Here is a 120,687-nt window from a genome sequence, read left to right on the forward strand (position 1 = left end):
GAGGTGGTCAAAGTGAGTGGCTTTGATGTTTGCTGCTTTAACACATAGTAATGCTCCCCTTGTGTTTTTGTAATGCAGCCCTATTATTGGTCTGATCACCTGATGTTGTCTATGGTATTGTTGTTATAAAAAGAATCCAACTTGTCAAGAGTGTTACCAGTCAAACTTGATCCCATTGTTTAATGTAATTACACCATTAAGTGTAATAGATAATAACAGTGGTATGTTTTGGTTTCAGCCCTCAGTTGGCCTGCTTCACCTGAGTTGACTGATGACATTTACACTCCGGAGTTGTAAACATGGGGATCTTGCCATCCCATATGCCATGAGTTTGCACTAGTCTCAATTTAGTTGCTGACTTTTTGTGCTGTTGGTCCATTTTCTTGAAGGTTCTCTCAATCATAAAAGACTGACATCCTTTTTTTCACTTTGATGACGTGAATAGATCCCAACCAGTCCACTCTATGTCTGCATTGGCCTCGCAGGTTCACAGCTGATTTTAAAAAGTAGAGGTTGTCTATAATATGCCATTTTTCATACACTTAATAAGGAATTTCAATATTTACACCAGGGTTCATGTGTTTCATGACAATACAGAAATATAATTTAGTTTACAGCTCAGAAAACATGGTGAAATGTGCAGTACCACTGGTGGTTCAGTATTAAGGGTCTGAGCCGATTTCGATCAGCTGTGTAGGACGGGTACAAGTAGCATATCTGGTGCAGTGGATTGAAAAAGAAGAAGATAACAATTCACTGTTTAATTTCTGAACTGTTATTGCTGATGCATTCATACAAGTCTTGGTTTTCAGAGACTTCTGTTGCATCTCTAGTGGGTGGAGTTTACAATGGCTCCTGTGTTCGCAAAAGGCCAAGCATTGTACAATGTGCAAGGAGGCGGTTGCATCACTACCCTGTTTCATAGCTGGACTGAGGGTCCTGTGGCGCAGCCTGGATCTATTGTCCTGGGGAAGGGACCCATGACATGAGAGGGAAAGCCGTGCTAAGCTGACATAACACTGACGCATCAGTGAGGCCACTGTGACTCGGCTAGAATGTGGACAACTCATACACATGAACACACTGACACACACACACACACACTGACACACACACACGCACACACACACACATAGACACTTTCTTGTGTCCTTCATACTGTATTTGTAATCTTTGTGGGATGCAGAGTCAAGGTTTGTCCTTAGAATCAATGTTTCAGTTTCAGTATTTGTAGCACTATAATAGATGGAGTTTAAATATGCCTTTTCTGGGGTGAAATTGAAATTTTACAATGAGATCACTGGGTTTCTTTGTATCTACCTGAGGATCCTTGGTGTTACAAAGTTTAGAGCACACACAGAAACTTATGTATTCATCCCCGACCCCAGCGTTGAGGCCTATTCTAGACCCTTTGCTGTCACACAAGTAAATTCTTCACACGGTAACCCAACACGGCCACGGTTTTCTTTCCTGAAAAATGGACTGGCGTGATTAAGTCAGTATTGTTCTGTTGATCCTGGGATCAGAGTGGCCGGGAAACCCAGAGTGCACCTCTTAACACACACACACACACACACACACACACACACACACACACACGTTGCTATATACACACACACTCTTTTTTGCTGTTATCCACATTTTCACATCAGACCACCAGGGAGTCCCTACCTGTGAGACTAGTGGAAAGAGAAGAGTGGGTGCCCTGTTAGAGTGCATTTAATCCTCTCCCTGACTGGGTCTGGGATCCTTTCTTCCCATTTGTAATCCCAGTGCAGAACTGGAACATCAGAGATTAGTGCGTGATTAGGCTGTAGCCTTCCAGTGACCTGAGCATGCCTACAGTCCCTCAGCTTTGTCTGGGTTAGCAAACTACAGTCCAACTATTAGGTCGACTGCCACTCACAAAGACGGTTCCAGGTTGGTCAGTGCATCTTAAGCTTTACTTTAAAGCTCCATGCACCAGTGTAGCTTTCACAGTTGTCCTACGTACTAAAGTACAGTTTAAAACCTTATTATTGAAACAGTGTTTTTGCCCAAAGGACTGCTTGATAATGGCAAAAATCATAATCATGATTATTTTGGTCAATACTTACATCACGTTTTTTTTAAACAAACAATTTAAATATAATTTAGCTGAAAAACAAAAAAAAGGAAAGAAAAAATTAAACAAATAAATAAAATCACATTCTATATTGATATAAATCATGTATATATATTTAAATAAATAAGATATAAGTACAACTAGCTTGTAACGTAACTATTACAAATATTTTCAATATGTGAAAATAATAAATAAGAATGAATTAGACCAAAATAAATTACATGAAATATGTATATATAGGGCTGGGACTCGATTAAAAAAAAAAATCTAATTAATTAGAGGCTTTGTAATTAATTAATTGAAATTAATCGCATTTTAATCGCATATAAATATTTGACCTGAGAACAGTGAGAAGTATTTTTTTTTCACATGGATTTTTAGTATACCATTGAATAATGACTGAAAACATAAGCTTAAGCAACAAAAATATTGTTTCTTTTGCAGTGCAGTTTTTGCCATTAAGTGTAGCAATAGCATATTTAGAAATATAGTACATTTCAGAAATTCAGGTAGCCTATAGGTAGGTAGACCTTCTGGAAACTATAATACTTTATTTTTTTTTTAAAGTAAAACACAATACTTTCAAGTACATTCAGAACACTGGAAACCCTGACTATTAGAAAACATCTCTCTGTTGCTTCAGAGGCCATAACAGACTTTGTTGATTTACCAACAGCTGGTTTAAAAGAATCAAATTAATTTCAGTCCACACTAGCTACCACACTAGCTACCACACTAGCGCTAGCTGCTATATGTTTTGCATTGAGGTGATACTTGAGGCTCGATGTGCTGCGGTGATATGTGAATTCCTTGTTGCATAACTTGCACACAACCTTGCTCTTATCGACGCTTCTATCCATTCATTTTTTGTAACAAAATGTCCCATCATCCACGGGGCCAACCAAAGCGTCTCATCAGCTTCTTCGTTCATGTTCACTGTGGTTTGTTGTTGTCTGAACTCATGAACGCTAGTTGGTGCTCCAGTATAATCGGTCCGCCTGAAACTCATCCAGTGAGAAACGTTCCGCGGTGCAAAAATATGTGCAATTAAAATGCATCAATTTTTTAAACGCGTTCATTTTTGTGTAATTAATTCATCTTAAAGTATATATAACATATTCCAGTCTGTAACACATTAAAAAATGGGCAAAAGCACAACACAACAACACTGATATATGGATATGGATGATACACTGCCAAAACAGGAAAAATATTTAAACAGTGCTTCGCTTTGTTTGTGTTTAGTTTTGCATACTTTAATCGAATGTCTTCAAAAAGTAAAGCAATATGTATCAAGTAACATCACAACCAAAAGAACACTGATCATTGGCAATGACATGTTTTCATCGGTGCAAATTCCAGTTCAACCCTGTACTTAAACGGTCTTCTGATAGGCTACCTATCTATCGTTAACTTGTATATATTGAAGAGGGGAACATCTGCTGCCATGACAACTTTCCAGAGATGTAAATTCCTGCCTCACAGTAGAACAAACTCACGTGCATACACACATGTTTCTTGACATCTGATATGTCTTCAAACCCTAGATGAATAGAGAACTGGATACGGTACAGAAACCAGGAATCCCCTGCAGGTCAAAACGCATTGTCCCAACAGACAGAAAAAAAAGTCTATAAAACTATTGACAAGATACCTGACACTGTAAACAGGGGATGTTACTTTTTCTATAGAATGTGTGCTATATGTGTGTCATGCCAGTTCAACTGTATCATCTACGGGTGGGATCAGGGATAGACAGTGTGCTGAATGACATTCAGAGGCGTTTTTGGCATTTACTTTGCAGTTTCACTTGAATTGTCTTGGAGTAATGCTGAAGTAGGCCTCAAACTTGTGGATGTATTATTCCAAATGCACCAGTATGCATCATGATCACACTAATGCAACCTTATCACTGGTCTGAACACAACCTTATGTTGTGTATTTCCCAAATGATACGTTCTTAGTCTGCAGAGAGTGTTACCAGTCAAACCAGATTCCGATGTTCAATGAAATTACCCCAATCATTTAATAAATAATAATAGTGCAGTGTTTTGGTTTCAGCCTTCACATGGCCTACTTTGCCTTGACTGAGTTGACTGAGATGACATTTACACTCCCAAGTCGGAAACACAGGGATCTTGTCATCCCAGATGATGTGCCCATGGCATTTGTCTGTAAGTTCCTGACATTTTGCGCCGCTGGTGTCAAAACAAAGGCTTTTTCTTAAAGTCCCTCTCAACCATTCAAGATATTTATTCAACACTTACTGTCTGTTTTGATCTACACAGAGCCCCCCCCTCCCCACCGCTGAGGTATGAAAACATAAGAAGAAATAGTGAAAAAGTAAAGCCTTGTGTGCAGTTTCTTGCCCTTTTAAATTCCTTGCAGCAGTTTAGTTATATGAAGAAAAGCTAAAATTCATCCTGCTGCCTGTTTTCAGAGTAACAAGAACGATGTAAGTCGCAAATACATTGAAACAAAATGCCCTCAGTGTAGTGTTTTTGTGTCTAGTATTTTTCCTGTTCTCCCCTCCCCCCTGTTTTCTCCCCTTCCTCTTTGTTTGCTCGATCTGCTTGATCCTCTCCTAGGTGCCTTGTCTCCTCCCAGCGACAGCAGCGGCTCTGTGATTGGCTGCTTTCCGAAGAGAGGCGGGACCTGTTGGTTGCTTCTGCCTGTTTTTCTCGCTGGAGGATCAGCTCTGCCCTCAGTTTCGGTAACAGCCAGAAGACGAAGACGACGGAAACGCATGTCGCTTGTGAACGTTTTAAGTAGCTTTAAAGCTACACAAATAACCTTTTATGACACATACAAACACGGAGATTAACCAGCCAAGCGGAGGAGTTTTATAATTTGTCCTTCGTAAAGGAAAAAAAAGGGGAATAAGGGATTTTGTCGTTGCCTCTGTCCTTCCTGTTCAGCCCTTTGTTTTTCACTGCTGTGCTCGAGCAGGCGACCAGTAGCGCCCCCGCGCGAGCCGACAGAAAAGAGCTCGAGGATAGGGAGCCAAACGAGCGGCCGAGCCTCTTGCCTCCCGAGCGACGTGGGTCCCCCCAGCGCACTTGTCCGATGCGGAGTGAGGATGAGTCCCGCTCTGGAAGCCCTCATGCAGGCGGACGGGACTCCATATCCCGGAAAAGGGGTAATGCTTGAGCCCTTCGTGCACCAGGTGGGAGGTCACTCCTGTGTGCTACGATTTGGGGAACAAACAATATGCAAGCCCCTCATCCCCAGGGAGCACCAGTTCTACAAGAGCCTCCCTCCAGAGATGAGGAAATTCACCCCTCAGTATAAAGGTAAGACCCCCAACCCCAAATCTGCAGAAAGTGTCAAGCTGTGTGATGCTGTATTGGAACTTAAACTCCCCCCTTATTTCTTCTTCCTTATCTTTTTTCCTTTGTGCAATATTGCACTCTTTGCTGCATTTAATGTTAGCCTTAATTGCAAAATATGTATATTTTTAGATCATGAGAATCTGTTATTTTGAATGATTGCAATGGATGGCTGCAAAGGTTCAAAGAACATGGCGTCCAAAACAACACTACAAAATGTATTTTGATATATATATAGATATGCTCCCATTTAAATGGCCACATACTATGACTCGTGTACAGTCTCACAATGGAGCAATTGGCAGGCACAGCAGTCCCTTTACTGGATGTCACACAAATGTTCAGCTGGAGGGGATGAGTTGGAGGTTTCAAGTAGCATCCAGGCTGAGGGCCTGGCAAGGAGGAGCAGCCAGAGGTCTTTCATATGCCATGCCTTGCTTTAAAGGCGGCTTAGGTTTCGAGGTGAGGTAGATTTCCACATGGATAAAAAATAAGTGGGACACCTCTCCAGTGGTGTAATTCACAAGTCACTTGAGGAGATTTCCAGGTCCGTCACAGGCACATGGACACAAATACATTTTCACTTTGGAATATGAAGATTATGTTTCTCTAGTTGGTCCACAGTTTCTCAGTGTTCCACCAACTGACAATGACACCAAGCACATGCTGATACAGACGCCTTAAGGCAGCAGTAAGGCAAATAGACGCGGCTCCTGACTCCTCAGTAATGCAGCGTGGGACTATAAAAAGACCCAGGATGAGGAGTGAGGTTGTGGAGAGTAGATAATAGAGGACATTGGGCCTGTCCGATCATCTGCCTCTTACATCACACAAGTCTTATTATTTTTTTTCTCAGTTTTTTAAAAAGGGCATAGTATTTCCTAGGATCCAATTATTTTTCTTGGATATATAGACATACAATTTTAGAGACTACTTGCAATGGCCTGTAGCCAGAATGAAGGAGAAATTCATACACAAGTGAGGAAAATGCTTTAAAGCTTTGAGACATCAGATAAGTGATTGTTACACTGTCTGTAGTTATTGTAAAGCATTAAGCCTGCATCGACGACCTCAATTCCAAGATACAGATATGAAAGTCAGATTTCACCGCCAGAACTATTGAACCTAATAAATCAATAGTCATTGATAATTATCTGCAACTCTGTAAACCCATGCTGTTATATCATGGCCGATTTATGTTATCGGGTTATAAAGATCTTAATTGATGCACATATTTCATTTAAACCAGAGTGACTCATAAGTTCCCACACTCATTGAGGTGGTGTGATGACACTGCAGCTCTGGGTGGATGGCACAGTCCATAAGGACAGACTGAGGAGGCAGGGCCTCCTGCAGGATGGTGATGTCAGTGCGCATGACATCAGCCAGGCCTCAGGCTGCGGAAGAAAGGTGGATGCTGGGTCCTCAGGCCTGCCATTTAACATGTATAAAACACTCAATTTTAAACATTGGCTCTGTTTGGTCAGGTAAACGGCTATTTATTCTGTTATTCAGTGGCTGTTTTGTAATGTGACTACTTTTATTTGTGCTTATGGATGCAAATTGTATCATATACAACTCAGATGCTGCGTCCATTGTCTCTGCCGCTTTATTTCCTGATTAGTTGGACCGCATCTCGCTCTCGATCAGTTTCAGCCACATCCGGCCTTCCTCTCTGTGGTTTGTCCGTATCAGCAGCTGCAGCTGTGGTGTTTATTCTCAGTGTGACACCTCCCCCACCTCACACAGAGACCTGCGACACACAGGCCTTTTTAGGGACTTCACTAGGGGCAGGGGTGCCTTTCTATTGATCATGTTATAAATTATTATTATTATTGGCATTAAGATACACTGTGTTTTTTGTTTTTGACTTTGTTAAACTGTGGTTGAGCCCATGTAATGAACTGTGATGGCAGACTGAATCATGGTGTAGCACTGATCATCTGTAATGTGGTTGAGCCACCGATCTCTGTTGATTATTTAGCTGTTGCTCATGTATGTTTTTGTATGTGGAAAGAGAGAACTGTACTTCCTTTTCTCATGTCATTGCAGACTGCTTGAATCTCTGTATCATGAGTTACTGTGTGTGTTTCATGTGGATGTTTAGCATTTGCTTAATAAATTCCATGCTCAGTTTGACACATTCAGCCTTGTGTGGTATTTTGTCTCTTGTTTCCTGAATATTGAGTCATATATAAACCGTGTTTGTGGTCTGACATGTTGCTCTTCATATAAAATGCTCTATTTGTTATTTTGCTTTCCACTTCCATCTTTCTCTCACATCTATGGTTTCAACTTCCATGTAAAATATTTGCATGAGGAGATGTGAACATGCAAATGGCGGTATGAATGTGTCAGAATCATTGTGTATTTCAATGTGAATAAAGAGGATTTGGTAAGACATGTTCTCTGTAATTGGGTAAATAATTATCATCATATGATTCAGTTTAGAGTTCAGTACTCATAACCACTCTCTCATGCTCCTTCTCACTTTCCTTCAGGTGTAGTGTCAGTCAGTTTTGAAGAGGATGAGGAAGGGAACCTGTGCCTCATCGCCTACCCCCTCCACAGCGAATCAGGGGATCTGGAAAACAAAGATCCCTCAGCAGACTGTGAGCCCAAGAGCAAGATGCTAAAGTGGAGCAACAAGAAGCAGTCCTCTTTGCTTCTGGAGAATGACAACTACAGCAAAGACAGAGCTCGACACAGCCGTAAAGAAGACAAGATCATCAGGTGAGGATTTCTGTCATAATACTCTCATAAATGACAAGATATTTTACGATTGAGTTCTGTAACACCAAAGCTGACGTTCTTACCATGTTGTCACTTTTACAGTTATAATCGTGACGAGATGCAGCAGCAGCAGCAGGCAGAGGTCCTCTACTTCAGCCTGGAAAAAGGCAACGTGGTGCCACAGATCAAACACAACCCCTGGAGTCTCAAATGCCACCAGCAGCACTTACAGAGGATGAAGGAGAACGCCAAGCACCGAAACCAATACAGTATCCTTTCATGAATGAACAGCCGGTGCTGAGTGTCTCGGTGTGCAGTGAAGTAGACCAATGGGTCCTTGATGTTAATATGAGCACAGATACACTGTCAGTTTATCGGTCTTTTGTCGTAGTGTGATCCTTGACCGCCTTTTACAGAATTTATTCTTTTGGAGAACCTGACATGGCGCTACAAAGTACCATGTGTCTTAGACTTGAAAATGGGAACTCGCCAACATGGGGACGATGCAACTGAGGAGAAGAAAGCCCATCAGATTCGCAAGTGTCAACAGAGCACATCTGCCTCTATTGGAGTTCGACTTTGTGGCATGCAGGTATAGTAAAGATGCAACACAACTCCACTGTATTCATTTTTTTTATTATTTGTTAAAGTGGAGCTGCAGTGCTGATGTTTCTGTTTGATCTGCAGGTGTACCAGTCAGACTCAGGCCAGTTGATGTTCATGAATAAGTACCACGGCCGTAAGCTGACCCTTGCAGGCTTCAAGGAGGCACTCTACCAGTTTTTCCACAACGGGCGTCGCTTGCGGCGAGAGCTGCTGTCCCCAGTGCTGCGCAGACTCCGGGAAATGCAAGCTGCCCTGGAGGCCTGCGAGTCCTACCGCTTTTACTCCAGCTCCCTGCTCATCATCTACGACGGAGACCCTCCCAGGACTCCTTCTAGACCTAGACACCGCGGAGGGGAGGAAGGTGATGAGGATGAGCCATCTGATGAAGACGAGGAGGAGGAGGAAGACGAGGAGGAGGAGGAAGAGGAAGGCGCCTTCGGTTTCCCTCGTTCCTCCTCAGCAGGTGGCAGCGCGAGTGGGGCCGGAGGGAGCAGCAACAGTGGCAGCAGTCGCTCCTCCCACAGCACAGGAGACGTCAGCAGCCCCACGGCCGACGTGCGCATGATTGACTTTGCTCACACCACCTGTCGGCACTTTGGAGAGGACAGCGTGGTGCATGAAGGCCAGGACAGTGGTTTCATTTTTGGCCTCCAGAACCTGATCACCATCATCTCCGAGCTGGAGGATCACAGTACTGACTGAACATGGGCTGGAGCCAATGTGGTCTAAATTTCAAGCATGGGAAGAGCTCACTGAGCTGAAACCCTGCTACTCCATGGTGCGTTACCCTCACGCCTACATGGGGGTCTGCCCCTCCTGTGCTTGGAGGGGACGTCAGACACCTCGGGGTCAGGGGAGAGTCTGCGTGGTCGTTCCTGCGCTCTCCCCAGAGGACAGGGCTGCCTGTGCCCTTACTTGCACTTTTCTCTTTCTGGGACTGCTCCTTTTCTTTGTAATACATGGTAGGAGAAATGTTGTATGAGACGGCGGTCTCACAGCAAACACAGGGACTCCTGTAGCATCCTAGGACCCTCCCTCCCCCTCTCCTCCTCTGGTACAGACGAGTTTCTTTATTGTTAAGTTCTCTCTGAGAGAGAAAGAGCGAGGCAGAAATAATTGAAGCTCAAGTGTAGTTCTAGGAGCCTGACGTGGTGCTTTACCTGTGATATGAAATACATTTTTGTTTTGTTTTTTGGATGAAGTTTGTCCCCCACAGCACAGCACATTATTAGTGGGGATGTTGACTGTACAAGCTGACCTTGGCTGGCTGGGTCAGCAGTCTTGTAGCAATTGACAAATTAAGCTTCTAAGAAGGACATTTTGTGGTTATTTTTCGGTGTCTCTCAAGACCCTCGCAACAAACCTGTTTCGTGTGTCCACCGGGCACTCGGATTTACACTTTTTGGTGGAAGAACAAGATTATTTAGGTTTATTTAGAAGAAGGGATTTGCCTTTTTTCAACAGTTGCTCTCCCCTGTACTTTTTGCCTATAAACAAAAGACTTTTTAAAAGGGTAATATCCTTGTTTTGTCACTGTCTCTGTTTTCGTCTGATTTTTTTCCTCTTCATTCCTGAAACTTTGACTAAACAAAGAGAATATATTGATTAAAAACACTAGCTACAAAGACTATATAGAGACTATTTATTTGAAAGGATTGTTTAAAAACTAAAAAAAAAAAAATGGAAACAGCTACATTCCATATTACCACTTTATCTGTTCTGATACCGACTTTGATTTATTTTATTATTGCAAGAGCTGATGCTTCTCTTGTGTACCTGTGTGTTAACAGTGTCTTGAAAAATAAAGGCATTCATTTGTGGTAAAAATCTACTGTCTATAATGTTTTCTTTTACACTGTGTAGTGTCTGTAAATAATGTGCATTCACTGGACAGGAAGTAGTGAAGTGGGAAAAGAGAAATGAAATGCGAGCAGGATGCTGACACCCGATCAACGAAAGCAGCTGGAGAGTTGCTGAAACAAAAGGAAGCAAAGCTGTGGGTGACTCATGTTTTCCACAGCCTTTGTGCTGAATTCTATAGAAACGTTGACATTTACCATGACCTTGTCATTATTCACCTTACACAGTACAACTAGGAAGAACACTGTATTGCAAGCCAAAATGTTCCATCTCTCCCATAACACCTTCCATTCAGTCTGCAAAGGACAATTTTAGTGCTGACATTTATTAAGGACTCTCTAGAGCTAAAATCATGTTCTCTGCTCAATTTATACATATCTAACAAAGTCGGTGTATGAAAGTGTTCGGATTGTTTATTTTCAGACAGGAACACAATCGTCATAGATGGGCGGCTGTGGCTCAGTTGGTAGAGCGGCTTGTCCCCCAACTGAAGGTTCTCTGACCATGGCAGCCTACATGTCGAAGTATCCTTGTGCAAGAAGCTGAACCCCAAATTTCTCCTGATGCTGCGTTCATCGGTGTGTGAATGAATTCCCAATGGTGGCAGGTGGCACCGTTTAGGGTAGCGTCTGCCACCAGTATGAATGTGTGTGTGAAAGGATGAATGAGCACAGTCTGTAAAGTCTAAAGCGATTTGAGTGGTCACAAAGCGACTAGAAAAGCGATATGTAAGTGCAGGTCCATTTACCATTTAACCATTTATTGTGGCAAATGGAAATACAATCAGACTTGGTGCTGATGGTCCATTACAGATTGCTCCTGGATTTACCAAGCAGCAATGCTAAGCCAAAACAGGGAGCACAATGCAGAAAACCCTCTAGTGGGGCCTTTAACAAGACAATGAACCCATTTTTAAGTTTTATTTTGAGCCATTAGGACTAGAAAGGTGGAAGCAGCAATGGTGTTGTTGCAAGTACTAGTACACTGTCACAATACTCCACTATAAGAAAAAGTCCATCCAACGTTACGAAATGTTGAGAATAAAGTTAACTTTTTGAGTAGACTGCGAGCTACGACCTGATTTTCCTCAGTATGTCTAATATATGTCTAAAATATTCACATGAATCACATAAAAGCAGATTTTCCCAAAACAATAGTTGTAATCTCTTTTCTAGCTGATTCAAAAGGGTTTTTAGTTTATTTGGCATAAGAAGTAGTCTCTCATAAAGAGACATTTCAACTATCAGTATAACAAACATAAAAGGTATCATATACATTGTTTTCACTGGACAGAAAGGAGATGAAAAACTAATCTGAAAAGTGGCTAAAGCTGTCAGTGGAGCAAAAAGTACAATATGTGAGATGTAGTGGTGTAGAAGTACAAAGTAGCAATGGAAAATGGAAAATTCAAGCACCTCAAATGTGTACAGTGCTTGATGAAATGTACTTAGTTACATTGCTGAAAATAATGTTTGGAAAAAGTGATTCAAGCATCTGATCTCTATCATAGATGACTGCTAATTGTGTATTTAGTTTTGATCAACTAGAGTGTGAACGGCTCATGATCAGGCCACCTGTGAATCATCTTTAGACCAGTGTTTGTAATACAAAAGGATGACTATATGCACAATGGGGAGAGGAAAAGGTTCGTGTTGCTTTTAGATCAGATTAGAACACGTTTTTTTTATGTAATAAGATGCAATCTGAAACTCAAGCACCAAAATGAAGACAAAACCACTGTGTGGGCTGAGGTTGGTGGACGAGATCCAAAGTCTTATGTCAGTGACATTTGACACAGTTATGGTTGAATGTTTCTAAAGCAACCTAAAAAAAAATCTGTTCTGAGACCTAGTAATAAAGGGACAGTTCACCCCAAAATTAAGAAATGCTCAAATCTTTAGTGCTATTACCAATCTAGATTGTTCTGGTTTAAGTTGCTGACTGTTGGAGATATCAGCCATAGAGATATTGTACCTTCTCTTTAATAGAATGGAACCAGATTGTACTTCACTTGTGGTGCACAAACACAAAGCCCCAAATAATACAGTTGATAAACTCAAAAGCAATGTCTCTTTCCAGACCTTGACACAGATCGTGGTGTGAGCAGTTTGATGTAGAAACTATTTTGTTTCTAGTATAGAATGAAAACATTTATAATACTTTTAATATTTACAGGCTCATTTACTGTAACATTACTTAACACTGACCGGAGTTTCTATGTGGTAACAGGGAGTTCAAATGAGTTTAGTAGGCAAAACATCAGGTGTGTTATGTTGTTTGCTTCCTCTGTTTGTATTTTACATAATTTAGACTAAATCCAACCACAGGAAGGTCTCTGACAGGAGAACAGGCTTTGCTCATTCAGGACTTTTCCTTTGTTTGCACAAAAATGCCCAAGACAGCGTAAATACAGAGATTGAAAACCTCACTTTGCATGCGTCATCATAGCTACAGAGTTCATTATTAAGCAGTTTAGTTGAGGTTTTTGGCCTTGTTGCCATTTAGCGGCGACATCGGTGACTGATCTGCACTAAAGATTATAAACTTTGAACATGAAAAACTTCCAGATGTAACCCTAAGCAGGAAGCATTGCAATGTGTTAGCCTGCAGCCACATGCACAAACAGCTCCAAAGCCATGACCTCAGTTGACCCTTATTTGTTTAACCTCTTACAGTTCTGACATCCAGCCGGGACGGCTTTTTTTTTTCAGAGGCTGTAGCTAACTACACTATAATGCCATGTCATGATATCTGGTCATAGAAGGGATTAAGTAATGCTCCAAAATTAGGGTAAATTTGAATGGGGTAACAATTACATGGCCATTTCCCTTCAGGGAAGCTTCAGGTTCTTAGCTTTCAAATGTATACTTTTCTGTGGCAACTACTGTTGACCTGCTATCTCCCCCTAAAGATCCTTTGTCCTCCAGCTCTACCCCTCTTAATAAAATGGTAAGTTAGCATACTGTATTAACCCCCTTTAGGGAAAATTATTCAAACTAATGAGCTTGCCAACAGCGGAAAACACCCTGAGCTAAGGAGGGAAACACGGAAATACTGGCTGTGTGGATAGTATGCTTAGAATGCTGCGTCACTTTTCAGCAACCTGGTGCACCTGGTTGACATGAAGGGTGGAGACAGTGGTGACAGAAGAGTATGTTTATAAAGGCAAGGTGATGTTGTAGATACAGAAGCAGATTCCTGTTCTGAACCCTGAATAATTGCATTATGTGTGAAACGGGTGGAGTAATGTATGCTTGTGCACGCACATTGAGACTTATTTGTCCAAACAGGATACACTGGTCTGAGTAATGATGCCCAGTAAATAAACTGCAGACCCTCAGGTGCATCACGCAGAACTCTGCTGCCACAACCACGAACCATCTTCATCACATCCACTGTTCACTTAGCTGGAACAGACTGATTCAGAGCCTTCAGATGACCTACATACCCATGCTTTGTCTGCAAGATTCAGTCAAAGGATTATTCATGCGTATATCTCCCCACAAACAAAATGCATGACCAAACAGCTAGACATGTGTGCATCCTATCTGGTTTTTCAGCCTAAATGGATTAAGCCATATCACATCCAGTACTGCTGCACAAGTTTCTTCTTTTGACACATGTGAAGCTATATGTCTCTCATTCGCCGATCTGTCGGTCTGTTCAGGAAGTCAGGGGGTCCGGTGCAGTGACCGTGATCAAAGGAAAGCAGACGGGCAGTTCAGCAGATGATAGCACGAAATGAGAGGGATTATCATTTCCCCTTTTTAGATCTAAAAATAGCGGGACCCTCTCTGCAACTGCTGCATGCATCAAAATAGATTTAACTGTTTTCCTCCTACATGGCATAGCTCTTGTGGTTTTATTAATGATGAAACCCCAAAATATATTTGATTTAGGAAAGAAAACTCTGTCTTGTGTATGTTGAGACAGTTCATCACTTGATTTGCTTATTTTTGTTGTTTTTGGCTCATTTGTCTGCATTGTGTCTGTGTTGTGTGCATGTGAGTCTGCTGGTGTGGGACATAGACAGTTGCCTTGGTGACTGAACTGACTTTTGTAACAGTGATACATTGCCATGGCAATAGCACCGGTATTTTTAGCATTTCTGCACCACAAAATGCAGGGGTGGCTTGGCCTCATTGCTCATATAAAATAACCTAAATAAATCACACCCACATAGTCGCACATTGAACAGAATTTAAATTGCTGCAAAATAATTGAAATAAGAATGTTTCCTTTTGTTATTGTTGGATTAGAAGGGCTTGCTTGATTTCAAAATCTTGCAAGAAGACGTCAGTTAGCAGAGTGTTCTCACAGGTTTACTAGAAGTGTTAACAAACTGAATGTTATTGGATCAAAGCAGTGGTTTTGCAATGTACTAAAAGAACTAGTAAAACCTGATTGACCCCGATAACACACTGGAAAGTGTGAGATATGATGTAAGAGCTGGTGCGATTAATCCTACTCTAATGATAAGGCATGAATGCAACGTGGAAGCACACACACAGCTGTTTGTGTGCGTGCGTGCGTGCGTGCGTGCGTGCATTTGTGCGTGCGTGCATTTGTGCGTGCGTGTGTGCGCGCACGCATTTGCTGCACAGAGGCCTGTAGTGAAACATGGTATGACAGACGTCACAGATCAAAGTTTATGGAATGTCTTATCTTCAGTCTGGCAGCCGGGTCGTCTCGGCCTGATGGCTTTAAAAGGTAGCGGACATGTAGCAGACATGATGTTGTGCTGCAAAAGGGAAGCTGCTTCTCTGTGAAGAAAACCCCACTGAAACAGGATGTAAAAAAAACAAACACAAAAAACACATTTGAATCTGCAGTACAGCACGTGCACTCTCACTTACCCTGCAGCAACAACAGAGAAGTGAATGTGGTCTTTAAATAACCCAGACAGGAACAAAGACACACAAGGAGGTATGAGTTATCACTGCTCTATGTACCAAACTCATAGTTTGAAAATATATGAGCTTTCAAGAAGTAAAGCTGAAATATGGTCAGGAAAAAGAAGATTTTTCAGGTATTTACAAGACTATTTTATGTAATTGCTCAAGACTGATCCCAACGTACAGTCATAAAAAAAAATTATTAGACCACTTTTTTTTACATGGTTTTCTTGATAATAACCAAAATCATTATCAAGAAAAGTATGGAAAATGGCTAGATATCAGCTCTTAAATTAAACTCTTATGAGCTATTTTTGTTGTTATCATTATATTTGTCCAAACAAATGTACCTTTAGTTGTACCAGGCCTTAAAATGAAGAAGAAATTGAAGAAAACAAGGGTGGTCTAATAATGTTTTCCATGAGTGTAGATACGAATGGTTTAATTTTAGTTCAAATGAGTAGTTTACAAAATGTGTATAACACAGTGTAGTGGAGTAACCTAAAGTCTTTCTGGAACTAATTACAGCCACAAAAGTCACTATGGGATATGTCATTCCAAGCAACTGTGTTGTGATATAACTAGGGAACATTACAGTAAAGAGGTCAGCAAAGACGAGACAGATACTACTTGCAAAAAGTGTCTCAAGACGTTTATTCAGTGAGAAACTTACCTACTCAGTGACAGGAAATGTGGACAAGAAGCCAAACAACAACAACAATTTAAATGTGCAATAACTGTAAAAGTGAACGTGTGCATGTATATATAGGTAACGACCACACATCACATGTCATATGTTCAAAGACTATGGTGTCACAGCGTATTATGCAACTGGCCTTGAACTCTGGTCAACAGAACGATCAGATAACGATGCATGGCCACCAGGAGGAATAAGATCACGAACTGTTGATCAGAGCAGAATTTATGATACTGTAGACCTGAACACACAGTGCTATGATACTGTGCCCTGTGCTAGATAGATAGATAGATAGATAGATAGATAGATAGATAGATAGATAGATAGATAGATAGATAGATAGATAGATAGATAGATAGATAGATAGATAGATAGATAGATAGATAGATAGATAGATAGATAGATAGATAGTAGACATACAGACAGACAGTATATCTCACTCTGAGCCCCATGTGAATGACATCAAGGAGTCATGAATGTTTAAGTTACACAGAGATGCCAGTTTTCTTTGGAACAGGACCAAATGTGAGCTGGGATTACATAACTTTTCATTGGTGTCATTTTTTTGTCTCATTTCTCAACAGCTGCCATCAGGGGTTGTCTCAGGTCAAAACGTATTTATATCACCAAATCCACAAAAGTCTGTTGTCACGGAGTCATTTTCACATATTTGGACAGGTTGACCCAAATCATGCCAAGGAAATGTCCAACACAGGAAATAAGAGCCCTCTCACTGTTGAGGCCAAGCATTGAGGCCTATACAGACACACATACACTATCTAAAGTGATGAATGTTAAATAAATGCTTTTTCGAAATAAAATATAAGAAAGAGTATTTCCATTTTATGTAACTTTATACTTCTACCTCACTATATTTTGGAGTCAAATATTGTACTTTTTATTAGCCAAGAGCTTTAGTTTCACGTCAAGATTTAACATAAAAACATAATAAATTTAAAGTGATTAGACTTTTTTTTTTTTTATTAAACAACATAACAGTATATAAAGTAGTTTATATGAGCCCTATCTTGTGAAATTAAAGTGCTGCTAACATAAATGCATCAATAATGATAATCCAATAATATATTTGGAATATATAAAACAGTCTGAGTGGGTCCATTCTGCATAACAAGTACTTTTACTTTTTTATACTTTAAGTACATTTTGATGCTGATACTTTTGTACTTTTACTTAAGTAAGTTTTAGATGCAGGACTTTTATTTTAAGTAGAGTAATTTCACAGTGTAGTAAAATAAATAGTACTTTAACTTAAGTAAGGGATCTGAATACTTCTTCCACCACTCGTATCATGCATGGATGGAAGCACCTTTGTTTGTTGTTTCTCCACTAAATTATACCTGTCTTCCCCCCTTAATTAGTCACCTGTTTGCTTGTTCTAATTGGTAGTGAAATAGGCAGTTAGATGCAATAAATAGTAAATATTTAAGTTAGTCAACATTAGGACAGAGAGGCTGTGAGAAGTACCTCGAGGAAAAGGAATGTGATGTGTGTGAAGTTGACATCTCACGCTAGCTTTGAGCCTGACTTTGGCAGCTGTCTAAGTCATACAAGGAAACATACACAGTCGAGACAATATTTTTATGAGCCCTTAATATGCGTGAGCATGTGAGCTCCCTCTCGGCTAGTCAAACCACCCAACAAGATGTGGAAAGATATTTGTACCCACATTACGGCACGCACACACATTCATTCTCCCTGCAGCAACCACAGCAAAGTGTATGAGTACACGTGCTTAAAATAACCCAGACAGGACAAGACAGCCAGAGAGCACTATGAGTGTACGCTTCGTAGTCCAGAATAATCTGGATTAAGCCTGGTGACTGCAGTCCAGTTTAGGCCGGTTAACTCTTGCAGGGTTATGTTGTGGCTTCTCATCATGTTCTGTGGGATTGTTTCAGTTCTCTGCTTTTTACAGTAAAACACGGCTGTGTTAATCCTCCTCACATACATTTTCCACTTTATACATGTCGTGACACCCACTAGACTCTTTGGTGAGTTAATTGCAGTGCCCGTAGATGGATTATAATGAGTGAGTGTGTCTGCATGTGGGTGGAGGAGGTGTAGGCAGGATGTGCCAATGAAAAGACCTCTCTCTGTCGCTGGATAGCTTTTAATTACTGTAATAAAGATTGTAGCCGAGAACACTGACAATTGTTTCATGTCATGTTGGCTCGTTTGTTTCACTTAAAGGAATTCTTCAGCCGGTTATTCAACTGTTAAAAGACAAAGAAGTCTTCTTCATTGTGTGTTGTATTGTCTCGATAAATGGTGCAGATGGTTCAAGGATTCTGTCCATGTCTAGTTGGACACTTGTGTTGGTTAATCTGTATTTATTCAAGTTCTACATCACTTACATTAATCTGCCTCATATTCTAAGCACCTGTGTTAGTATCTCTGAACAACTGGTTATTTTACACACTTTTCAAATCATTTTATGAATACAAATCTCTGCTGGGGTCGTTTGGATGTCACAATTGTGTTTACGTTAAGAGCATAGATGTCAGGGAACCTTTAAACAGGTTACATAAGACAGAACATCGACGCCACACTGAGGGCAGCTGTGAGAGTGAGATTAGCAGGACGACAAAAGCAAAAACAGCAAACACCTCCCCCTTTGCTCCATTGGGATTTAAAGGTACTATTATTTACAAAGCTGTATCTCCATTTAGACATCAAACGTCATTTTCTTCTGTATCTCGCTCCCTCCTTTCCTGTCTTTCTGTAAACTGAGCAGGAGTTAAGGTAGAGGGAACAGGGACATCTGTGTTATCCATGCTGTTAGTGTAGCTCTCAGGGTATTAATGTCTCACTTTGGTCCAGGCTTTGATATCTAAACAACTATAAGATGGATTGCAGTGGAACTTTGTCCAGGCATTCATGATTTCCAGATTATATATATCCTACTGATTTGGGTGATCCACGGAATATTCCTCTAGCGCCACCAGCAGGTTGACATTGGTGTTTTTAAGTGACACATTTCAACCACCATTTAAAGGATTTAGAGAGGCCCCTTGGGATCGAGAGGCAGCCATCTAGGTCTGAACAGTGCAGCCAATGCATTAAATCTGCATTTGTTATAATGTCCAAATGAGGGTGACTCCAGTGGTTGCAAAAAGAAATATGATTTTATAGAGATTTTCTATGAGAAAATTACCCTATTTTTCACTTGATATGTATATATATATATATATATATATATATATATATATCCTCAGTAAACATTAACCTTATGTGTTTATGGTCTCAATCATTCCTTTCATGTCTTCTTAAATACAGCAATATGTTCATTTAGTAAAATTATGGTCCTTTTTAAATAAATCATAAAGCAGGGTATGCTTTAGGGCGGAGCTACCTTATGATTGACAAGTTGCTCACGGCTACCTGTGCGTTTTCTTTCACGGTGAGTTTTCAGTTCACAAAAATTACTTGTAACATTTTGGTCACCTAAAAATGTCTTCTTCTGCATTCAGTTGCCCTTGCCTGTTTATTTTGAATTAAAGATGCGGTTTGCTAAACACGTTAGCAAGCTAGTAATTTCTGGCTCCAAAAAACCAAATGGCGGCTGTAATGCCAAACTCAAGGCTTCAAAACTGTTTGTCTGGAAACCAATGGGTAACATCATGGTGGCTACATCCACTTCTTTTATATGCTCTAAGATGTGCCTTGTGTTCTGTGCTAATTAGCAAATGTGAGCATGCTAACATGCTAAGTTAAGACTGAGAACATGGTGAGAACATTGCACCTGTTTAACACAGCGTGCAAACAGTGCCACTGTAAGCATGTTACGTAAGATGATGACCAGTGTGCCTGAATGAAGCCTCACAGAACCTGTAGTAAAGCAATTTAAATGTAATGGTTTGGATATAAATGACAGCTACTTTATATAGATCAGATTCCCAGCTTTGTACTATGTAAAGCTGAAGAGCCAATGTTCTCCATTAACCCTCTACAGCCATGTGAGAAGATATCTGCTGGGAGGAGCTAGGGGTAGATGTAGATGTTTGTCTGTAGATGTTTATGTAACCTGGTGCATGAGGTCGAGGACACAATGTTCTTCTGTCTGCCTGATCACAATTAAATCCACCAGTTAAAACCCTTGACCTAAACCCCTGACCTCTTGTACAGCATATATACTGCATGCATGTTGTGGTGGAGGATCAGTGGGACGCCAAGAGATCAGAGCAGCTGTTGACCAGCGAGATGACCCGCTGAATCAGAGCGGTGAAGCTGCTCAGACATCAGAGCGTATAGTCTTGGTCAACAACAGTGAATGTAAATAATCCACCATCCAGTCATTAAAGGACTTATAAGAGGAGGGACAGACACAGATGTAAAGCCAGAGAGGTTGAAACACGTTCCTCTTGACTGACTGGAGTTTTTTCCCAGAGTGGCAGCAGACAGGCAACAGGAGAAGCAGGATAAGACAGCTGAGCGGGAGTGACTCACTCGGCTACGTCTCATGGTGATCTTGTGACTCTTTACTCCCACTCTTGTGCTGATGCCTCCACTGTTCCCCCTCCCCTCCAAGAACCTCATGGACAAACCAGAGAGGTAGCAGAGAACATAGTACAGTCCTGGCACTGTAAACATCACATTGTGGCCTTTCCAAAACACCTGACGCCTGCTTTCCCCTCCCTGGAATCGCCCTGACTCATCTAACAGCATGTTCATCAGTTTTACACACACACACTGTAAATGTGAAGTCAACTCATCAAACACACAAAACTTTTCAAATGAGAGGTGAATGTGGGTCTTTTGATCTTAATATTGGGAACAGAGGGGGACTGTGTGTGGTGAGTGACCTGGTTTCATTGTTAACTGGTGTACAGAAAATGAGAGTGAAACTTTTGCATAAGAGGAGGGTGAACTCTCCGGGACAAAACAAAGAATGAGATGAATGTGAGAAAACAAGGCATGGTAGTAGAAAGAATAATCGTAACAGTTATTTCAACATTCCTTCACGTTACAGCAAAGTTAAAGACTCTTATGTAACACCAGCTGCCAAGTATCGTTTCAGTCACTGTTTTAAACACGTTGTGACACAGAGCCACTTAGTTAGGTTGAGGCACCAAAAGAACAGGGTTATGTTTAAAATAACTACTTCTGTCCAGATCTCCTGGACGCAGTTACATCGGTGACTTAGAACATAAGTCAAGAAGTTTCAATAAAGAACTCCGGTCTCATGGGTCAAAACCCTGGGTTTGTGCCGTCCATCTGAACTCCCACCTTCCCTTAATGCATCTGTGGTCTGTGAGCAACATAAATGGACAAAATTTAGTGGGATAGCTGCAAAATTCAGTGCATTACTTTTGGACTAACTACAAACCGTACAGCAAAATCTTGGGCCCATAACAAGAGGAAATGACAATGTTTAAATACTTTAAATAAAAAAGGTGGCTTTTTTGCTTATTCACTTCCTGAGAGTTAGATGAGAAGATCGATTCCACTTCTGATCTGTCCGGACATAAATGACAATTGGATGTTTATCAAAGGCGTTATGTAACACTATGACTTGGTTCAGAGCACTTACTTCCTGGGGTGTCCACTGCCAAATGCTTACAGAGCAGGACTGGTTCTTTCTCTGTGTTTTCATTGGTATTGTTGTGTTAACCTGCTGGCTGTGGCTTCATATTTGCAGCTCAGGCATGAGAGAGGTGACTGAACCTCTCCTCTAACCCTCAGACTTAAAGCAAATAAGTATTACTTTTTTCCTCCAAACTGTGTGTGTGTATATATATATGTATATGTATATATATATATATATATATATATATATATATATATATATATATATATATATACATTTATATTTATATATATATATATATATATATATATATACATTTATATTTATATATATATATATATATACACACATTTATATATATATATATATATATATATATACATTTTTGGTCTCATTTGGACATTTGTCTTGATTCTTGCTTTAATGGCAGGTATAACTTCACTTTTTTTCATACGGTCACTGTGATGAGGACTAGAGGCTCTGGTACAGTCTGTCTGTTGCTCTGTATTTATCTTCTGTGTCGCCTGGGGCCACTTCTGTGTTTGCTTCTTGAGTTAGTGCCCTCAAAGTGTGAAGAACTGGTTTCTGATAAGAAATGTTAGCATACCCTTCAGAAAGAGAATTAGCAGTGAAGGAATGTAACTTAGTACATTTACTTAAGTACAAATTTAGGTGCTTCTACTTCCATTCTATGCAACTTTATACTGTATATTATACTCAATTATAACTTATTGCATTTTTGTTGTTTACTTCATTACATTGGCCTGACTGTTTTTAGTTACTTAAAAGTTACTTATCAGATTACAATTTTTCAAATTTGGTCATTTTGAATTTCTGTTATACTGATAAACTGAATAAATAGGTGTTCATTTGCATACCTTTGCATATTGTTAGCGAGCTATTTGCACATTGTATTCGTGCACCTGGTAAAGGGCATGCTTTTTAATTTTTTGTGTTTCTGATACATGACATCTATAAGTGCCATGACATGACATTTTGGTTCTCACAGGACAGCAATGCTACAAACACGTGAAGAACTTATAGAATATGATACATTGCAGTAGACTATACTATACCCCACAGTATTTAAATGAGTTTAAATGAGCACAACCATAAACATCTACAGCAATAAAATGCAACATACACACTAATGCTGCAGTAATATTGATCCAAAAACATCATATATAGAGTAAAACACTGACAGGGACTGCATAATGTGTAGCCTTTGTTTATTTTTTTATGCTTAAAGTGAATACTTAAGTAGCTTCTGCTGATAATGCTTACATGCTTAAAAGTAAGGGTTTTGAGGGCAGCTCATTTACTTGTAGTGAAGTATTTTTACATTGTGGTATTGCTACTGTTTCTTAAGTAATAGATCTGAATCTTCTACCACTGGGAATCAGTGAGTTGCTGGAGAGGATGCTGACATTTGTACACTGATCTATGTGCCCTGCAGTGTAAGAACTAAATGAAGAAACTCTCTGTCAAAAGACAAAGCCTACAATATGGGCACTCATGCTCCAACACGATGGGCACTCTGTTATCAGGGAGAGCTCTGAAAGACTGAACTCTTTCTCACACTGCCGTCCTCCTCTTTCAACTATGTGAGAAATGCTTCACCAGCTTTTTACGACGTCCTGTTGACTGATTCTCCGTCATTGTTTACTGCATTCTCCACGACACAGAAAGAAAGAAAGAAAGAAAGAAAGAAAGAAGTATAATCAAGCAAATCTCCACATCATAAATCCATTTCAAGTCTAAACTAGAGCTCAGAGATACATTGACATTGAGACATCTGTTAGACATAAATGCTGTTTTTGTATTCATGGTTGACCGTCTTGCCATGAACTGACCTTACTGCTGTTTTCGCTGCTTACTGGGCTGTTGGTGCAAGTTTGCCTATTATTTTTCTGATTTGACAATATTCAGCATTTCTCAACATGATAATCTGGACACATAAAAAGTTTATAGCAAGGCTGTTGCCATGTGTCCTCTGACTTTGTTGACAGTCAGTTGACTTGAGAGAGGCTCCTTTTACTGTCTACAACAGCCTGCATTTCCTGAACTACATCACAGATTATTTTCAAGCTGCTGCTGCTCTCTGGTGGAGGCATGTTATGTGTTCATGCAGGGAGGAAAAGTGTAATAGTGGATATCTGCTGATCACAGTACATTTACTGCCTAAGGCCAAAAGTTTTGCTTCTTAAAGGGATGCGGAAACACTGAAACAATTTGGCAGTTATTTGTTCTTTTCTCTTTGTCCATATTTTTTTTATTTAACATTAGCAAAAGAAGTCATCAGATCATATATTCCCAAAAGTGGGAATAAAAATAATAATTCTGATACAGCTTAACAAGGCTCCTAGCAGACTTGACATGTCAAAACTGACAATTCACTCATGTGAAATATAAATAACTCTCCAAATGGAAAGTTTAATGTCCCAGAATTAAATATATAAATATATAACAAATTATATTTTGAATATTATAGAATTAAGTATAGAATTAAATGCTAAATAAATAGATAATTCGAATATGGAAATGAATGGATACTAAATACAAAATTATAGAATTGAATGCCTAATTAACACCATAAATAAATACTTTAATTTATTTCTTACATATATTCATAATGTAATTTGTTACAACGACATAAATTAATCTGTCACGTAATCCATCAGAATTCAGAAGAATTTATTTAAGCATTTAATAAAATAAAAATATTCTGTGTTCTGATTATATTCTTCCATACCATATTATCAACGAATAATAATAATAATTCTACAAGAACAACAATAAAAAAAATCCCATTTGATGACTGTAGTCATATCTACAGTTCTTATAGATTTATTGTCGATAATAAAAACAAACACTGTGTTTATTTATTTAGGGCGTATATGTTGGAGAAGTTAACTGTATAAATATATGTTTATATACGTTGGAGATAACAGGAGCAGTTGTTTAACGTTGGTCATTGGCTATACAGACTCCAGAGGGTACTAAAGACGTTTACAAAAATACTCAGGGTTATTATATTCTGACAGAAACTCTTAGTAATTAAATTGAAGTGTGTAATGTAAATTGTCCTCGTTATTCCATGATATAATTGAGGCACGGACGTATTTTTTTTTTTTTTCAAAAGGCCATTTTGTCCCCTGCAGTTTTTACCGTCCAAAAGAGAGCCGTCAGGCACTAGGACCAAGCGGAAAACGGCCGCTCAAGCTGAAGCATAGAGCCTGTTCCCTTAGTTTAGACCCGCCCACAAGCTCCTCGATTGGCTCTGCCGTTCCTTGTGTGATTGGCCGTCCCCGCTGTCACTCCATCAGGTTATAAACAGCGCCAGGACTTGCACAAAGTTTTTTTTTTTTTTTTTTTTTTACAGCGATTTAAGAAAGACGTAGACTTAAACTGCTCTTTCTGTGAAGAACACCCTGAAGACGTTTTTCATTTATTTTGGTCTTGCCCTTTCTCAACTAAATTATGGGAAGATATTTGTAACCTGATTTCTTTTTCGATTGAACCTCATTTGTCCCTGTGCTTTGAACACACACACACACACACACACACACACACACACACACACACACACACATATATATATATATATATATATATGACAGGGATGGGCAACTTAAATGCTGGAGGGGGCCTCAATTTCTCATCGACACTACCACAGGGCCACATATAGGACCGTGCACTTAACCAGATATGATGAAACTGCAATTTTAAATATCTTTACAGTGCAATAACTTAACATATTTCATACTCAAATGCATGTATAACAGTAGAAATAGGAATACAAAAGGTTTGAAGCAAATAAAAAACCTCTTACTGTGATTTTTTTTTTTTCAGTGCAAGAACAGCAGACCAACTACCTATTAGTTGCAAGAAGAAATTTTGTGCATTTTTACACAGCACTTTTAAGATTTCATGCTCAAATGCATGTAGTTGTACTGAGGGCCACTTCAAGTGAGGGTGCGGGCCATATGCGGGCCCCGGGCCTCCAGTTGCCCATCCCTGCTCTATGATGATGGCAGCCTGGTGGCTTTGGCTTTAACTCCTCAGTCTGTAGTGGTGACGTGTCTCTAAAGTTTCTCCTCCTCCTCCCGGCGGCTCCGTCAGTCAGTAGTGAGCTTCAGTCTGATCAGATTTACAGTGTAAAGGAGCACGCAGGAGCACAGTTGGGTCACCATGGGCAGTAAGTATGACTTTGGCTCATTACCTGTACAACACTGATATCTAGAGTTTGTGGAGCAACACACTAAATACTTTATAAACGGTTTTTAACAACTTAGTTAGCGAGCCTAGCGGTGTTAGCGCTGCCATTGATAGCAGGCTAGCTTACGCTGCTAGCCAGCTAATTGGCAGTTTGTACTAATATGAGACTTTTATGATGACAAATTGTTGGTGGATTAATCGAAAGGGCTAGGCGGTGCTTTTGTACGCTTGATTACGTGTGTGTAGTGAGATCTTTTTAGAAGCGGCACGGTGGTTCCTGTCGGCAGGAAACACCATCTAAGCTAACTCGTTAGCCACTCATTCAAAGACACTGACAGTCTAGTGATGACGACGCATAACACACCGGTGTTGTCCTCAGCCTGCGGCTCACAAACATCTGCCTCACTAACCATAATGAGAAATATCCAGCAATGACAATGTAAAGCTGTAAGAATTTTTTTTTTTTTAAACCCAAAAAGCATTATTTGACCTCATATCTATTTGGTTATTGTGAATCCAAGTGTGTCTTGAGTCCGCCCACCATTCACTGCCACGTCCCACTGGTAACCAGATTTTTACTACCAGTTCACTCATAAACACTCATGTTTTCTTCTTTCCAGTCAAATTCTTGGAGGTGATAAAGCCATTCTGTGCAGTGTTGCCAGAGATCCAAAAACCTGAAAGAAAGGTATGCTCATTTTATTAATTCCACATAGACACTTGGTAATTAAAAAAAACATGTTGGTGCTGACTTAGCTTTTTGTTTTAAATCTTCTCATGGTATGATTGTCCAACAGATCCAGTTCAGAGAGAAGGTATTATGGACGGCCATCACGCTCTTCATCTTTCTGGTTTGTTGCCAGGTAAGAAAATTAATAACTGTCTTAGTTGTTCTGAAACTAGTTGAAATTGTTGGTAATATTCATTTGCTTGCACTCACTTTATTTATGACATTTCGGTCATTATCAGATAACATTCTTGAATGACCTTCATCAAAGAAAAGTCTGAGTACAAAAATATTGTGAATAAAGTGAGTAGCTGGCCCCAGTGTGCAGTATTTATTTTACTTTTGGATCCAACACACCTTTCAACAAGTCTTTTTAATGTAAAAGTTTATGAGTAAACATTTTGCACTCACGCTACCATATAACCTTTTAATCAACCACGTATTTCTATGGAATTGAGACTACAGATAACTGTTTTGTGTTATATACTATCATTTTCTATTAAACATTTCAATACATTTGACGACTGCCCATCAAGACTAATTAAATTAAGACTCTAAGGGTGCTTACCACATCAATAAAAAATGTAAATAATTAATTTTCTGTTGATTTCTCTGTCAATTAATTGAAAGATCAAACACAGGCAGTGAAATTAGCACTGCACGGTCGCTTTAGGAATATGTGTCCGAATTATTATCAAATTATCCAAATACCATGGATTTGTACACCATGTCGCCCAGAGTGATTTTAATTTTACAACAATGATTTGATTCCTTTTTGTTAATGAAAGGCGTAAAGTTAGACTTTAAAGACTTTAGTAAATCTAATTAGCTCACACTGTTTCCTGCAGATCCCTCTCTTTGGCATCATGTCTTCAGACTCTGCAGATCCATTCTACTGGATGAGAGTCATTCTGGCCTCAAACAGAGGTATTTATGCAGCTAATAACTCAATAAAAGATTCAATGTGTGTGTGCTCTCTTACTTGTAAATGTATAACACTGATATTTCTCCACAGGTACCCTGATGGAGCTAGGTATCTCGCCTATTGTCACCTCAGGCCTGATCATGCAGCTGCTTGCTGGAGCTAAGATCATTGAGGTTGGAGACACACCAAAGGACAGAGCCCTCTTCAACGGAGCTCAGAAATGTAGGCAAACTGTTATCAAGAGGGGATTTGTGACCATTTGTAAGATTTCATAAGTATGCCCATAGATCTTCTAATTCTTGTTAATGTTTTTCAGTATTTGGAATGATCATCACCATCGGCCAGGCCATCGTATATGTGATGACCGGCATGTATGGAGATCCCTCTGAGATGGGAGCAGGAATCTGTCTGCTCATTATCATTCAGGTGAGGAGAGGAATTGTCTTTAAATTTGTCATAATCAATTGTGTACTTAGGTGAAAATAATTTATAATAATATAGAACAAATGGATGCAGATTGTGGCTACTTTTTTATATTTGTGGTCTTTAAATTAAGCCCTTTGCTTACCCAAAGTTCCCCAAATATTGGTCATTTTTTATCCTAGGCAAATCCGCTCCAGTGTTGCTAACTTTTAAACCAGTCATTATAGGGAAGCTATAGGCATTGTATCTGGTCATGCATACTTATTGAGGAGTACTGGGGAAAATTGTTAGCAAACTTAATTTGATTTTTAATGTCCAGCTCGATGCTGATCCACAGATTCTGCTTCTGGGTTTACCCAGTACTCGTAATAAAGGGACTCATCAAAGAAAGCTGCTCAGTATTCTCACGTTTGCTGCTCGAAAGAATATATTACTCAGCTGGATTGATAATGCACCTCCAACAATTGGGGGCTGGCACAAAGTGATATTTGACTTAATACCAATGGAAACTCTAACACACAGATTTAAATGTAAGAAGGATGACTTTTTAAAGAGCTGGGCACCCTTCTTTAAATATGCTGGTAAAAGACTCAATTATTGTATTAAAAGGGATGATAGATGGCAATGAGGGAAACTGGCTAACTGATGTTTTTGGGTTATAAGGCAGGACATTCATTTACTTATAATTATTATTATTTTTAATTTTCCTTTTTTTAAAAATTGCCTTTTCTCTCGAAATGGAGATTGAGATTATTGTAATTTTTTTTTTAACTACTCTTCACTTCTTTCCAGATGTCTATTTGCTACATGACTGTCAATTGTAATGGGACAGAGCATTTTTAATGTATTATCTGTACTACATAATAAGTAGTTGAATATTAGTTTTTTTGTGGCCAGTGTGTTGTTGTTTTTGTCTATGTTTAGAAAATGCAATAAAAATATAACAAAAAAACAGTCATTATAAATACCACTTATAATTCTGCTTTAATTAAAGAGCCTGGAGCTGTAATCTTTCTGCAGTGTACAAGTTGCATCAAGGTTATTTTGGAGTTTCTCACAGAAACCTGTAATTATGTCAAGTAATAAAACTCAAATAGTCTATACTGAGTATTACATGTCCGCAAGTTTTGTTCAGGTTAACTGACAGGGTAAATGTGCTCCAGTTGACTTGCATGTGCTGCTCTTTAAAGCTCACACTTGTATTACCATTAAGAGAAAAGATCTCACTTACATAGTCTGACTAAACGGTAAAGACTCTCCAAAGAAATGTGAATTTACTGCGTGAATCATGCCTTGTTTTTTCTCCATTTGACTGGATGTTTTGTTTTCTTCAACAGCTGTTTGTGGCCGGGCTGATTGTGCTGCTGCTGGATGAGTTGCTCCAAAAGGGCTATGGTCTTGGTTCTGGTATCTCTCTGTTTATTGCTACCAACATCTGTGAAACGATCGTCTGGAAGGCTTTCAGCCCCACGACTGTGAACACTGGAAGAGGTAAGAACTAGAGTAAAGCAAGATATAAAACTTTCCCAACTGGACAAAGTCAACAGTCAAGCCACAATTGGCAAAATACAAGAGCAGTTGTATGTGTGGCACACCCCACCCCCTTACCAAAGGTTTGTGTTAAAACAAATTGAAATATTCTTACATTTATTTCCCTTTATAAAGCAAAATGAAAGTACACTTTTGATTTTAAATTCTCTCTTTTCCTGAACTAAGCCTTGTTAATTCATGTTGAAACAAGACAAAACCGTCTTGATTAGTCCTTCTGTCATTCCAACAATCATCAACTCTGGTTTGGTTGAAGTAAAACCTTTAGTTAATAAAAAATCACATGCTGGCCTCTGTGCTTCTCTGTTGGTGAACAAAAGTCTATTGCTGAATAGTCTCACATAACCAGACTTATCTCCACACAAAGTTTTAGAGCTGTCCCAGTTGGGCAGCGGCTCTCACTACTTCTTTGGGGGTCAAACCATTTATTAAGACAAATAAAATTACAAGAATCGATCTAATTAAAGGAACAATTGGCGGGGTGTTCGCCCATTCTCACATAGTGGTCGGCAAGATGTAATTTTTATTAATAGATATAAACTCTCTGCACTCTGCAGGACTGTGTCTCATACTTGTGACTCTTTCTGTAGGTACTGAGTTTGAGGGAGCGATCATCGCGCTTTTCCATCTGCTGGCCACTCGTACAGACAAAGTGCGTGCTTTGAGAGAAGCCTTCTACAGACAGAACCTGCCCAACCTCATGAACCTCATCGCCACAGTATTCGTCTTTGCTGTAGTGATATACTTTCAGGTGAGTTTCTGGCCTTTCTTAACATGCAACTTTTCTCATAGTTTAGGAAGGAATTGCTATTGCACAAGAGAATGAAGTTGGTTAATGTAAAGAGTTTAATTGGTCACACATTCACCTCTTATCACAGGGATTCAGGGTGGATCTGCCTATCAAGTCGGCACGCTACCGTGGCCAGTACAACACCTACCCCATCAAGCTGTTCTACACCTCCAACATTCCCATCATCCTGCAGTCTGCTTTGGTCTCCAACTTGTACGTTATCTCCCAGATGCTCTCCACGCGCTTCAGTGGCAACTTCCTGGTTAATCTGCTCGGTACCTGGTCTGTAAGTACACATTTTAACACGCCTCTCAGTTCAGTTTGGTGAATATTGTGAAATTGATACCACAGCTGGTAGCTAATTTCTTTGACCTTTTCTAAACTTGTATTTCTTTCTCCTGTTTGTAGGACGCAACGTCAGGTGGTCCAGCCCGTGCCTATCCTGTAGGTGGCCTCTGTTACTACCTCTCGCCCCCAGAGTCGTTTGGTTCTGTTCTAGACGATCCAGTCCATGCAGTCATCTACATTGTCTTCATGCTCGGCTCATGTGCCTTTTTCTCAAAGACCTGGATTGAAGTCTCCGGCTCCTCCGCAAAGGATGTAAGTTGTAACCACTTACAGGCAGGTGGTGTTCTGGGTTTATTTCAGACAGTGTTTTAAAGCTCCGTTCTTCATTTTCATCCAGGTGGCAAAACAGCTGAAGGAGCAGCAGATGGTGATGAGGGGACACAGAGAAACCTCAATGGTCCATGAACTGAACAGGTAAAAACCTTTTCATTTCCAGATCATGAATTTGAGTTGAGGATTTATTTAATACAAGAAGTTGCAAGCAACAATTTTATTTGTCTATTCCTGTTCATTTTATGCCACACAGTGGTGCTGTTGTATTTGGCTTTGCAACTTAGAACTTAATTTGAATGGCTGCTCAGTGTCAGTTAATCTTCAGATAGTTTGTTGTATCAATGTTTAACCTTTTGCTTTACTGCATATAGAGTTATATTGAATAGCTTGATCTAAATCCACTGTGCACGCCAACCCTAATGTAACGAAAACATGGTTTAGGATAGTTAATAAATGTACAAAGAGGCTTGATTTTATTTCAGAAGTTAATATGCATTGGGGAAACATGAAGACACAGGGAGGGTGGGGGTGACGAGGGGGCTTTTCCTTCAGGGCCGAAGCTGATGCTCACTGAAGGGTTACACTGTACATTTATTACGAGACAATCCACCGTCACTTGCACTCTCTCTCACTTGACCAAGCATTGTATTATCATATATTAATGTTATTTTAATCCTAATCTCCTAACCCTACAATAAAATAATATTTACAGTCGATCATATAATTCCATAATAAGATCTGAAAAGCATTTGTTGCAGAGTTATTGTACGTTAAATGCAAAGTGTTCTAATACACTTTACAAGTGCCTAGTACACAAGACAAAAACATAGACTGTAGCTAATGGAAAAGAGGCCACATTTCCTTCAGGAAATCAAATTCCTCCAGTCTTGGTTGCCATCTCTTCTCAGAAGCGAATATATTGTATTTTACAATAATAATAATAATAATAACAATAATAATAATCATAATAATAACTCTCTCTCTCGCTTGACCAAGCACTCTTGCCCTACGTGATCCCTCCCTATTGCATTACTCAGTGTCCCTGTTTTGTGTTCCAGGTACATTCCTACTGCTGCTGCCTTTGGTGGACTGTGTATCGGCGGTTTATCAGTAATGGCTGACTTTCTCGGAGCCATCGGCTCTGGCACGGGTATCCTGCTGGCCGTCACCATCATCTATCAGTACTTTGAGATCTTTGTGAAAGAACAGAGTGAAGTAGGCAGCATGGGGGCCCTGCTCTTCTAGAAAGACCAATATCCTCCCACCTTCTACCAACTTTTAATAGGATCACCAACTTTGCATTTATTTTTACATCTGCGTGAAGCTCCTGCATCGTCAGCTCTCCACTTTCAGGATGTTCGAGGAATCTTCAGGAATCTCGGCTGAAATGGGACCCTGCGAGGTGGCGGGGCTACACGGCTTTGTTTCCGCCACCTCCTACCTTCCAAAGTAACACAAAGACCAACATAACTGACTCGAGATTATAGCTCCTCAAGATTCATTTAAAGGCTTCCTCTGTGTATATGATGAAGTCCTGCAGGTGTTGGGTCCTGGTTTTTCAGACTGACAATAGAGTGCTTCAGTATGCAGGCATACTCAACATGGATGACGGAGGTCAACTGCCGTCTGTGTGCAGAAATGCACCCGATGTTCTGCTTGGTGTTATCTTAGTTTATCCTTTTACTTTCAGCTTTATTTTATTTTTCTGTCAACCTGCCGATTATGTGAAGGTGTGGAACAGAAGCTGAACTGTCAAACGCTGAGTCAAGTACTGTCGTTTTCCTAATTTCGTGACCCTGTGTTAAAGCTCTGATTTGGAACAGGGTCTCGTAAGAAGATAATGTGGAGCTCACATTGGGGTCCACCTGTCAGAAGAACTACTTCAATTTAAGTTTGTCATCTAATGAACCATTGGAGAAAAAAAAGTCTTTGCTGTTTTAATGTATGGCATTCCCAGGGAGCTGCAGTATTAACTCACATGTCAGAATTCAATTTTGTCTCCCACTTTCTACAATTTTGTTTTGTTTTGTTTTTTAATTGTCTGCTCTAAGCAAACTTCCATTAATCGCTTTTTTCCGACACCTGAAAAAAATTATGATTTTCTGTACATAGACCATGCATTGAATACCTGAATTTGTCTTAAGTGTAAGATAAAGTCTTTTGAATATGTAAAAAAAAAAATGCATTTCAGAACAAACTTATAAAAAAACATTCTCAATAAAACCTTTTTGTGTAAAAAGGTGAAATCTTTTGACTCTTTTACTTGTCTGAAGTGTCCCAGTTAGTCATATTTATATGGATACTAAAAAGTTATGCATTACTTGCATCAGCTTCCACTTACAAATGTCCACACTAGGTAAGTAATAAATACCTATACCTGTTTACAACCACATTATAATGTGTTTTCTAGTGGCCCCACTGGAAGACACATTATAATGTGTAGCTACTTATAGAGCAGGGCAATAAATAAAATCCCTTTCATGTAAGGATTTTAATTCCATATATTATGATCTACATTGTAATAAAACCATAAGTGCATAAATCACTAAAAAGCCAATTGACTCTTTTTGACACAACTTAATGTTATTAATTGTTAATAAATGTACTTGGAAAATGTGTAATTACTTTTTTTTTTTATCATCACATATTATTACTTTAATCCTTATCTCCCGACCCTAAAATGAAAAAAACATATATACAATTCATTTTATAGTTCTATATTAAGATCTGAAAAGTGTTTGTTGCCGAGAACAATTTTCCTTCAGGAAATTACATTCCTCCTGTCTTGGTTGTCATCTCTTGTCAGAAAGTAATTTATTTTATAATACTACTACTACTAACTTTTAATAAATATGAAAATAATAATACATCTTTTTTGTATAACACCAAAGTGCTTTACAATGAGGGAATTACATGACATATACACGGTCCCCCATAAAGTTGTAAATAAATATTTTTTACCTCTTTCCATGAAAATGTGATGCATTCTCAACAAATAAGTGTATATCTTCTCAAACTTTATTAATCAATCCCTTCTAAACATATTACAATGAAAATGAAACCACAATTAACAGATGATTGTGTCTGAAAACACAATTATTCCAACTTCATGGGCGACAGTGTATACAGTCATGGAAAAAAATATTAGACCACCCTTGTTTTCTTTAATTTCTTGTTAATTTTAATGTCTGGTGCAACTAAAGGTACATTTGGACAATATAATGATAACAACAAAAATAGCCCATTTTCCATGGTTTTCTTGATAATGATTTTGGTTATTATCAAGAAAACCATGGACAATGGCGAGATATCAGCTCTTAAATTAAATACTTATGAGCTATTTTTGTTGTTATCATTATATTTGTCCAAACAAATGTACCTTTTTGTTGTACCAGACATTAAAATTAACAATACATTGAAGAAAAACAATGGTCTATTAACAGATAGTATGCCATAATTAATGTTTTAAAAAAACCCAACCTTAAACACCAAGAAATACAAAATAATAAAATCCAATGAGACAGTTAGAAGGACATTTTACGTATTAAAATGTCTAATTGTTTTAAAAATTAAAAATAATAATTAAAAAAAACCTTGCTTGTGTGAAACTACAAGCAGCATTTTGTGAACAAACTGTTAGACCATGGGTCTCAAACTTGTTTGCCTTTGTGATGATATTTTGTGGCCCCCACCTTGATATAAAAGTTTAATGTGAGTTTTATATGAATGGCACTTTACCGTGTTGTGTGTGGAAGTTCCCGTTAATTACTTTTTGGGGTAATTTTGTATATTTTTTGGGGGTAATTTTGTGGGGTTTTTTTTAATAAGTTTGTGTCTTTTTTGGTAATTCTGTGTCTTTTTGAAAGTAATTTAGTGTTTTTTTTTCAGTCATTTTGTGTCTTTTTTTGTCATTTTGTGTCTTTTTTGGTCATTTTGTGTCTTTTTTTTTTGTCATTTTGTGTCTTTTTAGTAATTTAGTTTTTTTCTGTCATTTTGTGTCTCTTTTTTTGTTGTTGTAATTTTGTGTCTTTTTTTGGTCATTTTGATACTGCCTCCAGCAGCCCCCAGGTAATTTGAGTTTGAGACCCCTGGTTTAGACTAATTTGCAGGTCATGTTCTGAACTGTAGCTGGCAGCAGTGCACCCCGGAGCTTCTTCACTACCGGAAACAGAAATTGAGAAGAAGAAGAAGAAGAAGAAGCCTGCATGCTGACGCAAAAAAGCAAGCGAGAGTTGTAAAACAAGCTAGCTGATGCTGGATTGAGACATTTCCCACCTTAATGTCTTGTGTTGTGTGTCAGTAAGAGTCGGAACCCTCAGAGCTGTTGCTGCAAATTAGAAAGGATTTTAATCTGTCCCCAGCGTGAAGAAATGAGCTCTGTCAGAGAAGAAGGTAACGTTAACCGCTGCTGAGCTAACAGGCTAACTTGAGGAAAATCTAACTCAGGAGTTGATTTTAGTCTGAATGAAAAATGTATGCTAGTGTTGAACCTAGTTCTCAAACTTTAATAGTAAGCCTCTTATTATGATGAGGATAAGAACTGTTGTATTCGGCTACATTATCAGTGAGCATGTGTGTTAGCTAACCATCACAGTTTAACCTTGAGAGACATCAGCAGCACAGAGTCAACAGAGTCATGTCCACTGAATGACTTCAGATATTCCCTTCAGTCCAGTCACTGAGTGGTTGTCTTTGTCAGCACCATAAGTCATTTTTTCATTCAGTCCACAAAACGTTTTCATGTTCAGACTTGAGATGTTTTTCAAATAGATCACAGCCAAAGCATTTTCATGTTTTATTCCTTCCCTGTTCCTGCTTTTTATATTTTGTGTTGTGCCATTAACCTTTTCATGATCTGTTGGCCTATCTATTGTATTTTTGATAGGTCGTTTAGCCTTGAAAAGGGTCAGAAAATTGTAAAATGTTCTGTCCAAAAACATATAAACAAGTGATTACATGTGTGCCTGTAGATACGATGAGAGAGACGATGTGTAAAACATAATGCATCAAAACTGTTTTTTGTTTTTTTTTAAATCCCAGTTTACGGTATACAGTGTTTCTTGTCTTTGTACTGTTTTCAATTGAATATAGGTCGTAACGGATTTTCGCATCATTGCATTCAGTTTTGATTACGTTTTTGCTGAGGAGTAAAGCCTGAGAATGTTGAGAAGTCAGATAAAAATGTAGTGGCTGATAGTGTTTTTTAAAAAAGGGAGATAGATTGTGCTTTTCCGTATTTTTGTCATATATATAATGTTACAATATCCGATGCTGTAAACGTAAGTGAAAGTAATCTCTGAGACCAAACTTCAGATTTCCAACTGTCCTGAACGCTCCGTTTCCAACAGTATTTCTGCTCTCTGCTGACGTCAGCTCGTAATGGATTTCTATATATGGTCATCAGCTCCAGGCACATTACTGCAGTGTTTACATTACAAAAGCTGCTACATGTAGCTACAGGCTACATCAGGAAACCTGTAATACAATAAGATAAGATAAGATAGAGCTTTATTTATCCCGAAATTTATGCTCCAAAATTACAATTACAAAAACAATCACAATATGGGATAATATAAGAAAAATCAATTAACAAAATAGGAAAAAAATATAATATATAATGTACATAGAAATATAACAATAAATAAAAATAAAGTGTCAAGGATTAAAGTGCAGATGACATGAGAAGATGTTATTTGCCCTGTTATTACTTTGTTAATGTTAGGTTAAGTAGAGGCTGTAGATGGTATTTATTCCACAGTACTTATTACTAATGATTTGTTTGTGTTGTCGTTTCACTTGTCCAACAAAAGGTAAAGACCGAATCATCTTTGTCTCCAAAGAGGATCATGCAACACCCAGCAGTGCTGAGCTGGTAGAGGAAGATCCTGATGACCCATATGAGGAGCGAGGTGAGGCTCGGGTTTAGTTTGTAAAAGGCAAAATTATTACCTGCATACAAACATAAACCCCTTTTCTCCTCCTAGGTCTCATTCTACCCAGTGGGGAGATCAACTGGAACTGCCCATGTCTGGGTGGGATGGCCAGTGGACCCTGTGGGACTGAATTTAAGGACGCCTTCTCCTGTTTCCACTACAGTAAAGAGGAGGTGAAGGGTTCTGAATGCATGGAGCAGTTCGTGGCCATGCAGGAGTGTATGCAGCGTTACCCGGAGCTCTACCCACAGGAAGATGACAAGGTCCAAGAAAAACAATCATCAGAAACTGATCAGACTTCACAAGACTCTGCATCTGCAGGAACATCAGGTGCAAACTCGACATCTGCCACAGAGCGAGACTCTGATGGCACACAACCCAACACAGAGGACTCACCGACAACATGAGCCACAAGGCTGAAATCACATTTAGGCATCACATTAATTACATCAACAACATGTGTTTGTTTTTTTACATTTCACGTTCAGTCTTTTATTATTTAAAGAAGGAATTCCTTTGGGGAGATATTAAAAATGTTAATTTTGCTGTCAAAAGCTTAGGGGCTGAGTTTCATTTACAGATTTTCAGATTGCAGGCTGAACCAGAGACATAGTTAACCAACCTGCATCGTAACTTGCAAGTAATTTGCAGAGAGATGTAGTTGGCATTGAAAAGTAAAGTATACGCCAGCATCTGAACTCATGGAAGTGATATCTGTACGGAGTTAACATGCTTTTAAATTTGCTACAGCTGACTTAGCCTGTAAACTGACGGTAGCAGTGCACCTGTTGAATGTTTGTTAAGCTGCTCTTTTTTATCCTCTCCCACTTCAAACTTCCCTGTGAAGTTGAAGTGGGAGAGCCCCGAGCCCTCACGACTCCCTGAGTGTGGAGATTGAGAGTGAGCCATGTTCTCTATGGAGAGAGAGAGAGAGCTAAACATGTTCCAACAATAACCAGGGATGACACCAAGAACAGAAAAATGTAATAATATATATAATATAGAAATTAAATCTATAAGATCTCCCTTTTGGTTTGTGATTTCTTTCTCAGAGGACATGTTGTTTACAAGACAGACAAAAAGTACAATATTTAATTTTAGTTGGACATTAAACTTTGTATTAATGAAGAAGTTCAGCCTGTGCTTCTGTCAAACTGTAATAATACAATCAGTGAAAAACCAGAAGTGGTTGAGTTTTTAAATTCAAGTTGTTTAATCCTGCCTTTGTGTTCAGGCAAAACAAGATTAAAGAATCTTAAATTCTTCTCAAGAGACTCTGGGACCATACTTATTATATATGATACACCTCAGTGTGTATTTTTTATTTGTATGTACACATGCTGTGATAACAAGGTCTGAAACTGTGTGAGATTATAGTAAAAATCAAGTTTTACATCTTTCATTTCTGTTCTCTCATTGCATTTAACATGTACATTATGTGATATACAAAGTTTATATTTGACTCAAAGTTTATATTAATGATTCTGCAGACTGAGTTGGTAAAGTTACAGAGGTATAAAGAATGAACTGAAGAATACCTTCCACTTTGTACTGTTGTCATCTGTCCTATAGGACTGCATTTCTTCTGCTAATGTATGACCAGACTTGAACCCTTTACCTCAGCTGAACTTGTGGTCAATACAGGGCTAACTGAAGAGATTATTGTTGAAAGTTTTATAATAAATAAATAAATGTTTATAATATTGGTTCTTGTGTGATATTATTGTGTAGCCCTTCCAGCCTGATTTTAGAATACAGGTGCATCTCAATAAATTAAAATATCATAGAAAAGTTTGTCAGTAATTCAATTCAAAAAGTGAAAAAAAAACACATATAGATCTATTGCACAGAATGAAACATTTCATGTCTTAATTCATTTAATTTCTTCTAATTATAATGATAATGGCTTACATTATATAAAGACCTAACATTCAGAGTCTCCAAAAAAAATTGAATATTACAAAAGACCAATTGTAAAAAGTATGTTTAATATGGAAATGTTGGCCTCTGAAAAGTATGTCCATCTATATGCACTCTATACTTGGTTGGGGCTATTTGACTTGAACTACTGGAAATGCACTTTTCCATGATATTCTAATTTATTGAGATGCACCTGTAATTACCTTTTATATTGTAAGTTTACACTGTTAAAAGGAGCAGCGAAGCAGCGGGCATCTCTGAGCTGACTATAAGCAAGTTACACAAGCACAATTTTCTATATCCATTGCTGTTATTTTGTTTGTCTTGAGCGTGCACCCACTTGACCTCATCAAAAGTATTATACTGAGCTGTAAATGTGACTTTTTACGTGGGACTTGATTAGTTAAAGATCAGTGTATCTGCAGGAAAAACATGATTCTACTTAATAGTTGTTGATTCGTCCAAAGTTTCTGTCATGCAGAGTTACATGTCGCAGCATCAGGGGTCAGAGGTCAGTGGCTGTGTTTGTCTACTGAAGCATGCACCACTTTCATCTCCCTCAGGGATCAATAATTACCAAACACTCTTTTCTAACCGTGGTTTACCATTGGTGGACTGTAAAGGGTAAAAGACCAAAAAGCCAATGAGGCAATACGCTGAAGAGTGATCACCCTCTAATCTCTCTCACTCCACAGAGGAACATCTGCAGTGAGGGCGAGAGCTGCCTTCAGTCTCCGTCTTCTCAAGTGTGTGACAGGAAATTCTTAACAGGATGTCTTCTTTAAAGGAGATCTGCAGCGGTTTACCTCTGGACCCTTTGCCCTCCAACCGGGGAAGAGACTCCAATGTGCCGCACGCACCTACCCGAACCCCGAACCTGACAGCAGAGGAGGAGCGGGTGAGTCAATATGAAAATGATTTCTGTGCATTGCAAAGTTTTATGAATGTTGTCACTCAAGAGTTTATAAGTCCTGATACATTCAATGGCATTTAGAGCCCTTCAGTTTAACTGACAGAATAAATAATGGCATCATGCCATTTTATGCACACCAATCATTAATATCCTTAGCTAGACCTGTGCTTTTTCACTATAACAAGTAAAAATACTTTCTGTGAAAACATAAACTCCATAATGAAGATGTCATATATTTACTGTTATGGAAAGCACCGTACATGGAGCCACTTGGCTGCAGTCAAAACTGTCCATCTAATGGAAAACAGTAGACTACTTTTAGACATGATGAAGCAATGTGAGAATGAGCTAAAGGAAGTCAAATGATGTCAGACAGTTTCTTTACTAAAAATGTGTCAGATATGGAAGCACAATTGAATTTTGCAGTGCTGTGTACTCTGACTCATTGCATCACCACTGTGGTCTCGTGGGCCGTCCTAAAAAATTGATTATTTTCTAAGGATCTCGACTGATTGCCTAAACTCAGAGCAAAGGCTTCAGTCAATGATTAAAAGAGACAGTGAGAGCTCTGCCTGTTACCCGAAAGTGTAAAGATCTACTCATCCATCTGACCAGGACAGAACATCAGTCAATCACCTGAAACAACTATTGTGTTTCTGCACGTCTGCAGAGACGTCCTGGCATACAAATCATATTCTATAGACAAAATAAAAAGTTTGGCACAGATTACAAAAAATCCCATTGAGATCATTTTAATATATTTTTCAATGAAAATAAGAATAATGACACAAAAGTTATCAATAAAAAGAGTACTCAAAACAATAAAAAGTGGATATATTTCCTAATGGTTCACTAACCTGCTGTAAATGCCTCCTCCCTCTAGTTGGCGCTGAGAAATGCACTGCGGTATTTCCCTCCTTCCCATCATGCAACACTTGCACCCGAGTTTGCTCAAGAGCTGCGGCAGTACGGGCACATCTACATGTACCGCTTCTGCCCCATATTACGAATGAGGTGAGGCAACTTTATTAATATTAGAGATTGGCATTAATTATTCATTTTTTGCACAAAAAATAAGAATAAAAATTATAATCCTTTTTAATGTGGCTATTAAAGGGGACGTATTATGCAAGTTTTCAGGTTCATACTTGTATTTTGGGTTTCTACTGGAACATGTCTACAGACTTTGATATTTAAAAGTGCATTACTTTTCTCAAACAGTTGATATGAATACACATGTATTCTCACTCTGCCTAAAAGGCTATGTTTTAGCACCTGTCTCTTTAAGCCCTCCTCTTGCCAAAAGAGTCTGCTCTGATTGGCTCGCTAGAAAAATATGGCACCCCTTTGAATTAACTGGCTGGGTTATCTCATTTCACAGTTTGTGGGTTGGTAGGCACCCCAGAATTCCAAAAGTAGGTGCAAAAGCACTGAAAAAGCGATTTTATCATAATACATCCCCTATAAATGGTAAAGATGACAGTTTTACTTTGCTTTTCCCCTCCAGTGATGTGAGTTTCCTTCTGTCTCCTCAGAGCTTACCCAATCAATCAGTACCCATGCCGCACACGTCAGGCTGCCTCCATAATGCTGATGATCATGAACAACCTGGACCCAGCAGTTGCTCAGGTGAGCCTCTAACACAGTGACTAGGTATGTGAAGTTGTGTAATTTATCGTCTCAATGACGGCTTCATTTGTCGTTATCCTTCAGTTCCCGCAGGAGCTTGTCACCTACGGAGGGAACGGACAGGTGTTCAGTAACTGGGCCCAGGTAAGCCCTGAGTTAGTGTTCATCCAGTGGATTTGGTAAGAGTCTAAATGGGTAAATATTAATGACTTGTGTGTGTCTGGGTGCAGTTCCGCCTAGTGATGCATTACCTGAGCGAGATGACAGAGGAACAGACTCTGGTCATGTACAGCGGTCATCCCATGGGCCTGTTCCCCAGCCTGCCTTCATCGCCTCGTGCCGTCATCACTAACGGCATGGTAACAGCCCGACACACATCTGACTTAATGAACTTTCTGCCCACACATGTATTCCTGTGTACTGACACTCTTTTGCGTCACTCAGGTTATTCCAAATTACTCCTCCAGGACGCAGTACGAAAAGATGTTTGCCCTCGGTGTGTCAATGTAAGTTCTGTAAGGTGCTTTTCATACTGTGATTTCTTATCAGGAAGAAAATTTGCTGTATTTAAGGGATAGTTCCGATTTTTTAAAGTGGGGTTGTATGAGGTATTTAGTCATAGTCAGTGTAATATCTAAAGTAGATGGTGGTCGGCATGCTCCAGTTTGTAGAAGCAAGCAGGACAACTGTAACAGACGCTAAGCAATGTCGTGTTGTGGACGGGGGCAGGAGCAAAACATATTTTCTAATTATATGCTATATTTAAAATATTTTAATCACTTAATCTTGCTGCAGCCCTGTTTATGTTTATGTGGGTGCAGGTGTCTTGATGTGATCTGTATTGTTTGTTTCATCGTTTTCAGGTACGGTCAGATGACAGCAGGCAGCTACTGCTACATTGGACCTCAAGGGATTGTTCATGGAACTATGGTTTGTATTTTTTTTTTGTGCACACACCAATCCTGAAAAAAGTATGGATTACTTTTAATCTGTGGTTTCCAACCTGAGGTCCAGGACCCTGAAAGAGGTCATAAATGAAATAAAATGAGTCAAAAGATGTAAAAAAAATAAATACTTCTGCACAAAATTATACTGATTTTTCAGACTTTTCTCTAGCCTTTTATTATTTATTGTAAAATACTGGATAGTTCCAACTTTGAATACCTCTAAAATGATTTTAATTAAACATTATGAGCAAGGAAAATCAACGTCACATGTCAAAAAAAGTTGGGATCCACTGTCTGAAATCATACCTTTTATTGTTTCTTCTATGTTGTAGTCCCTCTTTTTTATCCGTTCCCTTGTGTTTTTCCGTGTAGCTGACTGTGCTGAATGCCGGCCGGAGATACCTGGGCTCTGGTGACTTGAGTGGGCGTGTCTTTGTGACCTCTGGCCTGGGCGGCATGAGTGGAGCTCAGGCTAAAGCTGCCGTGATTGCTGGTTGTATTGGTGTGATTGCGGAGGTCAGCTGATGTTTTGTCCTTTTCCTGTTAATACTCTCTACCCTGCGGTCTCAGTGAGAATGAAGGTAGTCCTGCTTTTGATTTCTCTGTAGGTGGATGAGGCTCCTCTCAGAAAGAGACATGAGCAGGGCTGGCTGATGGAGGTCACCAGCAGCATTGAGTACTGCATTAATCGTATCAGGTAAGAAAGAGAAAAAGTGTGTGTGTGTGTGTGTGTGTGTGTGTGTGTGTGTGTGTGTGTTATCAGTTCAAGTCCAGACTTGCAGTACTTTCAATATTAATTTGCTCCCCAGTTAGCTGAAAAAAAATCCTATGTTGGCGGAGAATGTATTCACATAATTTGTTTATGTAAGAGTAGTGATGGCGCACTCAATGATGAGTAAAAGTGCATTTGTATTGTTAGCTTAAGTTAAAGTAGCAGTAGTAAAGTGGCCACTGTTTCAGAATTTTAAAGGAATAGTTATAAACATTTTGAGGAGATATTAATGAGGACTGCAATATTAATATTTTGTTTCTTTACAGTAAATGTGAAGCTACAGCCAACAGCTGGTCAGCTTAGCTTGGCATACAAACTAGAAACAGAAAGGAAACAGTTGGACTTGTTCTGTCTCAAAGTAAATAAATCTGCCTATCAGCACATTTAAAGGTCATCAATTACAAAGTTACATCTTATTTGTTTAATCCAGGGATTCTCATAGCATGGTCTCTTTGGCTCTTTGCAATGCGACCCTGAAAAGTTTTTAGAAGGGTATATGATTGTTAAGTGCAGTATTGCCTGCATGTATTCTATGATTAGGCATTCATGAATCATTAATTATTCACACTGTTCACTAACAGTTTCCTTTCCACAAACTATTTAATTGGATTTTTATATTCAAGTCCCAGACTAAGTCTAGTGTTGATTTCTTTAAATGCTTTTTATTATCATTATTATTTTATTTATTATTTATTATCATAGACTGTATAAAATAGTTTATTATATATAGTATTGTATGTTTATAATTGTATATTATTTTAAATCACGTATTATTCAGCCCACTTGAATACTTTAAATTCAACTACTGCCTCCTTGTTTTATGTTAAGCATGTTGACACTGTGCTCCACAGAAGAGACTGTAAAATATATTTTATATCTGTTCTTGTCAGCTGTAAGATACAGTAATTCTACAGTAATTCTGTTATTTTGTGTTTTTCAGAGAGGCGAAGAGCTCCAGGACTCCCCTCAGTATGGGTTACCATGGAAATATTGTAGACTTGTGGTGAGTGAGAGAAGAAAACTTTCTGCTGCCTCACTGCAGCGACAAACTCTTCACATCTCTGTTAACTTTTTAAACTCTCACACCAGGGAGAGGCTGCTACTGGAGCACGAGAGGACCGGTGAGCTCCTGGTGGATCTGGGCTCAGACCAGACTTCCCTTCACAACCCATTTAACGGAGGCTACTACCCGGTCCAGCTCAGCTTCCGCCAGGCGAATCAGCTCATGGCGACTGATTCTAACCGCTTCAAAACCATGGTCCAAGAGAGGTAACATTAGTCACACAGATGTACTTTTCTATGGTTTACTGCAATATGTTAATCAGAAATGACATGTTTTGCATGCCAACGCAGTCTCCGCAGACACATTAAAGCCATCAACAAGCTGTCTGATGCTGGTATGTTCTTCTGGGACTATGGCAATGCGTTTCTCCTGGAGGCGCAGAGAGCTGGTCAGTAATTTAACACTCACACACTCAGCATACATCATCATTATCATTCAGACCAATAGAGAGGTTTGTGTTTCCTGTTTTTATAGGAGCGGAGGTGGAAAAGGTTGGCGGAGGAGCAACAGAATTCCGTTACCCTTCTTATGTCCAGCACATTATGGGGTGAGACTTTTTGTTATTTATTACCTCTGGCTTGAAAGTCATGTTCTTGGCTCAGTTTGTATGTCTCTTTGGCAGCAGGATTACAGAAAAAACTACTGGGCCCGAAGTGTGTAGCACGAGCCAAGGAAGAACCCATTAAAGTTTGGAGCACATCTGAATTACAGGATGGATTCACAAATTACTTTTCACTTCAGTTATCGTTGTGAGATCGGGCATTTGTGCTGCATTCATGGGGTTTTGGTATAATTTCCTACAAGTTTCAAGGCTTACCTGATGCGTCTCCTTTGCTCTTTCTTGTCATGCAGATACTGGAAACAGCTTAACGTGTTCTTTAAAAGCAATAAAATACAACACATGTTTTTAGCATCCATGTTATTTTTCCACATAATGACCTAGAAGCTCATTAACACACTCAAGTCGCATGAACGACTCAGGAAACAGATAAAAGTCAGGAAATGTGACGGGTCAATCTAGCAATCATCCTGCATTAAAACTGTTAAAAATGTCTGGTCTGTCTAGACAAAGACAGACCAGTAAACTCATCTTTTCTTCTCAAAATTAACACTGTATGATCTCTCTCCTTCTGTCTTTGCCACAGGGACATTTTCTCTTTGGGCTTCGGCCCTTTTCGCTGGGTGTGCACATCTGGAGACCCCCAAGATCTCGCTGTGACCGACGATATAGCTGCTACCGTTCTGGAGGAAATTAGTTCAAACGTGACTGATCGCATTAAACAGCAATACGATGATAACATCCGCTGGATCAGAGAGGCTGGAAAACACAAAATGGTGAGTTACTTTGAGGGGAAAACCAATGTCATTTATCAATGAAAATCTGATGAAACAATAAGATGCTGCAGTAATCTGATTGCTTCTGTGTATTGTGTATTGTATTGTTCAGGTTGTGGGATCCCAAGCCAGAATCCTGTACTCTGACCAGAAAGGAAGAGTCTGCATTGCTTTGGCTATCAACCAGGCTATCGCTGATGGAAGAGTTTCAGTAAGGAAGATGAAAAATTTTACTCCGTATATCATTCTTCTCTTAGATGTATTATTGGTGATGTTTTGAACACTCATCACTGTTTCTTATATGATAAAGTGGGCTGGCCTTCTCTGGCAAACAGGCGAAAGAAACATTGGTACCTATTTATCTTTAAGACCAGTCACTACCTAACAAGATTACTTGATTGGAATTATGAACACTACTTGATCGTTCAAACGATTATTTTACTCTCTCATTTCCCCGCTGAACTTTTGTTTTAATGCCCTGCGACCTGGAATAATCTTCAACTCATGCTGAGGATCAATACGGCCATAACTTTTTGTCAATTTCGTAGCGTTATTGCAGACCTGCCTGCAACAGTCTGCAACCATTTTTAGCGCACTTTAGGTCATTTTAAAAGCATTTTTACTTAGTTTTTTTACTTTGTCTGTTATCTGTTTTTTGAATTTGTATTTCTTTACTGTTGGTAAATTTACTCATCGTCACTGTAAATGATGGAAACCTCAGTGCCTTCCGAGTTTAAATAAAGTGTTTAATACTGCTAGGGTTGTCACGATACTAAAATTTTCAACTTGATAGCGATACTCAGGAAAATATTCGATACTCGATACTATTTTCGATACCACAAAGATAAAAACAAAGACCCCAAAATTTAACAGAAATATTTTTATTAACAAGAAACATGCAACATGTAAAAATTAACAGAACCACAGGTTAAATATTAAAATATTATATATATATATATTAAATATATTAAAAAAAACAGTTGTGCAAAAAGAAACTGCAACTATGATAACAAGCTTCAGATACTCGATACTTTTGAAAATGAGTATTGTATCCGGATACAATGTTTTAGTATCGATACTTATTTGAGTATCGATACTTTTGACAACCCTAAATACTGCGGTCTGCATGATATCATGTTTTTACTGGATTCTCAACAGTGTCTTTTTGTTTCTGTTGCTCAGGCTCCTGTTGTTATCAGCAGAGACCATCATGATGTCAGCGGCACAGACAGCCCCTTCAGAGAAACCTCCAATGTGTACGATGGATCTGCCTTCTGTGCAGGTATGAAACCAACTGCTCAGATGGCACACAGGACAAAAACACTGTAAAGTTCTACTTGCATGATTAAATTCATGCCTAGTTCTGTGGATGATGATGTCAATGAAGCTTAATTTGAAAGAACACACACTGCAGACATTGTGACAGATGGTCAAACATACAGGATCAGTCCACACAGAATCTGTTTACAGTTACAAAATACACATATATAAATGTGTAGTATTTTTATTTTTATTTATTTTATTCCTTTCATGAAGGTGGACAACAAAATGTGTACAGAGACACACTCTACACCTTCATGATTAGAAAGGAGCAGCAAGAAGAAAACATTTCTTATATTTGTCTGGCCCCTTCTTGAACAATAAAATAAAAAAAGATGGTCTGACAACACATACAATTGATTTTCAGTAGCCTACACCAACAAAACTTTGATTATAACAAAACACTTAAAACAACAAAAAACAAACAAAAACCCATACAAGTACATGTTATCATGTCAAAACCAAAGACCAAAAAACAACTGATCATAAACAATCAGTTTAAGATTCTAGAACATATTGAAAAAAATGTCTGCTTTTTTTTACATTTTTTAAAATCTATTAATATCTGTACAACCTTTTAAATCCTGTAGTTGGGAATTCCATATTTTTACACCAACAACCGAAACACACATTTGTTTTAAAGTAGTCCAAGCAACTTGGTGTTTAACATCAAATCTTCTTCTATGTAAACCAGTAGCACTGCAGGAATCATTTTTAAAAAGAGCGTGTCTCTCTCTTACAGACATGGCGGTCCAGAATTTTGTTGGTGATGCATTCAGGGGCGCTACATGGGTCGCCCTGCACAACGGTGGTGGTGTTGGCTGGTAAGGATGGCTGGTTGTCCAATAAACAGTAATCTGTGTGAGAGGTTTACATACATCAATACTTATCTGTCACCATGTCAGTGTGTTTTAGGTTTTATCTCTTATCTCACCTGTAGGGGCGAGGTGATGAACGGAGGGTTCGGTTTGCTGTTGGACGGATCGGAGGAAGCAGCAAAACGCGCCAGACTGATGCTCAACTGGGATGTCTCCAACGGGGTGAGATTGTCGAGAAGACTGGGGATTAATCATTTCACTTTCAATTATGATTTTAACTTTAAACAAAACAAGATCATCAAGATAAAAATGTGTTCTGCCTTTTTCCATTTCAAAACACTTTGCTTGTTCTCTCATGTTATGAATCCAGTGAGTCAGTCAGTTAGTGACTGGAATATATGAATATAGTTGACCAAAATTTTTAATTAATTTATTAGATGTATTTATTTTTATTTATTATATATGAAATACTTATGTCAAGTAGTCTTAGTATATGGTTGCCCATTAAGTTGGAATAATTTTGTTTTCAGACAAATATTAGTATTAATTGTGGTTTCATTTTCATTGTGATGTTTGGAAGAGATTGATTAATAAAATATATACAATTTATCTGTCAATAATAAATCACATTGTCACAATTGTTTAATGTAAAGATGTAAAAAATATTTTGATTTTATTCCAACTTTATGGATGACTGTGTAGGTTGTGAAAGTGCACTTACTTTAAAAAAAAATCTATTTAAATGTAGTATTTTATATATAAAAAAAAATTATACATATTTATATGTTATTTGTAATTTATTTATCTCATCATTCTATAATTTTGTATTTTTTTCTGTTTAATTAATTTTGAACCCTGTTTAAAATAAATGTGTTTTTGTAAAAGTTTAATAATTGCATTGTCTTTCAAATCAATGAGTAATTGTTTTAAATAATTCTGATATTAATATTGATTATTTCTGCCATAATCTGACAGCAGTCCTAGTAGAGAGAGGAGCAGCGTGATAGATTCCAGCCTCATTTATAGTTTTAAATGTGCTCTGATGTGTTTGTGTGTGCTGCAGGTGGCTCGTCGCTGCTGGTCTGGAAACTCAAACGCCTATGACACCATCCAGCACACCATGGAGGAGAACATGCAGCTACGAGTCACCATGCCCTTTCCTGTGCAGGATGAGCAGGTGCTGGACCGGGCCCTGCAGGGCTAGCAGACGTCTTAGCACAGGTTAACAGCCAATCACATGCAGCCACAATCCTTTCAGGAGAGTCTGAGTCAGGCCTTATCCAGCTGTTGAAATGATTCACTGCAGACAGTCAGTAAGGAATAAGCAATGTTGTAACATACAGGGTTCATACGGGTGCTTGAAATCCTTGAAAATGCTTGAATTTTAATGTTGAATTTCAAGGTTTGAAAAGTGCTTGGATTTTGGATTAAGTGCTTGTAAATGCTTGAAATTCTTAATGTATTTCTCTTGCAACCTGACTATAGATAACCGCATTTTCAATGGAAAAAAATATATAAACTGAATAGCCAATAGCCTATCTGAAATGAAGACCGCTCCGCCTGGGTCTTGACTGCGTTTTCTTGTTTCTGAGATGTTTCTTGTTTCTCTACCCTGTATCTTCTTACTGAAGGGAGTTTTTCAAATTCATAGTGGATATGAGGGCTCCTGAAGTCGGCCTATTTGTGGGTCGTGTTTAGTTCCACCAGCTGCTGATTGATGATTTTTGTGAGCTTACTTTTGCTCCTAGCCCCTAGATTCCCATACCAGTATGTTTTATGAGATTGGCAAACTACTTTTAGTTGTTAAAAGTGTAATACCATTGCTGGTGATATGGTTAAGTGAAATTACCCATTTTAGTATTTAGTACTCATCTAAAACATGCCATTTACAACTGTTGAAAGGTACTGGAAAAGTTTGAAAATGGACCTTGAAAGTGCTTGAATTTGACCACTGAAAAAGTGTACGAACCCTGTACATAAATTGTTTGCCATGAATACACAGAACGCAAAGTTGGCCAAAACATTGTGATAGGCTGTTTTAATAATTTAATCTGCAAGAATATATTCTTTATTTCTTTGTGCTGAAAATTAAACTACTATTATGTCTAAATGATGATGCGTATGAGAGTCATTTGTATGTCAGTAATCTCCAAAAATAATTTGTGTCAATGTCAGTCTGGTAAGTGACAGAGAAGTGTAGTTATTGTTCAATTGAAATTGTGAAATTAGAAGAAAAAAAACAACCAGGATGCCAAAGTTTTGGTCACAGCTGACAGCAACAAAGTAACAAGTTTGTTCTTGTCTTTAACAGCACATATTTTTCACTTTCATTGCTGCTTTCAACCAAGTTTTTGCACCTTGCCATTAAGCAACCAGTGACAGAAACCTACTATAAATGTCAGATTTTTTAAAGATATCTTGGCAGCTTTGTGGTGCCGAAACCATAGGTGGACTCAGGCTGTCTGAGGGGCTGGGCGAAAAAAATAAAAATAAAATAAAAAGTGGAAAGAAAGCTTTCTCTCCATCTTGTTTTCTCCGCTGGAAGGGAGCTGCAGAGGGCACATCATTATGCTTTATTGACTGGAAGTTCACCCTAAGTCAGAGTACTTGCTTTTGACTACTCATTAGTTGCACAATGGCTGTTTCCTGTCTGCTGAGTCTGTTTGTAGGGGGGCAGTATGGTGATGTAACAGGGTCAGGGGTCAGTAATCACATGGCATAAAGTTTTAAACACAAGCAGATAGATCAAGTCTGCAGTTACCTACATCAGTTGATATTTCAAAACCTTTCAAACTTTTGGAGCCTTAATACTTTCTGAATCAGACATTCTACTTCGTATGAACGGTTATGTTAAAAAAGGCTAGTACCATTGGATATTATAATCAGTGAAATCATATTTAGATTTTTTTCCCTCACTTTAATCAGAAATAATGAGTCAGTCTCTCAAAATAATATCTTGATATCAGTGGTGGAATGTAACTAAGTGCATTTACTCAAGTAATTTAATTTTGAGGTACTTGTACTTCACTTGAGTATTTCTATGTTATGTAACTTTATACCTCTACTTCACTACATTTTGGGCCAAATATTGTACTTTTTACTCCACTACATTTAGCTGACAGCTTAAGTTACTAGTTACTTTTTCAAGATTTAACATGAAAAAAAAAAAGATAAATTTAAAGTTTATTTAAGTTAAAGTTTAATTAGACATTTGTTTTTAAATTATACCTCATAACATATATAAGTAGTTAAAATAAGCCCCATATTTACAAAATTAAAATGCTGCTTACATAAATGCATCAATAAAAATAATCCAATAATATATTTGGAATATATATATATAACAATGTGAGTGTGGCCATTCTGCATAACAAGTACTTTTAATTCTGATACTTTTTGATGCTAATACTTTTGTACTTAAGTAAGTTTTGAATGCAGGACGTTTACTTGTAGTGAGAGTAATTTCACAGTGTGGTATAGTACTTTTTTACTTAAGTAAGATATCTGAATCCCCCCTCCCCTCATTTACAAATGAGGTAGCATCTTAAAAAAATAACAAACTTTCACAAAAACACTAATTTTGAAAGAAGTTTATCGTTATTTTAAGATTCCAGCTCATTATTTCGAGACAGTTCCTCATTATAATTATTATTATTATAACTTATAGGATGAGTTTTTTCTTTTACTGGTGGACTCTTACTGGTACCCTGCCGTGCGTCTTTACGCGTGGTTGTTCCTTTAAGAAACTGAATTTGAGCCGCTCCGCACTGACGTAAGGGAATTGGAGAGGTTGGTGTACCCCGCAGGAAGAGCCAGATAAACCGTGATGAGGACCAGAAAGGGGGAACAGATTTTTGTAGCATTTCTCTTTTCTCTCAGTCATTTAGTGAACTGTTCTCTCTCTACTGTACATACATCCGGATCAGTTGGGATCTTGTAAAGTTCTCCATGCCAAAATAACGGTACCGGCTCAGACCTCCGCCCTTTTTGTATTGTAGGGAGGTTTTATAGATTGCATATCTCATTTTGTTCGCACAGTGTGAGGCGAGGTGTTTCTTCGGTCTACAAGAGAAAGTCCTCAGGACATACGCGGATGAACTAGGATGACACCGGATATTTTCTGCGGCAGACATTCTTGACTCTGCATCACTGTTGGTTTTTTCAGCAAAAAAAATGCATCATAACCAGGAGGAGCAGCCGGCAAATCCAATTACTGCGCAGCACGGGACAGGGCACCGCAGTGACTCCAACAGCCTGGGGAGCAGCTTGGACGGCGGCCCCGCTGACCTGCAGCCACCTGCTTACTGCAAACTGGAGTTCAGGAGACATGCAGTGACAGATGACTATAAAATCACAGCCCAGGTTCTTGGCCTGGGAATCAACGGCAAAGTGCTGGAATGTTATTGCAAGAAAACGGGAGAAAAATGCGCCCTCAAGGTGTGTGTTTGTGTGTTTGTGTGTTTTTTGTTGTTGTTTTTTTAACCCTGTGTGATGTGAACAGTCCTCTGGAGGCTGCTGCCACTGGAAAGAAAGAGAGCACACATCAATTATTCATTTCCTCTCTGTGATCTCCTCCATTTCATGTTCACTAGACATGTGTCCATCATTAAGCTTTATGATTCCTCCCTCATGTAAAATGTCCAATCATTTTGAGTTTGTATGATGTGTTATATGATGTGATGCGGATTAAATATGCATTCATGAAGCTGTAATCTGAAGGAAAATTGAGTAACTGAGCAGCCCAGACAGTGTCTGTCAGACAGTGATGTGCTGTCTGGGGAGCTTCACACAGTTTCCACTCTGTGATTGTTGTGTGGACAATGACCTGCCTTGTTAACACTTTACATAATCATCTGACATTTAACACAAGTTAAAATGTGCATTTTATTACCCATCTGCACAGACCAAATAAACCTTTAATAAGTATCCAGCGTATTACATGTTTACAGTGATTTTTTAAAAGCCAATTTGAAAATATGAGAAATTTAGAGTTGGTAAGTCAATAAACAGATGACTGTATGGTTGCAGCAAAGCCTTAAGAAAACACAAACAGGAAGAGCCGCCCCATGAGTGCCTCTGCATGTTTTCTTTGGGATCTCATTGGTGGTAAACCACAACCAAAAAGGTACAATGAAATGTGAAGAGCTAGCTCTGTCTGAGGAAGTAATCTTGTTGACTGTGAGTGGTAATGCTGTGATTTGTGTAAAAAAGGCTTTAGAGGAAAGTCATGCCTTTATAAACACTATTTTTTCCTCAGTCAGGGCTCAAAATGCTTTGTAATGTCCACAAGGATTTGAGGCTTGGGTCTGTATGTTGAGGAGAATAGGATATCCTACTCCTGGCTGCAGCACTGAGCCTTTAAAGACAGAGCACAATGCTAAATGCAGCCTTAAAGTATTCACTCTTAATGTCCTGTCTAGAAAATGTAGATTAATGGCTTTAATAGCTGCCACTAATCCTGCTGTAAACAGTGAGTGTCTTCACAATAAGACGTGTTTGTCTCTGTATGGGTTTATTGATTTCAGGACAAGGACGTCAAACTAATTCCTTTATATTTCCATCAAGCTTATCCATCTTTCAGACTGGATACCTGTAAACAAATACGAAGCATTTCATTGATTTATGTCTTTGGTTTTGTGGAGCAGATCCTGTACGACACTCCTAAAGCCAGACGGGAGGTCGAGCTGCACTGGCGAGTTTCAGGAGGTCCCCACATCGTCCGAATACTCAGCCTGTATGAGAACATGCACCAGGGGAAGAAATGTCTCCTCATCATAATGGAGTGGTGAGCATTATATGTTATTTATTGTCTGCTTTTTATAGGCCTTTAACTCTCATCCTACCAACATATTTAACATACAAGGACTACATATTATACTAGAAGAATAAACTATTATTCATTTGCTTCAATAGATGTTTCTTACATCCATTGAAGCAAAATTTACTTATTTCTTATTTGCTATGTAATTAATGTCACCTAAAAAAACATATTTATTTTTTCGAACGTTACAGTTAATTAGCATATAGCATAACACTTTTATCTGAAGTACAGTCCACATTAATACTTAAACATTAATTTATTATGCTTTTATTCTGGTAAAGTTTTAGTTTTAGTTAGTTAGGTGGGGTTTTTTCAGGATATTTAAAATAAACAAACTCAGCAAATAGTTTACTCTATTAAAACTGCAGGCAGAATGAGGTCCTTTCGTCTTCTCTGTGTTTTTTTTTTTTAAGAGAACTTAGTAAAACAGACACTGAAAACAATGTTGTGAAGTCATTAGGGAACATGTTTATTGACAAATTCATAAAAAAATGGAATAATAGAATAAAGTACCTGTGAGATATGACAGTGATTATAACTCGGGGTGCCCCAGTCAGTCTTAAAGGAATGCTAAGATAGATTTTATGTGTATTTTCTATAATGAAGAACAGCTTTGTTTTCATTTAGGCATTTGCAAGCAGCAGAGAGACAGACTGTGAAGTCATGCATTATGCAGCTGCTTCACATGTGAAAAATGAAACAACTCCTGTGATGCTCTGTTCAGATGTTATTCTGTCTAGAAATGTCTGGATGATATTTAAATCCAGCTGAGTTTGATTTCTGCTCACACCTGGGAGAAGGATGCAAATCAAAAGTATCTTGAGTGACCACTTGGGATTGGAATTAAGTTTTGCATTTGCATTTGCATTTGATTTCAGGAGAAACTACTAAACAAAAACAAAATACAGTTGTTCACATCTGTACTTTATCATACTTTTTGTTTATCATTTTATTTGTAGATGAAACAACATTGAAATCCTAATTGTTTTGCTCCTGGAACATCCTCCACACCTCCGTTTGTGGTTGTAGATAATGAATGGGGGTCTGAACTTATTCTTTTTCTGGGTTTGATGAAAAATATTCTCTTTAAAGTCCCGCAGTAAACATTGAAAAAGACTTTGACCTTCAAATCCATTTTCTTTCCCACAAAGTCTACTTATGTCTTTGATATTTTATATTCCTTAGGGATCAATTATGCCATTTTATGTCTTTTTCCATTCATATCTTCCCCTTTGTTTAAATTTAACTTGTGCAGATAATTAAAACTCAGACTGAAAGACAAAGCGAAAGCAAAAGTGAGACATGACAGTGCAGAGCAGCAGAGGCATGAGATGGTAATGTTCCCATGCACACTGTTTGCCAGCCTTGTTCTGCTTTTTATGCACATTATGCATTGGCTGCATTGTGTTCAAACCTGCATTTAGCACCGTCCACTTGTGATTTGGACAGCACATAGTACTGTGCAAAGGTTTTAGGCAGGTTTGAAAAAATGCCAAGAAGAATTGGTGCTGGTTTGAAGGCAAAAGGTGGTCACACTAAACATTGATTTGATTTAGATGATTCATCTGTTCACTCACTTTGGATTCTCTTTACTGATAAAAAATAAACTATTGACATTCTTATTTTTGAAAGCATTCTTATTTTTACATCATTCTTTCACACCTGCCTAAGACTTTTGCACAGTACTGTATTTATGCATATTTAATAGTTAACATGGCCTGACAGAATCCAGTTTTATTGAAATTTGGAAACATTTTCTGATGCAGAGCTACACCAGAAACTGTATTTTGAAATAAAGTAAGACCAATATTATTGGTCTGTCACAGACATGTTGGTATCAGACAATGTTTTGATATGCAAGGAAATAATAAAAAAAAGCTTTTTACAGAATAGATAATGCAAAAAACAAGAAGCTTGGGGTGATTTAGATATGATGGTAGATTTTTTCTTTTCTTTTTAAAAAAATGTATTCTTTATTTAAATGGTCAGAAATTGACTAGAGCTGAACATACAGTACTATAGAGCTACTTATTATTGTTAATTCTTCATTCATTTATTTTGCAGTGTTCAATTCTACAATCAGATGACAATATAACACACTGCATGAATAATGTATATATTATTTACTAAAGGTATTTGATTTAGAAAGCAGCCTTCTGAATACCTCTGCATACAGGAGTTTTTTTTCAGGAACGACAATAACCCGGGCATGTTTAATTAGCCAAAAGTGTCAGAAGCAAAAACATCCCAATAAACATTGTTTATATTTCATTAATAACTCTTACTATTACTAACCATCTCAATCAATATTTAGTGCAATGGTGTTCTTTACCTTTCACAGATCATGGTTCAATGAGAAAAAGTAACTTGTTTTTCATAAAACATGCATGTTAAAACTTTTTTTAATGTGCATTGGAAAGACCTACATATAATATACAATGGTACACATAACATTGATTTTTCTTAAAATGTTATTTTACATTGTCAATTTTTTTCTTTTTATGAAAAAATACGTTTAACATTTTTTTTTTTTTTTTACTTTGAAATGGGTCAATTTGACCTGCAACATATGAGGAGGGTTAACATAGAAACATAAAATGTAAATTCACCACATCAGCCACCATATCAGCAATCAGTGAATCTTTATTTTCTTTGCATTATCTGTTTCAAAATCCCATATCATGATTTGTAGAAACGTTATATTGTGAAACTAACACGATGGTTTGTTACTTTCCCCTTCACACGTCCACAGTTTGAGTCATCTGGCTCTGCCGTGGCTCAGACGACTGGACTCATCTGAGCAATTAATCATGACTCACAATGACTTGCTTTGTTGTCAAACCACGGTTGCAGTAGAGAACTGTGGCTGTTTGCCAGCAGTCCCCTCGCTGCCCCAGTTCTGATTTCTTTGTTAATTTTGTCCCAGCATGGAGGGAGGGGAGCTGTTCAGCCGCATTCAGGCCAGAGGGGACCAGGCCTTCACAGAGAGAGGTGGGTAACAACTCACATTAAGCAGTTTAAACGCATCAGTCTTTATACTGTTACATCCATATCGTGTCTTTCCATCAGAGGCGTCAGAGATCATGCATGACATCGGCACGGCCATAGAGTACCTCCACCACATGGACATTGCTCACAGGGATGTAAAGGTGGTGCTGTTGTCAGAATAAATTAATTTCTAGCTAAAAAGATTGTTTTTGAATCTCTAATTCACTCTATTTTGCTCAAGCAGCCTGAAAACCTGCTTTATACCACCAAGGAGAGTAACGCCACACTGACACTGACTGACTTTGGCTTTGCTAAAGAGACGATACTGCACAACTCCCTCCAAACTCCCTGTTACACTCCATATTATGTTGGTGAGTGTTTGCTCTCAGTGTTAGTGAAATCTGCAGGTGCACTGCACAGTGTATAAATGTACTATTACTTGGTTTTTTGGATATGGTCCCTGTCATTCACTCTCATGTTGTCCACATGTGTCTGCATATTGATCTGCTTTTGTGTGTGTCTGCCTTGTTGTTTTATTTCTGTATCTATCTGTCCACTCAGCCCCAGAAGTGCTTGGGCCAGAGAAATATGACAAATCATGTGACATGTGGTCTCTAGGGGTAATAATGTACATTCTGTGAGTATTATGTCCGTCTGCAACCGGTTCAACTTAATGAAGCATTTATGACTATTCTGGTATACTGTATATTAATGTGATTTTTGGTTCAAGAGGACATAAAAGTAAAATAGTCTCTTCTTCTTCTCTGTTTCTAGTCTGTGTGGGTTTCCTCCGTTCTACTCAAACACAGGTCAGGCCATCTCTCCTGGCATGAAGCAGAGGATCAGGTTGGGCCAGTATGAGTTCCCCAACCCAGAGTGGGCTGACGTTTCTGAAGAAGGTCAGGCTTTGGGCTTAAAATTCATAAATATCAAGGACAACATTTCAAAACTTTAATGGACTTGTGCAAATTTTTATTCCAAGTTCTTTTTTGTATAAATACCAGCAGAAAGCATAAGTCACGAATACATATTGCATACAATAAATCGTATTGACACGGTTGCCCATAAAGTTTGAATGATTTTGTTTTCAGACACAATCCTGTTAATTGTGGTTTCATTGTCATTGTGATATGTTTAGAAGAGATTGATTAATAAAGTTTTGAGAAGATATACACTTTATTTGTCAATAGTAAATCACATTGTCACAATCATTTCAGAAAGAGGTAAACTATATATATTTTACTACAACTTCATGAGCAACCGTGTATATACACATTTGTCTGTTTCCAGTTCAAATCTGCAATAATCCATATGTTTAAATTAACAATGGAACAAAAGACAGTGAAAGGGATGCAAGCAGCAGCTACAAGACAAAAATAGAAAAGGGAAAAGCTGCAAAATGTCCTCAAAGAGACATAAAATAATTATAAAAATGGGACAAAACAACCACAGACCAAAAAATAACTACAAAAAGACCAAAACTATTAGAAAGTGACCCAAAACAATGACAACGAGACACAAAATAACAACAAGAAACAGACACTAAACCACAGAGATGCACTCACACAATGTGTTTGAAAGTTCCAAAACAACCTGCACAAAAACTCCAGTCATTACATCATATTGGGTCCTAAACTTACTGTGTTCAATTCTGGTTGTTGTGTGTTTTGTAGCCAAACAGCTCATCATTCAGCTGCTGAAGACAGACCCTAATGAGAGGATGACCATCGGACAGTTCATGAACTATCCTTGGATCAGCGTAAGTTATCACTCTATCACTTTGCTTGTAGACCTGTGTGTTGTTCCTCCTTTTATTCATTAATTCAATTCAATTCAATTCAACTTTATTTATAGAGCGCATTTCCTGCACAAGGCAGACTCAATGTGCTTCACAATGTATACACATAATTACAGTTAAAAAAAAAAAAAAAAAATCAATTACAAATGAATTGAAGAGTTCAGGTAGACAAGCTATTCCATATTCACCACATATACACTTACTTACTCACACATGTGACATTTACTCACACATGTGACATCTGACATAGATTTGTGTGGTTTTTTTTACACTGCAGCAGTCAATGGTCGTCCCTCCGACTCCCCTCCACACCTCTCGTGTCTTGACAGAGGACAAGGAGCTGTGGGACGATGTGAAGGTGGGACTAGATCTGTTTTTTTTTCTCCAGAATATGACCACAAGGTGGCAGTAAAGCCCCAGGTTTACAGCACAAAATGTCTCCCAACAGGAGGAAATGACCAGTGCCTTGGCCACCATGCGTGTCGACTACGACCAGGTGAAGATCAAAGACCTGGACACGTCCAACAACCCTCTGCTCAATAAGAGACGGAAGAGGCCCGTGCCTGGAGGAGCTGACAGCGGAGGAGATGGTCCTGGGGGAGACGGAGGAGTGGTGTGTAACAGCAACAGAGAAGTTTCGTTTTCTGAAGAGCACGGGGAAATGATTATTGGACAGAAGTAGCATAAAACCACAAGAGCCAAACTGAGCTGTTTCCACATCTACATATCACTTATCTCGTCTTTTTTCGTATCACTGCACTCAATAGTCTAATTCATGTCATTTATTTTCATTTGTACCACTCTATCATTCGAAATAAAGTTGTTTTTTATGTTTTACAGCTTTGTTGTATTGTCGGAAACATTAGCTGATGCAGTTTGTTTGACATTGAGACAGTTTTTGTTGCTGTCTGGTGAAAATGGAGCACAGAGATTTCGTGGCAGTGTGAGAAATGTGTTCACTTTGCCGCAAACAAAGAAAGACTGTATGTGGAAGTCATAAAATATATTTATTAGGCAAGTTTACATTCAACTCATAAGTCCTCTAGGGGATATTTATGAGGGTATTGTAACATGCACATTCACAGGACATTGAAACTTTGAGAGGTCAGGGTGATAACATCCTTCTTGCATTTACCAGACATTTGCACTGAGAGCCTTAGCTAAACTGTAAATACTGTCTATATAACAGTGACTCATTGAGTTTTTGGCAGCAAGATAAATATCTACTTTTGCAATAGACTGATGATTCAACTGAGGAAAATGGAAACACTTCAGTTAGCAGGATCTATGGCCGTGCAAACCCAACACCACTGTTAATCTTTTATGCGCACAGGATAATAGCCGGTGGTAGAAAATGTGCTCCAATGTCTGAAGACTCTGTTACAAGCAACGGTCTCACAGTTTCTTCAAGATTATACTTAAGTAGAAGTAAGCAAAATATAATCAATGTGTAGAACAAAACATGCTCATTACACAGCAGAATCAGCGTTATCATATATTATTCATAACATAGCTGAAATGACCAGACGACTAATGCCCATAAGAAAAATAACTATTTCCAAAGCAACTATTTAGATGACAGATTAATCCTTAATGTGATTTCTCTAATGCCACAAATTGCTGTTTTCAGCATCTTGAATATGAATATTTCCTGCTTTTCTCTGTTTTATATATATATTATTTAACTGAATATCTTTTATACACAGATCGAGTGGAGTCGGAGTGGAGCTTATTCAAACTACTCAATATATTGTTAGTAAATTTAATCTACAATAGATTTTATAATTTAGGTGGCATTATATGCAAATACTCAAATAAAGAACAAGTACCTCAAACTGAATTTAAGTACACTTTAAGAGTCAATAATATATATTTTTTACCATCGGTTGTAGATTATGTGTGTTTAAGAGTTTGATGCTGGGACACAACAGTGACAGTGTCAGTTATAATAAATAATAAAACTTTACTAATTTATTCATAGTTAATCTCTAATTATGAGATCCCAGAAAAACTCAGCGGAGTTACAAAAACTTTATGGTTAAACATGCATAGTTTTAAGCGTATGTTTTTAACAAAAGTGCTCAGTTAGGGAAGCCACAGAGTAAACATACCGTACACCAAGTCAAATATATTTGCATTATAACCAGCTGCAATGGAAATGTTGTGTCAGTGAGTGTGTCGTGTGGTGACAGCGGTGCTGAGCAGAAGGTGAAAACTTGTCTCGGTCTTGTTATGGCATCCAGTCTGATTCCTGGATGTCATGTAATGAGCGACCTGCTGACAATCCGTGAGAAAGGTATCCTCTTCACTCTGCTGGAGCCTCAGTGTCAGGTCAGTTCATTACTCTCACTTCACATTAGCAATAATTTACCTCAGGCTTTCTCTGTCTTTATGAACATTTGAACCATCCAAATCAAATGGATGTGTAACACTGGTATATGTACTTGCTGTTGCCATAAGTTAACATTTTAAGATTTAATGGATGAATGAATATCATCCTGAAAAAAGGTGTATATTTGTAAAGTATTATTTAATCTATGAAGTTGAACATGATGTTCTTGTGTTTCCTGGAGTTGTGTTTGTGTAATCAGTAACATTTATCACAGGTGGATGAATGGGCTTTCTGTGAGGGCTGTTTTGTTTACGGTCAGTATGTGCTGCTGGTTTTGCCTCACGCTTCAACACTGTGTTATCAGAGCAGGTGCTGCATGATGAACAAAGAAGTAAATAGTGAAATAAATGGAGAGAAAAGAAAGAAAAATAGAGGGGAATATAAAAAATAGGTAAGACATAATAAATACAATATCAGTAAGTCCACAAAAACAACATCAATGACATGTTCATTTTTGGAAAATAAAAAGCAATGTAAGTAGTTATTGGTTTTTAAGATTTAGATTATATGAAATGTCAGGGTGTCTGCCGTCTGTGATAAAGGTTGAAGATGACACAGAAAGATAAAAAAACATTACAGAAAATAAAAACTTTAAATTAGCCCCAAAATGAGAGATGGTTTTATAGACAGGTATAACAGTGTGTCGTCAGCGTATCTTAATATAAAGATTGGATCCTTATCCTGCAACCCCACATGCAGTGGTGTAAAAAGTATTCAGAATGCTTACTTAAATTAAAGTACTAATACCACACCTTGTAATAACTCCACTACAAGTAAAAGTCCTGCATTCAAAACTTACTGAAGTAAAAGTAAAAGTACTCGTTATGCATAATGGACCCATACTTATACATATTCTAAATATGATATTGGATTATCACTATTGGTGCTGATTTATGTAAGCAGCATTTCAACAACACTTTTGAGGTTTAATTAAAAATTATTTTTATGCTAAATCTCGACCTGACAAGTAACTAAAGCTGTCAGCTAAATGTAGTGTAATAGAAAGTACAATATTTGCATTAAAATGTAGTGGAGTAGAAGAATAAAGTTACATAACATAGAAATACTCAAATGAAGTACTTCAAAATTGTAATTGGTTACATTACACCACTGCCCACGTTTTGTGTCTTTTTTGCATCCATGGTGATGTCGGACCTGAATGAGTGAGCCTAGTTTATGTCAGGGCTGTCATATAATGGGAAGTTAAATGGATCATTTCCCAACATAATCAGCCTCTAAAAAGAGGTCACGGTCTCTCTGAGGAGCTGCCTCTCTGCTTTCTGAAACTAAACCAGAATGTCTCAAAGGTTACTCTGAGTCATAAAAGACATGAGATGTTTTATTTTTTTTTTAATGTTAAGGAAGGGTTAAAGGCTACATGGAAAATACCAGTGGAAAAACTAGTTGTAGGGATGATATAAACACTTTTTTCAGGACCTCCCAGTGGAATCATTGTAGTCTGCTCTGGTAATAGGATGATGTGCAAAATTCAATTATTTTCGGTGGTGTACTTTCAGATGATTAAAACTACAGTAGCACAGGTGCTAGTGGCTAAAGAGGGTGAGAGTCCAGGCTGGAGTTGTCTGGGTTGTGGCGCAGTGTGTCTTATTGAGGACACATTCATTCACACCTACTTCCTGCGTCTGTACTGTGTCAAGGTAAGAGAACTGATTAGAGATACTCCATCTGCCCACATCTACTAGCACATCCCTCAATGTAGTGACATTTTAGCTTTATTTTCTGTGTAGGAGTTGCATGTAAGCATGTTCTGTTTCCTTTGATTTGCAATTTCCTTTTGTAACAATGTCTTGGAGGGTGTGCCTGTACTTTTCCTCATTTAACTGCTAAAACAGAAATTCATAACAGCTTTCCTTTCTTCCTTCCTTTATCTTTTCCTTGAACACAGCTTGCAAAGTTAGCGTGGGAGCAGGAGCTGTACATCCCGTTCAAGTACACTGCAACTCGCACGTTCTTCCACACGTTCCCTGCAGATGTAAGCAACTCTGTTTCAGCATAGCTTTGCATTAGTTTTGAGTTGGTTTAAGGTGGATTTACTGTGTTTGCACAGGATCACCAGGTAGGCCTCAATTTTGCAAATGAGACTGAGGCAGAGGAATTTCATCTGGCAGTGAAGGCTGTCCAAAGAAACCAAGGTTAGAATAACAACCAATAGAAGACTATCAATACATTTCAAAGGTTTTTTTGTTCTCTTCGCATGAAAGCACCTTCTTTCAATTCTCACTGGCTCTTCTTACATCTTCTGTTTTGCAGAAAAGATGCCCAGGATGACTGAAATTACACATGCTGAAAACGAGTCAACAAGTGATGCACCTGATTCAGGGTGAAAAAACAGATGCAATTTCATAGACCTAAGAAGAGAAGAGAGCAGAGGATTAAAGTGATTGTTCACTTTGTCTGTTTTGTAGAATTAACTCACTTGACCATTTGGAGAAGAAGAAAAATCCATACACGGAGGCACCATCCACAACAGATACACCAACCACTGGTTCAGTAAGTCAAGTCATACAGTGAAACAGCCTACATGAGCCAAACACTCAAACAGGCTGAAATTAAAATTGTCTCAGTTTTTCAGTGTGGAAACCACATGCTTAATCAGTCCATATACTGTACCTTGATGTGTCTGCTTGATGTAGTTTGGGGATCTGGACCCCACTATGAGGAAGCTGTTCATACAGTCACAACTCACTGAGGATGACCTGGAAGACAAAGACATCTCTGGAGCTGTTAACAGCATCAACCAATATGGAGGACTAAAGGCTGTGCAGAAAGAGCTAAGGAGCAGAGGTACCGTACTATGGTGGAAGAAGTATTCAGATCCCTTTCTTAAGTAAAAGTACTAATATGACACTGTAGAATTACTCCACTACAAGTAAAAGTCCTGCATTCAATACTTTATTAAGGAATAGTATCAGCATCAAAATGTACTTAAAGTAGCAAATGCATTCTGCATAACAAGTACTTGTTATGCAGAATGGCCCCACTCAGATTGTTAAATATATTCAATTTATGTAAGCACCATTTTATCTGTTTCATATACTGTTATCTGGTTTAATTTATAAAAATGTGTAATCACTTTAAATTGATCATGTTTTTTTTAATCTTAAATCTTGACCTGAAAAGTAACTAAAGCTGTTAGCTAAATGGAGTGTAGTAAAAAGGGCAATATTTGCTGTTAATATGTAGTGGAGTAGAAGTATACAGTTAAATAAAATGGAAATGCTCAAGTAAAGTACAAGTATCTCAAAATTGTATTTAAGTACAGCACTTGAGTAAATTTACTTAGTTACATTCCACCACTGTATTTACTTTATCTTGGAATATGTTCATATTATGCTTCAAACCTAAACATTTAAAAGTAACACAGGACCTTTTTTGGTTGATGCCTTTGCATATTTACAGGCACAATGTCACAGACATTGCCCAGAGCTGCAGGGGCGTCCATCTCCCTCGCTCTAAAGAAAGGGCCTTTGCCACCGGTTCCCTCCATCAAAGGCAGAACCAACTCCCAGAAGACAACACATTGCACAGACCAGATCCCCCCTTGGATCCCTCCTCCTCCATCTACTCCTGCTCCAGTTCTCTCAGAGAGGCTCAGAAAAAGTTTAAGTTTAAAACCTGTAAGTGGACCACAAAGGACACATGCTGTGACAGTTCTGTAGATTTTAATATGTAAACTGTGTGGTCTGTGTGATGTTGACTTTGTTTGTGTTGTCAGGTGGGCTCCTTGGCAACTGCAGACAGTGGTGACCTTGTACTGAGTGCACTGAGAGACGTGCTCAGACAAAAGAAGTTAGCCCAGCAAAAGACAGGTGAAGATGGGAGTCAAACAGAGCCGGACTTGAACAGTGACAAGCACCTTTAAAGAAACTTCTATGTAACGGTGTGTCATTAAGAATAAGTGATGCAGCCGAGATGCTGCTTTTGTATTTTATTCTCACACAAGGTAATTTTACCTGTCAATCACAAGTTAATGCTGCACCTCACATCTCATTGTGTTCACACCCACTCATCTACAAAAAGGAAACTTTATTATTTAAACAACAATAACAATAACAATTAAAACAACAACAACAACAACAACAACTACAACAACAACATGGTATCTCTCTTTTTCTACTACTACCAAGATCCTGCTCCTCACATTCAAAGCCCTCCACAACCTTGCACCATCATACCTCACTGAGCTCCTTTAAACCTACACACCTTGCTGTACACTCAGGACCTTCTCTGTTTCACTCCTCTCCACCCCTTCCGCCCATTTAGCCACAATGGGACTAAGATCTTTTAGTTGCTCTGCCCCTTGACTCTGGAACAATCTCCCTCAGTACATCCTCTCTCTAACAACACTGTCAACCTTCAAGTCACATCTCAAAACGCACCTGTTTAGACTGGCCTACCCCTAATATATTCATAATTTTATTAATGTTGCCAACTTTTCTCTGTTCTATTTTAGTGTTGTTTATTATTACTGCCATTGTTGTTTTTATTATTGTTCTTATTTGTAATTGTTTTACTGCTGTTTATTATTACTGCCATTGATGTTTCATTATTATGGTTTTATTTTTAATTGTTTATTGTAAGGTGACCTTGAAAAGGCGCCTATAAATAAAATGCATTATTATTATTATTATTATTATTATTATTATTATTGCATTATCTCATTGCAATGAATTAAATTAGGCTACTTAAAAATAACACCAACCATGTGTGGTCCAGATGCAGCTGCATGCATATATGAGTATTTATGGTTCATACACAAAAAGGGTCTTAAAACACATGAATACAGGCGTGTTGAGGTAAAGATGGAGGTACATTAACACAGCTGAACAATAACATGTGCTTGTATGCGCGTGCGTGCGCGATAAGAAGCGCGCGGCTCTGTCAGCAGCAGCGCTCACACTTCATTCATTGCTGCTCGTCCTGCTGCTGCTGCTGCTGCAGGGACTCACAGCGCTCAGCACGCTGGGAAGAAGACGCTTTAAACCGGGACTATGAGGGGCTCTTGCCGCCCGAGAAACACGCGGGACAGGGCAGGTAGGCTGCGACCTCCTGCTGAGTTCTCACTTTTCTGCTTCTTATATGTGTATGTTTATTTTGAGACTTGCCAGTGGACATTGTGTGCAGTGAGTGCTACAGCTGAGCAGCTGGTGTACCGAGCGGATGAAGTAAACAAGTCTGTGTGTCACGTAGGCATGCTCCAGAGCTGACAGGGGGAAGCGGAACAGGCTGCGACACACAGCCATGAAATGTGGGAAAGACTGGCTTATTCAAGCATTTAGTAGGCAAAGGAGTAGTTTGCATAATGATGCTAAAATTCTGTAGTAGCTATCATTTTTCGGTGTGCTGCTAAGCCTGTCTGCAGCTGCTGGTTAGCCTGTAAGCTAGCTGGTGGATTGACAGCTATGAGAGAATGTAAACACGACAGTTTGTATCAAAAAATAATCATGTAACTTATTATAATGTTGTGTCAAAGACCCCTCGAACAGATCTGACAGATTGCCCTGGGAATCATGAATGTTGGAGACATTTCTAGAGTTAGTTACTGGCTGTGTGGCAGGAGGAGGGAGAGTAAAACTTATGAACAGATGGTTCATCTTTGCATATCCTGACCTCAAGCTACTGTTGCCCTACACCTGTCCCTGCAGGACTTCAAACGTTATCATTGGGCATCAGAAATTTAGGAACTGGGTATAAATAAAATACCACAACAGTTTTGTTTTGCTTGTTAATGTTTTGTTGTTGTTCCTGTAGTGATTCTTGTAGCCACAAACTTTGTGCTTCACAAAGCTTGATTTTAATCGATTGTAAACAGGGCTTGAATTAATTGACAATTTTTAAATTAATCAACTATTTTAATAATCTGTTTGAGTACACAGATTAATGGAAATAATGGTGAGTTGCAGCCTTAATTCTAAGTAGTGGATGGGACAGATGGAGACAAGATTTCAGTGTACCTGTACCAACAGGTGCTGTGTTGTGTTAAAGGCACCTGATTGTTGCTGTAAACATTTCAGCCTGAACTTCTTTGTGTTATTGTGTTGCATGCTGTCGAGCATAGCCTACTATATTTTGAGCTTCCTTGATAAATTCCTCACACTCTACAAAAGATCATATGAATGACATCTGAAGCAATGCTAATGCTATGGCCTATATAATCCATTGACTCAGTTTTGTTATTATAAGAATAGGCTATTGCATAACTCTACTCATGAAGCCTGGTGGGCCTGTTTTACATTGTGTGGCTGTGCTGTAGCGTTGACATGCAGAGATGACAAATTCTTAACAAGTCTCTGATAGACTTTGTATCTGGAGCGAAAGATTCACTGCTGCTGTGTGTACAAATATGGTCAGAGTGGATTAAATGCCTGCAGCCCAGGCTGTTGGAGCAGATGCACGAGGGATGAACAGATCTCGGGCTGTGCTGGTGTGGAGGAGATGTGCTCTGTCAACTCACAGAGAGGCGAGGCAAAACAGGAAAAACATGCTATGAAGTATGATACTTGCACTTTTGTGATGGCTAGCCTAGTTATTTTAAGAACAGCTCCTTTGTATTATAACTGTACCGTATGATGGTTATGTGCATGTTAACTTTCCCCTGCAACAGTGAGGTAAATGATGTTAAGAATACACTGGATGTGAGTGCATTGGGTTAGCTTTGTTTCTAGGTTACCCACATAGCCTCTGTGTGCTTATGACTGCAGACGGAGAGAATATGCTTCAGTGGCTGCAGCAGACTCAACACAGACTATATCCCTACATGCACTCCACAGCGGCTCTCAGGATATACCCTTTTATTCCCACCTCTCTCTTTTTATTTATTTTTCTCTATTTAGCCTAAATAATCCTTATTGTCTCTGTTTTGTTTCTCCATAAAATCCCTGCTCTGAATAATCACAATAAATAACTCCCTCTCATCCTCGTTCACGGGCTCGCTCGCTGGCTCACTGCGCCTCCCTCCCTCCCTGTGTCTGCTCTCTATCTAGGGGAAAGTTCACCCGCTCACTCAGAATCTCATTATAGGCTTCAGGCAGAGCTGCAGCCTCCGTGCGTGTGTGTGTAACGCCTATGCAGTCATCATACGCCTGATCTTGCTGATGTTTTGCATCTGGTAGCATTCAAGTGCAGTGTTAATGTTATTGTTTGTGTTTATGCTTGTAAATGCAGCAACATTTTTGTACAATGGAGACATTAATGCTGATGGTTCAGGCTCAAATGGAACAACCTCTTCTGTCGTCCTCTGTCGCATGTAACACAATAGAACGCTAAATAACTGCAAACATTTGATAATCAAGTAATCGTTTAAATCGTTTGTTAAGCAAAAATGTTAAAGATTTTCTGTTTGCAGTTTCTCCAGTGTGGGTGTTTACTGTTATTCTTTTGCTCGTATCAGTGTAGAAACAAATATTTTTGTGTTTCGTACAAAACCGGCTATTTTTAGGAGTCACCTTGCGCTGAATGTCAATGCCCTCCCTTGTCCTCATAATGTCTATTCTGAGTCTGTTTTTTATGGTTTGGGATACACGTCATAGGATCACTGTGTATGTTCTTCTTCCCCAAACTGTTACCAAAACTGGGTTAATGGTTTTCGAGGCTTGGTGCAGAGAAAGCTGACTGCAGCACAGAGTCCTGACCTGAAACCCATCCAACATATTTAAGATGGTGTTAAATGTTGACTGCAAGCCAGGCCTTACTGCCCGACATCAGTGACTGTCAAATCACTGTGGTCAAGTTCCAAAATCTTGTACAAAGCCTTTCCAAGAGTGGAGGCTGTTACAGCTGCAAAATGCTACATCTTACTGCAGTTATCCATCATGTATTGTGGTCTAATGTTGGCTTTGGAGAGTAGGAGGTCAGCAGATGCAAAAACAAGGTCCTGCAGCCTGTTGCACCAGCTACAACTCATTTCTCTCTAAATGTATGGTGTATTGTTTTAGTGATTGGGAGCCTGTATGACGTTGTGTCATCAGCTAATGCTGGTACTAACTGGCCAGCTTGGTTAGCATGGGCCGACTCCCGAGTCCATCAGTGTAGCCGAAAACTAAATGCAACATTTTTGAGCAACTAAAATGTTATAGTGAGGCTCTTTGATTCATTTTTCTAATGACTTTGTCACAAGCAGGTTTCTTTTTGCAACCAGTGGTGTCTTCCTCTGCTGGTCATTAGAAAGAATGCAGGCTTCTCATTGGCTTCACTTTTAAGGGCCGTAGCCTGTTGCTTGCATAAAGCAAACACATAATGGTAGCATACACTGTCAAACTGTTATAAAATAAGGAGTTAATTCAAAAGCTATCCAGCTATATTTGCTTGGCAATCTGGCAAAGAGGCTACATATATAATTCCTGCTTCTGTGAAATTTTATGTGTATGACCTCAATTTTTGATGTTTGTAAACACCCCCCAATTAAATTGTTTGTCTCCTGCAAGCCGGTAGGTAATCTTCTATAACACCAACTCTGCATGTGGAAGAAGAAAGTGCAAGTATAAATCAAAGTCATCATAAATGATCAAGGGGTGTAATCTATTACAGTGAACATGATGCAGATGCAAAACAGCTGGTATTGTAATTGCTCCTCCTCATCCTATAAGTTGTAACTTATACCTACAGTGGGACCATTTAAAGTAGGGCAACCCTTAAAATGTTAGAAGCCCGTTGACTAGATGAACTCTAGCCTAAATCGCTTTAAAGTTATAGACTCAGTATTATGTTTTTTATGCACAGCGTGTTTTCGGCTGCACAGTTAATACAGGCTCCACACATGATACTGTAAACACTTCATGCAAAAGGGACTTTAACCCTGCAAAACACTGCCACTGTTCATATTAGAAATAATAATCAGCATTTTTCATCTATAAAAGACATCATTCAGCATATGATATCTGAGGTGCTAAATTTCTAAAAATAATAATAATAAAGAGGACAGAGAGAAAGTGGTCACAAGCTAACTAGCAGGGATGTGACAGGTGGTTAATAAAAGCTGCACTCTACCTTATATGACACACATTTTGTAGCAGTGTTTACAATAATTACATAAGTAACTTTACTAACTTAAAAAGCTTTTGTTGTTGTTGTTGACCTCCAGCCCACATCAGACATCTGTTAAATGTAACTTTTGTCACTCTTTATAAGTGCTCTGCTGGTTAAAGTAAATTAAATTAAACATTTTGAATGTTGTAGTCATTGTATAAGTAATTTAAATACTTATTTAGGTACTTCTTCATTGTCTTACTCACTCAAAAAGTAGGTGCTGTCTTCATTATTTTATTTATATTTTATTAATGCTTAATACCAGATATTTTTTGTTTATTTCAACACTGTATTACCTGCTGTCATGTGTGCTCCCTCAACAGCTTGACTGTAACTTTCTTAAACTGTCCACCTGACAGCTTTTAATCAGTGAGTGCATCAGCGTGTGTCTCTGTGTGTGTTTCTGATGGGATTAGTCCTACTGACTTGCTGACTGTGTCCTCTGAACTCTCGGTGTGTTTACTATCACAGTAGGTGCTGACTTGACAGCACAAGATGTGAGTCAGAAACATTGTGTCAACTACATTGTCTACTTCATTCAAACTAAAACTTGTGACCTTTAAAAGTGAGTATGCATCGCCACCTGGTGTTACAACAATGACACTACACCAAGTCTCATCAGGCTGAGAACAAAGACAATGTGGAACATACTTGCTGATAAGTTTTGTGCAAAGCTGCTGTACTGGACTTCTTCTTTTTGTCTCAGGCAAGACGTTGCTTTAGTCACACAGGTTTCCATCAAAATTAACAACATGAGGTTCAAAGAATGTATTTATGCTGTATATGAATCTGAGACCTTGAGGAAGACTTAAGTGTGATGGAGAGAAATAATTGATCCTAATTAGTCAAATAACCAATTAGATGAGCTGCAGAAATTGTGTTGACAATAGTTTTAAGCCCTTTATTGAGCATGTGCTTATCTGATACTCTCACGGTGAAGATCAGCTGCTTTTCTTTGTTTTTTATATCATTGCAAACTGAATATGTTTGGGTTTTGGACTGTTGGTCAACAAGCAATTTGGAGATATCATCTTTGGCTGTGGAAACTTGTCATAGGCTGCAACTAAACACCCATTTTCATTGGTCTGCTAATTATTTTCGCGACTAATTCATTGTTTTTTGAAAATGTCAGAAAATAGTGAACTGCACAATGCTCATTATAATTTCTCTTCAAATTACTTGCTTTGTCCAAACAGTCAAAACCCCAAAGATGTTACATTTACAACAATGTTAAACAAAAAAAGCAGGAAATTGTCAACATTTAGGAAGATGACGCCAGTGTTTCTACTTGAATAATGATGAAAACAAATAATTTATTATCAAAATCACTGTACATTTGTTTCCTACAGATAGCAGGTTAGTCAACTTGGGACATTTATTTTATTATACAGACAATAATAAGCAGATCGATGAAAATAGTCATTGCTGGGGTTCTAAAGTGGTTGTTTGGCCAATAGAGTCAACTGTTGTGTGGCTGACTTTCTCTAAAAATGACAATAAATACATTATATAAATATATTATTAGAAATAACAATAAATAGTGATGATAATAACAATTATAATAATAGTAATACTACTACTAGTACTGCTACTAATAATAGGCCTAATAATTGCTTGGAATTTTAACATTTTTATGTTTTGTTTTTTCCCTAGCTAGTAGCAGCTTATTGAAATCCTTTTTTTTGACAAAATATCCAGATTATCTGATCTAAGTTGTTGATGACTTTTAGCACAGAAGGCTGTGTGATGTCGGCTTTGTGGGGCACGTGACTGGGTCGTGTAAAACTGCGATAGTTTTCGTGAGGATGTTTATCTGAGCTCCAGTATATATGTCTATGGCTCCCAGCAGCTGCACGCCCTCCGTGTCCCCGACCCGCCTCTCCCATTGGCTGCTGAGCCTCTTGTCTCTCCTGTGATTGGTTGCCTTCTCCGCTGCATTCACTGCCCATGAGTCCTGCATGTGAACAGCTCAGCGTTGTTTTTCTTCCAACATCTGCTTTTCTCCGCTCCTCTTGCGCACTCCCCGCGTTATTACGGCAACATTTAAAAAGGTGGTTTCATAGAAAGAAGAATTTGGACGTCTGCCTACAGCCTGGAGATATTTCTGAGAAGGACTTAAGGAATTGTTTTCGTTGCATTTTCACTAGGTTATAGAAAGTTCAGTAAAGCATCACTAGAATGGCCAAAATACTTGAATGTACATTAAAACATTAAGTACATTTGTTTACATCATGTTTGACAGAGAAAAGGAACCTTTTATTTGTGAATCAAGCAATATTTTTAACACTTTATATTGACCATTTAAACAAATTTCTGCGCTAGTAAATAGACTTTGAGTTAGTATTATTCGGTCAAATATACTTATATTTATATTTTGAACACATATGTCATAGTATGACATATATGACACATCTTGGCATACATATATATATATATATATATATATATATATATATATATATGCATGTGTGTGTGTGTGTGTGTGTGTCTGGGGTTAAACTGGCAGATGAATTAAGTAAAAAAAAAAATAAAGAAAATACAAATTGAGGCAGTTACCAGAGGTTAAAATATCACGAGGAAGGTGCTGGTTAAGCAAAGTCACATCCTGTACCAGGCTCTTTGTTTTTGCTCCTTTAACTCCGTGCACTCCGTCTCCAGTCTTTACGGTAATGAAAAACTGCTGTTTCTCAGCTGATATGTGACATCCACCCCTCCTGCAGCCTGCAGAGTCAGTCTGCTTCAGCTACAGCCCACCGCCTCAGCTTTACATTAGGAGGCTACCGTCAGTGATGCAGGATGTTGGACAACGAGGAGTTCATGTTGGAGAATTCCCCGCGGGAGCTCACCCAGAACCCGCTCAAGAAGATCTGGATGCCGTGCAGAAACGGGCACATTGCTCAGAGACGGGGTAAGATGCAGCTGACCGGCAAGTGCCGCAAAGGATGAGACTGGGACGTGATGAGGGGCATCTGCTAATATTCTTTCCTCCTTGTTTTCCACAATATTTTTTATTTTATCCATGTGTTCCTGGATTTTGGGCGTGAAGATATCCCGTTATGTGACGTTTTCACGCGTTTTTCTTTAGGTATTGCGCACCAGTAAAGTGCTGACTATTTGTGCCTGGCAGTGTTGCATCAGCTTGTCTGGTTCACTTTCTCCTCTGATACCACAGGCATGGATGCACATCTGAATCGCGTCTGGGGGGAATAATTGCGAGCTCGCTGGGTTTGATTTGGCCATTTGACACACACATGACTTGTGTGCATCAATTTTCTCCACTCAGCCGGCATGTCTGATGGGTGTTGACCGGTCAGTGTGGATGCGAGTCAGGCTGGGGCGCTCTCTGCAGGTCGGCTTGTTTTGCTGAGTCAACCTCAACAGTTTCTTTCTTCTGGGAAAAAAAGGAGTCCAGTCCTGCATCCGGCCACTAAACTTAATCTCAAAGCATGTCCCTAGTATGCATTACTTACTGCAAGAGTCTCTTCTGAAATCAATCCTAAATCCTTTGTCCTATACGGTCTGTGAGGGGGTGTCAGTGAAAATGAGGAGGGATATCTGCAGAAGTGCTCAAGGTTGTGGCTAGTTTTGTTTTGTTTTTTAACATTTTTGAGCCATTAGTTTTAAACCAAGGTCTTCAAAATATTTTTATATGATTTAAAGAAAATAATAAAGAATGAAAGGAAGGTTAAATAATTTGTTCACAGAATCTAAAATACCAGAATTGCTTCTGTGTGTGACCGAGGAAGGAGAAGAAGAAAAAATGTAGACAAGAGAATTACATTTCTTAAACGAAACATCCTCAATGTTCAGAAATACCGCTTCCAGATTTCCCTATTCTTGGGCGCCAGGTAGGCGTGCTTTACAACCTGACCTTTATTGTTCTGCAACGTGGTGTTGTCTTTAATTAAACCAGATTTTTTTTTTTAAGTACCAGAGAGTTGAATAATTAAATTCTTATATTCAGCTGTTTTTTGTCATCCATTTTTCTTTCCTATTCTCGTGAAGAGTAAGTCTCAAGCCCTGATAGGACATTCATCTAAAATGCTGATGAGATGCTTCAGCTTGTAGAGAATCATGTGGCTAGTTGAGTGTTGCTTTTGTTGTGTTAATGATCTCTCCGTCTCTGGCGGGTGATATTCTGTCGTAATGTGTGTCACTGTCACACAGAGCAAGTGGAAATCTTTTCTCACTGTCTGGTGTAATTATGAGCAACCTTCAATAATAATTAAACTCTTAACTGAATAGAACAGTGTTGACAAGTTTAGTTTAGTGTGTGAAACTTAGTTAAGTCTATTAAAAGTATGTTTCCCTTCTCTTTCTCTCTCTCTCTCTCTCTCTCTCTCTCTCTCTCTCTCTGTCACACAGTGTGTATGACAAACTGCCCGACCCTCATCGTGACTGTTGGACTTCCAGCTCGAGGGAAGACTTACATATCAAAGAAGCTCACACGCTACTTAAACTGGATCGGTGTGCCAACGAAAGGTACCAGCTACACTCATGTCACATATACTGTATATTACTTAACAGTAGAAACCAGCTGTACTCGCCTCTTTAATAATACAAAATGTTTTCTTTGTCACAGAGTTTAACGTTGGCCAGTACCGCAGGGAGTGTCTGAAGATTTACAAGTCCTTTGAGTTCTTCCGTCCAGATAATGAAGAGGGCTTAAAAATCAGACGGTGGGTCTACAGTGATCGGCCAACCACGAGCCGAGACGAGCCAACAGTCTGCAGGATTTCATTCTAACCAAAGACTTCACTAGAAAGGAGGAGGTCGTCTGTGAAGTCACCTGCTGGATGGAATGAAAACCTGCAGACTCTTGGCTCTCTACGGCACACGGTTGACCACTCTGATATTTACTTTATATTCAGTAGTTATATAATAATAACACAGCACTGTGTCCTACAGTCTCTGCATTATATGATCATAATTCACCGGCGCAAAAGCTGATAAGGCTGTGTTATTTTCTGTAGATCAGATAATAACAAGTTATATTTCTGTAAGTATGTAGACCATTTAAGAAAAAAATAGTAATTTTAGGATATAAATTAATTCTTTGGAAATAAAATCATAAGTGGAAATCAATCATATTACCCTAAGTGTTTGATCGCCCACCATATTTTGAGTTTACTTTCTGGTTCAGGTTTGACTTTGTGTGCACACATAGTGTTTTTTATTTATTTAATGTTATTATTATTTGAATCATTTTATATCAGTGAAAACACTTTTACCATTTTCTTTTTACCTTGAAGTTGTTGAGTGCAAGATGCCCTTCTCCAAAAAACACCTTTCTAATTATTCATTGTACTAAAATTTGCTTAAACATTTTTTAAATTCAAAGTTTTCTCATTGTTTTTCACGACAAATGTTTTTTTTCTTTCATTACTTATTTGTACTACCTACTATAAATATTTTACTCTTTCCATGACGATTTTTTTTGATTATTTCATTTTTATTGATGCAAAAAAACAAAAACAAAAAAAAAAACAAATGAGCAAAAAATAAAATAGAATACAAATCGTGATCACAAGAGATTTGTCATTATAAATTGTAAGTACCATATTTTTACAACACACACTGTCGACTGCCAAAATGAAAAGTTTGCAGTCGATGTAGCTCATTGTTAGCAGACGTGTCAGTCCACTGACTCTGTGCCTGCTGTGCTTCCACAGTCAGTGTGCCTTGGCAGCACTGAATGACGTTCGGCAGTATCTGAGTGTCGAGGGCGGACAGGTGGCGGTGAGTCCATAGTTCTACATAGTGAATGATCATAACATCCATACGTAAAATTAATGTTGGTGGTGCTAAAGCAGTGTTTTCTTCCTGCTGTTTCAGGTGTTTGATGCCACAAATACAACAAGAGAAAGAAGAGGAACCATTGTAAAGTTCGCTGAACAGAATGGCTTCAAGGTTTGTTAATAAAGGGAAAGGTGTTATTGAATGAATTCACTCACTTTGACCTGATGACCTCCAGGTTTTAAAGGTTGTCTTCTTCATGCAGGTGTTTTTTGTGGAGTCTGTGTGTGAGGACCCAGATGTCATTGCACAAAATATAGTGGTGAGTCTTTTTATTATTCAATCCTGTTTTAAAAAAAAAAACTTTCTCTACCTCACTCTTCCTTGCATATAGATATATTTATTTGACAATTATATTATATAAATAATCCTGTATTGCCTGAAGACGAGTTATCAATCACAAAATAAATAATGTCAAAGGACAATACTGACGTCCCTATTCATTCAGGTAATTCCAGTTGCGTATAAAAAAAAATTTCTAATCCGTTGAATCTAAAAAGGATCAAATCGGTTGAGCTGCCTCTCGTTGCATAATTTTGTCCCTGAAGCAATTAAAGTAGTTAGACAGACATTTGGAGACCTGATTATGAACAATGTTTAGGTTAGTTACTTTTTTCTTCAGCTGGAAACCAATTAAGTTGTTTGATTTTTTTGTAATGAACTTTTTATTGAAGTTTAACAAACAAATAATACAGACAGGGAGGGATCCATTCATTCAATCAGGGGGCCATCAGAAATTTACTCCCTAAGTTGTTGTTTTTTTTCCTTTTTTTTCTTCAGTAAATGAGTTGAAAAACAAGAACAAACAAACAAAACAAACACAAACACAACCACAGACCACCACGCTGACACCTCTCAACAGATAAGCACACCAAATCAACGACAACACTGCATTGTCACGGCAACCACCAACCCACAGACAACCAGTCAGTAAAAGGGCTCCAAGTGAGCATATATTGATCCAGTTTATCCAGTAGGGAGTACGTCACCCTCTCGTAGGCAGCTAACTGTGCCATTGTTGTAGTCAATTCTTTATAAGGAGGTCGCTGTTTTTTCCTCCAGTGTCTTAGTAGTATCCATTTTGCTGCAGTGAGAGCTAAAATAATCCATCTTTTTTCAAAACATGCTAAAACACCCAAACATGCTTTCGGGTGTTTTAGCTAACAGCTGTTTACCTTAAAATCTGTTGATATGAACATGGATGAAAAGGACTTTAAACAAACAAACTCAGTGTGGAAAAAAAGGCAGAAGACATATATAACTTCCTGTTTTCTCGGCTCACATCCTCTACCTGTGTTTCTCCTTTTGCAGCAAGTTAAGTTGGACAGTCCAGACTACATAGACTGCAACACAGAGGAGGCCATTGAGGACTTCATGAAGAGGATCAAGTGTTACGAGTCCTCCTACCAGCCTCTGGACGAGGTTCTGGACAGGTGAGGAAACAACACAACAGATTAGACGACCTTATTAAGATCGCAGGCTGCTAACTGACTCTCTGTTTTCAGGGATCTCTCCTACATAAAGATCATGGACGTAGGCTGCCGCTATCTGGTGAACCGCGTCCTCGACCACATCCAAAGCCGGATCGTCTACTACCTGATGAACATCCACATCACGCCACGCTCTATCTACCTGTGTCGCCATGGGGAGAGCGACCTCAACATTAAGGGACGCATCGGAGGAGACTCTGGCTTGTCTGCCAGAGGAAAAGAGGTGTGTGTTTTGTGTCATGTGTGAGGTTAAATACCGTCTAAAAGATATGTCAGTGTGGTTGTTGAAGAGAAAGTATTGTTTTCATTGGTTGTTTTTGGTCTTTGTATGATCTAGTTTGCCAAAAGTCTGGGGAAATTCATCCAGGAGCAGAAAATCAAAGATCTAAAAGTGTGGACCAGTCAGATGAAGAGGACGATCCAGACAGCAGAGTGCCTGGGAGTGCCGTACGAACAGTGGAAATCCCTCAACGAAATAGATGCTGTATGCTGATTCTTGTATTCACCCTTATTTTAAGCGTCTTTTTACTTAAGTTTAACACATCTTCTCCCCTTTTTAAGGGTGTGTGTGAGGAAATGATGTACGAGGAGATCCAAGAACATTTCCCTCTGGAGTTTGCACTGAGAGACCAAGACAAGTACCGCTACCGCTATCCGAAAGGCGAGGTGAGATTCTTCTCAGTGTCTCCTCGTCCTACTTTAGAGGTGAATGTGTTTGTTTGTGTCCTGTCAACTGTTTGTTTCTGATGGGTCCGTGATTCTCTGTCAGTCTTATGAAGACCTGGTGCAGCGACTGGAGCCTGTGATCATGGAGCTGGAGAGACAGGAGAACATTCTGGTGGTTTGTCATCAGGCCGTCATGCGTTGTCTTCTTGCATATTTCCTGGACAAGACTGCAGGTATGGAGGACTTACAGAAGATGCTATTGACAACATGGTTAAATGTATGAACGTTTTAGGATTGTTTTGCTGATTTATGATTTACAGTCATGGAAAAAATGATTAGACCACCTTGTTTTCTTCAATTTCTTGTTAATTTAACGCCTGGTACAACTAAAGGTACATTTGTTTGGACAAATATAATGATAACAACAAAAATAGCTTATACAAGTTTAATTTAAGAGCTGATATCTAGCCATTTTCCATGTTTTTCTTGATAATGATTTTGTTTATTATCAACAAAACCATGGAAAATGTCTAGATATCAGCTCTTAAATTGAACTCATATGAGCTATTTTAGTTGTTAACATTATGTGTCCAAACAAATTGAAGAAAACAAGGATGGTCTAATAATTTTTTTCATGACTGTATATACATCAGGCTAGTTGAAAAGAAATAGGATATGGCTAAATTGCAATATGTTCAAAAGTACAATAGTTTATTAGGGTCATTGAAGGTAAAAAAATAAAAAAATGAAGCTGGGAGGGAGGAAAAATAAAAACTTTCCGTGATTAAAATCATAAATTTCCAAGGGGAAAATAATGAAATACTCTCAGAATCAAGTGGCAAATTTACGAGAAAAGAACTTGAATATTCTCTGATATTATAAAGTCATACATTTGTGTGAGGAGCAGCATGGCTTCACTTTGCAAGGTTGGATAAACATCATCACATGATTGGCGCCGTGTATCATGCCTACAGTGGATGAGCTAATCAAGTTATACTTTGAAAATGGATTTAGAAAGAGAGAAATACTCATGAATTTAGCTAAGAACCACTATAGTATAAGCTTCTGGACTTTAATACTCCAGTCCATAAAAGCATCAGCACATTACTTCTTCATTCTACTTCTTCATGACGTCACAATACAAAATCGAAGCAACGTCGAGCCGTTGAATTTTTTTGAAGTTTTGGACAAAAAAAATGAAAGCCACAGGTATAAGCTCTCAAATACTTTTTGAATTTCATTTCTGTCTGCTACAGAGGCTGAAAAATGTTCTGTTGAATTTCCAGAAAAACTTCAGGTTTTAGGGGGTTCTTTCAAAATCGTTCAAAAATGTAATATTACAAAAGACCAATTTTAAAAAGTATGTTTAATATTGGCCTCTGAAAAGTATGTCCATCTATATATGCACTCTATACTTGGTTGGGGCTATTTGACTTGAACTACTGGAAATGGACGTATCCATGATACCTGTACAACGCATATGGGCTACATCTACGGGAAATTAAAAGGGGTAAAATTCATACTTAAATGACGAAATCATGACTTTATAATCTCAGAATATATATTTATTAAAAGTAAATTTACCACTTTAATCTCCAAAAGCACTACTGACCCTGAAACTTGTGTCTCCACAGATGAGTTGCCTTACCTTAAGTGCCCTTTGCACACAGTGTTGAAGTTGACCCCCATGGCTTACGGTGAGTTCTGTAATGTTATAGACTCATATTGACATATAATACTGACAATTATTTTTCTGTGTTAAGTTACCCAAAAACGCATCCATGTTTTTTGGCATCAATTTGTCTGAAACATAAAACCATATCTTGACTTGTTTTATTTTAGTCTTGTTTACAGTCCAATATACAGTCATGGAAAAAATATTAGACCACCCTTTTTTTCTTCAATTTCTTGTTCATTTTAATGCCTGGTACAACTAAACATACATCTGATTGGACAAATATAATGATAACAACAAAAAATAGCTCATGAGAGTTAAATTTAAGAGCTGATATCTAGCCATTTTCCATGGTTTTCTTGATAATAACCAAAATCATTAACAAGAAAATCATGCAGATTTGCTGAATATCACCTCTTAAATTAAATTCTTATGACCTATTTTTTTTTTTTTTTTACATTTTACAATAAAAAGATGATTTGGGCAAGTCATCTCCTTGTGGTCTAACTATTAATCCTTGCTTTGTTTTCTCCTTCTCAGGATGTAAAGTGGAGTCTGTCTATTTAGGCGTGGACTCAGTGAACACACACAGAGACAGACCAGAGGTAGGTATCCAAGGCAGCACTCAGAAATGTCTCTCTGGAGACAACAAAGACAACTCGAATCCGCTTCAGGTCTGATTCGCCTCACTGCGCTCTCCATCCAGCTCGTCTGTGACCGGGGACTCCATCAGGAGAATGTCTCGCAGTAGACTCTTGCTCTGTAAAAGCTGTGTGTGGCTTTCCTTGATGAGTTCTGGAGAAACTCGCTGTGTGTCTTCCATCATATTTAGTCTGCCTCTGAGGCAGGTATAGCAGTCTGCGCTGATCCGTCCCTTTCTTCTTATAGCATAGAGAAGGTAAATGTTTGACACATGGCAGAGGAAACCCTGTTCAGTCTCCGTCCTCCAGTGATCCCTGACAGCAATCAAGACAACTGTGACATCACTTATTACATTTACACTCCTACCTCCATCCTGTCAGCAATCACTTCTCTCATTTCATTTAAGTCGCTCGGTAAGAGCAGAAATGTTTTGTTTTTCCTACATTAACTCTGAGAGCTCGACACACTGTAGCGTTTTGTCTCTTTTCATGTGTTGTCTGAAGTTGCCAAGTGTGAAAACAACCAATTTTTTTTTTAAAGTGTTATTGTTTTTTTTCTCTATTTGCTTGACTTTTCAGTAGTTACAGTGTGTTGGTTTCTTAGGACCACCATATTTACTCTGTTTAACATCTCTGTAGGACCGGCATAACTGGAATCGTGTGTGTGTGTGTGTGTGTGTGTGTGTCATAAGTATAGAAGTACAAATGTTTGTGGTAGAATAAATGGTGAATGAAGAAGAGTACATGACAACAAGCTCATTACATAAATATTGTTTTTAATTGTGTTTAAATACCATGTATGATTTAACAGTTTTTTTTAAAAATACTGAATGATTCTGATGTATTCACAGGAATCCTGTTTTTATACTTATGTGTACAAGTGACAAATACATTTAACCTCAACATACATTTTTGCTGCATATTAATTTACGCACAACATAATTTTCATGCCAGTTTTTTATTGAACTTTGTCTCAGTGTTACTGTTTGTTTACTGCTGAAATGTGAAGGGTTCATCTGCAACGCCCACTGAAACTTTAATCTCAAGACATCCACTCAAATCAAGATGTTCACTGTTGGCTATAAAATCATCACTAATGCTTAATTTATTTCATTAAATGTTAATTTTTTTGAAGATTTTTTGTGTTCGTGAAGATTATTATAAATATAAAAATCCAATTTGAAAAGACAAAAAAATCACTCTTTCTCCTGTTACTTTTTTTGTGCTGAGCACATCAGTGAGCTGTTATTTTATCACTGACTATAATGTGTCTATAAGTATAGTTCTCTATGTGTCATATTAATGTGGGTTTATGTTGGACCTTGAATGATTTGTCTAAGTAATACAGTAAGTAACGTATAAATATTTAACAGTAAAATGCTGACTTCTGTATTACCTCTTAAAGGAGGCGTCAGTGACTCTAGAGAAAGACAACTATTTTAATATCAAGCTGGCAAGGTTATATCTTTATTTTATCTATGTTTTATTAATCTGTTCTTCATGGGCGAGCACGTAGAAGAAGGCGAGGAATAGCTCCATCTGAATTGCTGATATTGACATTTTTCAATTATTAAGTTACTTCTATAGACTGAACCATGAGCATGAATACTGTCAAATGTAAATCTACCTTTAAGAGATGTATTTTGACAAACTTTAATTTAAATACCACTATTACAGCATTCACAAGGGCATAAACTCTATGACTACCAGATGAAAGAGAAAAGAATTGTCTTAATTAAACTATAATCCATTTTTACTGTTGATAGAGATATGAATATTAAGGGATTACTCAACAAACAACAGTCAATTTGTTATCAGATAAGTAAAGCAGGATTATAATAACTCGGTCATTTCCTCTCATCACTGTTTCAGAATGTGAACGTGAAGCGCACTACAGAAGACGCTCTGCAGACGGTCCCAGCTCACCTCTAATCTCCTGCACTTCCTGTTCCAGCGGAGACCTCGTCCCACTTTCAGTTCGGACCTCTGAACTGCATCATGGGAGAAGTGCAGTTTAAATGCCCGGACTCAAACTGTAAAGCACTTTCACTTAATGTAATCCATTTTTATACGTCTGTTTTGTGAACTACACAGCAGCTCAACTCCCAGTGAGGAAAACTAAAGGAAAATGCCATTTTTTGTAAATGTGCTCTACTGTTGTTGTTGCAACGATAATACTCCCTTGACTTTCGGCACCTGTTCCCACGATTTTATGTTGTATCTACTGTATATTGTGCACTGTCTATACTGCCATATGCTTTTAGTGTTTCTGAAGATGTTTTTACTGTATAAAAAACAACTGTCATAACTCAAAAAAGAAAAAAAAACTGTGAAGAGACTTAAGTTGAGATAGTTTGAACAAAGTCCCTAACCCACTGACTGTTGAGCAGAAATATTGCCGAAGAAACAAGGGAACATTTTTTAAACTTTTTTTTCTTTGTTCATTGATAAATTATTTTTTTTTAAATGCAGCGTGTCTACTCTGCGTTAACGAAGATGAATCTTAAAACATTCCAGATGTTGAGATAAAAATATTTTTACCACAAAAGGATGAAAAAAGCATTGTAAATGCAACATATGTAGCTTATGTTCTGGAAATAAAAATCTCTTAAAAATCTTCATCTTTGCAAGGAAGAAAAAAGCTTTGACAAATCTTCAGTCACATGACTGTCATTGAAGCGGCAGTGTGTGATTGACCCATGATTATACCATTCAAATAAATGCCTGTAAGTTTGACATTATAAAGGTGCTGTACAAACTGTACACGCATGTTTAATGTAAGTTGTGTGTGTAAATCAGCATGTATTCTACGGTATGTCACTTTTTTGTACTCTGTACAATTTCTGTAATATTATACATTTGATATTGCATATTACTGTACTGAAAAAATACAAATTCCAAATGCCTTGTTTGTCTCCAGCTGTCAAAATCTCAATAAACCTTCATTGTTTGCTGTAAAGGCAGAGCTGCTGTTTGTGCTTCAAAACACAAATGGGAGGAAAAAAAATCACATAAATACAAAGAATAATGTTTTTATTTATCTTTACGTTCAGCATATTTTAATTATTTCCATCTACAATAGGGTTTAATCTGTGGACTCGGGTACTAACACAAGAAACGTGCACCAATTGATTGCCCTCATGGTTTAAGGTCTGTCATAACAAAACAATAGCTAAATGAACTGAATGTGCATATAATATATATATTAAAAAAAACATTTAAATTTAAATCCATATTGCCCTGTGCTCATAAATATTGATTACAAATACCATTTTTTGACTTCTAATGTTCTAACGGCAGAAATTAATGTCTGGTGTGAATATTCATTATGTACAAACAATCAATATTTCTGAGCAAAGGGGCATTTTAAGGTTAAAGGGCGAAACCCCACTGGCCTGTACATCCTTACTGTACGTCTTAAGTTTCTCAACTTCTCCTGGCTGATCAGATTTGTCTCCACTCTGCTCTGTGATGTGAAAGCTCCACAGTGACGGCCGACATTGCAAAAGGAATGCGTTCCCGGGTTTTCTCTCTCTTAGAACTGCAAGAGTCAAACAAAAACAAAGTCTCAGCTACAGAAACTCTAAAAAGACATAGAAGAATTATTTTTCTCTGCTAATATTATTTCAATTGCCTGGAATATTACTAACATTGTAGCCCTAAAATTGCATTGAGACACAGAAACCACAACTTACATTTTTGAGGAACTCCTCGGCGACAATACGAGCCCTGGCATTGACAGACAGCTTCATTTCACTGATCTCTTTGTCAATTTCTTCCATGAAATGAATGACAAAGTCCACCAGTTTGTGTTTGTACATCTGCTCTGTGTGGAAGTTGGTGATGAGAAAACTGATGTCGTAGCCCTGCAAAATGACAAAAGACTGTTTAAACAGCAATAACTGACACTAATGTAAATCCCTACTACAAATAATTTTCCAAGGCAGTTAATTTCCAACACTGTTGTTTCTGCTGCCTCTACGAACTGGAATATTCAAGGTGCATTCAAGAGCTCTAATCGTTCAAAGCAATTCAGAGCATTACATTAATTACTCATTCTTGCAGTTCATATGACAAAATAATTTTCATTTTAGCGCCATGTTTCCTTTTACAGGACAACTTGTTCCTTATCTGGCTATTTTTTAACAATGTTCAATATGTGTGGGAAATGTAAATGTGTCTGACCCATTTTCAACGCCCACTTACCTCCACTGGTTTTCTCCTCAAGATGAAGAAGTTCTCCGCTCTCATCATCATGAAACGCATGAATTTATGGCACAAGATCTTCTCAATCTCATCTGCCTGCAGCAGCAAATCATGGAGGAACAGTCAGGATAACAGATACAGTTCTGATCAGCACATCAATTTTATTAACCATCTGAACCACTGTAGACATCCACATTTTCTTAAAAAAATAAATAAAAAAAACCATTTATAGCCATAAACACATATTATTGTTGGATTTTCACATTTTCGACAGCCCTTGAACAAATCATATATGACAATGCTTTTCACTAAAAAGGTTTTCACTAACCAGATCCTTCAAAATAATCTTTAAATTCTGAGCACCTCAGTAAAATAAGGAGGACATGAACTGTGACAAAAATTCAGTGAAACTTGGAATAAACTGCAAGCTATTTACACAGAGCATAGAGGAGAGTACAAGAAAGGTTGTAAAAATATAGAGGTCGACATATATAGTTAAATATAATTTATGGCATTGTAACATTATACTGCACAAGTGACATTTTTGTGTTCTGTCTACTACTAGCCATAATTGTGCTGTTTCCATAGAGTTACAGGAATTATATACTGCCGTGAAAAACAGTTCCACAGTGAGTTACATCTGACAGGATTAAAAAAAATTGAAACTGCTTGGGTGAATCACTAACTGCTAAGCAACCATCTGTTTTGTATCAGGGTCTAAACACAAAACCATGACCGACCTGTTTGACAGCAATGCTGACTCTGACAGAGTTGATCGAGCCCTCAATCAGGACTTTCTCCTTTTCGTTACGGCTGATGATTACAGGCTGGAGGAGCAACTCTTTACTGCTCCTAAAAGTGGGAGAGACACACACACACTTCAGTTTCTGTCACACAGTCAGGTCACAGACACTAAGAGGTGAAAAAAAGATGTGGTGACAGACTCACCGTACTTCCACCTCTGGCTTGTTGTGTCTTTCTACCACTTGCGAGGAGAAATTCTCCAGGCAGAGGGCGGCCTGCAGCGTAGCACGAACTGCATTGAGATATGGGCGCAAGGTGGCTGTCTGCGGAGAGAAAAAGTAGATGAGAATACTCCCTAAAGGATTAATCTACAGGAAAGGTACAACTAGGACCAACTTGTAAAATTTCCTATGGACAAGCAAGTTTCAAATACACACTTGTCCCTGCTTTCACATCAAGGACATTGGCTGCCTTAAGTCTTGACCATAACATTTTTAAATGCCACGATAGTATCAAAATGGTCTTATTATAATCTGTTGATACATGTAGTAGGGTGGCGTTTTCAGAAATAACAGAAAAACACCATATTTCGAGATGTCCAAAATTTTGGGAAAAAAAGGCATCCAATTTTTTTTTTAATCCGAAACTCTCAAAATGGTTTTATTTTAGTCTGTTGAAACATGTAGTAGTATATTTTTCCAGAAATAACAGAAAAACACCATCATTTGAGATGTCCAAATTTTGGGGGAAAAAATCATGCTATAGTATGTCGAAAAAAGTCAAAATATGGTCATTCTGTTGTTTGTCCAAAAATGCCTAAAAATGATTTCAAATGAGCTTGTTGGCCATAGTACTAGCATAATACATACAAAAATATTATAAACTAAAAAAGTTATAGCTCAGTGTGATAGGAGACTGACCAGAAGACAGAAGATTGTTGGTTCAAAACTCATGAATTTTGAGTCTTAAATAATTGATTGTATACTGTCTCATTAAAAGTCATTTTACGTACTTACAGATAGATAGATACTTCATTCATGAAATTTAGATCTATAACCTCCTGCATTTATCCGTCAGAACCAACCAGTGGGGGTGTTTGATTTCTTACAGTGGATGTTCAGTCTCAAAACTCACTGCAGCTCATAAGGATCGAGCCTCCATTATGAGGTTTGAACCAACAACCTTCTGTCTTCTAACCAGTCTGCTATCACACTGAACTGTCTGAGGTGGGACACTTCAATACTTTGTTGGTCATAGTAACAGCGTGAAACCTTCAAAAATATATAAAAAACAAACAATATTTTAGTCCAAATTAAACAAAAAGTCATACTATATATAGTATGTCGAAAAATGTCAAAAAATTGGTCATTCTGTTTGTTCAAAAATTACTTAAAACTATTTAAAATAGCTTGTTGTTGTTATTATAACAACAACAATTTTAGAATATGTCCTAAAATGAAATTTTTCATGAAAAATCATACAATTTTTAAATGCCCTGATACTAAAAATGGCTTATTATAGTCTGTTGATACATATAGTAGGGTGGCTTCTCCAGAAATAACAAAAAAAACTCAATTTTTGAGATGTCCAAAATGTGAAATTTGCACACACAAAAAAAATCATACGTGAAAAAGTCTGTAATGCTTGTTTGCAAATGCCCCGATACCCTCAAAATGGTCTTCTTATAGTTTGTTGATGCATGTAGTAGGGTGGCTCTTCCGGAAATAACAGAAAAACACCATATTGACATTTCCAAAATTCGAGATTTGAAAAAAAGACATAAGGTTACTATTATATGTATGTATATATGTGAGTATGTGAATTGCAGATATGCGTGTACTGACACTGACATAACATTGTGCAAGCAGTAAATTCCTGCCTTGTTGATGCCAGAGGTCAGAGGAGAGCGTGACATGGAATTAGACAATATCACATAAATCGATATAGTTCAATTTTTTTTCTTTATATATAAATGCTGCCCTTATTAGGGTTTGTCAAATTTAGTTATTTTGTAATGTTTGTTATTCTTTTCTCATATAAATATATTTATTTTAGAAAAAGATTGGCCTATTGAATTTCATAGGCAATTTTTATTTAAGATATTTTTTTTTTAAATGTGCACTTTATGGAGCTTTGATTTTTTTAAAAAAGGTACTCCTGTTGTTATACAGTATTTATGTTCACTTAAATGAATGGTTTCAATAAAACTACTTGTGACATGTCATATTTGGCTTTGACTGAAAATGTATTCTCACTTTGCGATAAAAATATCGGGATATATGTCGTATATCGACATTTAGCCTAAATACATCAGGTTATGACTTTTGGTCCATATCGCCCAGCCCTAATAGAGAGTCAGTAACAGTAACTCAAATAACCACTCGTTACAACCGAAGTATGCAGAAGACCATCTCTGAACACACAACACGTCCAACCTTGAAGCAGATGGGTTACAGCAGCAGAAAACCACATCGGCCACATTATTAGGTACACCTTGCTAGCTAATAAAGTGGCCGGTGAGTGTAAACCATAAGCCTCATAGTGCTGACAAAGATTTTTTGACTAATACAGAGAAATCAAATGTTAAAAAGGTGAGATGATTTGCAATTTACACAATTCTATTTTCATATTGTCACACTGTTAAAATAATCGCCTACGTCATCTTTTGTCAAAATTGTTTTTTTTGCCTAAATCATCTCCTCATGATGCCGGCCACCTATGGTAAAATCGCCTACATCCTCAGTTGATCAGATCATGTGATTTTACCCCTTTAAGATAATGGCCTATGTCAAGTGTGTGACTTAAGTGGATTTATTATGCCTAAGTCAAAATAAAATGTGACTTCGGCAATTTTCTGAACATGCCTTTGTGACTTAAGCAAGATATGGTAACACTTTATTTTGAAGGTGTCTACATAAGAGTGGCATGAGCGTGTCATAAACATGACATTGGATGTGTGATGAACATCAATGACACTTTGAAGTAACATTAATGCTCATGATACTTGTCATGTCATATTTCTCAAGTCAGAAAGGCATGTTCAAAAAAATTGCTTAAGTCATTCATTTCTCTTAAGTTACATAATTTACACACAGTGTTATTACTATGCCAATAGCCATCATTTGTTACATCTTTTTTGAGCGGAATGGTCGAAAAATGTCATGTTACACTTTTAGAGAAGTTTTTTATGTTTTCTGCAAAACTTGAAAAATTGAGTTAGGCGATTATTTTAACAGGGTGGCGATATCTACACAGCTGGTATCAACTAAAGAGTCAGCTAGCTCGCCAGATGTGTCCACTATCAGTTCTCATTCTACATTAATTAGCAAGTTTTACTACAGAGCCACCACCTCACATAGTAACATAGCAACAGTAACATTCTATGACAGTTGGTGTGCACTATGACGGAGTAACATTCCATGATTCTGGGTGTTTTCTTGTTTAGCTAGGAAACACACAGCTAACGTTAGCCTAGGAGCTAACTACCTGCTTAGCTAGTCCAAATAAGACTAGAAGAAAACAGAGCTGCGCCTTCTTGCATTTGTAGAGTGTTAGTTCAGGAGCGCGAACGATTTAACATCAACATGGTCAGACATATGTAACAATGTTTTGGTTTATCGACACAAATGTGAAATTTCTCTTACCATTTCTGTGTATGATGAGAGGCGGCTAAAGGCGGAAGTAGCTACACTTGTCAAGGCTTTTCCGCGAACATACCGGAAATCACCTCTGTCTGAATTACATCTGATAGCAAAGCAACCCGCAGATTGAGCACAGTTAGAAATATGACAAATAACACACTGAAATTGTAATATAACTGAACAACAGTAACTGAAATTACAATTAAGCAGTAGCATAAATGTTTTTGAATTTACAATATATCTAATTAAACTGTGTGATTTCAAGGGGAAGATCTGTATAATTATTATTTCCCTCTCACCACAGAATAACCAGAAAGCTGATTGGAGACAAACAATGCCAGTCTATCTATGGCAAACTATTTTAACATTTATTAAATAGACTGGGTATTTATTATTGATATTTGAAACAAAAATGTTACCCAGTCAAAGCTATAATTAATTTTTGACTTGTCAAAACTATATTTTTATATATCTGCAATTACATTTCGACTAGGTTCAAACTACTTTTGCTATCTGTTATATTAATTCCAGATAGGCAGACTTGGTCAATGAATGTTAAAATGCCACCGCATAGTCTCCCTGCTTATTACTTTTATCAAATATATGTTTAACAGGTTATTTTGCTTTTTCAGTTTGAGTGTCTGCTTTAGTCTTGCCCATAGTCAAATTCTTATAATGAACAATGGAATTAATTTGAGATGCGAGTCAGGTTTTCATTTAAGATACCTGGGCTTGGTGGTGTACCATAATGACTTTTCTCAATTATGAAATGCCATAAATGCAATTTCTGTTTTATTCTTTGAGCATACAAAGGTAGCTCTGTGCTAGCACTCTATAAGAAAATTCTGACAGTTTAGAAAAGCCTTTTAAATTCTAAAACAGCACTCAGCGCCCAGGACATACAGCCCACTTGAACAAAAATTCTACACTTCTGTTAGTGACTTGTGTGATACTAACCTTCAGACAAATTCCATTTTTCAAGTCACACTTGGGAACATAAAAATTCCAAGAAAAACATATTTATATTGCTAAACAAGTGGATGCATGAAAACATAAACAGATATTAGGACAAATAATGCTAGACCATTGATATATTCAAGAGTTTTATTGTTTGACGTCCCAATTTTCTTTGACAACATCATTGGCATCGCAGTGATTTTTTTCTATAAGGAGAAGGAGTAATACCAGGGCAAAATGTTGGATCTTTTCTTAAAATGGAAAGAGAGAACATCCATTTCAGTTCAATCCATGAGCCATTTACCTTTACCATCTATACACCGTAATGCACAATCCGTTAAAAATAGTAAGTACTTAGCCAACCTGAGCTACAAGCAGATAGAGAGAGAACAGCAATAACAAAGACATGACAGAAGACAGGTGTATGCTGTGTTGGTGACACGTATTGTAATTCCATAGCATTGAAAGATGTCTGATGAAGGACATAACACATACAGCAGTAATAGTAGCAGTACAAGTAATGTTACATAAAAGGCAAATATTAATATATCAAGGAATTAATCCATGTTTTACACTGTGACTGCATTATCAGCTTTTACCTAATGTCTACTTAGGAACATTTCTTCTGCAGTGTGAGGCATTTATAAACACACAACCTTGAACGGGGAAAAGGCAGTACAATCACCAAAGTGTTAAACAGATTCTCAGGGGATATATTTGACAGGGAAAATAAGTGAGGAGGTTTAATTTGAAGCTTACCAAAAGGCGTGTGGTAGCAGATGTTGCCCAAAATCAGTCATCCCTCTATAATATTTAAAGGCAAAAACATAAAAAGAAAGTGCAAAACAACAAGTATGTGTTTCAGATTGGCTTGAGAAATAACATCAGCCAATTAAAATATATATATATATATAGTTAAACTCGATTATTTTTTGACAGAGAGGCAATAGAAAGCAAAGCGAAAACAGGAAAAGAGAATAAGATTCTTGGGATGCTGACATTAGCCAACATCATCTCACAATACAGAGCTTCAGCCAGTCCATCTAGAGTTCCCAATTGCACTCTTTGAACATGGCTCCATCTCGCCCCCTCAGTGTGAGAGTCAGGGGCCACAGTCAAAATATGGGTGGGCGGGAGAGGAGATCACTCACTACTGAGTCAGGGACTGTGAGGTCAGAAGGGGTGTCAATCTTCTCTCGTGTGATCACTGGGCACTGGATTTGTCAGCGAGTGTACGCTAGTGTGATAATTTGTGTTCTAAGTGAGGGGGGGTACATCCATGTGCAGCGTACTGCGTGAGGGGTTGTGTCGATGGAATGATGAGTGGCGTGAAGGAGGAAGACCAGTAGGGAAGTCCTTTCCCTGGGAGCGTGGCGCAGGTGATGTAACCGGTGACAGGGTGTTTCAGAAAGCCAAGAGAGAAGATGGTCCAAGTTGTCCCTTAGCAGCTGCAGCTTTCTGCTGAAGGTTTAGGTCTGTCATTCCTATCCAGTTTTATGGGCTCTGGGAATTCATTATACAACTCCACCTCTGTCTCCTGAAAGGCAGCAAAAGTGAGGAAATAATCAGGGAGAAAATTAAACCGTCAAAGCAATAAAGATGGGTTTAACATTATTCTGCCATCATTTTTTTGCATTAAGATATGCAAATAACAAAAGCACACATCTCCAGTCTTTCATTCTTCATTTCAAGCAACTGTTAACTCACCTGTTTGAGGGCGTTACGTGCAATTGTCTGGAATGCCTGTTCTACATTAATGGCTTCTTTGGCGCTGGTCTCAAAGTAGGGGATGTTGTTCTTACTCTGACACCAACCCTGAGCCCTTTTGGTGGTTACCTGTGTGTATGAAGAGAAAGATTCATCAATACAAGCAGGATCTTCACTAACATTATAAGGCTTAGGTGCAGCACACAAGACGTTTTGGCCACCAAAAATAAACGTAAAATCAATTTGGAAAGGAATAACTACACAAATATAGTAATAATAATCGTCCAAATGGTGTGAATTTGCATATTTTTTAATTGAAAACTTAAAATTATCTTGTGAGAGGACCCCAAAACACCCCACCAAATACAGTCTTCTAAAAACTTAAATGCTGACAGGGTCAAGAAAATTCCAGGTACTAGAAGCCAAATATCATTCAAACGTTTAGTTCTACATAGTCAGTTAAGGTGGACATTATAATTGGGCCTTCAAGTTTGAGGCATCTGACATTTGAATGCAGCATGGGTAATGATTTAAAATTGGATTATCATGGTCGTTACGTTATCCACCAACCTGTCTGTTCTCCAAGTCAATCTTGTTGCCTAGCACCACAAAGGGGAAGTTCTCAGGATCTCGAGGGCTGGCCTGGATCAGGAACTCATCCCTCCAGCTGTCAAGTGTCTTGAAGGTGTTCGGTGCGGTCACATCAAACACCAGCACACAGCAGTCAGCGCCACGGTAGAACGCAACACCCAAAGACTGGAATCTCTCCTGGCCAGCTGTGTCCCAGATCTGTGCAACCACATGCAGACAAAAGGTTCAGTAAATGGGCAAGAATACAAGGCAGAAGAGAGAGAAATTACCACCAAGGATATGATGCAAAACACTGATGTCATGGTTTGTGTCTAGTAAAAGAAGTTACAATAGTGTAATTCATTCCCAGCTGTAGCTGTACTGTACCTGCATTGTAACGAGCCGGTCGTCCACCATCACCTCCTTGGTCAGGAAGTCTGCTCCTATTGTCGCTTTGTACTGGTTACTAAACTTCTTGTTCACATACTGGTTCATTAGGGAGGTCTTTCCAACACTGAGAGGAGAAGCAAGCAGACAGCAAGTTTAACAGATGCTCTAGATGAGCAAATGCAAGAGCAAAAACAAAAGGTGGTATATAACCTAGATTAATTTAGAGCTTGGAGATATATGCATGCATTCAAGACCGCAATTATATTTTTTGCTGTTTCGTGTGTCCTGAGAGAATTGAATACTTGCCATCACATCTCAAAGCAACTAAGAGGCATTATAGCCAGACAGAGGTCTGATTGCTTAAAGTCTAACTTTTTTAGTCTGTTGAGAGTATGTTATGATGATGGCAATGACATTGATATTACAGTGAGATTAGCCACTATTATTTCTGTCACCTATGAAGTGACAGGAACAGACTTGGAGCAAGTAATATGCATACATTTCGCACAAAATTAGCTCCTTTTTATGCAAATAAGTTTCAAATATGATTCTTTTTACCACTGCCTTATATTAACTTTTAAACTTGGACTTTTTAAATATCTTGTACTGCACTTTAACTTTCTACTGTTTACTCTGTCTTATCTTAGCACGAAAGTTAATGGCAGTGATTGTGTGTTACTAGTTCTGTAGCAGGGCTGTTCTGCCTGGAGACAGCAGAGTAATAATTCCAGCCAGGAAGGAAGTAACACCGAAAAAAAGCAGCCTTCAATGATAAGACTCAAAAAGAAAATAATACCTTGGCATTTAGGGTTTTTCCCACCAGGCTATTTTCAGAGCAGATCTAACTGATAATTTTATACTGTGTACTGCTGGCTTTGACATGTAGGAGAGAGAAATCCTGGGTTGTGACTTACCCAGAATCTCCCAGAATGATGACTTTCAAGAGCACTTTCTTCCTGGATGTCATTTTTCCACAGCTGCAGAAAGACAAACAAACAACAAAAACTTTAGCATACAGAGAGCACTCAACAATGCCTTCCTAACCTCTTCATTGCAAGTCACAACCTAATCACCAGTTTCCCATTGTTCAGGGACAATTAAATCAATACAAAGTTCAATCTTTTTCTATGCACACAGGCACCTACAAATTTGTGTGCAGAGTTTTATGCCCCTGGACCAATCAGGTTCGAATGCCATTCATTCCAGTCATGTGCTTTCTAAGCTGTTGGTCAAATCACAAGGAACACATCATTCTTTCTCTTTCTCTCTCACACACGACAGGAAATTACCTCCTAAAGAACTGACTCAGAGTCCAAACCAAACAACGTTCTACAGCATGTGCTGAACTCAGCTCATTCTCATTGTGTCTGACTGATATGTGATGATGATTATGGAAAATGACAAGCATTTTAACCAACAACATGATTAAGACGACACTACCTATTTATCCAAAGACTGTCCATATCTCTTTATAAGTAGACATAGTTTTATCATTGCTTAAAAAAATACAACTGTGAAACTATAAAGTGAACACACAATAAAAGTCATTTAAACACTTTTAATTAACTTCATCAATTTGCCACAACTTTGGCGTCTTTCTGTGTACTACCTCAAGAAGATTGTGGTTTTCATTTATTTAAAAAAAACAAAACCTAACTATTAAAAAGGATGTCCTGTTTTAGCCTTGTCACATTTATCCTCTCATAAAAATCTAAAAATGTTTTACCCTCAATGTGTCAATTCTTCCTGTGGAATCAAACACGGTATTGAATATTGATATTTCTCAAGGTAATGTATCAAAATGAAAAATTCCAGTCTGGTGACAACACTAGTTAGATCACTATTAGGCAATCAGTGTAATTTCTGAACTCAGATGCAGTGGTGAGCAGTGGAGCGCATCATTTCCTCCACATTGCGCCAAAATTAAATAAGCAAGATCTGAGATATGACATAACACATGACTGAGTGAGCAAATTATGTATTGTCCATACTCTGGCTAGTGTGATTTATTCAAATTTCTAAATTACAGCGGATTCATTCAACCACATTTCCACAAAAGTGAGGAAGAGGACAGTGCGATTGTAGAAATGCTGAGGAGCAGTTTTTTGAAAATGAAAACAGCTGTACCGTCAGTCCTGATGATTGGTGTCTGTAATATAAAAACATGACAAGAGACTATCACAGGGCTGACACATAGACAGACAAACAATTTAGAGTCACCAATTAAACCTAAGCTACATGTCTTTGGACTGTGGGAGGAAGCCGGACACAGGGAGAACATGTAAACTCCACACAGAAGGGACACAAGCCGGTTCACTTCCCTTTTAATGGAGGAAATTCATAGTACAAAATGAACTGTGTGGCAGCAAAATAAACACAAAAAAGGCTTCATTCAAGCCAGTTATCTGCAAGGTTTACTCAAATAGACTAAACAGACTAAAATAAACCTGTACTTTGTAAGAGGCTGCTTTATCTTTTTTCACACTTCTGTCTTATCTGTAAATAGTCCAGCACGTTGCTTCTGACAAGGAGAAAAACAAAGAATGTCTACTGTAGGTGTAGGTGCCATACTTTCAGTGAGATTAGCTGCAATGGCAGCAGTCTGATGGGACTATGTGGCCCATGATACAGTATTTCCTCATAAAACTTAACTGTGACTTCGGCCAAAAAACTCATATATGGGTACTTACAGTACATAGTGAACAAAAAATATAGACGATTGCAATTATGAGTGTATTTTTGTTTGCAATTAGTAAACAAAAATACCTCTCTGATTTGGGGGAATAAGAATGACAACGTTAATCCTATTTTGGCAGTGGAGCATGATGACCTGTTAGACAATGGTTTAGTAGAACACATGACAACTTCCCATCAGCTCTTTGCGCAAGTAAACTCATCATGCACAAAAGACATTTATGACGTGCCAATCCGCCAGCTCAAACAGGTTTTTTACTAACCCAGTTATACAACATAAGACATGCTTTCCTTTTCAAGACAAAAAAAGATGAAAAAACACAACTTTGATTCAACCGATTCAGTTAATCAAAAGCCCTTAAAATGAATCCAAACTCTGAAACCACACCTATAAAATACACACTTCAGTTCCCATCAGGAGCTGGAAAGTATACTTGCATTCCTCTCTAAAGGAACAAGTTCAGTACTCCAGTGACTGCCATGCTGTGAAGCACAGTATGTGAAGCACGTATGGTACTGACTGATTAGCTGACAGAAGCACAAACAACAGTACATCACTGAAGTCTAGGTATGCTCAGACCACAGTCACATGATTACAAAAGAAACGCAACTCAGGTCTTTAACCTTTGACAAACAGTGAAGAGTTAGACATTGATTTCTGAGTGCAGACCATCATTGCGGATAGGACGTTCAGAAATCAGGTGGTAGTTTCTCATTAAAAACAGTCCAAGTTATTCTGTCTAAAGAAATACATGAATACACCAACATTTACTGATACTACAATCAGAGCAACTAAATTAATCTTGACAAAGAAAAAAAAACAGTTACGTTTTTTAAATATAATATTTGTGAGTCTGTAGAAATAGGTGGAAATATGGAGAAATCAACATTAACTTACTGATTAACTGTACTCTAGGGTTAGAGTAGTTATGCCTACATGTATACATTATCATAATTCACTGTTAAGAAATGAGTGTTCAAAAACAAAGCTGTAGACAATAGTTCAAATATTGTGCAAACATTTCAATTGCAGAATTCTGCATATTTATAAGGTTAGATAGTTAAGAGTAGTGTTGCAGAGTCCTGGTACTAAAGTGTGTTTTTTGATTCATCTCTTTTAGGTACCATTTCATTTTTTCAGTCCACTACTATGGGTTTGATGGGAAAACAACTGTGCCAACATGAAATAATAAATAAAAAATTTTAAGCCACAATTAGTTTCAAATATATATTATTAGAGAATCAAAAAGGATGTCTAGTAAATATCTGTATTTGTATGCTTTACTTGTAAAATCTTGGCACCACAAATATTTAGATTAGGCAATTTCCCATCACATGCACAAGCTATTGCAATTCAACTGTTCATGGATTCATATTGCGAGGTGTGTTCATACCGTCATGTGTTGTAAGAATGTTAAAGTCCCGACATATTTCCCTCTCTGCCAGTAAATCACTGGCACAGGCAGAAGGAATTCACAGATCACCTCTGATATGGGTTGTGCACGCACACCCACAGAGAAACAAACTCTGGACTAAATATAGATGTGGATGGCTTCAGATGTTTCTCAATGCTGAAACTCATCTCCACACGTCATAAAGTTAGGCCATATTAAATGTTTTCTGGTCAGCTATGTGATATGCATCCTGGTTGGTGCCCAGGTTTCACAAAAAGTCATTATTTTTTAAAATCAAGCATATTGACAGAATTTAAAAAAAGGAATTCTGAAATAATGTGTGATTAAAGCTCTATACTATCATGTTATTAGTACACGATATCATGTACAGCAAATGTTTTCTATAAAGTAATGCTTTCGAATTAGGTATTTTCTTACATTTACACAATGCAGATACTATCTGATGTTGTAATTAATGTTTGTATCAAATGGGAAAAATGTTTTGAGAAAAAGACGGCTTTCAAAAAAATCTAGACACTGATATAGTCCTGTACAGTGGAACAAACTGGAAAGTACACTGTAGAAAGTAAATTAGTCACGGCTGTGTAGGCTGTTATGTTTACTGTGAAAAAGAAAAATCAGGCATTTTAACCATGAGAAGCCCTCATGAAGATAGGTTGCGCTGAACAACTATATACATAAAATATGACAGTTAGATCACTATTAGGCAATCAGTGTAATTTCTGAATACTCAGATGCAGTGGTGAGCAGTGGAGCGCATCATTTCCTCCACATTGCGCCAAAATTAAATAAGCAAGATCTGAGATATGACACAACACATGACTGAGTGAGCAAATTATGTATTGTCCATACTCTGGCTAGTGTGATTCATTCAAATTTCTAAATTACAGCGGATTCATTCAACCACATTTCTAGAGTTGTTCCGATGCCGATACCAGTATCTGAAATTGCTCTGATACTGCCAAAAATGCTGGCATCGGTATTGGCGTGTACTGGAGTCCAGGCAACGATCCGATACCATGTAATTTATTAATTAAGTAATCTATTTACTGGTTCGCTCAGTTAAGCTCTTAAAGCAGTGGTGCTATATTTATTTAAATTGCTGTTGCACTACAGTTTTTTATACTGTACCTTCATTTTACAATATTCTGGCTGCACTTTAATTTAAATATATTCCTAGATTTATTTATTTAAGTTGCTGTTGCACTCCTGTTTTGTATACTGTTTTATTTAAAAATAAATGGCTTGAATCTGCTGTATATATTCATGTTTTACAAAGGGTTAAACCTGAGCCAGGCCTTACCACAATGATAATCATATCACCGTCATGCAGGTGTAGTATGATATTTTTTTTATAACATACTGGTATCGGATCGGTACTCGGTATCGGCCGATACCCACAGCACAAGTATCTGAATCGGTATCAGGAGGGAAAAATGTTATCTGAACATCTCTACACATTTCCACAAAGGTGAAGAAGAGGACAGCGTGATTGTAGAAATGCTGAGGAGCAGTTTTGTGAAAATGAAATCAGCTGTACCGTCAGTCCTGATTATTGGTGTCTGTAATATAGAAACATGACAGGAGACTATCACAGGGCTGACACATAGACAGACAAACAATTTAGAATCACCAATTAAACCTAAGCTGCATGTCTTTGGACTGTGGGAGGAAGCCGGACGACCAGGAGAAAACCCACGCTGACACAGGGAGAACATGTAAACTCCACACAGAAGAGACAGGAAAGTACACTGTAGAAAGTAAATTAGTCACAGCTGTGTAGGCTGTTATGTTAACTGTGAAAAAGAAAAATCAGGCATTTTAACCATGAGAAGCCCTCATGAAGATAGGTTGTGCTGAACAACAATATACATAAAATATGCCAACTCACTGGATATAACTACATCCGAAATCAGAGCTCATCCAAACTGCCAGGCAGGTACTGCTGCTGGTTGCCAACTACTACAGTTAATCATTAAAAACAAAATCACAGAAGAGTCCCAGTTTTCATACTGTGAATCATGTGATTTAGAAACCATTGACTAAAAATCAAAGGAAACAAAGTTAGATGACAGTGTCAGACCATTAGGACGAGGAAACGGATGGAAGTACATTTTAGGCAACACTTCATCTTGCCAAGCTTTTCGGAGCAAGTCATGGGCGTTGTTGCGACATCATGGCATCAAATTAAGTACTTGATCAAACACATAAACTGAGAGTCGCGTACCTGCATGACCTGTGAGTCACAAGCGAAACAAAAACAACTCAACGGAGAAAAACATGGTGCAAGTCTGCCTGGCAACACCAGGGCAGAGACACTGGATATTTATCTCAGGCAGCCTTGTTGACAAACACATATATAAACTCGACACTTGCTACCATCAAGACGTGTTGTAAAAAAATCTACCTCGACATATGATCAATCAAACATACAGAAAGTGGCTTTCCCCCGTGACCCCTCCCTCTGTACACAAGAAGGCCAAGTAAAAAGCGAAGTATTAACAGAAATGTAAATCCCCTCTGTCAGCATTTGACATATATTTTGCTCGATGCTTTGTTGGACCTCGTCTCCCTGGTTCTCCTTCCTTGATGGAGTCGACCCAAAGGAGCCACAGGCCGGCCTTGTTTTTTTTGTCAACCAGCTACTCGAAAAAAACAAACTGCACCACCATTATCCGTTAAGAAGACACTGGGCGACAAAGTGACGAGTGAGCACACACTACACATATGAACACACTGTTGTCGTCTCCAGATCTGACTTACTTTCAGCTTGTTTCACAGCGGAGAGGCGGCTTCTTGACGTGGACCGAGCAGACTGCGAGCTCACTCGCTGTTATTGTTCAGGACAGTTAGCGTCAACGGCTAACGAGGCGTTACGTTAGCTAGCTAGCTCGCTGGCACTGAACTCGTTAGCTAGCGTTAATTTGGCAATGTCTGGTTCAAATTCGTAGAAAATGTGTCACCCTTTGCGTGAACACTTACAAAAGCGGTGTTGTAAATTGACAAGTCAGGGTATCTACAACTGGTGAGTAAATTTGGCACTTTTCTGAAAGGCTTGCCTGCCAGCGAGCTAACTATCTGCTACCCCCAATATCTCTCTTCCCCTTTCACTTCCTCCTCCAACACGTCTGCGCCCTACGTCACACGCACATGACTGATCGTCTCAGCCCACTTATGACTTCTCTCTTTAATTTTCTGTCTATGGTTTATATCATAGCGTCACACTGTTAAAATAATCGCCTAAGTCATTTTTTGTCAACATTTTTTTTTTTTGCCTAAATCATCTCCTCATGACGCCGGCCACCTATGGTAAAATCGCCTACATCCTCAGTTGATCAGATCATGTGATTTTACCCCTTTAAGATCATCACTTCTTTGGCAATTTGCCACATTCATAGGCATCAGATAAGAACCCAGCAAAGAAGAGCTAGAGGGAGATTGTTTAGTTATCAGTTTAGTTTATCAGTGTTTTATTGTTGACACTAATATTGGTAACACTTTACTCTAAGGTGTCTACATAAGAGTGACATGAGCGTGTCATAAACATGACATGGGATGTGTCATAAACATTAAGTCATTAAGGCATGTTCAAAAAATAACACAATTAATTTATTTCTCTTAAGTTACATAATTTACACACAGTGTTATTACTATGCCAACAGCCATCTTTTGTTACATCATTTTTGAGTGAAATGATCAATAAATGTCATATGTTACACTTTTGGTGAAGTTTCTGTGTTTCCTGCAAAACTTGAAAAGATGAGTTAGGTGATTATTTTAACAGGGTGACGATAGACAACAAGTTCTGGGTTTTTATCTGTTTGGCCTTTGGTGTATAGAGCAGCTGCAGTTTTCAGTGGTTTATTGTCACTTCAACAAACAAACAGCAATTTATGCTCAGATATAAAGCTGTATATATTATCAGGGGTGGGACAAGTATTCAGATCCCTTACTTAAGTAAAATTACTAATACCACACTGTGAAATTACTCTACAAGTACAAGTAAAAGTACAAAAGTATCAGCATCAAAGTGTACTTAAAGTATCAGAAGTAAAAGGACTCCTTATGCAGAATGGCCTCACTCACTTTAGATATATTCTAAACATATTATTAGAGTATTTGTATTGATGCATTTATGTAAGCAGCATTTTAATTTTGTAAAGATGGGGCTCCTTTTAACTACTGTCTTGTCAATTTAAATCATGTTTTTTAAGTTGTCTTGACCTAAGCTGTCAGCTAAATGTAGAGGAGTAATAAGAACAATATCAAATGTAGTGCAGTAGAAGTATACATTTACATAAAATAGAAATAAGTGAAGTACAAGTTCCTCAAAATTGAACAGTACTTAATGTACTTTGATACATTCCACTACTGCATATTATATTATGATTGGTAGTCTATAGCAGTTCAGTTTTTTTAGGTCCTTCAATGTGTGGGTGTTAACGGAGTATTGCAGCAATTTAGTTGGCCTATTCCACTCGTGTAATGTTGGGCGTCTCACAAAAGTGAAAAAGTGAAAAAATAAAAGATAGGTCAAAATTGAAGCAGCAGGGACTGAGATGTCCAAGTTTTTGGTCTCTATGGGTGAAATTCCCAGTGGTGGAAGAAGTATTTAGATCCTTTACTGAAGTAAAAGTACTAACACTGTACAAATAGTCATTAAAATAAAAGTCCTGGATTCAAAATGCTACTTAAGTAAAAGTACTTAACTTTAACCAGGAAAATGTAAAGTATTAAATGTAAAAGTACTCAAAGCAGAAAAATCCTCACATTTGACAAGCTGCAAAATGTATTTTTACATTAAAATGACTAAAACAATCAAAATAGTTCTGTCAATCATCTTGTGATTATATTGTTGTATAGTTACATTTATAATAAACCATTATATTTGATAAACCCTCCAAATATATTTGTGAACAAAAAGCTTAATTTGGAAGGGAACTAGTAATTAAAGCTGTCAGATAAACATAGCAAAGTAAAAACTATAAAAAATGCAACATTATAACTCAAACAAGTTACGAATACTCCATTTGTATTACGTATAGTTCTTGAGTAACTTTACTTACTTACACTGCACAACTGCAATCTCTGAAAACTAGCACCCACAATTCCCACAATGCAGAAGTCTTATAAACACGTACCTTTTTCAAACCTCACAACCCCAGTTTGAAGCACCGATCTGTTAAAAAGTTTACACCTTGAGCCCCAGCAGAGATAACCCTGACGTCATCATCAGGACTCATTCCTGAGACTTAGTAGTACTTCACATGACCACGAAACTGAACTAAGTTGGTGTTGTGCTCTTTTAAAAACTGAGGTTCAAAGTTCCCTCTGAACCTTGGAACCAGCAGATGAGAGAACAGTCTCAAGGTCCATTTGGTTTTGGGTTTTTTTTAAGATTTTGATCACATAACATGATCTCCATCAACAGATTTGTGTGTGTGTGTGTGTGTGTGTGTGTGTGTGTTCACTGTTCTGAGGGGGCCCTGTTACTCTAATACCTCCTCCAAAGTCTGATGCCTTTTAAGCTTTATATGATCAAGATAACATGTTAAATAAAAAAGGCTCAGTGTGATTCATTGTAGTGATTCATAAAGGGAGAGCTGTGATAATCCACCACTAGAGGACAGTATCAACTCACTCTGATGAGTGAACCAAGTGAACTGGTGGTCAGATATTAGCCCATCTTCATGTTCTGGACCTCTGTAGAGGGATGTAGCACTCTGTGGTGTTGGGACTGTTCAAAGAAAGTGTTAAAGTCAAAGACAGGTGATAGAGCGCTTCTGTGCTACATAAAAGACGGTATATGTCTCAAGACACAAAAATGCAGTGTTGCAGAAAAATGGGTATGCAGGCCATTTTTACTTTCGGTCTGCAGACTGTTAGTCTGTGTGTGTGTGTGTGTGTGTGTGTGTGTGTGTGTACATGTATAACTATAACCTTATGGGGACAAAATACAAATCCTCCTAATGTATTTTTTTATTTTAGAGTAAGGACTGGGTTTAATGTTTAGGTTCAGGGATATGGTGGGGGAAAGTCTCCAGGAAATTAATGTAAGTCAATGTAATGTCCTCTCAAGTGATGGAAACACAACATGTGTATGTATGTGTGTGTGTGTCATGTGATATATTGCATGCACTTTGTTGACTCTCTTCTGAGTCTTATTCAACATCTTCATTTAAACTCATAAACTCTTTTAAATAAGTTGCCATTTGCTTATCAGAACAGTTTCACATTATTTTTCCATAGATTTCACATGAATCATCCGGCTCCGTGTTCATGTGTAAGTGTGTGTGTTACATGTGTGTGTTTGTGCTCCTCGTTAGTGGGAGTGTGCCTCTGTAGAATCCTGATGACTGGTGTTTATAGAGGAATTCCTGCCTTCTCGCTCCCATTGAATGCAGAGTCTTTATGGCCTCTTTGGAACTCCGTTTCTAAACACAAACACTGTGACACAAAAGGACACAAGTGAGAAAACGGGGCACAGGAGGAAAGAAGCCACATACTTTAAGCATCTGCTGCATTTTCATCTCTACAAACATTGTATGCACGTTGATGGCTAAGGGTAAGAAGAGGTTAAAGTCTGTTCAGAGTGGGTATGGGGTTCTTGAGAGGAATTAAAAGTTACTCTAGCATGAACATACAACATGTGGGACAGGTATAAGAGCTCATCCACAGCATAAAAAGTTCAATGTATCTGTGAAAGACTGGTTTATATTTGCATAATATTACACTGCATGTGTGTGTGTGCAACCCTTGGTGTGTGTGTAAACATGCACCTCTGTGTGTGGCTGAGTGGGAGTCTGTGAGAGAGAGAGAGAGAGAGAGAGAGAGAGAGAGAGAGAGAGAGACAGAGAGAGAGAGACAGAGAGAGAGAGATGAGTTAAGGAGATGGACAGATTGTGTGTGTCTGTGCGTGTGTGTGTGTGTATCAGGGGGTGGGTGCATTAGTCCGTGTCAGACAGCAAAGAGTGCCGCAGTTATCTAGGAATCTGAGCCAAAGCAACCTCACTAACAGACAGAGAGCGGGAGAAAGAGGCGGACTGGGAGATGAACTGAAGAGGAAAAAAGACAGAAGTAGAAGAAGAGGATGAATGAAGCACAAAGAGTAGAAAACAAGGACAACAGACAGGTCTAAACAAAAAGGAGAGGTCAGCAAGCACTTTCCACCCGAAGAAGCAGCTGTTGAAATATAAGAAAAGTAAAACTTATTCTGAGAATCATCTACAACAAAAGGACAAAAACTTAAACAGCTCAGAGAAAGAAGGCTTCTCTCCTGGAGGAGAAGGTTGACAACCACTCAAGAGTTTAGGACGAAGGTCAGGACGAGCCTGCATTTCTGCACTTTCCCATGATTCCACTCAGTTCTCTTGGTTTGCTTCCTCTGCTGTCGCTGTATGTGGGAGCGCTGCTGTCCTCAGATGCATCTCCAGCCTGCACGCACCCGCCCTGCAGGGACAGTTTGGTGGCTGCACCCATCCAGGCTGGGACAGGAGCAGGAGTGGGTACCGGGGCCTGTGAGGGTCAAACTGGGACAACAGCCTGCAGGATGGGGGTCTCGCTTCCAGCCATCTCAGAGGTTGCTCGGAGGGTGGAGCACATGCAGGATTCCCCCCAGGTTCAGCCGAAGGTGAGTGACATCACTTATAGCAGGGATACTCAACTTATCAAATCTTTTTCAAATTAATAATGAAAATAAATTGATTCACAGTGGGAACTTTGACTGTAAATAACATGCAAGGGTGCTTTAGGAAAAGCATCAAAATAGAGCTTCTTTATTAAAAAAAGAAAAAGTGTCAGCAGAGGATTGCCCAGACCTCCTGACAGACCCATGGGCCTTTTAATGTTTATTAATTTATGTGATAATTATTATCAATGTTTGTCCATTAACTGGCCTACTGTCATGTTGCAAAAGTGGCCCCTGGGCAAAGCAGGTTGAGATATCTTATTTTGCAGTTTAGTGTCACGCTTTTTGTTTATAAATCTTAAAATGTTATTCCAAGAAAAAACATATGTGCTTTTGTTGTTTCAGAAACATTACTAGAAGAGTTGAAGCAGAGCTGAGCCTCTGTCTCCTCCTGCATATGTGGCAGCGAGGCTGAGCAGTGTACTATTAGGCACAGGTCAGCAGGTCCTTTCTCACGGGACAGTCGACACACTAAACTTGGCACCACCTAACAGCTATGGAGCAATGACAGTCAGCAATCAAAGAAGAGATAAAATTAGATCCGCTTTAAAAATGTCCTCATCATATGGTCGTGCTGAGCTCATGCAGCGACAGGTGTGTTTGAGGGACGGGACTACAATGGCTGATGTAAGTGTGAAAGACAGATTGAGTGACAGAAAACATGCCACTGAGCTGGGAGTTCTGAGTGTGGATTAGCCTTTAAGATGTCATCTTCCAAACCGAAGGATGCATGATTCTGCACTTGCACATTTTGTTTAAAAACACAAATTTATTTCACTCGCGCACATTTATTTATATGAAATTTCCTTTATGAATCAACATGATTTGGTGATGTTTATTCATTATTGATTATTGACTTAAAGGGACAGTTCACATCCAAATCAGAAATACATCTTTTTTTCTCTTATTTGTAGTGTTGTTTATCAACATAGTTGGTTTAGATATCAACCATAGAGAGGTCTTCCTTCTCTTAAATATATATACTTGGCTTGTGGTGCTTAAAGCGCTAAAAATACTTGAAAAACTCTTTGCAGAATGTATGACCCAGTAACTCAAGATAATCCATAAACTTTGTTGTGAGCAGATTCATTAACAAACCTTTTCAGTCTACCAAAAGTCACCTGCCAATCATATCACCATGCAAAAAGCAGTGGGCATCTACTCGTGGACGACAGGTTGTTGCTCGTGAGAGCATGAGATGTAAATCTTAATCACGTCCTCTGAGCTGTAATGTTAACTAGCTTAGGAGAATCAAACAATTCCTTCAGTAATGTGGCTGGCAGGTGTAGTTGAGTAGAAATAAAATAGTTTATCCATGAAACTGCTCACAAAAAGGTCTTTTGGGTAACTGGTCATGATCTCTGGAAACAGATATTGTTATATATGGACATCTCCAACACTCCACAACTCTCAACAACAAAACAAGACAGAAACAGAACTACAGGTAAGAGGACAAAAGTATGTAGTTCTGATTTTGGGGTTAACTGTCTCTGCACTGTCTTTGCAGACTGGAGGTGTGAAAGAGCGTCTGGTTCAGCTGCAACGCTGCATGCGCTCTCTCCAGGAAAATGGGGGCCCCTGGAGTCACGGAGGCCAGGAGAACAACTCTCTAGGGGCCATCCTGGCACTAATGGCAGCTGTACTGACAGAGTGTGACCTCCACTGTCACAGCCAGGCCCTCGGGGCGATGGCCAAACGTCTGGGTGAGTAGTACACATTTATATCCCCCACCTCTCCAGCACACAGACAAACACACACACACACACACACACACACACACACACACACACACAAACAAACACACACACACACACACACACACACACACACACAAACAGAAATGCCAGCGCAGTCACTCCCCCTCACATAGTAAACAGAACCTCAATGAGGCCTGCTAAGTGTCGGTCATAGGTGAGTGCATAGGAATTTAACTGCACTGAGAAGGATGAGACGCACTCTGTGTACATGCACACACAGACACACATACTGTATGGTTCATGATGTGAAGATTTAAAGAGTCATCATACAAACTGGAACCCCTCTGTGTAGTGAGTATATAAAGACAAAGCTTCAATTTTCAGTGTGTCTCACTGATAACCTAATCTTTGTCTGGGCTGACAGAGAGTGCAGCCGTGGGAAGAGAGGGGGAGAAAGACCTGCTGCTTTTCCTGAAGAGCATCACACAACATCCACCCACAGGTAAGGGCATCCAGAACCACCACATGATGCACTTGCTGCTGATTAATGAGTCGGATAAACATGTTCTGTGTGTGTCTTAGTTGCCCCGCTGGAGAGGTTACATCCTCAGGACTGTGCAGAGATTTACAAGCTCGGGATCAAAGAGAATGGAATCTACACCATCCAGCCTGACCTGCACAGGCCGGCGTTGGAGGTATTTCAGATTCACCACACTCATAAAACACGCAGGCGGTCCCCCCACCCTGCTCCTCTTCTTTTAGAGTATGCTATCTGTGGATCACTGAAATCTAGGCTTTATAATATCAAAGTCTTTGTTTTGGCTCAGGCTAAATGTGACATGGAGACGGCGGGTGGTGGGTGGACGGTGATCCAGAATCGGCAGGACGGCACGCTGGACTTCAACAGGACATGGCAGGAATACCGGGAAGGCTTTGGTGGTCTTCAGGGAGAGCATTGGCTGGGGAACGCAGCGCTGCACGCCGTCACCTCCTCTGGCCAACACCAGCTCCGCATCGAGCTGGAGGACTGGCACCAGCAGAAACGCCATGCTACCTACAACAATTTCAAAGTGGCCTCAGAGGCACAGAGGTGAAACACTTTCTGCAACAGTCAGATAGGTGGAATTTACTACCCTTAAGAAAATAGCCAATGAATAATGTTTAGAAAGAAATGTCTTTTCATGTGGTTCTAGTTTGTTCACATTTGATTGACAGAGGGGGCGGAGCCATGGGGTGGCTTCTGGAGCTCCCGCCCTGAATGCTTTTTCAAAATATTTTAGGTTTTTAAAATATCTTCAAACTTATGCCATTTCCTCTCGGTCTGTCAATCAATGGAGGAAAAGTTCTGTCACTGAATAAAAAATTGCCAGTTATATATACCCATAGATATCTATTTCTGTGGATCCAACCCAACCCCAATTTCCGGGCTTGAAAAGTGAGGCCAATGTGTCTTAAACCTATCTTAAACCTGTGTTCTGTATGATGGCCAGCAGGGGGCGACTCCACTGGCTGCAAAAAGAAGTCTGTTCGCATGGAAAATGATCCTACGTCTCACTTGATTTATGACCTCAGTAAGGATTTTCCGAATGAGTTTGTGGCCCCAATCACTTGTTTCAAGTCCTCTTCAATACAGCATGATGCTCAATTGTTGAGTTATGGTTTCAGATTAATGAAGACAGTTGGAGAAGAATTCGATACAAAATAAGATGTAGGCTCTAGAATGATTTTTTTCCTTGGGAACTATCATGTTTTCCTCAAAATTTAAGACATTTTATTATCTCTCAAATGGCTTGAATAGTCTATATAGCTGTCGTAAATGTGAAAAATTGACAGTGCTGGCATCATAAGAAATCAACACCAAAATTGTCATAACTGTTTAATGTGCATCCACTTGGTTCACCAGTGCACACACAAAGACTTCTCCCAAATGAGTCATATGTTGTTTCTCTTTACTTCCAGGTATCGTCTCACAGCGCGGGAGTACTCTGGTGATGCAGGAAACGCTTTAAGCTACAGCAAACGTTACAACCACGACGGAAAATCCTTCAGCACGACTGACCGAGACAATGACCGCTATGCAGCTGGAAACTGTGGTCATTACTACGGTGCAGGCTGGTGGTTCGATGCCTGCCTGGCAGCTAACCTGAACGGACAGTATTACCGTGGGCGCTACAGTGGGGTGACCAACGGGATCTACTGGGGGACATGGTACATCCTGACAGACGGACGAACTGGAGAACGCTACTCCTTCAAGAGGGTGGAGATGAAGACTAGACCCAAAAACTTTGTAGGAACATCCTAAATAATTCTGATGGTTTTTGCAGATAATCACATCAACCACAGTTTGGTTTTAGTCACTGTGTGCACTCAGTTTAGAGCAGCTTTCATGTCACATATCAGTTACATGCAGATGGCAGCTAATAGTTTAGGGAAAAAAAATTACAAATATAATATCTCGACATCCACAAGCAGATTGTTTAATGTTACACTCCATATTACAATATTCTGATACAAAGAAATAGATACTGAAAATACTGCTCATAGTAGTTGTTACTGTAAGTTTCTAAACTCTTTATTGTACATTAAAAATAACATTCTGTGGTACTTTAAAGTCCTCCTCCAGAAGCATTTTATCATATGTAAAAATACTCAATACTCAATACTCATACAATTTATATTTTGTTTATCAAAGTTTTTTCACATGAACAGAAAAAAAAACACCTGAAAAGGGACTGTAAGCACACCTAATCTTTCTCTCTTAATGAGATGGTCTTCTGCATACCTTGGTTGTAACGAGTGGTTATTTGAGTTACTGTTGCCTTTCTATCATCTCGAACCAGGCTGGCCGATCTCCTCTGACCTGTGGCATCAACAAGGCATTTTGGCCCAGAGAACTGCCGCTCACTGGATATTTTATCTTTTTCCAACAATTCTTTGTCAACCCTAGAGATGGTTGTGTGTGAAAATTCCAGTAGATCAGCAGGTTGTGAAATACTCAGACCAACAACCATGTTACAATCAAAGTCAATTAAATCATCACCTTTCTTCCCCATTCTGATGCTCTTTGAACTTCATCAGGCTGTCTTCACCCTGTCTACATGCTGAAATGTATTGATTTGCAATTAGCTGATTAGACAGTTATGTTAACGAGCAGTTGAACAGGTGTACCTAATAAAGTGGCCGGTGAGTGTAGGTCTCTGCCCTTGTTTTGAAACTTTCAAAATACTTCTTACACCCCTTGTTTCCCTGTAGTGTTGTGCTACCCAATCGCAAATTGACAGGATGGGTTCTTTAGGTATTTGGAGTATTAAACACTGGCTATCATTGCTACACTACAGTTCTAAGGGAGAAATGTTCAGCCATGGCACTGTCTTCAGGTAGATGTAGATCCCAACCACCAAACGGCTGTGATAGTTTCCTCTGATGGCGAAAGCACGACTCTCCCTACTTTACCTCTGATTGGCATACCCTCATGTTATTACCCCTAACTAAGGAAAAAAAGATCACACTTCTCGTGCTTAAACCTGGTTGGGATCTTGCACCTCTACCATTATGTCGCTCATGATATATCTTGTAGTAAATAAAAAAAAAAACACCACATGGTTAAAAACTTAACTTTTTTATTGGAGAGGTTAATTAATCACTAGGATGCCTGGTGAGGCATGTGTCTACATGCAATCCTTTCTCGAGGGTGATTTTATAGTGATGCCACACAATCACATACAATGAAGATGAAGCTCCACCCAAACTGTTCATGAAAGTGATCCTGCAAGAATGCATTAGGCACTCTTGCAGGATTAGGCAATGAATGTGCCCCTACCTGCAGGAGCTCCATGTGTCATTAAAGTACTTTCTGCAACAGCTCCCATGTGTCTTAGGTCAGATGATGGCATGAGAGAAAAGGTCAAACTCTCAAGAAGTCATTGTGACTCTGCAGGGGGCTCTTACCAATGGATTATACAAAGCTCCTCAAATTGAAATTTCATACATTTTCATGCAACAGAGATGATAAGGATCTGTCTGTTTGCAGGCCCCTGTGTTCTACCTGCAGCTCTATAGAGCCAAACCCGAAGTTCACAGTTTCACACTAAACACAGAGAAGCCCAGTTTTGCAGAAGACATTTTTCTCACCCTACCTTGCTCATACTTTCCCAGGTCTCAGCCTGACACACTGATGCAGACCGTCAGGAGCTTTACCAACCAAACCACCCACCACTATCAAGTCAAACACACACTCAGCCTCACCTGCTTTGTGGAGTTGGCGTCAGGTGGGCGGCTCACTCTCTGGCTGTGCTTCACAAAGGCTTTTCTGGGAATTTAGAGTTGGTGTGTAAGCGCTGAGTTCAGCCGTGCACGTGTGACGCTCGTCTATGTGTGTGTGAGTGAGTGTGTTTCTCACTTTGTTTGTACATTGCTGCACCTATTTTAGCAGCATTCACGATGAGCTGTCAGTCTCTCCAACAAGCAGAGTGTCTAATATTAACCAGTGAGGGGGCTCAGCGGGCTCTGATCTGAACACACACACTCACAACTGGGGCAGACTCCAGACCAGCCACGGTATTTCACATACACTACTTATACACACACCGGGACATGCCCGTATCCATGTGAGCACACACACGGTTCTGTCAGCAGATAAGGAGGTGCATGATGTGCTTGACTTCATTAAAACAAGCACACTTTGAAATTGAAATAAAATGAAGACAGGTTGAACATGCCGCCCTAATTATTGTTGTGCAGTCACAAAAGCTCCTTTTCCCCTTTTTTCTGTCTCATACATAAACTTGCACACACGCACACGCACGCACACGCACACACACACACACACACACACACACACACACACACACACACACACACACAGCAGACAGTTCATCACAAGTAATCAAGATCAATCACCCATATAAGCCATTATGCATATCAGCTTTCTCATTTGATTGTGTGTGTGTGTGTGTGTGTGTGTGTCCTGGAGAAAACAGTACAAGGTTGAAAGGTGAAAGGATCCTAGTTGTGCCCCCTGGTGGCTCCTGATCATACTGGAGAGTCAGGAAAAAAAGCTTTATTTTAGCTGAAGATAGCTTGTAACATGTGCAGTGGGTCAATTTAGATTAAACATTATTATTCTAAATAAGTCTAAATAAAGTTTTTGTCTTGTTATCATGATGAATCTCTTGAATTTACCTCAATAGCTAAATAAAGACAGTCGATCACTCATGTGAAAATAAATCACTTACTATTTACTCTTTATGTTCTACTCATCCTTTCCTTTTACCTTCCCCCCACATTCTCAGTTCATCTCCCAATAAATAAATAAAACATTTTATATCCTGAGCTGCAGTCACTTTAAATATCAATGAGTCTTCTTCTTTTCTCCTCTCTGCATCCATCAGTCTTGTTGACAAGTGAGGAACAGAGGCCCAGGGTTGTGTCACCACAGTATCCTGGCACAGTGTCTGCAGTGGGGTGATAGTGGCAGTGCTGCAGGGTGTGAGGGCTACCGGCAGGCTCTGCTGCCCCAGGGCCGGAAGCCCAGCCTGGGCAGCGGTTAGCCAGAACATCCCTCTGAGAAACACTGCGCTCCTCTGAGGGAAATTCCCCTGTGACCTGTGTCATTCAGTCATTACTGTGTGCCCCAAGAAGACATCAGATTAAAAACAGACGTTTAAATCATATTTATACTACTATATTGGCATCAGGGGATTATTAGACAATAAGCGCCTGGGCACAAACATGCAAAAGGTCCCACCACCTTTTCTATAAAGGAGCAAACACAGAGACTTTAAAGGTGTTTAGCAACTTTTGTTTATGTTTTGTGTGTTTTCATAGTTATTTCTGTCTGTACTTTTTTAAAAACCTTTTTTGTAGTCATTTTGCATCTGGTTGTAGTTGCTTTGTGTCTCTTTGTTGTCATTTTAAGTCTCTGTGGTTATTTTACCCCTTTTCATACTCACTCTAAGTCTCTTTTTGTGTCTTTGCAGCTGTTTTAAATCTCTTTGTTGCTGTTTTTGTCTTTGTAGTATTTTTGTGTCTCTTTGTAGTCATTTTATGTTTCTTTGTGCTCATTTTGGGTCTCAACCTGGTTGGTATAGTTGTCTTTAACTGACATTTTAGTATATGAAGGCCAGGCGGAGGGGCCCGCCAGTGACCCATCTATGTTACAATATGTTGAGAGAACTCTCATATTCACAAGATGTCTTATCTGAGACTGTGTTAGAATAATTTGATTATTCTACCTGTTAAAATGATTTGATTGCTTGATTGCTGCTTCTTGTTCGTCTGTCTCTGTTGTCTGTCTCTGTGCGTAATGCAGGTCACTATCAAAGGTCAACCTTGGTACTATCTCTCTCTATGCATTTATATATTAATCAGGCAAAATGATTTTGATACAATGATTATGTTTGTGTGTTAATGTTGGTTTAGAAACTGTGATTACTTTGATTACATATATTACATTTGCTTAAACTGATTAAGATTCTATAATCACAAAGAATATATTTTATGTTTCATATTTTTTAGACTTTAGAATACATTTAGACATTGAAAAAATAATTGGCTCCAATTATACCTGTAAGATATAACAAGGCAGGAGGTTTTGTTGAATGTTCTGGAGAAGAGGCCAGGTCAGGACTTGATGTGCCTGCCATCAGAAGATTGTCGCCCGGTGACATGATGTTTCCCTGTATTGATTAAAACTGACGAATCAACGGATCAAGAAGGCAGAACTTCCTGGAAGAAATATACTTTCATGATTAGTAAACAATTGTTAGGATAAATAATGGGTCTGAGGGAAAGAGACGTGGTTCAGACTTCACAAACTGAAACCCGTCTGTGTGTATCAGGGAAGAGAGTTGTGGACCCAGAGATCTCTGTAACTGCACATTTCTTGACGTATTGTAATAAAATTATGTTAAACTGAGAACTTGGTCGTCCTCCTGCTCATCCTTTCCCCATCAACGATCTGCGCAGAGAAATAGGTGAGGATTTTGGTGTTGGTGTCAGATAATTCAATTTTCAAGGTTTCCTCAAGCTATTTTTCTAACAACTGTCATGTGTTGCACAAGCTGTTTGAATAGTCATGATGGTCACAGAAAGTTACATGAACAAAAGCCAAATCTTCAAATGGAAACTGTTTCTTGATCATCATGTATTTTTCCAGGCGTTATCATCCATCCAGCTTTAATGATCATCAGCTTTATCTGATCATCTAGCAATTAGCCTCACTCTGGGAAAATAGTGACAATATTATAGGGGGGTAAAAATGTAAAAATATACATTCTAGTCCATCAGATTTAGTTAGGACACAGGGAGGACCTTTGCAGAATAAAAGCTGACAAAAAAAAGATGGTCAGTTATTTCATGAAGACGATGAAGAATATGTCAAGTGTTCACAGACAAACTGTTGAAAGCCAATCAGCTCTCATCTTGCCTACATTTAGAGTGAGACAGTATAATAAAGTAATTCTGTCTCCGTTTAACACCAGGTGGCAGTGTTGCTCAGCAAAGCGGAGGTCTGGGGAAGGATTTTCTCTCTGCCTTGCTGCCACTCTCATGCAACTCCTTCACAAACACAAAGAGGCAAAAACTTTCTGTGTATAGAAACTACAGAACAATAGATATTATGCTCTATATTAAAAAAAATAACAATTGAAAACAATAAATGGGTCGTGTTTATGTTAAAACTGCTGGGTGAAAAGTTAAAGTATTTCATATGTGTATATATTAAAGATATATATTTTAGTATAATATTATTTATTTTGGTGATTTGATGTTTCAGATTGATGAGTATACCAGAAGCAAAATAGCTTTGACTTATAAAATGTTAAAATATAGTTTTTGAGGTTCAATTTAACCAAAAAACATATTTGCAATGCTTCTTTTCAACACTAGGGACACTTTAATTGGGGGTTGGAGGTCAAAGGACAAAAAGACTACAATGAGAAGAGTCTGAGAAATGTAAAAACTATTTCTTAACTTCACATACAGGTTTCATGTGGCATATATTACTCAACATACAGTTTCGACATCAGTGTGCGTGCAGGAGAAAACAAATGAGCGATGTGACGGCGTGAAGGAGGCGGGAGGAGGTGAGGAGCTTTGCGGCCTGCAGTGGAAGGAACTCTTCATTCTTTAATCTGCTCTCATGGTGATAAGGGTGTGCGTGTGGAGGCTGTCGAGGATGAGGAGGGGAGGAAGGTTCAGGGGGGAGGAAGCAGGAGCGGGTGAGGTTTCTAAGGTGTGTGAGTACAACAGGCCGTTGGAGGCTCCCCCTCCCTGACCACAGGGCCACCAAGAGACAGCATGCGTCTGCTTTTAATACTGGTCCTGCAGAAAACCAGAGTAAAGCAGCGTTCCGTTTGAAACCGGAATTCACCAGAACAAGTGTATCCTGATGTGGTGAGGAGCTGGGGAGAGGAGGGGGAGGAGGGGGAGGACTCAGAGGGCGCAATGTGGCAGGCCTCACTCCATCTTATTGTCATCTCTAGGTCTGCACAAGAAAGTGAGAAAAGGGTTTTTTTCGTGGAGGGGAAGAGACACAACAGGCTGTGTTGTGTGTGAAATTTGGAGCAAAGTAACATTTTTAATGAACTAAAATATCTATGTAATTAACACTCAGCATGTGCAGAATCCGCTAGCTGTCTGTCGATGCACATACACTCATTTGTTAAATGCTACCTGTCACACATTCATGTGACGCTGCACAGACAAAACTGGATTACATGAATGATTTGTGCTTTGATCCCGAGCTGATATAATAATATAAAATATATAAGTATAAAAATAATCATAAAATAATAAGATTAGGCAATTTATTGGGAGGCCTTCAAGTGACTTTGAACGACAGCAAACCAGAAAGTCTGGTGACAAGAATCCACTTTCTAGCATCTTTATTCTACCTGTCTGGTCCTAAAGCTTCTCCTTTGGCTGTATACACTGAAGCATCAAAATGTTACACATATGTTGTAGATAATAACATGAAAAAGTTTCAGAACTTCTTAAAAGATGTTTCTCTGAAGCAGAAAAAGCCCACCTCACTGCAGAGGCTTTTAGCGCCTCCTGGTGCAGCATCTCTCCATCTTTATTGGCATTTCTTTGCAAACTACTTTTATAAGAATGTTCATTCTCAACTTTGTAAGGTGATTATATGTCAGTTTTGTGTTTGCAACTTGTTCCTGTTGCCCCCAAGTCATCACAAACTCGGTTACGGTAGGTTCACTGTGAGAGAAGCAGATCAGGACGGTTTATCGTCATGTCATTTTACATGTCTGGGTATATTTTTCATGTGTTAGTAAAAAAACAAGCTTAAAAGTGAATTTGTGCCTATTTTTATATATTTTTGTGCCCAGTGAAAGAATATTTATGCCTATATATAATGCATGGTCACCGATAAAGTTGTAATAATTTTGTTTTCAGACACAAAGAGATTAATTAATACAGCTTTGAGAAGATTTACACTTGATCTGTCAAGAACGGATCACATTGTCAATATCATATCATGGAAAGAGGTAGAAAATATTTTATTCCAACTTTATTGGCGTCCGTGTATTTGCCCAAGACAAAAATTGAAGGGTGCATTTGCAAAATATTTTATTTATTTTCCTAAATCTGTTTTTTTTTCACTCGAGTTGAGAAGTTTTGATAACATTTATCTCTCTCTTTTAATTTTTTGATAATTCATTTTTTTATTTATTGCACTTGAGGGCATATCAATTAAACTGGTGTTGTTTATTCATAATTTAAATGCTTTTATCTGTTTTTGCAAATAAGCTCTCTGTGTTTTTGAAAATTCTTCACATCTTCAGTTGTTGTTTGCGTCAGAGTCCCTGGTGTTGACTGTTTCCATTATAATCCACCAAACTGTCACTTCGATCTGGAGGGGAGAAGGAGGAAAATGCTGTAGCGAGAGGAAAGGTGACGAGATTGCTGATCAGGCAGACTCTATTTCTGAAATCAAAGGATTATCTAAACTGATAATGCCGACTGACACAAACACACATGAAAGGAAAGCAATAGGTCAGAAGCAGCTCATCATAATCCACATGAAATACCAGGAAACCGTCTGACAATTTAAAAAAAACAACAAACACGCACTCTGTGTCTGTCACAATTATGAAACATGAGTGTGTGTGTGTGTGTGTGTGTGTGTGTGTTTTGTCACCCTGCCACAACTCCCTGCAGGTGCAAGAGAGAAAGCTACAGAGAGAAGAAGAGAAACACAGCTGACCATTAGGCTGCTTTACCACATCCTTCGTACTGTACTTCACTCTTACCCCAGCACATGCACGCAGACAAGCACATGCACACACACACACACACACACACACACACACACACACACAAACTACTACAATCTCACGACTTGAACAGAGCGAGAGACAGAGCAGTGGAGGAGATGGATCAGATCCTGTTTATTCACATCCTTGTAGGTGTGTGTGTGTGTGTGTGTGTGTGTGACAGGCAGGACGGGTTAGCTCTGCAGAATCAGCTTAAGCAAAGCAGCAGACATTTCTTCACAGGAGGAGGAGGAAAGTCAGGGGATTTATAGAATCGCAATCACTGAGGATCAAACACAGAATGAGCAAAGAAATGCATGCATGCATGCACACACGCACGCACGCACACACACACACACACACACAGAAACTTAGACTGCCTTAGACAACAGAAAGCACACAGATGTTCTAAAAAACTGCATTTATGTCTTTGTCACTGAGGTGTGGACATGTCATTTTTCTGTAGCTTGTACTGGAGGTGGAGGCCACCACAGACACGGACGATGAAACACGGACTAAAACTGTCTGTGTAACTGAAAGAAAACAAGAGGAACAGCAGGAGACAGTGTTGGTCTATCTGAGCTCCATGAGGGCTCACTGGCTCTACGGAAGCTGAAGTCAGCTCACCACTTTTACACAGACTGAAATATCTGAACAACTGCTGGGTGAATTACCACTAAATCTAGTGCAGTCCTGGTCATGGGTGGGCTCAACAGGCCCCTGGACACAATCTAAAGGTCTATAGGTGTTTGGCATCTTGGTGTCTCTTTGTTGTTGTTTTGTTTCACTTTGAGTCTCTGTTGTCTTTTTGTGTCACTTTGTGTGTTTATTTGGTCATTTTGCATCTCCGTGTAGTAAGTTTTGCAGTTTTTTTTGTGTCACTTTGGTCATGTTTGGTCTCTTCAGTTATTTTTGAGTCTCCCTGTACTTATTTTGCATCTCTTTGCTTTGTGTCTCTGTTGTCATTTTGTGTCTTTTGTGTTGCTGTGTGTCTCTTTATAGTTGTTTTGCCCCTTTTCAAAGTTGTTGTGGGTCTCTTTGCATGTCTTGTAGTTGTTTCGGTCTCTCTGCAGTCTTTCATAGTCATTTCATGTTTCTTGGAGCCCCTTCTTCTCCTGTATGTGTCTCTTCTAGTGATATTTTGCAGGTGAAGGCTGGAGGACACTTTGGGCCCCTGAGCCAGTTCCATTGAGTAATCCATCTGTGGTCATGTTTCCCAGAGGATGAATCTTGTTGACTTCAGTGGTCATGTGAGTTTTTATCAAGAGTCGTTAGCAGGTCAAATATTTTCTTATCCTGTCAAATGTTTTACAGATATCTTCTGATTCAAGTGACCTTATTGTGCGGCTTTCACATGTATCCTGACCAGTGAGTGCCGAGTGCAGCGAATCGTTTATACTGTCAGTATTACACACACACACACACACACACACACACACACACACACACACACACACACACACACACACACACTCCCACAGGAACTGGATTCACGTAAAGACAAAATAAAGTCACACTGTCTGAAATTGATGAGCGCTCACAGGTTAAGAAAAAAAAAAGAAGTGTTTTGAATTCTACAACTCCCCGGACAGCTCCAGCGAAAAAGAGTTTGATTGACAGGCTGTTAGTGACAAGGTGTTGTAAACTTTCACTTCCTGCTGCTCTCTGGGCAGGAAGTGAAGGAGTGAACCTCTGACCTCTAATGACTTTGTGAAGATTATTCTCAAGACTACACACAGTGAAGAAAGACATGAAGTAGGGACATTCAAACGATACTGGAGATACTGGAAACCAGCAGGAAAGGATGCTGTATGTGCAGAGTCCAGTTTAGAAAAAAAAATGTTTGTTTAAGTATATTTTATATTTATCTGAAACTGAAAGGTAACAAAGTAAAGTTATTAAATAAATGTAATACAGTAAAAAAATGTTCAATGTATTCAATGAAGTAAAAAGTATCAGAAAATAGGCAAAACTCACAAAGTACGAGTTAAACATACTTAGTTACTTTATACAACTTTAAATGTTCCTTACTTTTGGCCTGCCACCTCAACACTGCCTCCTCTGGATGGCATCATGTTTCTGCATGAATTAACAAATTTTTCTATCACAACTATATAGTGACTGATTAAAATTAAATAAAAAAAATAATGAAATTATTATTAGATTATAATAATTAATTAAAATAAATGTGAATTCATGATTAACTTATAATAAATATAAAAAATATATAACTAAATCAAATAAATAAATATGTTTTATTGACAGTTACATATGGGGATGTTTTATGGCATTTCTAGAGGGGGAGAAGATTACAATTTGTCTTGATCTCTGATATGACTGCGCCCCCTTTTGCTTTTGAGTATTTATTTCTGGCCTTGTGTGACTCAATGTGTAGTCCTGTTTTAGACATTTAGATATGTATACTATGACAATGTATTGCTGTGAATGTTCTGTATTGTACATTGCTTGTTCTTTGTCTATGTTCTTTTGGAACATATGAATTATATCAAAATGCAATAAACACACCTTTTAAAAAAATAAAAAAATTGATGACATTAAAATGTAATTACATTTGAATATTATAAATATTCTTATTATTTCCTAATTAACTAAACTTTTAAATCAAATTTAGATATAGTTTTTCCACAATTATATTAAATTAAATTATATATTCACCCTTTGTGGTAATTTCATATTTACTCAACATTTAATCCATTGATGGTCATTAAAACAGCTTTATTATTTAATCCGGTGGCTATTTTGAAAGTTAAATGGACACAAGTCTCACTCTGAAGAGCAGATTTTTGGCTTATTCTCAAATTCTAAAGCTTAAATATGCTGAACAATGTTTTTCTCTGTGTTAAAGTAGAGAATTGTGTCATCTCTGTTATTGGATGTTTTGATTTGTTGATGAGTTGATTTGATTCATACGAACTAACCAGCCACAAAATTACACTTTTAAAGGTTCATAACTGTTCTTCTTCTTTTTCTTAAACTCTCAATAATATCTCCAGCACAACACTGACTGTGAGCAGGTCTTTGTGCCTCTCTCAGACTAAGTAGCCTCTTTTTACGAAAACACCATGAAACTTACTCTTGGTTCAAAAACTTACAGCAGGAGTCTTAAAATAGCCTAAAGACTGACACGCCCTTATCTGGGACTTTTTCCAAACTCTGCCAGTTATAGGAGCTACTATTAGCTGTGTGAATACGGCTCCTGGACTATCAGGCTGCTACTCCAGAAATCCTCAAACCTTTGAATCTATATGTTTAGCCATTAATGTGCTGCACATCCCTGCACACAACTGGTGATGCATTATATAATTAAATTCTCGTTTTTCTCTCTTGAGTCAAAAGGAAACAATGTTTGGGTCCCAGTGGATAAAAGAGGTGAAAGAACTACGATTTTAGAAAGATAAGACACAAGTGTGACAGAGAATTATAATTATTGTGCAAAGTGATGGTTAACCAGAGAAAATCACAGCTCGCCACAAACATGTGAGTCCTTATAATACTAAAGAAAAATCCAGGGAGGTTTGTTGTCTGCTGTGGGAGGTTTGCATCTATCAAAGCATGTCAGCAAAGGTCATCACACTGCTTTAACTAGATAATATGAAAAAATGGGAAATGCTCTGTCACTGTAGGGTGAAGGAGGAGGAGGAGAAGGAGGAGGAGGAGGAGGAGAAGGAGGAGCACTCCTGGTTGGTTTGACTTTATGTTTGACCTTTTCGGGAAGGAGAACTAATCCTTGAATATAATAGACTGTAAGATATGGAAAATGACTGCGCTGTTATCTGCGTTACCCTGGAGACCATCAGCAGCACCCAGGGCTGCTGCAGCTGCCAAGTTATTAAGCATCCAGTTTGTATATAATGGAAAAATACCTTTTCTGCCATAACTGGTCACTCCCCACACACTCATGCACAATGCTTTTTATCACTGCAATAAATAGGTTCCTCTTCATTCTGTGTGCTTAACAGGACACTGATTTTTCTTCTTTTTTTATCTGTGTGTGAAGCAGTAACTACAGCTTCTGTGTCTGGAAAAGTGTGTTTAGGTTTTTTTTATTCCATGCAGTATTTTATCATCATTAATTTGTGTTTTTGTACTTTAATTCAAATAATAAAATTTTAAAAATCGATTTTTTCATAATTTGGTCTATTTGGGTTTTGGGGACATTATTAAATCATAAAAACAAAATAAGACACAACCATTAGGCTTATTACTAGACATTTGTCATGTCTTAAAAAAGGCATCTTTACGGTTTTCATTATTTAAAGCAACACAATGCTTCAGGATTGCAACAAACAACCACATAAAGTGCTGTAAGATTTACACCATGATTATATATATAATAAAATTAAAATAAAATCCATCCCACGGTACTCTTGGCCCATATATCAGGTCCATCTAACACGGCCTGTTTGTAACCAGACCGCTGGTTTGATGCTTCTTGCTCGCATTTTCTTTTTTTTTCTTTGCAAAATTTCCAACAGATGAAAACATTATTCAAATATATTTTTCTGCCTGTGTGGAAGCGGCTGCGTCTGTTTAACTCTTATCCAGTCAAATCCAACATGAAAGAAATAAGACACCACAACAAAGAACCGGAACCTCAGATGGCTCCAGCAGATAACCTAAAAAATAATGGAAAAGCGAGCTGTATTTATGCCGTCTAAATACACAGAATAAAGACTTTGCACATGCACAACATTAAACTTG

At 38.5% G+C, this 120,687-nt stretch overlaps 9 protein-coding genes across 12 annotated transcripts; 7 read left to right on the forward strand and 2 right to left on the reverse strand.

Moving 5' to 3' along the window:
* The first annotated feature begins 4,627 nt into the window (after nucleotides 1-4,627).
* Nucleotides 4,628-10,601, forward strand: ip6k2b (inositol hexakisphosphate kinase 2b). Its single transcript, XM_059328462.1, has 5 exons — nucleotides 4,628-5,397; nucleotides 7,935-8,166; nucleotides 8,269-8,435; nucleotides 8,583-8,758; nucleotides 8,854-10,601. Exons 1-5 carry the CDS (start codon nucleotides 5,184-5,186, stop codon nucleotides 9,472-9,474), a joined length of 1,410 nt encoding a protein of 469 aa, XP_059184445.1. The 5' UTR covers nucleotides 4,628-5,183; the 3' UTR covers nucleotides 9,475-10,601.
* Nucleotides 10,602-25,825: 15,224 nt separating this feature from the next.
* sec61a1a (SEC61 translocon subunit alpha 1a) lies at nucleotides 25,826-33,263 on the forward strand. Its single transcript, XM_059329716.1, has 12 exons — nucleotides 25,826-25,970; nucleotides 26,611-26,678; nucleotides 26,788-26,853; nucleotides 27,566-27,644; nucleotides 27,733-27,864; nucleotides 27,959-28,068; nucleotides 29,403-29,556; nucleotides 30,204-30,364; nucleotides 30,492-30,689; nucleotides 30,812-31,003; nucleotides 31,089-31,165; nucleotides 32,083-33,263. Exons 1-12 carry the CDS (start codon nucleotides 25,964-25,966, stop codon nucleotides 32,267-32,269), a joined length of 1,431 nt encoding a protein of 476 aa, XP_059185699.1. The 5' UTR covers nucleotides 25,826-25,963; the 3' UTR covers nucleotides 32,270-33,263.
* Nucleotides 33,264-35,208: 1,945 nt separating this feature from the next.
* On the forward strand, nucleotides 35,209-38,659 carry LOC131969199 (mitochondrial intermembrane space import and assembly protein 40-B-like). The gene is made up of 3 exons (XM_059330376.1): nucleotides 35,209-35,416; nucleotides 36,835-36,933; nucleotides 37,009-38,659. Exons 1-3 carry the CDS (start codon nucleotides 35,395-35,397, stop codon nucleotides 37,362-37,364), a joined length of 477 nt encoding a protein of 158 aa, XP_059186359.1. The 5' UTR covers nucleotides 35,209-35,394; the 3' UTR covers nucleotides 37,365-38,659.
* An 890-nt stretch (nucleotides 38,660-39,549) lies between these two features.
* Nucleotides 39,550-49,790, forward strand: uroc1 (urocanate hydratase 1). The gene is made up of 19 exons (XM_059329374.1): nucleotides 39,550-39,775; nucleotides 40,674-40,804; nucleotides 41,326-41,419; nucleotides 41,504-41,563; nucleotides 41,650-41,778; nucleotides 41,864-41,925; nucleotides 42,283-42,349; nucleotides 42,739-42,882; nucleotides 42,975-43,063; nucleotides 44,079-44,141; nucleotides 44,228-44,407; nucleotides 44,492-44,589; nucleotides 44,676-44,748; nucleotides 45,347-45,536; nucleotides 45,649-45,747; nucleotides 46,719-46,818; nucleotides 47,599-47,680; nucleotides 47,797-47,896; nucleotides 48,738-49,790. The coding sequence occupies exons 1-19, from the start codon at nucleotides 39,650-39,652 to the stop codon at nucleotides 48,876-48,878; spliced, it is 2,028 nt and encodes a 675-aa protein (XP_059185357.1). The 5' UTR covers nucleotides 39,550-39,649; the 3' UTR covers nucleotides 48,879-49,790.
* A 140-nt stretch (nucleotides 49,791-49,930) lies between these two features.
* Nucleotides 49,931-59,330, forward strand: LOC131968477 (MAP kinase-activated protein kinase 2-like). The gene is made up of 10 exons (XM_059329375.1): nucleotides 49,931-52,111; nucleotides 53,320-53,459; nucleotides 56,422-56,486; nucleotides 56,565-56,644; nucleotides 56,728-56,854; nucleotides 57,045-57,120; nucleotides 57,258-57,382; nucleotides 58,157-58,242; nucleotides 58,559-58,639; nucleotides 58,730-59,330. Exons 1-10 carry the CDS (start codon nucleotides 51,848-51,850, stop codon nucleotides 58,961-58,963), a joined length of 1,278 nt encoding a protein of 425 aa, XP_059185358.1. The 5' UTR covers nucleotides 49,931-51,847; the 3' UTR covers nucleotides 58,964-59,330.
* A 6,253-nt stretch (nucleotides 59,331-65,583) lies between these two features.
* Nucleotides 65,584-82,945, forward strand: pfkfb4b (6-phosphofructo-2-kinase/fructose-2,6-biphosphatase 4b). 4 transcript variants are annotated; one of them, XM_059328999.1, is made up of 14 exons: nucleotides 65,584-65,728; nucleotides 74,084-74,200; nucleotides 74,301-74,397; nucleotides 75,391-75,457; nucleotides 75,554-75,628; nucleotides 75,720-75,776; nucleotides 76,826-76,947; nucleotides 77,020-77,227; nucleotides 77,342-77,488; nucleotides 77,566-77,670; nucleotides 77,774-77,903; nucleotides 79,305-79,367; nucleotides 79,886-79,950; nucleotides 81,859-82,945. In XM_059328999.1, exons 1-14 carry the CDS (start codon nucleotides 65,686-65,688, stop codon nucleotides 81,916-81,918), a joined length of 1,356 nt encoding a protein of 451 aa, XP_059184982.1. In that variant the 5' UTR covers nucleotides 65,584-65,685; the 3' UTR covers nucleotides 81,919-82,945. The 4 variants fall into 4 exon arrangements, with proteins under 4 accessions (XP_059184982.1, XP_059184980.1, XP_059184979.1 ...); XM_059328996.1 differs by lacking the exon at nucleotides 65,584-65,728 and adding an exon at nucleotides 72,456-72,626; XM_059328997.1 differs by having other exon boundaries at nucleotides 79,886-82,945.
* A 57-nt stretch (nucleotides 82,946-83,002) lies between these two features.
* Nucleotides 83,003-88,636, reverse strand: arpc4 (actin related protein 2/3 complex, subunit 4). The gene is made up of 6 exons (XM_059329000.1): nucleotides 88,581-88,636; nucleotides 85,141-85,259; nucleotides 84,933-85,044; nucleotides 84,193-84,288; nucleotides 83,682-83,852; nucleotides 83,003-83,527 (listed from the first exon to the last, which is right to left on the reverse strand). Exons 1-6 carry the CDS (start codon nucleotides 88,581-88,583, stop codon nucleotides 83,522-83,524), a joined length of 507 nt encoding a protein of 168 aa, XP_059184983.1. The 5' UTR covers nucleotides 88,584-88,636; the 3' UTR covers nucleotides 83,003-83,521.
* Nucleotides 88,637-89,667: 1,031 nt separating this feature from the next.
* On the reverse strand, nucleotides 89,668-99,427 carry LOC131968605 (ras-related protein rab7-like). The gene is made up of 6 exons (XM_059329559.1): nucleotides 99,074-99,427; nucleotides 93,116-93,178; nucleotides 92,199-92,325; nucleotides 91,812-92,030; nucleotides 91,242-91,370; nucleotides 89,668-91,071 (listed from the first exon to the last, which is right to left on the reverse strand). Exons 2-6 carry the CDS (start codon nucleotides 93,166-93,168, stop codon nucleotides 90,976-90,978), a joined length of 624 nt encoding a protein of 207 aa, XP_059185542.1. The 5' UTR covers nucleotides 93,169-93,178; nucleotides 99,074-99,427; the 3' UTR covers nucleotides 89,668-90,975.
* Nucleotides 99,428-103,661: 4,234 nt separating this feature from the next.
* On the forward strand, nucleotides 103,662-108,322 carry si:ch211-157b11.8 (fibroleukin). Its single transcript, XM_059330359.1, has 6 exons — nucleotides 103,662-103,940; nucleotides 105,505-105,700; nucleotides 106,119-106,196; nucleotides 106,277-106,389; nucleotides 106,522-106,784; nucleotides 107,654-108,322. The coding sequence occupies exons 1-6, from the start codon at nucleotides 103,662-103,664 to the stop codon at nucleotides 107,994-107,996; spliced, it is 1,272 nt and encodes a 423-aa protein (XP_059186342.1). The 3' UTR covers nucleotides 107,997-108,322.
* Nucleotides 108,323-120,687: the final 12,365 nt, after the last annotated feature.

This window comes from Centropristis striata, chromosome 3 (genome assembly GCF_030273125.1).
Source record: "Centropristis striata isolate RG_2023a ecotype Rhode Island chromosome 3, C.striata_1.0, whole genome shotgun sequence".
NCBI classification, from domain to species: Eukaryota; Metazoa; Chordata; class Actinopteri; order Perciformes; family Serranidae; genus Centropristis; species Centropristis striata.

Excerpts from the sequence above, each read along its gene's own strand:
- ip6k2b (XM_059328462.1), top strand. The coding sequence starts at position 5,184 with ATGAGTCCCGCTCTGGAAGCCCTCATGCAGGCGGACGGGACTCCATAT. Across the intron at positions 8,167-8,268 it reads AAAGAAGACAAGATCATCAG|TTATAATCGTGACGAGATGC; the intron begins GTGAGGATTTCT and ends TCACTTTTACAG. Across the intron at positions 8,436-8,582 it reads CAAGCACCGAAACCAATACA|AATTTATTCTTTTGGAGAAC; the intron begins GTATCCTTTCAT and ends CGCCTTTTACAG.
- sec61a1a (XM_059329716.1), top strand. Across the intron at positions 27,865-27,958 it reads CTTCAACGGAGCTCAGAAAT|TATTTGGAATGATCATCACC; the intron begins GTAGGCAAACTG and ends AATGTTTTTCAG. Across the intron at positions 28,069-29,402 it reads GTCTGCTCATTATCATTCAG|CTGTTTGTGGCCGGGCTGAT; the intron begins GTGAGGAGAGGA and ends TTTCTTCAACAG.
- LOC131969199 (XM_059330376.1), top strand. The coding sequence starts at position 35,395 with ATGAGCTCTGTCAGAGAAGAAG. Across the intron at positions 35,417-36,834 it reads GAGCTCTGTCAGAGAAGAAG|GTAAAGACCGAATCATCTTT; the intron begins GTAACGTTAACC and ends GTCCAACAAAAG. Across the intron at positions 36,934-37,008 it reads TGACCCATATGAGGAGCGAG|GTCTCATTCTACCCAGTGGG; the intron begins GTGAGGCTCGGG and ends TTCTCCTCCTAG.
- uroc1 (XM_059329374.1), top strand. The coding sequence starts at position 39,650 with ATGTCTTCTTTAAAGGAGATCTGCAGCGGTTTACCTCTGGACCCTTTG. Across the intron at positions 42,350-42,738 it reads GGATTGTTCATGGAACTATG|CTGACTGTGCTGAATGCCGG; the intron begins GTTTGTATTTTT and ends TTTTCCGTGTAG. Across the intron at positions 42,883-42,974 it reads GTATTGGTGTGATTGCGGAG|GTGGATGAGGCTCCTCTCAG; the intron begins GTCAGCTGATGT and ends ATTTCTCTGTAG.
- LOC131968477 (XM_059329375.1), top strand. The coding sequence starts at position 51,848 with ATGCATCATAACCAGGAGGAGCAGCCGGCAAATCCAATTACTGCGCAG. Across the intron at positions 56,645-56,727 it reads TTGCTCACAGGGATGTAAAG|CCTGAAAACCTGCTTTATAC; the intron begins GTGGTGCTGTTG and ends TTGCTCAAGCAG. Across the intron at positions 58,243-58,558 it reads TGAACTATCCTTGGATCAGC|CAGTCAATGGTCGTCCCTCC; the intron begins GTAAGTTATCAC and ends TTTACACTGCAG.
- pfkfb4b (XM_059328995.1), top strand. The coding sequence starts at position 72,515 with ATGTTGGACAACGAGGAGTTCATGTTGGAGAATTCCCCGCGGGAGCTC. Across the intron at positions 75,777-76,825 it reads TCATTGCACAAAATATAGTG|CAAGTTAAGTTGGACAGTCC; the intron begins GTGAGTCTTTTT and ends CTCCTTTTGCAG. Across the intron at positions 77,671-77,773 it reads ACCGCTATCCGAAAGGCGAG|TCTTATGAAGACCTGGTGCA; the intron begins GTGAGATTCTTC and ends ATTCTCTGTCAG.
- arpc4 (XM_059329000.1), bottom strand. Across the intron at positions 85,045-85,140 it reads AAGCCAGAGGTGGAAGTACG|GAGCAGTAAAGAGTTGCTCC; the intron begins GTGAGTCTGTCA and ends TCCCACTTTTAG. Across the intron at positions 84,289-84,932 it reads TCAGCATTGCTGTCAAACAG|GCAGATGAGATTGAGAAGAT; the intron begins GTCGGTCATGGT and ends TTGCTGCTGCAG.
- LOC131968605 (XM_059329559.1), bottom strand. The coding sequence starts at position 93,168 with ATGACATCCAGGAAGAAAGTGCTCTTGAAAGTCATCATTCTGGGAGAT. Across the intron at positions 92,031-92,198 it reads ACCGGCTCGTTACAATGCAG|ATCTGGGACACAGCTGGCCA; the intron begins GTACAGTACAGC and ends GTGGTTGCACAG. Across the intron at positions 91,371-91,811 it reads TTGACTTGGAGAACAGACAG|GTAACCACCAAAAGGGCTCA; the intron begins GTTGGTGGATAA and ends TCATACACACAG.
- si:ch211-157b11.8 (XM_059330359.1), top strand. The coding sequence starts at position 103,662 with ATGATTCCACTCAGTTCTCTTGGTTTGCTTCCTCTGCTGTCGCTGTAT. Across the intron at positions 105,701-106,118 it reads GGCGATGGCCAAACGTCTGG|AGAGTGCAGCCGTGGGAAGA; the intron begins GTGAGTAGTACA and ends CTGGGCTGACAG. Across the intron at positions 106,390-106,521 it reads TGCACAGGCCGGCGTTGGAG|GCTAAATGTGACATGGAGAC; the intron begins GTATTTCAGATT and ends GTTTTGGCTCAG.